This window comes from Myxocyprinus asiaticus, chromosome 12 (genome assembly GCF_019703515.2).
Source record: "Myxocyprinus asiaticus isolate MX2 ecotype Aquarium Trade chromosome 12, UBuf_Myxa_2, whole genome shotgun sequence".
Taxonomy (NCBI): Eukaryota; Metazoa; Chordata; class Actinopteri; order Cypriniformes; family Catostomidae; genus Myxocyprinus; species Myxocyprinus asiaticus.
Window position 1 is genome coordinate 11,859,450 of NC_059355.1, and position 144,179 is coordinate 12,003,628.

Here is a 144,179-nt window from a genome sequence, read left to right on the forward strand (position 1 = left end):
AAATCCAGGGCATGCTGAGTGACTCCAGCCAGATCTCCTAAACAACCAAATTGGCCCGGTTGCTAGGGAGGGTAGAGTCACATGGGGTAAGCTCCTCGTTGTTGCGATTAGGGGTTCTCGCTCTCAATGGGGCGTGTGGTAAGTTGTGCGTGGATCGTGGAGAGTAGCATGATCCTCCCGTGCTGTGAGTCTCCATGGAGTCATGCACAGCAAGCCACATGATAAGATGTGCGGATTGACTGTCTCAGATGCGGAGGCAACTGAGACTTGTCCTCTGCCACCCAGATTGAGGTGAGTAACTGCGCCACCACGAGGACCTACTAAGTAGAGGGAATTGGGCATTCCAAATTGGGAGAAAAGGGGATAAAAAAAGAAGAAAAAAAAGGAAAATACCATAGTGATTGCACTTTGTCATTTAGTCTGAAAAGTGACTCTGACCAGACACTGCATAAACCTAAAGAAAAGTCAATATAACTGATCTGGTCCTCAAACTGACTCATGGTTAATTGTTCATATATTCAGTGATCCCTAACCTTGCCGAGACTGATTCATTTTGGTTCAGGTCAGTGTCTAGCTCCAGAATTAGACTTTTTTTTGCTTTAAGTTTATGTCTATTGAGGCCTCTATATTCAAAATAATATTTTAGCCTATTTTTAAGATTTATGCATTTCAATTTCCATCAAACTTAATTGTGTAATGTTTAACATTAATTACATTAATGTTAACATTAATCATAATTTGATTTAATAAAACTTGTGAGTGTCCCACCCCCTAACAACACAGCAACAGCAAATCCTGGTTTGTGCCAGTTATACGTGCATTAAAGGCTATTAGCTTTAAAAAACAAAATGACAGGCCCTTCAATATTTCCTGCCCTAGCAGAGTTTTAGTGGTTGCCACACACTATTGACCAACTAAGTACTTATAGGAATATAAAGTGATATTATTTGGAAAAACAGTTAGCTTTAGCTGAATATATAAGGATGTTTCGTCAACTTCGGGCACTTTAACAGTGCACTATGGACTTCTAGACTGTAAAGTCTCATTAAAACTCTATAATTTTTTTAAATGTATCTTCTAACAATGTCCAACAGTATATACATGCATCACATACTGTATAGTTACCTGAGTTTCTAAGTGCTCCTAAAAACTAGACGCCCTTGTAAATGATGACCGCTGGAATGTGTTTTATGGAATGGCATACTTTCATGCTGTGCTTGTCCTGAAGTTGTTCAGTTGTTAAAAAAATTTTTTAAACTTTTGAATGGAAGAAAAAGAAAAAAAAACGCATGAGAGCATGGCATGTGGAAATAATTTGTACTGACCTCAGATGGGTTTCATTCATTAGTAATAATATTGGGACCACCGTATCGGTCAAAAGCTGGACTGTGGAGCTGCCCGGGGGCAGCAAATCAATTGATCATTGGGGGAAAATGAAGTAGACAAACCCATCCATCACTGTTCTGTTCACTCGCACCCTACTGCCACAGTGAGCTACAGGGATTAACTGTGTTTAGGCAAGCACCTGAGCTCTGTGTGTGTGTGTGTTCTCCGGTGGTCCCCTGGCTAACAGGTCACTCTCACTCGTTACATGGTTAGTTGAACCCAACGAGGGCCCTAGCTGGAGGTTCATTCTGTGTTTGCATCTGTGAAGGTGTTAGACACACTTGATCAATGGTTTGACAGCCTTGACTCCACTGACACCGCTACAGAATCCCTGTAGTCAGTTATACACATTCACACATAATATATTGCGGCTAGTAATCAGTGGTACCAGTGAATCTCAGACTCATTGTGTTTGAATATTTCTTGTTCTGTGAGTGAAATAATTCATTATGCTACAACAGAATGATGTCTTCCGCTGTGACCTTCGTTCCAGCGGTATCTCAGTAGACAGGATGTGACTCAAACATTGGATTCGGACATGCCTTGATCCCTTCCTACCTCCATATATAGCCTCCGGAGGCAGCATTTTCCTAGATTCAGACGCAGCCATGAAATGCAACTACATAATTACGAAAATAATTATTTAATTACAATTATGTAGGCTAATTCACCTGGACATTTCACCCGGAAACTGGAGCTCAAATGTGCCCATACATTCGACAACACTTCCAGCTTTGGCCACTGGGGCATTTCAGCTGAAGAACTTACAACCTAAAGTTGCCGAAGTCACAGTGTTATCAGTCTGGAACTTCATATTTTGATTTATTTAAAAAGTTTCTGAGACAAACACATCACTTATGTTATCTAACTCTTGTATATTAAAATGTTCCCCCTGGGATTATATCACAAAGAATGGCTGGTTAGGCTAGACTGCTTTCCTCTCCGCTGTGCTTAACCTCTGTAATCAACATCTAATCAGAGCATAAAGACCAGCCTCTCAAGCCAATTATCCCATAATTTCTGCACAGACTAATTCTGAATCCTCAGCCACACAGATTTAAAGTTATATTCTCAGATGTTCAATTTATGGAGGTGCAAGCCATTGAGGTGTAAAATATTGAAACAATTATTAAAAAATTCTATCAAGTCCTTCAGATGATTATTTGGATTAGCTCTTGAGTAAGTAGTGTGCTGATGATTTTGTCCTAATTAGACTCATCCTGTCTTAAGATACTTATAGTATACTGAAAACAAGGAGTTCAGTTGAAGCTGTTTGCTTGAGGCATTGGACTGTAAGTTTGGCTGTGTTTAGACTCCAGAGAGTTATTGCATGGCCTCAGTCAGTCTCCATCAGCTCATTCTTTATCTCAATATCCTTCTGAAGGAAAGAATAAGGAACACAACGGCTCTCTCGTGGAATATTTAGTGTGTGGGAGAAAATGGGATCCATCATCGCTAGATTCTTAAAGTGGTCACTCTAGGTGAGATTTAGGACGAAATCGTATTTAAGATTTATATCGGTCGAAGAAATCCATCACAGGAATGGAACAGGTGAAAAATTCATGGCCTAAACTAGACATACTATTAGTCCTCAAATGAAGCAGAAATGCAGTCACTGACCCACCAGGTTGTTTAGTATAGCCGTTCTCAACTGGTTTTGCTTCAGGACCTTTTATGTTGAACTTGTCCCTCTTTTTCTTTAAAAAATGCAAACATCTGGAAATTCACTTGCAATGGAAGTGAATGGGGCCAGTCCGTAAATGTTAAAATATCACTGTTTCAAAAGTATAGCCACAAGACGTAAACAATATGTGTGTTCACATGATATTAGAGTGATAAATAAGGGATAATGTACAGTCAGCCGGTTGTTTTCGCAAAATAAACCCAGACAGGGTGATCAGGACCCTGACGCAAAGTTCTGTTGTTGTTTATATTATAATTAATGACTGTCTGACTGCTCATTATGCATCTTATAACAAGACTACTTGCCAAATAGGCTAAATAAATAAATGCACATGAAACATTGATTTGATTTGAAATTGTTTTATTAATTTAGCCTACTTGTAGAGATCGAACAGTGATCCAAGAAGCAGGAACGATGGCTCGCAATACCCGTATATTGATGGCGTCATTGACCAATCAGAATCGAGTATTCCACAGCACTGTGTAATAAAATCGCTTACTAAACTTTGCTATGTAAAGTTATATCTTAGTTGCCATGGCAATGCAACGCTGTTAACCCTAAAACGACTGAAAAACAATGATTTAAACAACTTTATGCTAAAACAATACACAGGTTTTGACAGAAGAATTCATGTATGCACTTTTATAAAGTTATAAGCTTCACATTTCTGCCTTTAAACCCTCCAAAAATTGGCCCTATTCACTTCAATTGTAAGTGCCTAAATGTAAACCAGATTTTGTTTTAAACAAAAGGAGGGACGAGTCGAATAACATTTTTGTGGTAATCAGCATTATGCCACAAATGCTGTTGATTCAGCTTAATTTGTATTGAACCTGGAATAGACTATTAATTTAAGATGATTCTAGGGACAAAAATTAACAAATTTCTTGAAATCATTCTTAAACTTAAATCCTGTAAACTTTTCATTTCTTTGTCATTTAACTAGTCAAATATCTGATATCTAAAACTCTCTCTGTGACCTTCTCAGTACTTTGTGTCACTTGTAGCCCTGAAAGCCTGTCAGAAATGCTTAGTTTCTCCAGGAAAATGGTTTGTATGGATCTTTGCTCCAGGTCTTGCCCTGTTTCTGCACAATTTCTCTCCACCCTCTTGTTTTTTCTCCATCCTTTTGTTTAGGTAAAGCTCGGATTAGGGAAGATTTTCCCCCTAAAGTAGTGGTTTGATGGTGCTTTTATGCCCCAGATTTGCGAAGACGGTGGAGCCCCAGGATTAACCAACACAAAAGGTGTTGTTGTGTCCGGCCACAGGCTGGAGGGAACAAACTCAACTGCCAGTTTCAATATATCAATGTTCTCAGGATGGGAATTTGGCCAAACCAATTGAGGAGAGCTCTGGTTTCCAAATACTCACAGGCTTTAATTAAAGGTTATGGGGGACAAGATCAGATTTTAGGTACCCAACTTTTCAAAATCATGATTTTGGTGTGATACAATTGCCTACTAACCTTTCCTATGTGAAGTTATATAGAATTTTACAACTTCATTTAAATGACGACGTGACGCCACAAACCAAAAACGACCATAAATAATTAGGACTTCAACAACTTTACAGCTCAAGTAATACATAAGTTTTAACAGAAGAATTAATAGTGTTTTTATAAAATTATAAGCTGTACATTTTTGCCTTTAAATCCTACAAAAATTGTCCCCATATACTTCCATTATAAGTGACTCACTGTAACCTCGATTTTCGCATTTTCTCAAGAAAATGAGGGACAAATTTAAATAATTTTTTGTGGTAATCAACATTATGCCACAAATGCTGTCGACTGAGCTTAACTTGTATTGAACCCAGAAATGTAATTGAACCCAGAGTCAGTCACTTCAGTGTATACGTTTTTATTTGAGCTTAGGTCTGTTCCCATTCATGCATCAAAGCAGTGGTTCTCAAATAAAGAGTTGCGCACCAAAAACAATGCTAAATGCAAATAATAAAATGCAACATAATTATACATTGGTTAGATTGCAAAATAAATAGGTTAATCAACTTTTAAAAAGGGAGGTGAAAATCCTTCCCATATTTTTGCTGTTGGCTGCATGTCAAATCAAACTCTACAGTATTTTGGTGCAAGTTTGTCTGCTACCTGTGAATATGGCTAATACAAATACAAAATCTGGCTCAGTGTTTGTTTCAGAGCTGATAAATCATACTTCTACTGTTATGCATTTACAGAATTTTCCTATTCAGTGTATTCTATTTTAATGATTAACATTTAAATGTTACATCTGTGAGGTGTCATTTATATAAAGTACATATTTAAATCTGGTATAAAAATATCCCACTAACATTTTTCTCAGCCTCAAAGATTAGGAGTTGTGTGCTTTAAACACTATGTACTTTAAAACATCCCCCTAAAGAACGTTTACTTTGAAGAACTACTTTAAAGCCCTTTTGGCTTTCCATGGTTCAATGCACATTGTACAGTTTTCCCTTGTGTTTTCAATTGTAACTGCTATATATACCAAGAAAGTTGTTCTTTGTGTGTTAAGTTGTAGGCCCTACTTGTTTAACAAAACTAGAGCACCGGTAGATCATTTTCACAGTTGTTGTTACTAGTACATCACATATTTGGGTTACAGGACAATGCCAAGTTCCTGTACAAAGTATGTTTGGGAATGTATTCATTCTACTCACCTACATGCCTAAAGAACGTAATTTATTAACAACGCAGCTTTAGATCATTGATTTGCTGGGTAAGTTAGTTTAGAAGTTAGCAGGCTGTAAATAATCTACAATTGGTGCTTATGAGATAAAAAAGTTGATTTGCCAAAGTTTGTGAGTTTCATGACATCGTGTATAAATAAGAGTTTCGCAAAGAATGCAAATGTCGCTCCTGTCTTAAAGTTTCCGACACAGTTTCCAATATCTCACCAAGACAAGCATTTTAACTGTTAACACACACAGTAGCCAGTGTAAAATACGCATTCTAAAAGCAGCCGCCAGACCATGTGGGTACCAAACTGAGTCTGTATTTGGTATTACTGATACTAGAAAGTAATACCAATAATAGAAAGACCAGATTATTACTTATACACACCTTAATATTAAAATATATCTATATTTTAGCATTGGCTTGATACTGAAGTACAGGTACTCTTGACATCCCTATGACAAGATAAAAACATTCTAGTTTAAGCCATGATAGTCAAGACATAAAACAGAAAACATGCTCAAAAATTCATTTTGGCCCCTTTAAATCAGATTCAGCAGAAAATTATCTTACTAAAATCTGATGGAACTGCTTCTGGCAAAGTTGTTTTATTATTCTTGTGACCAGCGTCCCCAGGCAGTAGTCAACTTAAAACCTTTAATCAAAATTATTAATATTCCCTATATCAAGCACATATTACAATACTCCTGACCAGAAAGAGAGAGGCGTAACCCTTTGTAAACAGCATAGGTTGTTTACATTCAGAACAAAATAAGTAATAATTCTCCAAGAGTTCCCTAGTACGTCTCTCTGAGGAAGACTTGATCATTTTCAGACCATAAAATCTAAAACATCCATATCATAAACACAAAATTGAGTAGGCTAACTAAAACTCTGCTTATTTCACTTGGCTCATTGGCTTAAAGTTGGTTTTACACCTCACTAAGCTTGCGCATTCTGGCTGGTCGGTTGAGCTTCAAGGCAGAGAGGATAAAGTTTTGTTCTGTAGATCTGGCATGCAAGAGCGTCTTCTTCAAGAGGAAAGACGTTAAATCATCTAAAGAGGCTTTCTGTGATGGAGCGCCTTCTGAGTAAAATACTGAGATTGATGGCATAGAACAACATCCACAGAGACTAAATATGTGCACACAGAGAGTGTGTTGAAATGACGGCTAGATAATGAAACCTAAATGGTGGTCGCGTGAAACATCAATGGTACTCAACCTAAGCCAATTCAGGAGTCAAGTTGACAAATTCCTTTTGTTAACAAGAGCCACATTTTAAAACCACTTCCTCCATCAAATCTACAAGTAATAATGTGTTAAAGAATGGAAAGTGTCATCCTCAGTGCATTAACACTAACATGATCACATGGGAATTCTGCATGTTGTTTCCGAGAGTCCCGGTACCCTAGGATCGGCCACTGACAAGCCTCATCTCCTATCAGACATTTTTTCATTGGCTCCAGTGAGTTTATCTATCCCTGTGGTGTGACCGGAAGCACGACGTGTCAGCAGTGTGGGAGACCTGGTTCAATCCTGCATTGAAACCAGGAACTAATCTAATTTGTATAATCAGTGACAAGTGTGATTCTGAGATTGGATTTTTCACTCTAACATTACACTTACTCCACTGATGGTTAGGTTTCAGTTTGGTGTTTGGTTTGGTTTGGGGGGTACAGTTTATAAAATATGCATTCCTCCTCACTGTATTACTGAAAACAACTCACTTAACAACTCGCTTTTGTCGCCCCTTGTGGACATTTCACCTGGAAAATGGAGCTCACATGTGCCCCTACGCCCAACAACACTTACTGCTTTGGTCACTGGGGGCAGTGTTTCGCATTTCAGTAAGCACATACCAATTTTAGCTAAAGAAAGGTCAACCTACTGTTTCTGATTTCACTGTGAGATCAGACTGGGTATAAACACATCCCACACTGTGTGTGCTCTGGACATGAATGGTACCTTCAATTGTGTGGCAACTAGCTAGCAATGGCCTTGCAACCATTCAGAACAACCCCAACGTGCCAGTAAGCAACCACCCAGATCACTCCATCAACTAGCTAGCAATGGTATTGCAACAATTTAGAACCTAACAACACCAACGTGCTAAAAAAAACAACAACAACAACAAAAAAAAAACACATAAAACATTACAGCAACAATATAGCACCACCATGGCAACCACCCACAACACATTCTCTAGCATCATGTTGGCAAGTTTTGTTTGAACAAGCACCACTTTTCAAGCAACATTTTCTTCAGAAAATGTAAAAAAAAAAAAAAAAAAATCTTGTTTATCATTAGCTACTATTCAACCCTCAAAGAGAAGGTTCATATCAACTAGTAGCCTAATTTTTTTTATTACTGATCATAACTAATAGACTACAAGCAATTGGCAAAACATACACAATTTACCACATCTTTTCACGCAGAAATTACATTTAGGTTCCAATATGTCTCAAAATCTACAGTATTAATAGACAAATCCCTGCTTCATTTTCCCACTTGTGTGTTCACTTCACATCATACCTAACCTAGACTGTTAACAATATTTTGTTTATTTTTGTTGCTAGCTACCCAGCAACCCTAGTACTGTGAGGCACCCCAGAGCACGAAACCTGCATTCAGTTTGGTTGGTCAGGAGGCCAGATGTCACTTACGACAATACTGAAGGCTGTACAATTGACGACCAGTCTTCTTCTTCTTCTCCTTCTTCTTTTAAAGTTTTATGGCGGTTGGCATATAACGACAGGTCTGAAGACAATCTCTGACGAAAACTTCTTAACTATTTTGGCGGGAAAAGTGAGACTTCTTAGCCACAGCCGGAGTCTCCGATTCGAGCGCTACGTGAGCCCATTAGAACCAGTAGAGACACTTTAAACTTTTAAACACGTTTTTAAAATTGTTTTAAACGGTCCTTACTAAGACACACAGACCAAAAATACCCCCTATTTGCTATTTAACTTTTTATTTCCCTCGGTTCAAAAGTTAATCTGATTTTTTTTTTTTTTTTTTTTTTTAGACCATAATCGCATAAAGATGTGTATACAATTATTATTATTATTATTATTATTATTATTATTATTATGTAGCTCATCTTTTTCGCGATTCGTTTCCAGGTAAGAGGACGAATTCAAAATCTCAAAAAGTGATAGCCTATACTTTGTACTTCTTTCAGGTCTGCGCTTCAGCCATCAACAAGCGGCTTATTTGTAAGTTTTATAATCACACAGCTAAAACTAGCTAAAAATATGACCATTTCCATTTCCCCAAGACAAATTTTCCCAGCATTTCAACAAAATATGCAAGCTTTACATTAAAGGGCCACTTCTTAATTCTAGCCTAAACGTTTTTTCTTTGGAAGAAGAAATCTTAAAAAAAAAAAAAAAAAAAAAACCTTGAAGGAGAGGGCATTATTGTTTTAATCCTCTTACCATCCGTCATTTTAAGACTTTTTTTTTTTTAAAGGCTGAGATGGCGTCTTGTCTCTCTAAATCCTCCAGGCCTGGAAGGATTCTGCCATCTATTAGAGATCTCTTTTTCACTCCACCTTCTTTCCTTCGGTCCCTCTTGAAAACAGCTTGTGAGAGGTGTAATGCAAATAACACACGCTGAATTAGTTTATAACTCTTTTTTTTCCCCGCCACAGCTTCGTCTTAAGGCCTTATATTTTATACTTAACATTACAGCCTGAAATGTATCCATTTTCCAGTTTTGCTTTTTCAAAGTAGTAAAACTGGCCCTGTTTCTAAATAGTACATTTGGTTTTACATCGTTTCTTATTGTTTAAAAAACAGGCTATAATATCCACATGAGAAAATTCTAACTGATCATAAAATTGAATTAACAGGTTAACTAGTTTAACTGTTAAAAGAGTTAGCTATTAAAATATCATATTTTTTTTATGATATCAGGTTATATAATTCCTAATTTCTTCCTTATTGATTAATTGGATCACTCATATTTAATAAGACATAAGATGCCTTATGAAGACTGTAAAATAAGCTCATGGAGACTGTAAAAACTCTGACTGACAGCGAAATTGGCCACTACGATTCTACTGTGATCTCATAGTCTTCCTCATTGGCTGGATGGGCGGGAGCTCTTGGTGCTCTGACCGGAGGAGGCTGTGATATTTTTGGGGACTAACATCAAAAATTCTTCAGAACAGAGCAGCTGTAAACAGTCGCGGATATTTCTGAGTGCCAACAGGATTCTGAACTATCTGGAAACTGTAAACAATCACTTCTGTTCAATTTCGCAAAATTGTTAGGTACATTGCAACTGACATTGTTTGGAGGGGGAAAAACTTCTCACAGAGGTGAGTAACTGCATTTTTAACATTCATAGGAGTCTGTAAAAAAAAAAATAAAAAAAAATAAAATAAAAAAAAATTTAAAGCTATTTTCAAAAGTTAAAATAGACTGTTTTGTCTGTTTTAACTGTAACAGGACAAATTCAAGAGTTTGTGTTTTAGAATTAGATTTGAGGCCTGTTGAAATATTGCGTATTAAAAAGCCTAATAAAAAGTGTGAATGTTTAAAAGGCTTTAAACACCGCTATTAGGAAAATATAATAATAACAAATGTGCAACCTTGCAGGCTCGGAAAATAACCAGGGCTCACCAAACGTGACCAAAATGCCCCCAAAATTCAAAATGTTGGGAAAAAATGCCCCCGTAATAAATGGATCTGTTATTTCTTGCTATTCAATTTTAGGCCTAGTCATGACACTGCAACCTTGTATAACTTCATTAATTATATAAATATTACTGGATTATACACTCTTTAAAAAGTAAAAAACAACAGTGCAGATTTTTCCTTATAGAGCTATATTTATTCCTAATCTTAACCTTAAAATGTGTTTTGTTGGGTATATAATGTAGTCTGGTTGAATCAGTGAAATGAAATAGCCTAATATTTCTGGCTTGAATCAGACCAGTTTATTTGGATGTTACCACATGAGCACATCATGATTTTCATAGTCTATATTTACTTTTGAACGCACATTTAAGTAGTGCCAAGAAATACATTTAGTTAATGACTTCTGATTGAAAGTTAGGCTATTTAAAAAATAAATAAATAAATAAATAAAATATAAAAAAAATGTGTTACCCGAATATTTAGTTTTTAACTCAGACCTTTACAAAAAAATTTGCTGTATATTTTAGGCGTAATCTTTCTCTGCGTAATAATGTATAACTTACTAAAAAACATTTTGCTGTCTCTGTATGCAATGCCAGATTGAGAGAAATTGTGGCGGATTGTTAAGTCTTGATAATAATAATAATAATAATAATAATATTCATTCACCATTCAATATTCAAACAACCTCTCGTCCCATGTCAGACTGGACATGACAGCTATATGAACCAACATTAGACGCGGCCCAATGGGACCAGCATGCATAGTCCACATCTCCGCCAACAGCAGCCCCGAGGCGACTAAAGAAAACGCCATCGAGAACGTGCACCAATTGAGTTTAACGCTGGGAGGGCAAAGTGAATGTTTAGCAAAGCACTTTTTGTTCAGCCGAATTAAAATATTCCCATGTGGCTGGAATATGATGACATTGGGGAATTGTCTTGGGGACTAGATGGTGTCAGTGACACAAATGCCAACGGGCTCTTTAGTGAACACTAAATCCTAAACCCTCAGGCTGCTTAGAATTATTCTTGCTTCAAATAATAATAATGACCAATAAAGAGATTATTACCACTGTAGCCAATGAGCGATTAAATGGAGATCACTGCTTAACAAGGGTCAATTCCTTATACATCTTTCTTGTGCAGGCTCGGTGAAATTAGCAAATAACCCTAAAATTCAAGGTTTCAGATTAAAATGTGCCATTTATCATTAAAGTGGGTTATATAAGTTATTTCCAACAACAAACATGCATGCAACCATTATTAGTCATAAACAAGCTATAGTGCATGTGCATTAGTATTACTATAGCCTATTATTATTAATGTTATATCATCTAAATTGTTGTTTATCATGGTATCCTATAATAAGGGAGTCATTTCTCATTATTTGAAAGACTGACATCTAACCATATATGCCCTAGGGCACTTCGTCCTTGTTAAAGAGAATGCGCAGAAATGAATAAAACTGGCAAATATTTGTTACATTCCTAAAATGAATGATCCACATCTATTACACATTTAATCTGACCAAACCCAATCCAGGGATTGTCATGGCTGCTTGCAAACTGAACAAAAACATGCGTCAATAAAAATTTAATTTTAAATAAAATTACAGAATTTAAAAAATAGTGCCAGATCATTTTTTTTCTGTTTGATAAAGATGAATTAATAGTGAATGTCAAAAGGCAAATATATTATTATCTATATGATATTTGCTTAAAAAGAGGACAGATAAAAACAGTTAATTTGGTATTTATTGGCATCATTTTTTTTAAGTGACCTTTTACAGGATTTTTCTTTAAATAATTAAAAAAATCAGATCTATTAATAAGCAGGATTTTTTTATTGTACTGTGTTCTCAAGAAAAATATGAGTTAGCCTTTATGAACACATTCTATTAAGATTTACGCATTTCAATTTCCTGACAAAATTCCATCAAATTGATAATGTTTAACTAAATATATTAATGAAACGTTCATTTTAGTTTATTAAAGATTAATACATTTTATGGAATTTTGTTAAGAAATTGTAAATGCGTAGACTAAATGCTATGTATCAACAATGTCTAATATGAAGATGAGATATTTAGATCTTTTTTACATTTTCTTTATGATTTTGTTACATATATATTGATTTATTAAGAAATAAATTATTCATATTAATAGTCAAACTTTAGAAGTTGAGCACTTATTAAGGCTAAACCTTTTCTCGGATGTAAAAAGTGTAGCTAGCACAGGCTAACGCTTTTTGGGGCAGTTATGGTTATTCGTTATTCGACCTATGCGTTAGTAATATGACCATCAAAATCCTATGTGGAGCGCCGCTAACATGAAAACCACAATGCAACCTCAAAAACACCGTGAACTCCTAAAGTTTGACGTTAAATTATTATTTTAGACACGTCAGTAATTTTCTGACTCATCTGTAGTTATCAGAGGGACGCGATGCAGCACTACGGGGTAAATGGCTACTCTCTGCACGCCATGAACTCTCTGAGCGCCATGTACAACCTGCATCAACAGGCCTCACAGCACGCGCAGCACACACCCGACTACCGGCCCTCCGTGCACGCGCTCACGCTCGCGGAGAGACTGGCAGGTGAGGATGGCATCCTTTTTTAGACTAAATAATTTTCTCGCTGTTGGAAAAATGATTTGACGATGTTAAAGGGGGTAATAACAAATATGGGGCAACTTTAACATCTTGACAAAAAGAGGGTGAATATGGAATTAATGGGACAGTTAAACTGGTTTATTTTTTAAATAACTATTTTGTAAATTTAACAACAGGCTATTTACAGGTCTAGCTTATTTAAAAGGGAAAATTAAGTGTCCCACTTTGCCAATATTGCCTTAAAAATTCAGGGGATTGGTAAAACAAAAGTCTTTAAAGGTTATTCCTAGTATTTAGTATTTCTTATTTTTTGCTTTTGACTAAGGTAAGATACATCCCAAGCTTTCAAGGTAAAACGTCAGGTCATATGGCATTTGGATCAAAATTAAAAGTTCCAGGAAAAGTAAAATTTCCAAAACTGTCCCACTTTACACATATTCACCCGTGTTAAAATGAAAAATAAGCATTATGAACGACTGTACACAACCAGTCACACTCCACTTCCATTTGTGTTAGATGGATGGATGGATGGATGGATGGGTGGATGGATAGATACAGGGTTCCCACGGTCATGGAAATATCAGGGAATTTTAAAATTGTGATTTCCAGGCCTGGAATTTTTTTTATAGTTAATATATTTTTATTTATGGCTCTGTCCTAAAATATTGAACCAGGGTGTTACATTGCACTGGACTAAAAACATGCGGTGAAGAGTTTAAAATAAATCATGTTATTTAGAATACCTGACCAATTAGGTTGCTCTCACTCTAGCAATTTTGGTGCCCACCTGGGTTCAAATGACATCAAAGTTCAGTTCGTTTGGATAATGTGAACACTGTTTTCCGAACTCGGGTGCACACCTGGGAACTGCACCCGAGTCCACTTGAAAAAGTGGTCTGGGGTACAGTTCATGTGAACTCCAGTACACTTCCCTGCTGAAATGAACACAGTCGTCCCAAATTACGGAAGTGAACTAGGGCTGGGCGATATGTAAAACATATTTTAGCGATAAGCGCCTTAAAAAATATAGCGATATATGATAATATCGTCAACCCCCCTGCAGAGGGTCGGTGAAAATTCATTTTAAATTCATTTATTGAAACACGAAAAACATAAACAAAAGACATTTCTAAATTCAAATTTTACTTTAAACGAAAAAACAAACAATTAAAATAACAATATAAAATAACTATAAAAATCTTATAGCCACCTCCCCAAATCCAAACATTCACCATCTTCAACGGCCATATTTGCCATCACGCAAGTATACCTCAATGACAACAGGTGGAAAATTACTAATAGCCTAAAGATTAAGAACTAAAGACAATTATAAATGTAACAATAATAATAGTAATAAAAATAAAGCCTAATAAATTCCCTTGTGTTCCCAAAATAATGCTGCTAAATCTGTGTTCTTAACGAATTTGTGTTTGTATTGCGTTTTGGTAATACAGTTAATGCTGCCTAAAGAAATTAAAATAGAACTCAATTTTAGGTTCAAGGTGAAGTGTCTTGTATTATTTTATGATTTAATCACTTTCGTCTTTGTTTCTTTAATACAAAGAAATATATTACTGAACCTGTAGAGTTACGTTCACAATGCATGTTAAGCGCAAACTGGTCCGTGGAAATAAAGCAAACTAAACTCACAGCACCTCCTGAGATGACCGGAGATCATTTGCAGCATTTTTATAGACGACATTATTCTTGCAAACAGTTTTCATATGAATGAAACAGAAAAAAAAGATTGAAAACTCTTTACATGTGCTTGTTCCAGGAGACAGGCTTGTGCTGCACGCCTCTGATCAAACATAAAATCAGACACACGACAACGATGTACTAAAAACGGAAAAGCTTTTCCTTTGCGTTTTTGAAAAGTTTTGCGTACAGACGACAACGCTGTCAAAACGCTCCCCGTTCACACGGATCCGCGAAAACGACTAAAAACGCTGTATTATGCATGCCAGGCCAGTAGCTGGCGATGTCACTTTGTAAAGAAACACTACGCGCCTGCGCACATAAGCATTCTTCCACAGAGCGGTGAATACAAACAATGAAGATGGCGAAAGCATCGAGCAATTTTGTCTGGACGGACGATGAGTTTGCTTTATTACTACAATTACTTTGCTGGAGAAGCGTCAATAAACTCAAAATCTTGAGAAGCACAAACACAGTCCTGTAGTCCGCCATTGTAGTTTTGAATGTCTCGCTCGTTGTTTTGAAGTACTCACGCGCATGCCTATAGGCTGAACACGTAATACGCGTGCGCATGACGTCATCGTTTTTGTATGTTTACACGGAGACGATAACGGCATCATTTTCAAAAACTTGCACTTTGAAACCTGTTTTCAAAAGTTTGCGTTTTCAGGCTCCAAAACGCCATTGTCGTGTAAACGAACAGCCAAAACGCATAAAAAGTGTTTAGTTGAAAATGTTGTGGTGTAAACGGCCCCTTAGACTGTTCTTAAAAATATAAGTGTGTTTCTTCAAGCGCGCGTCTTTGTTTCTAACAGCATTTCTTGTCATGTGTCACTCCGAGACATCTTACAGGTCTGCCCAACTGTTGCGGGTAGATGAGCAAAATTACTTGCCATGAACTGGATTCAGCCTCGTCGCATTTGGTGGGTAGCGGGTGCTAGTTTCACACCCTGGGCTACTGTTTAATATATTTGCTGACTTCCCAGATCCTTGATTTTTCATTTCCCGATATTGTCGATCATCTTCGGTCAATTGAGTGTGGCAATCAGCATCGGGTTCTTTGTAAGATATCGTCGATATATGATTACATTGTCCTATCGCCCAGCCCAGCAGGAGACAAACACAAGTGTCGCTTTGTGCATGTAAAGTTTTGGTGATAAATCCAAAGAGATGAATACTTTAATAACACAGCGAAGCTGATGTCTTCTTGAGTTGTTGCCTAGTTACAGTGGTAAACAGCTGCCGTTTGTAGCTACTCACGTTGATGACTCCATCGGAATGCGGTTCGGACCGAAATAATTTAATGTGAACAGAGACCAGTGGGGGCAGGGGGAGAGGCGAGGAAACGAACCAGGTGTGGTCCAAGCAATCCAACCAAGTGTGAAAGCACCCTTAGAGACAATGATGTGCTGCTAATTCCCACCCATTTTAGGATTCATTTTTTTTTTTTTTTTTTTTTTTTACAAATTTGCAATTATGTGATTTCGGTGCCATTTTCAGAATGGAAGGATAAAATGTTTGGGCCTGGAAATGATCTTTTAATTCATGGAAAATTCATGGAAATTCATTGGTTGAAAAGAGTGGGAACCCTGTAGATAGATAGATAGATAGATAGAGATTCATCATCCTCAATTGCTACATATTTTCAGATATCATCTTGGAGGCACGGTACGGCTCTCAGCACAGGAAACAGCGTCGCAGCCGCACGGCCTTTACCGCCCAGCAGTTGGAGGCACTGGAAAAAACCTTCCAGAAAACTCACTACCCTGATGTGGTCATGCGTGAACGCCTGGCCATGTGCACCAACTTACCTGAAGCTCGAGTCCAGGTGAGTTCACAGAAACATAAACGCAGACATACACCTGATACTAGCCAATCACAAGTATTAGATATTACAATAATTTCTCCAGCCCTGTCTTGATAAGCAGAGAAAACTATAAGTAAGCAATTCGCAGGTTGATTTCCCTTATTGTTTTAATTATAGCTGAGCTGACCAAACTTTAAGTTTCACAAATGAAAATGTCTTCTAATTTCTAACAGGTTTGGTTTAAAAACCGCCGTGCAAAGTTCCGCAAGAAGCAACGCAGCTTGCAGAAAGAGCAGCTTCAGCAGTTGAAGGAAGCTGGGACGGAGGGCACTCTGGAAGAAGGGAAAGAAGACGCTCCACCCATTGAATCACAAGCTCCGCCCTCCCCTTCAGAGGGGAGTGGCCTCACATGTCCCCCTCCCTGTGAGCTGAATGAGGAGGTTAATGTCACCTCACCTGAACAGTCAGGGGTGGAGTCAGGAGCTGAGGACATTACTGACAAAGAGGATGAATCGTTGTACGTCAAAGAGGAACCAAAAGAGGCAGGTCCACCCCTGGTGACAGATGACAGTTCGCCATCCTGCAAACCACTCAGCCCCAAATCAGGTATATACATTTATATTAATTTTCTTTCACAATACTAAAAAGGGAACAGTTCACCCAAAAATGTAAATTCTGTCATCATTGACTCAGCCTCCTGTTGTTTCAAACCTGTTTAACTTTCTTCATCCATGGAACACAAAAAGGAGGAATGTGGCCACTCATTTCAACAAGTTTTCACTCCCAAGGAGACTGATGCTTGTGCAAAAGCCCAGTACGTCAATCTACATACGTCAAAAGCGCAAGTGCGTTCTTTTCAACATGCAAACTTTGACGTCAGCTGACTGACGTCAGAATTAGCATTTGAATTTTAGCATCGTTTAATTATACATTGGGGTACAATTTTGTAATCGTGACATATGTTGGGGGTATGATTTTCATTTAATTTGAAATCAGCAACATTTATTCAGAGTGGTTAATATTTAATCTGTTGTTCATATGTCTATTTAATCTGTCTGTACACATCCTGCTCTGCTGAAGTGACCTGTTTCATTCTGGGTGTATTCCAAGTCTTACAATCATTTTATGTGAAGAACAAACCTAAATGTATGTGTTTAGTTATCGATCATGGTCAACTGGCGTCCACCGTTACACACCCTGCACAAGTTACATTGTAACACATTCAAAATTTGGCGCCTCAAGCGTAATGACACAAGTTTGACATCAGAGACTCGTGTGTCTTGTGACCGATTGTGACGACCCCATGTTCGGTTGCATTCATTTTTTGAACCAGACATTAGTGATGGGAAGTCCGATTCTTTTCCGCGAACCGGTTCTTTCCGACGGTTAGTTTCAATGAACTGGTTCAAAAAACCGATTCACCAGTTAATTTACGTCATCACATATTGACGTCACTATATATCATGCTAATACGCCAGCGTCATAGAATACACGCACAAACACATTCAATAAAGCCATATGTAAGGGCATATTGCTGATTATTACATTTTATTTAATTAAGTTATAATAATAAGGGTGTAAATTGTCATCAGTGTTTCATGCAGTGATCTTACAATACATCCTACATTAAAGTTTTGCACATAAAGCACCCAATACTGACACTGATATACAAATGTGGATGTTCTACACATGTTTAAAGCATAAAAAGTGATTAAACTAGTCTTAATCAACTCACCCTTTTTTACAGAAACCATGATCCAGCTCATCACAACTGCAGATATAATCTGCATGCACAATACTCAAAAGTAAAATTTGTTTACATCTCTCGACTAAAAGGTTTCGCCCCCTCATTCAAGTCCTCGGTTCACGCATGCTCATCAGCTTCTCACTGGTCAGCAGTTCTCAGTATTATGTCCGAAAGAGGCGATTCTCAGTTCAGTGTACTGGTGACTTGCAAACTTCTGTGATAGACTCAATGTATTGCTGACGCGAGAGCTGCTGTCCTCAGATCAGTGTACTGTTGACTCAAGAACAGATGCGAACGACTGTTGACTCGAGACTGGATAATCTTCATACATTCAAACGGTAATACAATCAAGTCATAAACATATTTCCAGTATGTTTTATTTGTTACTCTCTCTGTTGTTCAGCAAAATACACCTGAAACATACATTTCGCCCCTTAATCACACACATGCTCAATGTCAGCAGCTCATCGGTTCTCAGTATGTCAGACACATCCGAAAGAGGCGATTCTCAGCTCAGTGTACTGTTGACTCATGAACTGTTACGAGTGACTCATTGTACTGTTGAATCGAGCACTGTTGCGACCTGAGCGTTCAGTCCGATTTGTGAACTAGTTGGAGTGGGTTAATTGCAAAGAAGAGTTGGCAAAAGCAGATATCACCAGTTCTAGGATCATACTACTCCCGGTTATCGGCTCATTTCGATCCGGAGTGTCAGGCACAAGTGAGAGACAGGTTAAGATAGAGTAACTTGTGGATCAGTGTTGACTCGAGACGCGGACTGTTTCAAACGATGCAGTCCGATTTGGTGAACTAGTTCAACTCGTTCACTTAAAAAGAACCGTTTCAAAAGAACGATTCATTCACGAACTGGATATCACGACCAGACGTGCTGGTAGAATCAGGATGACAGTTCCTTCACGGAGGGGGGATATTTTCACAGATTAAAACCTTCAGTCTCACTCTGCTACTCACACAATGTCATCATATGGTTTGGAATATTATTATTGTGTATTTTTAGAAATAAATGATTGTGACTACTTTATCTGCTTGTTACGTCTTTTCTTTTGTTGAGAACTGGTTAAATTTAGGCATACATGCGCTGTTGGGCGCTTAATATTTTCTATAAATAGTGTAATGTATATCAAATTATGTATATCAAAGTGTCTCTTTCATATTTTATATTGTTGATTATCGGTTAGGTTTAGAAATGGGGTTGGGAGATCTAAAATATTATATATGATCACTTGGAGCATGTTGAAGGCTGATGTCAATTTATGGAATTATTTAGTGATTTTGGCACCTGAGAAAACATTGTTTTCTGGATTGATTTCAGAGGCTTATGTATAAATCTTGTATTTTTTTATTTTATTTTTTCATTAGAATGAGTTGTTAGGATTAATCAAGATTTACACAAACAAAAATGTTAACATAATAATGAGCACAGGCTATAACTGTGTGATTAACAGTTTAAGGTAGCTACAAGTATTATGCTGTTAAATCTCAGTATAACTTTTCTAAACTGCTTAATTGACCTAACTTTACTTCCATCATTCATTAGAGTTGTGTGGAGTTTATGAAGTGCAATCTGCTGTCACGTCACAATTGAGTTGCATTGTGGGATATGGAGCTGCCTGAAGCGTACATCAGAGTAGGCTCGCTCCCTCGGTCAAAATCGAAGGGTTGAGGGTCTGTCAACAGAAATGTCCCTCGCTCACTGAACGAAGTGGAACGTACTTCCAAAATTGTGGTGGGGATTCACCCGAGGGGAAGTGCTTAGGGGAGTTATAAAGTGGATGTTAAAAGTGAAGTGGAATGCAGCCCGGGTTGATTTCAAATACTCCTCGCTGCAGTCTGTAGCACGATGATGTAGTGGATCTAATCCCAAGCGTATTGGATTTTAGTGACGTAGTGGATGTTTTAATGCGCATGCGTATTCACATATTATTGTTTTGTTTTATTACTGTAGCGTACTTTACGGTCATTAATACAGTATATATTCATATCACACACACACACACACACACATATGTTGGTGTGGCTAACCTTATGAGGACTCTCCATAGACAATGATTTTTATACTGTACGAACTATAAATTTTATCCCCTAACCCTACCCCTAAACCTAACCCTCACAAAAAACTTTCTGCATTTTTACATTTTCAAAAAAACATCGTTTAGTATGTTTTTTTTTAAGCAATTTGAATTATGGGGACACTAGAAATTTTCTCATAAACCACATTTATAGCATAATACCCTTGATGATTTTACTTTGGGATGTGTGGCAGAGCTCATTTCATGACCACTGGTGGGAAAAGCAATTTGAGATAAATCTTGTTTGTTATAAAAAAAAAAAAAAAAGAAAAAGTTAACTTAATGTTATGATGTGAAAGTGTGTAAGAAAATATAAAAATTAATTCCAAATACTTTTCTAGAGAATAATTTCCCCTCTGTCCCACTTTACCAATACTGCTTAAAAAAAATCTGGGATTTGGTCAAAAGAGGGTCTTCAAAGGTTTTACTTCCCAGTTTTGAATATGTTTTGCTTTTAACTAAGGTAGAATACGTACTAAGCTTTCTTCAAAGGTATTATGTTAGGTTATGTAGCATTTGGATCATAATTCAAAGTGTCAAGAAAAGTAAAATTTCCAAAAGTGTCCCACTTTGCCCATATTCACCCTAGTACATCATATATACTCAAATTAATTCGAGATCATTTTTATATTTTATTTTAGTTAGTTTTGGAGTTATGAAAAAGTATTTTTATTTTAGTTAACGAAAATTATTTTAGTTTTTGTTTTAGTTTTTGTTAACTATAATAACACTGTTGCAAAACATATTGCGAAGGAACATAACACTATTGCAAAAGTATGCAAACTATTGTGAGGGAATGCAAAATTATTGCGAGGCAATGCAAAAATGACTGCAAAGGAATGCAAAACCTTTTGTGAGGGTACACAAAACTTTTTCCAAGGGAACGCAAAATTATTATGAGGGAACGCAAAACTTATTGTGGAGGAGCGCAAAATGTATTCAAAGGGTACGCAAAACCTCCAAAACTATTTCAGAAAATAAATTCCCCTAAGGGTTTCCATTGAAATGTGTGAGAGGGTCCTTGCTAAAGACTGTAGCGCAATGACGTAGTGTATCTAATCCTCAACGTAGTGGATTTTGGTGACAGTGGATGTTTTGGTTTTTATGCATTACATTGAGTACATTATTATTTAGTATTAAAGTATTACACTGAGACATTTGTTTAATATAACTTAGCTTTAAAAATGGTCATAACCATGGATTTCGTAAATTACTTTTCCATGTTTTTTTCTCTTCACCCACAGAAAACAAATATATAAATTAAGCAATATACTCCAATAATGTACTCCACATTTTAATATCTCCTCCGCTGTACATAAATACCATGGGGTGAATTATTTGTATTTGTATATTAACATGTAATGGTCAAACATACTTGGAAATATGCAAAAGTGAAATTAAAGTGAATCTGGAGTGCTTTAAAAATTACATGCTCAGTATGCGAATGCAGCACATCCATTACCGAGCATGAGATGGAGTTGTGGAGCACAGAACCGCTCTGAATACACTGTAATAATGCCTATACACAATACAGACAGAGCAGCGTGCATAGGCTTTGAAGCGAACAGCTTGATTTATCTATTAATTTAATTTAATCGTTGTAGCCCTTTGCGGTTAAATAATCGCACAGTGTGGGGTCTGGGTAGCTTAGCAAGTATTGACACTGACTACCACCCCTGGAGTCACAAGTTCGAATCCAGGGTGTGCTGAGTGACACCAGCCAGGTACATTTAGTTTTACATTCCCTCACAAATTGTGTTCCCTCAAAATAGTTTTGCATTCCCTCGCAATAGTTTGCGTTCCCTCGCAATAGTTTTACATTCCCTCGCAAAAAGTTTCGTATTGCCTCACAATTAGTTTGCATTCCCTCACAAAAGTTTATGTTCCCTGCAACAGTGGTATTATAGTTAACAAAAACTAAATCAAAAACTAACTAAAATAATTTTCGTTAACTAAAATAAAAATACTTTTTCATAACTCCAAAACTAACTAAAATAAAATAAAAATGATTTCGAATTCATTTTAGTATATATGATATACTAGGGTGAATATGGGCAAAATGGAACACTTTTGGAAATTTTACTTTTCTTGACACTTCGAATTATGATCTAAATGCCACATAACCTAACATTATACCTTTGAAGAAAGCTTAGTACGTATTCTACCTTAGTTAAAAGCAAAACATATTCAAAACTGGGAAGTAAAACCTTTGAAGACCCTCTTTTGACCAAATCCCAGATTTTTTTTAAGCAGTATTGGTAAAGTGGGACAGAGGGGAAATTATTCTCTAGAAAATATCTACAAAGTATTGGAATTAATTTTTTAATTTTCTTATACACTTTCACATCATAACATTAAGTTAACTTTTACTTTTTTTTTAATAACCTTAACAAGATTTATCTCAAATTTCTGTCATTTTCTTTATCATTGCTTTTCCCACCAGTGGTCATGAAATGAGCTCTGCCACACATCCCAAAGTAAAATCATCAACTTGAAATCTCGATAAAGGGATAGTTGACCCAAAAATGAAAAGTCTCTTATCATTTACTCACCCTCATGTCATCCCAGATGTGTGAAAAATGAAGATTGTTAGAACAATATTTCAGCTCTGTAAGTCCATACAATGCAAGTCAACTGGGTCTAAAACCTTGAAGCTCCAAAAATCACTTAAAGGCATAATAAAAGTAATCCATAAGTGGTTTAATCCATGTCTTCTGAAGTGATCTAATCTGTTTTGGGTGAGAACAGACCAAAAAAAATCACATTGCTTCTAAAGACATGAATTAAACCACTGGAGTCGTATGCATTACTTTTTTGCCGCTTTTATGTGCAATTCCAAATTTTAGTCCCCTATTGACTTGCATTGTATGGACCTTCAGAGCTGAAATATTATTCTAAAAATCTTCATTTGTGTTCAGCAGAAGAAAGAAAGTCATACACATCTAGGATGGCATGAGGGAGAGAATTTTTATTTTTGGGTGAAATATCCCTTTATTTTTTTACTCCCCAAAGATTAGTTTAATAATGATTTACAGTCATTTAAGGAAATACATATGGATACAATGTGGATCAAGCTTAAATGTCCTTTGTCACTTTACCAATATTTACTCTATATTATAAAATTTGCACACCTTTACAATCCACATTAAACATGAAAATACCACTAGAGTTATACAAGTTTTGTGATAGAGGTAACACAAAACTGCCCTGAGAAATGTAATGATGTTAGACTTTTTAAATTTCACCAGTAAACGCTCAGCTTTGTCAGCCATTAAAAATACTAAAACTAAAATAAAAACTAACTAAACTGAAACTACAAAGCACTGAAAAAATGAAAATTAAACTAAAACAGACAAACTGTGAAAACTAATGAAAACTAAACTAAACTGTAATGACAAATTGAATGTAAAACAAAATAAAAAATCCCAAACTATAAAAACACTGCCTCGCAATAGTTTGTTCCCTCACAATTAGTTTTGCATTTGCTCACAAAAAGTTTTGCTTTCCTTTGCAATTAATTTGCGTTCCCTTACAATAGTTTGCGTTCCCTCACAAAAAGTTTTGTGTTCCCTCGCAGTTATTATGGATTCCCTTGCACTACCTTTATTTATCCCAGATGAAAATTAACCATGGTTTTACTACATTAACCATAGCTGAACTATGGTATTTTTGGTAAAACCGTAGTTACCACAAGATTTATCATACATTTTAATTTATTTTAATAAATTCTCTCCCTGTCCTCTTGTTGGCTCCATACATGTAATTAATTTCAATTTAAGTGAATGGTTCCACAAGAACAAAAAAATGCTATAAAAGTTTTATGTCTCACAGACTGAAATGTAAGTAATTTACTGTTGTCCACTCTTATGACATTTTTATTATGCTTTTTTTGTCATTTTGGAGTAAGGCTCTAGTAGTTTAATCCATGTTATTTGAAGCGATCAAATCAGTTTTTGGTGAGAACAGACCAAAATATAACTCCTTTTTCACTTTAAATCTTGACATCAGCAGCCTCCTTGGCGATCATGATTTTAAGCTTGATTACACTTCCTAGCACCATCTAGTGCTCAGCACATGCGTCAACCACTAGGAAGTGTAATAGAGCTTGAAATCATGATTGTGCCTAGAGACTGAAATGTCAAAATGTAATGTGAAAAAAGTTACATTTTGGTCTGCTATCACCCAATCGATTGGATTACTTCAGAAGACATGGATTAAACCACTGGATTTTTTTGGATTATCTTTATGCTGCCTTTGTCTTTTTTTGGAGCTTAAAAATTTGGTCACCTTCACTTGCATTGTGAAGAGAGCAAGTCAAATGAGTTTGAGAAAACATGAGAGTGTGTAAATGAAGTATTCTTTTAATGATGACAGGATTTTCATTTTTGGTGAACTATTCCTTTAAGAACGTAAGATTGAAATGTACACAATATTACAGCTTGTCGTCTTCCTTTCTGCCCCAGATGTGCTGCTCGATTCTCTGTCTTTACCCTCCTCCAGTGGCATCAGCGGCGGGGTGGCTCAGACGAATTCCTACGCATCATCCCCTCTCAGTCTTTTCCGTCTGCAGGAACAGTTTCGCCAGCACATGGCTGCCACCAACAACCTCGTTCACTATCCTGCCTTCGACATGACTACACCCTCTTCCTTACCCTACCTGGGCGTAAACGTGAACATGGGGTCTTCGCTGGGATCACTGACTTGTCAGTCTTACTACCAGTCCCTGTCTCAAGCCCAGCAAATGTGGAGCAGTCCACTGCTACAGGCCTCCGGGGCTCTTCCTGCCCTAAATAGCAAAACTACAAGCATTGAAAACCTGCGACTGAGGGCGAAGCAGCATGCTGCCTCACTAGGCTTGGACATGCTACCAAACTGACCACAGATGAGTAGAAATGCACAGATTCATGCAGTCACTGGGGAAGAAACATGCTCTGACTGAACTACGTGTGAATGTTTTGTGTCCAGGATCTACATCATATTACCATGCTGAAATCACTCTGAACTGGAGCTATTTCATTATAATACAGCATGGTGGATTTGAAACTGTTTGGAAAATGGACAACTTTTAAGTGTTAAGAAAAAATTTAGAAATTCCTCCTGGTCTGGCTGCATGGCAGAGGTCAGAACACCCCTGACTTTGCACTTTGAAACATAAAAAAAGAGCACATCTGTGTCACATTCATTTAAGCTGCTTCGGGTCCACAAACTCATTAGAAGGTTTGTGAAGCCTCTGTTGTGTATATTTGAAGAGATGTTTAAATGTTTTCAGCATCTGTGGCTGCTACAAAGGGATGAAAAGCAAAAGGATGAGAGACTTCTGTAGCACCTGGACTGATGCTCCTGAAACCATGTCATGTGATTTGTCATTTTAGATTCTATTGGTTATCTCTGATTTGTTTAAATACATAAATGTGAATAACTTATCAGTGAGATGAAAGGGAATAAACCACATATATTAACCAAATGTGTATCAGTAATAAGTGGATGTTCTCAGAGCTTTCTTGTTTTAGTCCAGAAGTCTCTACTTCTGACTTTAAAGGAATATTCCAGGATCAATACAAGTAAATCAACAGCATTTGTGGCATAATGTTGGTTGGTTCCCACAAAAATGTATTTTGACTTGACCCTGCTTTTTTTATTAAAAGAGCAAAAATCTGGTTTATAGTGAAACACTTACAATGGAAGTGAATGGGGCCAACCAGTAAACATTAAAACACTCACTTTCAAAAGTATAGCCACAATATATGTGTTAATATGATTTTAGTGTGATAAAATTCCTTACTAAACTTTTCTGTGTAAAGATATGTACAATTTTAAACTTTATTGCCACGATGATGTAAACCCGCAAAAAAAAATTATGATTTAAACAACTTTACAGCTTAAATAATATACAAGTTTTAACAGAAGAATGAATGTACGTAAGTGCATTTTTCTTTTGTAATTACAATTTTTATTGATTCATAAGTTAACACAAAGAAGAAGAAAAAAACATATATATATAATGTATCAATCACTTTTAACATTAAACCCCCACTATAACCCCTACCCTTACCAATCTCCCACCCCACCCTGACCCCCCACGAACACCCCTGTGGTCAATAGAATACAGACACACACACACACAAAAACACAAAACTAAAACAACATAAAAAGAAAATACAATAATCAAGTATAATTAAAAACTAAATTAAATTGCTCTCTCCACCACCCCTCCTCGAGAGTCCCCCAAAAACTCGAAATAGTTGCCCCATTTCCTACTGAAAAAATTCCCAACTCCCATCCTTCCGTTCGACCCCTCCTCCAAAGCAGCCACCCTCCCCGTCTTCACACACCACTCTGGGAATGAGGGTGCTCCATCTGACTTTCATCCACTTAAAATAACCTGCCTACCAATCATCACACTGGTCAAAACCCAATTTTTTATGTACTTATCCTCCAAATGTATGACCTACCCATCTCCCAAAATGCAGAGTCTGGGACAGAACGAAATTTGAGTGCTCACCACATCACAAACAAAACTTTGCACCTTCAACCAAAATTCTTGGATCTTATGACACCCCCAAAAAACATGGGTTGTGTCTCCATCTTCTGAATGGCATCACCAGCAGGTGGGTGTTTCTTTAAGACCAAGCCTATACAATTTAGAAGGGGTCCAATCAAATCTATGTAAAATCTTAAATTGCATAAGGCACAACGTTGCATCTCTAGATGTAGACTTGATGTTTTTTAGAATCCTAGCCCACACTCCCTCCTCCAATAACAAGTTTAAATCTTCCTCCCATAATCTCTTGAGAGAATTTAAAGCTTCGTCCCCCAGACTCTGAATTAGCAGGGAGTAATACACTGATGCCTCATGACCTTTTCCAAAAGCAGTAATCACCTCTCCCAGAGTATCTGCCGCATTAGGGGGCTGTGTGCTACTCCCAAAAACAGTGCAGAGCAGGTGGCCACCTAACAAAAAAAAAAAAAAAAAATTTTTTTACTTAAGATTATATTTTTTATAGCGTTTAAACAGAGACCATATGGTGATATATGGTTTATGACAAAATAAAACCAGTGAGGAGTGGTCTGAAATTAATCCATTCATTTGTACCGCCGCTACCGGATGTCTATAAAGTAACTTAATCCATCCAATAAAAGTATTCCCGAACCCATATATTTCCAAAATCTTAAAAAGATAATCCCATTCTACCATATCAAACGCCTTTTCGGCATCAAGTGAGATGGCAGCGACCGGAGTCTGATCATTCGCCACTGACCACATGATATTGATGAGACGCCTAATGTTATCAGAAGAGCTGTGGCCCCGAATAAACCCCACCTGGTCTGTATGTATAAGAGATGTCATAACTTTGCTTCGGTTAGCCAAACATTTTTGACAATATTTTAACGTCTAGCTGGATCAGGGTAATTGGACGGTAACTCTTACACTCGCTTGGATCTTTGTCTTTTTAAGAATCAGACTGATCCGGGCTTGTGTCATGGTTTGCGGAAGCTTTCCATTCTTTAATGATTCTGGATAAACTACTAACAAAAGTGGAGCCAGTACTGTAGCATAAGATATAAAAAACTCGGCGGCAAAGCCATCTGGCCCCAGAGTCTTGCCTGTAGGCAAGGCCTTAATTACCTCGTCAAGCTCCTCCAAGGTTATCTCAGAATCAAGAGAATTTTTTTGCTCCATCGTCAATTTAGAGAGTTCTAATGGTTGCACAAAGTTTTTTAATATCTTCATCAGTAGACGAAGATGTGGAACTAACAGTGAAGCGACACTGTTGCTCTAGGGGGCTTACACACTTTTGCTTCACTATGATCAAGGACTGAGTCCATCAACAGATTAAAGTCTCCTCCCAATATTATATCATGAGGCTTGCAGCATCCCTTCAAGATCTATGAATAAACCCTGATCATCAGCGTTAGGTGTGTAAATATTAGCCAAAATCAACCTTCGCCCCTGAATTTCAGCTACAACAATAATGACTCTACCTAATTTATCTTTAATCTGTTTGAGACATTTGAATTGTAGATGTTTACTTATCAATGTAATGACTTCCCTGCTCTTACTTGAGCCAGCACTGAAGAAAACATGTCCACTCCATATCTTCCCAAATTTTCCAGCTTCTTGCGGGGAAAGATGCGTTTCTTGAAGAAACACTATATCATATTTCTTACATTTAAGAAAATAAATAACCTTCTTTCTTTTGATGGGGTGCCCCAACCCATTCACGTTCCACATGGAGGGAGACAATCCACTCATATTAACATTTGACATTTTGAAATATTAGAAAAAATTGATTTTGTGTCAAAAATAAAATTAGAAAGACCACATTCCAACATTAGTGCAACAATCAAACCCCGAACTTCACCCAGAACAAAAAAAAAAGAAAAACGTGTGCATTAACCCCGCGCATGACAGCGCCAACTGGTGTCCATCCCTCTAAACTCATAGAGTCCATGTACGCCTACGAGAGTCCCCGCGACAACTTTGCCGTCAGATTGCTGAAGTCCGGTGTTTCTGTATAAATTGTGGGACAGAAATACATAACAGAATCTATAAAACAAACTCCAGCCAATAGGCAAAATAGGCACAAAGAACGTGTAGATTCATTCGAAGGTGTGTTCATCCACAAAACAAATTCCATCCGCTAGCGGAACCAGTAAAAAAAAAAAAAAAAAAAATTAATAATAAAGCCGTTCAGTTTCCTCGTACAGTCAAATGAATGATCAGTGAACCGGCTGTTCCAAGAGTTCAGCAGATGACGTATCATTCCAATGTCCTGCAAAAATATTCCACAAAACAAACTCCAGCCAATAGGAGGCAGAAGCACAGAGAATGAGCAGATTCATCCACAACTGACCCGAAGGAGTGTTATTTCACAAAACAAACTCCAGCCGCTCGGCGGAACAGACACAAAAAGAAACAATAAAGGCTCAAGCTTCCTCGGACGGCCAAAGGCATGTTCAGTGAGTCAGTCCACTTGAGGCATGTGAGAAACACACCATGACCTCCTCCGTCCATTGATTTTATGAAAGACATCGCTAGTTGTGGGCATAGCAATATTTTGTGGCCATCCTTAGTATCTATTCTCAATTTAGCCGGGAACTTCAGTGTAAAAGCGACCCTTCGTCGATGCAAAAGTTTCTTGAAGGAGTGTTATTCCTTAAAACATACTCCAGCCGCTAGGCGGAACCAACACATAAAGAAACAAAATGACACCCAGCCTCATCAGTCGACAGACGAGTCAATCCACTCGGGGGCCATATGAGAAACACCAAATGGCTTACTCACCCCATTGACTTTATGAAGGACATCACTTGTTGTGGGCATGTAAATACTTTGCGGCCATCCTTAGTATCTATTCTCAATTTGGCCAGGAACATCAGATCAAAAGTGATCTTCAATTGATGTAAGAGTTTCTTGCATTCCTTGAATCGATCACGTTTCTCTCGTCAAATTCGCAAAGTCTGGGAACAAGAAAATGTTGTGATTCTTCCAAGAAAGCTTTCCTTTGCTTCTCGCCTCGCGCAACAATATCTTTATCGGATGATCTCTGAAATTTGGCCAGAATTGATCGGGGCCTGTCTCCCTCAGTGGATCTGCGAGCCGGGACTCTGTGAGCTCGCTCGATTTCCAGCTTGTGGTCTGTTATGTCGAGCAGACTCGGGAAGAGTTTGTTTAGGAATTTTACCATATCTCTGCCTCCTTCATGCTCAGGAATTCCAACAATTCGGATGTTATTCCGGCGGCTCCTATTCTCAAGATCTTCCAGTTTTTCAAAAACGCGCTCCAAATCAACTTTGGTCACCAATGGATTATCAGATAATTCCCTCTCCGATGACTCCAGATAATCGAACCATCTCTCGATGTCCGACAATCTTGTAACTAACTCCGAGAATTCCGTTTCCGTCGCCGTAATCGATTGACATATTGCAACAAGATCCTCTAAGTCAGCAACAACCTTCGTCAGCATCACAGACATGTTGGACAGTTGACGCTGAATTTCTCCTGCCGCACCGTCCAAACTGAGTCCCTGGTCAGCAGGCCCGTCAGAGGTTTCAGCTTGAGCACGTGTCTTTTAATATCTCCAGAGCCTGAGGATTTTGACCTCTTTGCCATCTTGACTTCAAAGAACAGATATGTAGTAGGATGTGTTGACTCTCACCGGTTTATGACACAAAAATAATACAAAAAACCAGCAAAGTGCACAGAGCTCATCGTTTACACGTCCGACCCTCGCATGGCGCCACGTGACTCCTCATGTAAGTGCTTTTTAAAATGATAAGCTTCACATTTCTGCCTTTAAATCCTCTAAAATTACTCACATTCACTTCTGTTGTACTGTAAGTGCCTCGCTGTAACCTCGATTTTTACATATTTCAAGAAAAAGCCTAAATTATTTTTGTGGCACTAAACATGATGCCAAAAATATTGTCGATTAAGTATTGAACTTGTATTGAGCCTGGAATATTCCTTTAAAGACATGATGCTTAGCAAACACAAATAAGAAGTATTGGGTAAGTTCCTAAAAAAAAAGTTATCCACTTTAAATTACTAATTACATCTCTAAAAATTGTAATCACATTACTTTACTGATTACTAAACTGAAAAAATAACAATAACAAATAACAAGAAAAAATTATAATTTCTAATTACTTTAAATTTTAAGTTACTTTCTAACACACTTTTCAAAAACTTTTTTTGTTTTTCCGCTCAACGAATTCAAAATAATGTCTACTTTTCTGCCTTGTTCATTGTCACACATCCTTCAGCTGTTACAGAAACACAAACACACATACATATGAAAATATGAATTCATATTCTGAATGTAATATACATAAATAATATTTTAGAATAAATGTAACCCAAGTAAAGTAATTGATTGAAAGTCAGTATCTGATAATAAGAATTTAAAATGTAATGTGTTACACTTCTTTTGATTAAAAGGGTAATTAGATTACACCCAACACTGCAAGTAAGGAATAATGTAATAAAATGTTACATGTGGCGCATGCTCAATCTAAATCTGAGGGTAAATGTGAGCGAGACTGTCAACACCCACCTGTCAGAGGTTTGGCAGGTGACTCCGAGACTCTCTGCTTTAAGGAGATTAGCATGGGTCAGGATACCAGAGGATTAAATTTAGCAAAAACACAGGAATAAAGTGAGAAAAGCGGCCATGTTCAAACACCTGTTAACAGCCCATACTTTGCTTTATATGCTGTTGTTCAAAAAGATGAATTTCATCCACATTCCAGAAAGAAAAGGGAGGAAAAGAAAAGATCTTTAAATTTTATGTTAAAATATTTTTCTCCTGTGCCATTTCTCAGCCTAGAATCACATTACTATACCTATAATTTTGCCAGTTGATTTTTTTCATGGCTCGTTGTACACATTGCTGTAGGTTCCTGGTGAAATTACCACTAGAGGCACTACAACAACAATGACATTTTTCACTTTCATACAAAAATCGCAAGTATAACAGCACACAATGCTATCTTATGACATCGAAACACATTTAGCCTACTATAGCGTGTGACCAGAGGTGGAAAGTAACAAATTGCAACTACTCTCGTTACAGTAGGCTACTCGAGTGCATTTTTCTACTTTTTTAAGTATAAATAATAATAGTACTTTTATTGAGTTGATTAAAAATGAAGTATTCAACTTCACTACATTTATTTTTCACCACAATTACAAAGTACAAAAACAATACATAATATTTCTGAATTTTTGGGAAGAAGAAAGTTATAAGCGCTAAATCCATTAATAAACTAAAATGTGCTGTGCAGCATGACGGAAGCCTGCAGGGCACAGCATCATGAGTACAGCAGCTTGCATAAACTGCTGCCGGAGTCCTCTCTTCTCTAGCTTCTTCAAGACTTTCTGCCCTGTCACTATACAAGAACTGTAATACTGTGATTTTCTGCTTATTTCATTTTATTCTGGAAAGGAGCCGTTCATTCAGCTACGAGGGAACCATATGAACATGTTTAATCACTGATCAAACTTCACTTGTTTTTAAGGTAGGCAATGTTTTAAATGTGTCAAACATTAACACAATGTACTTTGACATATACTGTATGTGGGGATATCTTGTTTACTTTCTACTACATGTCTAAAACAAACTTTTCAATACCTAGATAGATACAATGGCATAGTGACGGAAATAAACGGGGACTCGGGCAAAAATGCCACCAAAATTAACAAAAATATCAAGGCAAAAAATACCATGCCACGAGTTTCCGTATTTTATTAATAATATCCGATATAGTTACAATTACATACATTGCGATCTTCTTTTGACTTTTCACTGAACATTATTTTTTCCCCGCCTTCTGGTTCCTTGCACCATCGCGCGCACAGACAGTCGCTTCTATCAATCTGCATCAGGGTAGGGTTGCACCAGCTGTGTGTAAGTTCTCACGGAAGTTAGGACGTAAAGTTCACACTAAGGGCTTAGTAACTACTAGTTAGTTTGTAACTAAGTCAGTGCTTAATTTGGTTGCACCACCTGTTCTTAAGGCAATACTTAACTAGTAGTTCGTAAGCTCTTCATAAAGTAATGCGTAGTCGCATAATATGACGTTTACCTGTATTTATGCAATAAGCAGCCTTCAAATTTATACACAGAAGTGTTAAAAAGCCATGAATTTCAATTTTATCTTGTTACGGTTGATGTTCAAACCTTGTTTGCTCACGTAACTGTCAGCTGTAATAAATTATACCCCCATTAAAATACAGTTGTGCACAAAAGTTTGCATACCCTGGCAGAAATTGTGAAAGTCTTTTATTTAAGGATAGTGATCATATGAAGCCATTTATTATCACATAGTTGTTTGGCTCCTTTTTAAATCATAATGATAACAGAAATCACCCAGATGGCCCTGATCAAAAGTTTACATACCCTTGAATGTTTGGCCTTGTTACAGACACACAAAGGTTAATTTCACACACCTGTGGCTTTTTAAATTGCAATTAGTGTCTGTGAATAAATAGTCAATGAGTTTGTTAGCTCTCATGTGGATGCACTGAGCAGGCTAGATACTGAGCCATAGGGAGCAGAAAAGAACTGTCCTGCGTAACAAGGTAATTGAACTTTATAAAGATGGAGAAGGATATTAAAAGATATCGAAAGCCTTGAAAATGCCAGTCAGTACTGTTCAATCACTTACTAATAAGTGGAAAATTCGGGGATCACTTGATACCAAGCCAAGGTCAGGTAGACCAAGAAAGATTTCAGCCACAACTGCCAGAAGAATTGTTCGGGATACAAAGAAAAACCCACAAGTAACCTCAGGAGAAATACAGGCTGCTCTGGAAAAAGACGGTGTGGTTGTTTCAAGGAGCTCAATATGACGATACTTGAACATAAATGAGCTGCATGGTCGAGTTGCCAAAAAGACCAGTTAGCAAACAGACGCCACTTCAAGGCATACAGGCGCCTCATAGAGGGAGCCCTAGCCTGAGTGATCGTGTCTACTACCACGGGCAGTAGGCCACTTAAGTCCTCTGCATCCCGTCCAAGGGCCAGACATGGAGATTCCAGAGGTCTGGTCGCGGGTGCCAGATGGTGCCCCGTCCCTGAGAAAGAAGGTCCTTCCTCAGGGGAATTCGCTGGGGGGGGGGCTGTCGCAAGGAGCGTGAGATCTGAGAACCATGTCTGGGTGGGCCAGTAGGGTGCTACTAGGATGACTTGCTCCCCGTTCTCCCTGACCTTGCACAGGGTCTGTGCAAGTAGGCTCACTGGGGGAAACGCATACTTGTGTAGTCCAGGGGGCCAGCTGTGTGCCAATGCATCTATATCGAGAGGTGCCTCGGTCAGGGCGTACCAAAGCGGGCAGTGGGAGGATTCCCGGGAAGCAAACAGGTTTACCTGTGCTTGACCGAATTGACTCCAAATCAGCTGGACCACCTGAGGGTGGAGTCTCCACTCTCCCCTGAGGGTAACCTGATGTGACAGCGCGTCTGCTGCAGTGTCGAGGTCGCCCGGGATGTGAGTGGCTTGTAGCGACTTGAGGCGCTGCTGACTCCAGGGGAGGAGACAGCGGGCGAGTTGTGACATGAGCGTAGACCACCTTGGCGATTGATGTATGCTACCGTCGCTGTGTTGTCCGTCCGGACCAACACAAGCTTGCCCTGGATCAATGGCCAAAACCTCCGCAGGGCAAGCAGTACTGCCAACAATTCTAAGCAGTTGATGTGCCAACGCAGTCACGGGCCAGTCCAGGAGCCGGCGGCTGTGTGCCCATTGCATACGGCGCCCCAGCCCGTCTTGGAGGTGTCTGTTGTAACCACGACGCGCCTGGAGACCTGCTCTAGGGGAACCCCTGCCTGTAGAAATGCCAGGTCCAAGGGCTGAAGAGGCAGTGACAGACCAGCATGATGGTCATGCGATGTGTCCCGCGGTGCCATGCCCATCTCGGGACTCAAGTCCGAAGCCAGTGCTGAAGTGGTCTCATATGCATCAACCCGAGCGGTGTGGCAGCTGCTGAGGATGCCATATGCCCCAGGAGCCTCTGAAAGTGTTTCAGTGGAACCGCTGTTTTCCATCTGAACACCTTCAGACAGTTCAGCACCGACTGTGCGTGCACATTCGTGAGGCGTGCTGTCATCGAGACTGAGTCCAACTCCAAACCGAGAAAAGAGATGCTCTGAACCGGGCAGAGCTTGCTCTTTTCCTAGTTGACCAGAATCCCCAGTCGGCTGAGGTGCCGAAGCACGCAGTCCCTGTGTGCGCACAGTAACTCTCGAGAGTGAGCTAGGATCAGCCAGTCGTCGAGATATTTGACGATGCGGATGCCCACTTCCCTTAGCGTGGCAAGGGCTGCCTCTGCAACCTTTGTGAATACGTGAGGGGACAGGGACAGGCCGAAGGGGAGGACGCCTGGCCTTCGAAGGCAAACCGCAGGAAGGGTCGTGTCGAGGTAAGACCGAGACGTGGAAGTACGTGTCCTTCAGGTCTACCGCCGCAAACCAATCTTGATGCCGGACGCTTGCTAGAATGTGCTTTTGCATCAGCATCTTGAACGGGACTCTGTGCAAAACCCGGTTCAGTACTCACAGGTCCAGGATTGGTCGCAACCCACCGCCTTTCTTTGGTCCGATGAAGTAAGGGCTGTAGAACCCTTTCTTCATCTTGGCTGGAGGGACAGGCTCTATCGCACCCTTGCGCAGAAGGTTAGCGATCTCCGCACGCAAGGTAGCAGCGTTCTCGCCCTTCACCAAGGTGAAGCGGACGCTGCTGAACCTGGGTGGGTGCCTGGTGAACTGAATCACGTAGCCGAGTTGGACGGTCCAGACCAGCCATCGTGATGGGTTGGAAAGCGTGTGCCACGCGCCCAAACTCCGGATGAGGGGGACCAAGGGAATGATAACGTTGGACGTACCAGCGGATGGGGCCTCGCAGTGGGGCGGAGCTCAAGGTGCCACATCGAGGGGATCCGAGCCCCGTGGCTGTGCTGAGTCCAGGGACATCGAAGCACTTACCTGGCTCCTGCCACCCACCATAAGATTGGCCGAAGGGGGGGAGGAGGAGTCTCGTCACCGTAGTCCACTGGACCCAGCCTCGTGTGGGCATGTTTGTGCCACAGCTTGGTGCACAGGGGTTAGGGGACCGCCGCTGGAGCGCCATACCTGCAAAGATGAGACGGTGGACGGTGGTCATGACGATGGCCGTCCACACCGGACATGTGACCCAGGGAACAAGGAAACTGCTCTTTTGCTGAATTTTTGGGTACCGCAGCCTCTTGGGCATGCGCCGCAATTAAATGAAAACGAAACAAAAGATTCTCCTCCCGGCCCTCCACCGGGGGATAGAGTGGTCTGCTTACCAGCTCCAGTGTAGCAGGTCTCCTTGCCCCTGGGTCACCCGTCAACTCTAGCCCGACACTCGCGGCAGCCCTTAAAGCATGTCCATCATTTTTGTGTCAGCCTGGAACTGGGCGACCATTCCCGAAGGAGGAAGCCCAGTCGAAGCCTCTGCGTCTGACTGGACGAGCCCGCTCTCCGATGCTGCGCTCGATAACTCATCCTCTTCCCGGGCTCTGAACGAGGGGTTGAACTTGCCCTGAGACGAGCCGGCGATCTCATCCGAGTGCGCAACCGGGGCAAGCGAGCGTGCTGGGGAATGGGAGGTCCGTGGGGCCCGGCAGAGGTGGTCCCATTGAGGTCCGTGGGACCCGGCAGAGGTGGTCCCATTGAGGTCCCCAAATCGCCCCCAGTGCTAACCAGCACGGCCTCATACCCGTAGGTAGAAGGACCGAGGCGGTGAGCCGCTGGGGTGGCTTGCTTTCTTACGAATGCAAGCCGCGACCACAACGTTGCCATGGTCATGTTTTCGCAATAAGGACATGATCCATCCACGAACGATGTCTCCGCATGGGCAGCGCCCAGACAAGTAAGACAGCGATCGTGGCCGTCAGAAGCAGAGGGATAACGACCGCAACCAGGAATAACACACAAATGGAAAGGCATCTTTAAAAAGATGCGTCTTTAAAGAGACGTTCTGTGTGTGCCACTCTTTCAGAAAGAAAATATACTCTTTTAGAATATACTCTTTTAAATGTTCTGCCGAAGTGCCCAGGGGCGTTCTCTGCAAACCACAGATGCAGAGGGGGAGAAGTCGCTGAAATGCACTGTGAGATCCAGCAGAGAGAGGTGTATGAACTCGGCGGATGAATTCAGCTCAATGAATAGAACCGCTCAGCTCCGAAAAGAAAATCTGAATGAGTGGTTGCATACCAGCTCCTTTTATACCTGTATGTCCGGGGGAGTGGCATGCAAATTCCACTCGCCAATTCTCATTGGCCTTTTAAAAAAAGATCAGAGGTGTTTGGGGCTCTCAAGAGTGACCCCTAGTATCACTACATCGACACAACATCGAGTGAGTGACAGACAGGGAACAATATTATAGGAACTGTATCTAAAATAAATGAGGGGTGATAAATAAATACTAATACAGTTGTGCTCAAAAGTTTGCGTACCCTTGGAAAATTGGTAATATATGTACCATTTTTAAAGAAAAAGAATGAGTAGGCAAAATGTATTTCTTTTATTTCTTATGGGATTCATATTCAACTGTAGGTTATAACAGAATGGCACAATCATAAAACAAAACATGGCAATAAAGAAAAAAATTAAATGACCCCTGTTCAAAAGTCTGCATACCCTTAGTTCTTAATACTGTGTATTACCCCCTTTAGCATCAATGACAGCGTGCAGTCTTTTGTAATAGTTGTCTATGAGGCCCCAAATTCTTGCAGGTGGTATAGCTGCCCATTCGTCTTGGCAAAATGCCTCCAGGTAATGCAAAGTCTTTGGTCGTCTTGCATGAACCGCACGTTTGAGATCTCCCCAGAGTGGCTCGATGATATTAAGGTCAGGAGACTGTAATGGCCACTCCAGAACCTTCACCTTTTTCTGCTGTAACCACTGGAGGGTCAACTTGGCCTTGTGCTTAGGATCATTGTCGTGTTGGAAAGTCCAAGAGCGTCCCATGCGCAGCTTTCGTGCAGAAGAATGCAAATTTTCTGCCAGTATTTTCTGATATTATGCTGCATTCATCTTGCCATCAATTTTCACAAGACTCCCCGTGCCTTTAGAGCTCACACACCCCCAAAACATCAGTGAGCCACCACCATGCTTCACAGTGGGGATGGTATTCTTTTCACTATAGGCCTTGTTTACCCCTCTCCAAACATAGCGCTTATGGTTGTGACCATAAAGCTTATTTTGGTCTCATCACTCCAAATTACAGTGTGCCAGAAGCTGTAAGGTGTGTCAAGGTGTTGTCAGGCATATTGTAACCGGGCTTTTTTGTAGCATTGGCGCAGTAAAGGCTTCTTTCTGGCAACTCAACCATGCAGCTCATTTTTGTTCAAGTATCATCATATTGTGCTCCTTGAAACAACCACATCGTCTTTTTCCAGAGCAGCCTGTATTTCTCCTGAGGTTACCTGTGGGTTTTTCTTTGTATCCCGAACAATTCTTCTGGCAGTTGTGGCTGAAATCTTTCTTGGTCTACCTGACCTTGGCTTGGTATCAAGAGATCCCTGAATTTTCCACTTATTAATAAGTGATTGAACAGCACTGACTGGTATTTTCAAGGCTTTGGATATCTTTTATATCCTTTTCCATCTTTATAAAGTTCCATTACCTTGTTACGCAGGTCTTTTGACAGTTCTTTTCTGCTCCCCATGGCTCAGTATCTAGCCTGCTCAGTGCATCCACATGAGAGCTAACAAACTCATTGACTATTTATACACAGGCACTAAGTGCAATTTAAAAAGCCACAGGTGTGGGAAATTAACCTTTAATTGCCATTTAAACCTGTGTGTGTCACCTTGTGTGTCTGTAACAAGGCCAAACATTCAAGGGTATGTAAACATTTGATCAGGGCCATTTGGGGGATTTCTGTTATCATTATGATTTAAAAAGGAGCCAAACACGGAGGTCACGTGACACCATGCGAGAAGCAGACGTGTGAGTGACTGGCTCTACGCACTTTGCTAAATTTGAATTATTTTCATGTTATTCCGGTGAGATTCGATACACCCAGTTACATATTTGCTCTTTGAGGTAAACATGGCAAAGAAGTCAAAATCCTCAGACTCTGGAGACAATAAAAGACACTTACGTGCTCAAGATGAAGACTCTGGCAGACCTGCGGACCAGGGACTCGATTTGGAAGGCTCATCGGGAGATGAAATCCAGCGTCAACTGTCCAACATCTCAGTGATGCTGACGAAGATTGTTGCTGACTTGGAGGATCTCGCTGTAATACGTAGATCGATTATGGCGATGGAAACAAAATTCTCTGAGTTGGTCACAAGAGTTGCAGACATTGAGAAATGAATCGATTATTTAGAGTAGTCGGAAAGGGAATTATCCGTTAATCCGCCCGCATCCAAAACAGATTTGGAATATGTTTTGGAAAAATTGGAAGATCTCGAAAATAGAAATCGAAGGAACAATATTCAAATTGTTGGAATTCCTGAGTATGAAGAGGGCAGAGATATAGTGAAATTCCTGGATGAGCTCTTCCCGAGTCTACTCGACATAACAGGCCATAAACTGGAAATCGAGCGAGCTCACAGAGTCCCGGCATGGAGATCTGCTGAGGGAGACAGGCCCCGATCAATTCTGGCCAAATTTCTGAGATCATCTGATTAAGTTCTCATGTTGTGCCAGGCGAGGAGCAAAGGAAAGCTTTCTTGAAGAATCACAATATTTTCTTGTTCCCAAACTTTGCAAATGCGACAAGAGAGAAACACAATCGGTTCAAAGAATGCAAGAAACTCTTACATCAACGGAAGATCGCTTTTACAATGATGTTTCCAGCCAAACTCAGAATAGAAACGAAGGATGGTCGCAGGGTATTTACCTGTCCAAAGCAAGCAATGTCTTTTATAAAAACAGTGGGTGAGTAAGCCATTTGGGGTTTTTCATGTAGCTCCAGAGTGGATTAACTCACTATATTTACTCTGGTTGTTCGAGGAAGCTTGGCGCCATTTTTGTTTCTGTTTGTGTTGGTTCCACCTAGCGGCTGGAGTTTGTTTTGTGGAATATCACTCCAAGAAACTTTTGCATGGATGGAAGATCGCTTTACACTGAAATTCCCGGCCAGATTGAGAATAGATATTAAGAAGGACTGCAAACTATCTACATGCCTACACAAAGGATGTCTTTTATAAAGTTGATGGACTGAGTAAGTCATGGTGTATTTTGTTTATGCGACCTCCGAGTGATTAATACACACTTGACCATTCGAGAAACCGGGACGCCTGTTTTGTCTTTTTGTGCTGGTTCCGCCTAGTGGCTGGAGCTTGTTTTGTGGAATAACACTCCTTCGGTACATTTATGGATGAATCTGTTCGTTCTTTGTGCTTATGCCTCCTGTTGGCTGGAGTTTATTTTTGTGGAGTATTTTTAAAGGACATTAGAATGATTGCGTCATCTGCTGCACTCATAACAGCCAGCTCTCTGAACAATTGTTTATCTGTCCGAGGAAACTGAATGGCTTTATATCAGCTGGAGTTTATTTTGTGGAGGAACACACCTTCAAGACAGTTCTGTGAATGAATCTACACTTTCTTTGTGTTTATTCTGCTTGTTGGCTGGGGTTTGTTTTACAAAGTATTTCTGTTATATAATTTTGCCTCACAAAATTTGTGCAGAAGCACCAGCCTTGAGCAATCCGATGGCAAAGTTGTAGCGGGGGTTCTCATATGCGTACATGGACCTTTTGAGTTTAGAGGGATTGACGCCGGTTGGCGCTGTTGTGCGCGAGGTTAATGCGCACGTTTTTCTTTTCTCTGCTTGTTTTGTTTGGGGGGAAGTTTGGGGTTTGATTGTTGCACTTATGGGGAACGTGGTCTGTGTAATTTTGTTTTTGACACACAATTTTTTATTTTATTATATCAATATGTCAGATGTTAATTTGAGTGGATTGTCTCTCTCCACGTGGAATGTGAATGGGTTGGGGCACCCCATAAAAAGTAGAAAAGTTATTTATTTTCTTAAGCGTAAGAAATATGATATAGTGTTTCTTCAAGAAACGCATCTTTCCCCGCAGGAAGCTGAAAAATTTGGGAAGATATGGGGTGGACATGTTTTCTTTAGTGCTGACCCAAGTATGGGGTGGACATGTTTTCTTTAGTGCTGACCCAAGTAAGAGCAGGGGGGTCATTACATTGATGAGTAAACATCTACAATTCAAATGTCTCAAACAGATTCAAAATAAATTAGGGAGAATCATTACTGTTTTAGGAGAAATTCAGGGGCAAAGGTTGATTTTGGCTAATATTTACGCACCTAATGCTGATGATCAGGGCTTTTTTATAGATCTCAAAGGGATGTTGCAAGCCACTGCCACCCCTCATGATATAATATTGGGAGGAGACTTTAATCTTTTGATGTACTCAGTCCTTGATCATAGTGAAGCAAAAGTGTGTAAGCCCACTAGAGCAACATTGACACTTCATAGGATGTGTAAAAATCTTGGTCTTGCTGATATCTGGTGACTTTTGAACCCATCTGGTAGGGACTATAAATTTTTTTCATCAGTTCATAAGATTTATTCTAGAATAGATTTTTTTTATTTTTTTAAGTCTCTCATTTCATCTGTTGTTGATTGTTCAATTGGAAACATTTTTGTCTCAGATCACACTTTAGAGATATTGCCACATACGGAGAAAAACAAATCATACAGCTGGTGCTTTAATGTATCCATTTTGCAAAATCCTGATTTCCAACAGATGTTAAAGACTGAAATCAGTGTTTATATGGAGACCAACTGGTCCTCAGTTTCCTCCGTGGGCGTAGCCTGGGAGCTACTTAAGGCAGTTCTTAGGGGTTGGATCATACAGTATGCCTCATTCACCAAAAAATCCAAAGCACGAGAACTTGGAAGAGTTGGAAGAGAATATTAAAAGTGCAGAGCTGAAGCGCCGAATGTCGTCTAATGGCCTCAGAGAATTGACTCGATTGAAATACAGATATAATGATATTTGGTCGCGGAAAGTGGAGTTTTGGTTATTCAGGGCTTTTGGCTAGATATATAAAACAGAGAAAGTCTTTTTCTACCATTCCCTCAGTGGCATCTGCTGGTGGTAAAATATTTACCTCAGCCATCGATATTAATAATGCTTTTAAAGAATTGTATCTTGATCTCTATAGTTCCATGTCTTTGTCTACTGATGAGGATATTAGAGACTTTGTGGAACCATTAAAACTCCCTAAACTGATGACGGAGCAAAAAAATTCTCTTGATTCTGAAACTCGGAGGAGCTTGATGAGGTAATTAAGGCCTTGCCTACAGGCAAAGCTCCGGGGCCAGACGGTTTTGCCACTGAATTTTTTAGATCTTATGCTACAGAACTGGCTCCACTTTTGTTAGAAGTTTATACAGAATCATTAAAGAACGATTCTTAAAAAGGACAAAGATCCAAGCGAGTGTAAAAGTTACCGTCCAATTTCCCTGATCCAGCTAGATGTAAAAATTTTGTCAAAAATTTTGGCTAACCGATTAAGTAAAGTTATAACATCTCTTATACATATAGATCAGGTAAGGTTTATTCGGGGCCGCAGCTCTTCTGACAACATTAGGCGTTTCATCAATATCATGTGGTCAGTAGCGAATGATCAGACTCCGGTCGCTGACATCTCACTTGACGCCGAAAAGGCATTTGATATGGTAGAATGGGATTATCTTTTTAAGATTTTGGAAATGTATGGGTTCTGGAATACTTTTATTGGATGGACTAAGTTACTTTATAGACACCCGGTAGCAGCGGTACAAACATATTGACTAATTTTAGATTATTTTACTCTGAATAGGGGCACTCGGCAGGGTTGCCCTCTTTCCCCATTATTGTTCTGTCTTGACCTGGTACCATTAGCAGCCGCGATAAGAAGGGAAAATGATTTTCCAGGGGTGGTGGCGGAAGGTATGGCGCATAAACTTTTGCTTTACGCAGATTATATTTTATTATTCATCTCTGACCCCTCTAGGTCTATGCCTTGCCTCCACAGAATTATTCATTCCTTTTCTAAGTTTTCAAAATCAGATTTTTTCTGCCTGTGTGAACAAAGCCTTAGATGTCAACATGAACGCAAGGTAAAAGAAAATTCGGCCCAGACTAGGGCCTACATAAATAAGGTTTTACATGCAACAAGGAAGCAAGGCGTCACCATAGTTACTTTTTTCCTACACAATGAAAACCTCATGGACAGAACGGTTTCCTCTCAGGGGCCGTTTACATGACAACGTTTTCAACTAAAAACGGAAAACTTTTTATGCGTTTGGCTGTTCATTTACACGACAACGGCGTTTTGGGGCCTGAAAACGCAAACTTTTGAAAACGGGTTTCAAAGTGCAAGTTTTTGAAAACGATGCAGTTATCGTCTCCGTGTAAACATACAAAAATGCGAATTTGTGAAAGCGATGACGTCATGTGCACCCGTATTACGTGTTCAGTCTATAGGCATGCGTGCCAGTACTTCAAAACAATGCACGAGACTACGACAATGGCGGACTACAGGACTGTGTTTGTGCTGCACAAGATTTTGTCCAGACAAAATTGCTCGATGCTTTCGCCATTTTCTTTGTTTGTATTCACCACTCTGTGGAAGAATGCTTATGTGCACAGGTGCGTAGTGTTTCTTTACAAAGTGACATCGCCAACTACTGGCCAGGCATGCATAATACAGCGCTTTTAGTTATTTTCACGGATCCGTGTGAACGGGGATCTTTTTGACAACATTGTCATCTGTACGCGAAACTTTTCAAAAACGCAAAGGAAAAACTTTTCCGTTTTTAGTACATCGTTGTCGTGTAAACCTACCCTCGTTCAGGACAATCCCATCACAGACTTGACATTCTTTGGATATTATAGTGTTTAAATGCAGTATGTTTTATCATACTCAGAAATACATTATTTTAGTTACTTTGCATCGCAAGTGCAACGCTCTCTCAGTTGAACTACTGTGTAATTTGTCTGCACATGAACAAGCTTGTGAATGTAGTTGGTTATCTAATGCAAATGTTAAAATGTATCGTGTCACGTCATGTGCTATAGTAAAAGTGTTTAGATGTCATAAGGTAGCATTGTGTGAGGAACAGGATGAAAAGTGTTTATGAATTTATAATCTGCCATTTTACTCGTAATTTGTGTGAAAGTTAATAACAGTCATTGTTGTTTTAGCGCCTCTAGTGTTCAGTACAGCAAACTGCCACGATACATACAACAAGCCACGTAAAAATCATTTCGCAAAAATTTAGGAATAGTAACGTGTTTGTATGAGACCTACTGTTCTAGTGATAATTAACCCATTTTTTGTCCTTCGGGTCATTTTTGACCCGTATTGAAAACCATTCAATATGTATAAATTCTTGATTAGTGTACAACAGCACTAAAGACCCCTCTTAATAAAATATGTTATACTGTGGTCCCAAAGTGTATAATGATAGGGTGGAAAATGAGATATAATGAATATTAATGGAGTAACATAATTGTAAATATAAAGAAAAAAAACCTGGCAAACATTGGCCAAGGATGTCTCAATTTACATTTATTTCAATCACTTTAAGCATTTTGTAATATCTTAACTATATTACATTAATTTCTCATTTAATCTGCAAGTATAAAATAGTAACAGTGTATGTTTTAGTTACAATTTTAGTACATGCCTATTTCACAAATTAATCTCTATTGTCTTTTCCAGCAGTCAAAATGAGCCCACTTCGCACATCCATTGTAACAAATCCATTCCTTCCCACTAATGTAAAACACAATTTGTTGCAATGTTACAAGGGTTTAGGAAGGTGCTGTAATAGTTATTTCTGGCATCTAATGTTTTAGGAGAAAATAACATCCAATAGTTTTTGTTTTTTTAACCCCTTGGGGGGTATTAGCCCCATTGTACCCAGTCATGTTAGTAAACTTATTTACTAATAAATTACCTGTTCAACACTGTAAAAAAAATAAAAAAAATAAAAATAAAATACTCTGTCTGTGTGGGTTTGGGTGTGTGGACGTGCATGTGAGCACAAACCCTGTTTGAGAGGAAAGTATGCAATTTGTGGGAAAGATGCGTTACTCAGGGGAGCAGGTGGGGGAGCTAGAGAACAGTGTGGGGCTAGGGGATACATTTGAGAAAATGTCAAATAATTTTAGGTCATTAGGATTCATAGATGAACAAAAAACTATTTAAAGCTGTATCACACCCAGAAAGTCAGAAGCTGAAAGGTCACAACTGGTTCTTCACATGAGTCAAAATTGACCCGTTAAGACAATGGAAGGAATAATTTGTTTTAAATTGTTATTTCTCTTAAACTATTATCTACAAAAAAATTATTTTATTTTTTATTTTGTTTGTTTTGATGGTCTTGACAAAGTCACAACATTTGGTTCCAGTATCAAAAACCATGTTGTATTTATAATGTATTCTTTACCTGTCCCGGGTCAAAAATGACCCAAAAACAGGAGGATTAAATGTGAGATGTTGAATTTCTGCTGTCACAGTTTTATACAACATGTTGTGAGCAGTTTTTTTGGTTGGGTGCATTGCCTATGTGTGTGTGTGTTGTTAAGCTGTTAAGGTCCTCTTGAGCTCTTTGATGTCTATCAGGGTTGCTCACCGTCATAGGGATTTGGTGAGTTGACAGCTGCTTGAATATGTGGCGTTATTGCGATGGCAGTGTGTTAAAGAATGCTGGGAACAGGATTAGGATCATATTCTGGCACTGGCTGTCAGTTCATCAATGGGCTCAGGTTCCACAGTGACAGCTCTCCTTTGCGGCACAGCTAAGACCTTTAGAGGAACCATAAAGGAGTGTGAAAAAAGGGCTGTTTGAATGGCATGGTATGAGTTTGTTTTAACCTTGCGGGATGAGCGTAAAATGGGGAAGTATTAAAGGGGACAGTCTGACTTTTAACATAAAGGAGGCATTGAGATTTTGCAAGACGAAGCATAAAAACATGTATTTATAAAATTTATAGACAACTTCAAAATCAAAATTGGAGTTTAGAGGCTTTTAGTGTCTATTAGTTTTGAGGTCTTCTCAGCCCAATCGCATGAACATTACGTGACAGTGGCAACATTTTTGCAAACCGAAATAACATGCCTTTTACACGTTTTGCTGCAGTTTAGCAGTGAAATGTCCAGCTGGGGGCGCCAAAAGTGAGTGAAATAAGTCTCGTAATCAGACGAGGGGCGCTATTTTAAAGGTGCACTCAGTATTTTTTTCCCCATTAAAAGTTTTACTCCTAAAGAAATTAATTGTAATTTTGAAAAATATATATAAAATCATGACCACTCACAAGAGATGAGGGCTCTAGTCATATCAGTAACATTATAAAAGCCATTTTATTCTACATGGGGCAGGGGTGCCCTCATTGGGGCTGACATTTTAGAATCACAAGACCAGCTGAATACAACTCGCCTAATCTCAGTAACCGGACACTTTTTTGAATTGGACACTTTCACTCTTGGATTAAATTAATCATAGCTGATTGTGAATAGTGAATTTCTACAATGGCATCTGTAACTGAGACTATTGATTTTGAATGATGCTACATCCACGCCACTAAGTGTCACTGTAAGTCCAAGATGGCACAAACAAAAGGTTACTGAGTGCACCTTTAAAAGCGCTAGCGTTAAGCGCAGTGCTATGCCATAAGTCATATGCGCAAGGCCAGTGGGCATGGCTATGAAGTTTTGGTATTTTTGTTAGGCACAAGTGGGTTTGGTGAAATAGCGCACACAAGGCACTGATGGGCTGGGTCAAGTGCAATTTAATTCAGAGGTTCTTCTCCGGTTAGTGCACCATCTGCGTCCTATTATATAGTCCATTCCTTCAAGCACCAGAGATATAGACAAAAAGCACATTCATAAGAAGTTGGTAGTGTAAATGGACTGTATGCAATGAATTACAATAATAGAATATAATACACTGACATACTCCTTTTAAAAGGATTAGAAAATGTTATTCTCGTCAGGATTTGGATGCACACTCCATTATATTACAGAGAATGTAAGTATTATTAATTATTTTAATCTATGGACACACAAATCGTGGCTAGTATTAACAGTGATTGTTTCGGCTCGCACTTCACTTCTACCGGTTGATTTTGAACAATTAAATGAATTTATTGAAACATGAAAAAATTAAACCAAAATAGATTTCTAAATTTAAATTACACTTCAAACGAAACAGAAGTATATTCAAAATAATGAAATGGTCAAAAAAATATATCATCATATACCAAATCCGAACATTTTATCCTCTCCAACTTAAACATAATAGTAATAATTAAAAAATAAACCATGACCTTTAGATAGTTTAACACAAATCTCACCAATTTTAGTTTCATAAGACGGCTACAACTCTGATCATCAGGGACATAATTTAATGTTCCACTATATTTACCGAATATCGACTATCCTTGCACATCAATATCAGCGATATTGGCCTTTGCAGTACATGACAGCGGATCAAAAAGAAAACAAGGTGTTGCCCATCTGTGTTTTTGCTGCTGTGTCTTTATGATGTAAATGCTCCTTGTGTGCCTTGCTGCACTTTTACTTGCGAGCTGCGGGTTTGCTGTCAGGTCCAGTGAAGTTTGTGCTGCCGCATCCTTCAAAAACAGCCACGAGTGACATGAAACTTTAAACACATCAAAGGAATACTCTCAGCGCTAAGACAAGAGGAGAAACCACTCAGCAGAAATTCATTCCTCACATCCGAGATTTAAACCTGATTTCCCATAATTCCACTCTAGAGAATCCTCACATGAAAACTCTGCAAAGCTGCACACCTTCCATCTGACCCCGTCCGACAGCTCACTCTGCAAAACAATAGTTTCACAATACCGCTGGACTTTTATTGTTGCTGTGGAGTTATATAATTCCAGGAATTACTGACAAGCAAGGATATGCTAAATCCTCCTCTGCTCTTCCTGAAAGTGGATGAGACAGACTCAGCGTGCAGCAGCTCTCTTTTCCGCCTCTGACTTGGTCTGTAATCCTGATACGCGCTGACTGCATTTTTACTGTATGTGTTTAAGCACATTTGCACAGTATTTATCTTCCCAATGTAAACCAATTTGGCTATAAGGACCTCGGGGCAAGCTTGTCAAGGAAGGAGAGAAAGGAAAACTCAAACGTAGCAGAAGCGAGGTGGGGGTTTGTGACGTTTTGGGGGGTCTTGAGCAAAAAGAGACACAGAAAGAAAAGAATCAAAGCAGCAGAATGGTGCAGGAGAAAAGAGAATCTTGTCCAGCGGCTATACTTCCTGTTTGTGGAATGAGAGCATGAAAGCCGCCAAAACTTGACTGTTGAATCGCAGAAATCTTGAAAAATCATCGTTATCCACTTATCCAGCTGTACATGCATCATCAGACATACTTGTTGAGTTCCAGTGAGGGTTGTGTTTGAGAGACAACAGTATGTCAGTTTATCAACCTGTACCTGTTATTGCAAAATTTGGTTATTACATGTCAACATAACCAAAAAAAACAAAAAAATGTACTAATCCATTATGTGGATTATTTTTTTATTTTTTTTTAGAGTGGACAAAAATGGCAATTTTCACCTATGGGTTTGGAGCAAAACGACAGGTAATTAATAAAAAATAACTTAGAAAGGTGGCAGCATCATTTTATTTTCACACAGACAAAAGTAGGTCTATTACTAAAATCAGTTGAATTCAGCATCCCTTTTTGGATTATATGCCAATAAATCCAAAAATCCAAGGGGCAAATATTGCACCTTAATGCAGGAGTTAATTTCTGACACTGGTTAATATTTTTCACTTGCTCCCAAACACGGTTATAATGAACCCCGTAACGGGGCAATTATAACGTTTTGACTTCTTACATTACATTCTAAATTATGATCAATGTAAAGATGTCATAATAATATTACTGTAGGCACACACACATGTTTCTTATATCAAAAGATGGCAGTTATATATCTAGTCTTCTAACAATCCCAAAGGAGCAACTCATCAGTTTATAACTGGTTTGGGATTAAACCAGCAAGCGTAGTATTTGCAGCCCAAATGCTTAATCAATACACAAACGAATGGCATATTAGATCTCGTATGTGTTCCGTCATTAATGTGGCCTGGAGAGTTTGTTCTTGGCTGTGAGTTGTTCAACTTCTCTCATAAAGCGCAGACACATTTCATCCTGCCACGGCAAAGACACACACTGCACGGCCACAGGCAGATCTACGCCACCCTGCACTGCCTGAAAACACACACACGCAGTCTGAACAGTCTTATATACTGCACTCCAATTCTTTAGGTTAAAAGACTAGTCGGGAAAACCGGGGCTAGTTGTCACACTATCTCAAGGTGAGTAAAAAGTCAAATTACATAAATGCTTGTTTGCTCTAGCTGTGCTTTTGTATGTTAGTTTCAAACACCTAGTTAAAAATCTTAAATTAGAATATTGTTTTTATTGTGAATTCTATCCTCCAATCAAAAATTATAATATCATAATATTTTCATAATAGCTATTGGTTAAACAAGTGAACACAAGAAAAAAACACACTGAGACACATTAAAGCAAGTGTAAACTATATAAAGAGGACAATGTTATTTTTCATATATGTCAGGTCGGGGCAGGTTGTCACATGCATTTTAAGTGTTATTAATTTATTCATTTCAATATTTGTAGGTCAAAACAATGGTCAGATATTTTTGTGCATTTCAGTACCTTTTACTATTTTCATGAATTGTTTTGAGTTTCATAATTGTTTTACCACTACTGGATGTTTGTTCAACTTTGGGCACTTTTAGCGCTATAGACTTCTAGAAAGTAAAGTCTCATTAAAACATTTTTAACGCTCTCTCTCTAGTTTATTTACTTTCTGACAATGTCCAACAGTGTATGTACATGCATCACCAGAGATTTATGTCATTTTCTCTCAAATTCTGTATTGTGTTTAATAGTATTCTGTGCTGGAAATGACGCTGATGGAAATGATATTTTTAAAGTTTTTGAAATAAAATGGCTCACTCTTTTGTCTTACCAAGACTAATTTCATAGCTAAAATTAAATGTTTCTTAAGTACACACAGTTAAATAATACTTTCACACTTTTTGCTTAATTAGGCAAAATTCAAGTTTGATTTGAAATAATGCCCAATAAAAAATTTTCTGCTCACAAGTGATATTTCCCTTGATTTTTCTTTGCTTTCTTTGAACATCCCTTATTTCACCTGAAGCATGCTCTTCACTGACACTTTTGTCCACTTGGTTAACAAATACACTAACTTAGAAAAAACTTTATTAGGGGCAAAATTGTTGTGGCAGAAATGACGCCACGGCTATGGGACAGTCATAATCTTTGAACAACTGGGTTGCACTTTATTTTACAGTATGTGTACTTTTAGTATACTTTGTGTACTTACCCAAGAAAGTACTGAGTAATATCTGGTAACCACATGTACTAATTATGGGTTAAGGTTAGGGTTAGGTTTAGTTAGTACCTAGTAGTTACTATACAGTAGTTGTTGTAATATATAGTATGTAAATGTAGAACAGTACTGTAAAATATAGTGCTACCAACAATTGATAAAAATTATTTTCACACAACATATTTAAATGGTACATGTTTATTTGCCTATTTTTTAGATTATCAGTTTTAAACATAATACTTTTTATAATGGATTTTCATAGTTTAATATTGAAAGCCTGGGTCTGCGACAAGGCTAAAACAATAAAATCTATACATAAAAGGCATTAGAAAAAAAGTACCAAAAATAAATGATGAAAGCCTGGTATAAAGTCTCTACGTCAGTTTTGATGAGACAAAAAAAGTTTAAATCTGTTATTTTTAATAAAAAATCATCCCAAGGGACATATTACCCGAATTTGAAGAAACACTCTTAAATTGTACTTAAAAGTTTAAGGACAGGTTCCATTATGACAACTTACCCCATAGTGTGACAGCTTTCCCCCCTATTTGGTCACAAATGGTCAATGCACTGTTATTTTGGGGGCAATAACGGTGAAAATGTTCATTAGATTTACTGTAGTCAAGACTTTTAAGGTATGTTCCTATACAGAAATTGAATTTTAAAAATAAACCTACACCCTGAGAAATATTTACTGGTGTGAAAAGCGTGACAACTCCCCTACCCTTTATCAAACATATTATGAAACATAAATGTCAGTCCTCCAACTGCTACATGAATCCCTCTTCGTAACTGTGAATATGCTGCCTCCTTGTGGCACCCTTATGCATGCAACTCATATTTTATTGTAAAGGATGTCAAAACAGACAAGAGATAAAATACTACATGCCTTTAATGTAACATCAGCGATATGCCCTGCATGGTTTAAACCTACCTTAACAAAAAGTTTGTCCCACACATCAACAAAGTTGCCCTTGTACTGACAGAGTTGTGCTTCATCCTCTTCCGTTACCGTGGAGACGGGCACGACCCCTGCAGGGAAGTTCAGCAGGTTGTATAGGGCCGTATAACTGAGAGCACCTTTAGCAGCGGAGGAGAGAAAGAGAGATGAGAGGTTCATTAAATACCAAATTAATGATTTAAAGGGGATAGTTCAGCCTGACATGAAATTTCAGTCATCATTTACTCACCCACTTGTCGTTCCAAACCTGTATGACTTTCTATATTCCATGCTCAATCTACAAAAATGATAAAAAGCGCAATTAAAGTAGTCCATATGTTTTGTGCGTTAGATTCTGAAGAGTTCTGAAACCATACAATAGCTTTGTGTGAGGAAAAATACCATTATTCACTGATAATCTTCCTACATTTTGGTCTGTTCGTTGCACAAAGCTAACGTATGGCTTCAAAAGACTTTGAAGACAGCACACGAGTTTAATGGACTACTTTATCTGTGCCTCTACAGTGCATTTGTATCATTTTGCAGCTTAACATCCATAGGCAACTACATTTATTTGTATGGAAAAGAGGAAGAAATAGAATTTTCAACATGAGGGTGAGTAAATAATACTGTCTGCAAAACAAAAGTAAAATATCTGCACCTAACGGATTTGTCTGAATAAGTTTGCAATGCAAAAGGCATTCAGAGATAAGTGTTATTGTGAGTGACAACAGTTCTATGACTGGATTGGTCAGGCTTTGATAGTTTACTGCATCTAGGTGACAGTTGACAGCTGCCCTCACTATTATGTAAGTGTTGTTGACATGACAAAATCCCTGCTGCCACAAAGCAGACAGTTAATCAGTAATAAGCAGCTGCTGGGATGATTTCAGAACACTTCAAGTGAAAGAAGTGCAAGTGGTTGTTCATATGATAATGTGTAGTTATCAGCATATTGCTGTGCATGTAAAGTGAGCCCGTTTTTGTCTCCGTTGAAGTAAATCAGTTAAAGCAGAGGTCAGCAACCTATTAGAAATTAAGTGCCATTTTTAATCACTTTCTTTTAATTCAGATGGGCACACAAAAATGGCAATAGCTGACTGAAATTACCAGTTCCAATTGACCCTTTTCGCAGACTGTGATGACATGTTTCCGTCTTATTTAGCAGTGTAAATCTAGCAAACTTTTTATATTTACAATTTTTTAATAAATATAAATTTACTACATTATACTTTGCATTATATAACCCTGGAATTAGTAAAAAAAAAAATAAAAAAATAAAAAAAAAGAGTAATCACTGATGTGATGAGGCTTCTAATGCAACTGCTGAGAGAGTGACAGTAAACTTAACACTTTTCTCCCTTCTGATTGTCGTAAACAATCACTCTCTATTTTTTAAATTCATTTGGATAGTTGTGGAAACGTAATATTGGCGTTTTTCTTTTGATGTTGGAGCAAATTATATTTGCCGTAGTCTCCCATTCACTGTTATCACAGTTTAACCTGCAATCGTTTACTTCCGCGTTCCAAAACCCGCAAGTGTGTAAAGGGTCCATCCGATTGGCTGGATTTACACAACTTCCACAACTAAGGCTACATCTGAAAACAGTGTTTTTGTTTCTGAAACGCTCTCCGTCTACACTGCCGTTTTCAAGCATTTTCCAAAAGTTGCTTGTCCACGCTAAAATGTATGAAAATACTTAAATCCTCTTACTGTGCATGCGAAAAATCACCGTTGCATGTACAGTCTGAAACACAATTGTTCTCGTGTTCCGTCGCCTGACACCAATTCTGTATAAACTTTGCGTCGCCTTTGAAGAAATGCAATGTGAATATTGTACAAAGTGACATTTATCTTTAACAACGCTGTCAAAGTGAATATCAGGCACTACAGCACCGCTATAAAACGGGCTGCCATCCATCTTGATTGTTTTGGTTGAATGGATCACATGACTGTGTCACATGACAACAAATACTTCTTTGTTTTCTGATATCTCAGTTTTCTCAGACCACACTAAAATTACACACTACTATGTGAAGACAGCATTTTTAAATGTATCCACTTGGGAGAGCGTTTTCAAAAGGCTCAGTTTTCGCTGACAAAAACGCCATCTCAGTTTGGACGAAAGACCAAAACGTAGAGAAAAAGACGCATTTTCAAACATAAACATATTAGTGTGGATGTGGCCTGAGGGCACAAAGGTTTTAAAAAAAAACAAAATTTATCCCCAATTTGGAATGCCCAATTCCCAATGTGCTCTAAGTTCTCGTGGTGGCGTAGTGACTCGCCTCAATCCGGGTGGTGGAGGACGAATCTCAGTTGCCTCCACGTCTAAGACCGTCAATCCGCGCATCTTATCACGTGGCTTGTTGAGCGCATTACCACGGAGACATAGCGCGTGTGGAGGCTTCACGCTAATTCACGTGCGGCATCCATGCACATCTCACCACGCGCCCCACCAGCGAACCACATTATAGCGACCACGAGGAGGTTACCCCATGTAACTCTATCCTCCCGGACCGGGCCAATTTGGTTTGTTAGGAGACCTGGCTGGAGTCACTCAGCACACCCTGGATTCAACCTCGCGACTCCAGGGGTGGTAATCAGCATCTTTACTCGCCAAGCTACCCAGGCCCCCCCCACACGCAGGGTTTTTTATCAGTCCACCAGGAAACAAAGGCATGTTTTAAAAGTACCAGGTTGATACAACAAGTACTTTTGAGGATGAAATAATCACTGGATTTGATCACTGGATGAGTTTTCCAGGTTAGATGTATCAAAATCTTTATAAAGAAATTCTGTTTTTCTTTCATGCACTTAATAGCTAGGGTTAAACAAATTTGGACAAAAAAAAATCTAATTGCGATAATTTTGAAAAATATAGCGACTGTATTTTACCAAAATTAAACCATGTTTTGACCATTCTCTACTGCCGACCAAAAATACTGTTCTAGAAAAAATATTCACACATGACTTGAAGCACAGAGTAAACATCACAATCACATTGAATCTGTCAGCTCTGTACATTTATTTTATTTTTTTGTCCAATTTGTGAAAGGGTCAACATACTTTTCATTATTATTTTATGAAAATAAAAAAAAAATTGAAACCCAGTCAACTTGAATATTATATTATTGTAATATTATTATTATTATTATTATTAAATAGTAATTTATTTTTTTAATAATTTCTTAATTTTCTTGTGGCATTGCTATGCAGTCCGGTTGAACCCTCAAGCCTTTATTTTGGAGGCCAACTAAAGGAACTGATGTTTCTGTTGTTTAAAGATAAGTTGACAACAGACTTTTAATGCAATAAAATGCTCTCATCTCACTTTCGGTCCACAAAAACCCAGTGTCATGGGGTTATTTTAGATTTGTATAGTAAATTGTAGCGCCCAAACATATTTGAAATTATGTAAATGTCAATTAAAGTAAATCTTGGGCACTTTAAATATAATGCGCTCAGCGCACATAAGCACACAAACTCATAGCACATCTGTCATTCAAGGCACCAGATAAATGGAATTTGCGTTTATCAAGTACAGAACCGCTCTGAAAACTCATTTGTGAAACACTGACCCCGTTTGCATTTATTTAAGAAAGCACTACACACTACAGACAAAACAGCAGCGCACAAAAGCACAGCACAGCAGGCAGAATATTTATTTATTTAATTAAATCAGAGCCCTCGCGGTTCGATAATCACACTGGGTCACACAGCAGTTTCGATTTTATTTTGATTAATTGTTAAGGCCTACTTTCTAGCAAGTAAACTGTATATTCTGCATTGTTCTCTTAGTTTATGTCAGTGAAATAGTTGGCACTTATTTTTTTATTGTACATGGAGTCTCTACACATTAAAATGTTTTATTTTGCACCATCTAGCTGAACCGTGCAGCACTTTTCTAGTGGATTGTGCATTTAAATTGTTATTGCTGCACAGTTGCACTATCCAAAATTGTGAAACCAGGCTGAGTGAATAGAAAGGATTGAATAGGACTGACACAGCAGATCCTAGTATTATAACTCTCATTATTAGAGAAATGTAAACATTTTCATTATTTATGTTTGTTAGAACGCGTTTTACCTTTGTGTTGAACAGTCGCACTAATAACACACTAGCAGGTAATTTTAGGTAATGTTTGAGCATGATTAATACATTGCAACATTGGCACAAACTTTATTTGATTTATTTGATAACCAAATGCGATGCGATAAATTCCAACGAAAAGCAATTTGTCTGTCCAGACTGTACGTAATCGTGTTGCGAATCGCAATACATTCATCAAAAGATTTAACGATCAAGTATTATGTAAACTTAGGTTAAATTTAAGGCAAGATACAGTACTGGAGAGTTTGCCGCAGTATGAGAAATTGTAGGCTGGTCCAAACATCGGGCAAAGCACAACGTCCACATTCAATCTTCTCCATTCTGCCAGCACCTCATGAATATATTCCTACAAATTTAAAACAAGACAATCAATCATTATTTATATTTCCCTCCATTCCCAACATATATGTAATCATAGGAACCACATACTAAAATTAGCCTACCTCAATTTTTGTATGTTGCTTCCATAATTCTGGTATGGACCTTAAAAAAATAATTTAAAAAAAAATATATATATAAGCCATTAAAGGAATTGTTCACCCAAAATATGAAAATTATATATTTTTTTTCATCTTCATGTTGGAACACAAACGTGGAACACAAAATAAGATGTTAGGCACAAATTTTACACTATTCCATACAACAACTGTTCATAGTGTCGCAAAAAAAGCACCAGAATAGCACCAAAACTGTTGTCGATACTACTTGTGCGCAATATTCCAAGTCTTCTGAAGACATATGGTAGCTTAGAGTTACAAACAGACCAAAGTTTAAGCTGTTAACCTCTGCTGGAGCTCTCAAAACTAATTTGTGCTTTTTTCAATTAAAAAAAAATTACCTTTAAAAGTGTTGGGTCAGATTTTACATTATTAGCTGGGTTTCCATCCACTTATTTTTATGCAAATTATAACATTTTCTTTTTAGGGTGAACTGTTCCTTTAATTACCAATATAATTTAACAGGACATCATGCAAAATAGTGGAAAAAGTGCATCTACGTGGCTTACCCTACTCCACAAATTGCATCCATGCACACAGACATCCGTGGATACTGCAAACAGGGTACAACACAAACATGAACTTTAATACTACCAAAATATAAGGTTTCACACTTTATTGTTCATATTGGGTCGTCCTTAACCCTGGGTAAACTAAATCCTAAATCCAAATCTTGTTTCATGTTTTACACTGTTCATACTTAATCCTGGGTTAGGAATTCATCCTGGGTAATCATGTTTCTCACCGTACATTTGTAAATCCTGGGTTAACGTTCTTATTTGCATATTTGCAAGATTAATAACAATGATCGGACAAAAAGAGTTTGCAACCTGCATTAATAACTGCTTATCGATGGAACTGCATATCCATGGAAATGTCTTGTTTTTCTTCTTTTGAAACATAGCTGTGTAATACCAGTGTTAAGTGCATTGAATATCATAGTGAACACATAAGACCTACATATGCATTCAAGTGATGCAAACTCTGCAAACTAAATGTTAAAAAAGTCAGTTCACATGATCGCAGACATCTTAAAAGAAAATACTTTCATCATTTAGTCACCCTCATGCCATCCCAGATGTGTATGACTTTCTTTCTTCTGGAGAACACAAATTAAGATTTTTAGAAGAATATTTCAGCTCTGTAGGTCTATACAATGCAAGTGAATAGTGGCCAGAACTTTGAAGCTCAGAAAAGAACAGAAAGGCAGCATAACAGTACAACTCCAGTGGTTTAATCCATGTCTGCAGAAGCGATGTGAAGGGTGAGAAACAATTCAATACTTAAGCTCTTTTTTGGTAGAAATTCTTCTCCCTGCCCAATAGGTGGCAATATGCATGAAGAATGCGAATCGCCAAAAACAAAAGTAGAAGAATGTGAAAGTGGATATTTATGGTAAAAAAGGACTTAAATATTGATCTGTTTCTCACCCACACCTATCCTAATCACTTCTGAAGACATGAATTAAACCACTGGAGTCATATGGATTACTTTTATGTTGCCTTTATGTGTTTTTTGGAGCTTCAAAGTTTTGGTCACCATTCACTTGCATTGTATGGACCTACAGAGCTGAAATATTCTTCTAAAATTCTGTTTGTGTTCTGCAGAAGAAAGTCATACATATCTGGGATGGTATGAGGGGTAGTAAATGATGAGAGAATTTTCGTTTTGGGGTGAACTATTCCTTTAACTGAGGAATACCTGGAGTGTCAGATTCAAAAATCCATTGCACACAGAAATGAAGAACTAGATGCAGGGTAATTTTTGACCCACATATGCCTTCTGGAGGTAAATAAATGGAACTCACAAAAGGCTTGAGAAAAACAGAAAGAATCTTCTTTACGAAACCCGGAAGACGGTACAGGACAACCTGAGGATGGAGGCATGGGTCAATGGGTCCTCCCTCCCTTAAAGTACAAACATACAGTGGTGTCAAAAAGTCTGAGATCCAAAATCGAGTTTATATACATAAAAAATAAATAGAAAGTTTTAGGAATTTAAGAAGAAAAAAAGTTACAACAAAGAAAAAAGTTATCACATACTATGAAAAAAAATCTAACCCTCATGTTCTGTTAAGATTGACTTCTTCTAATTTTTCTTTTCAAGGTCCCAGAGAACCCAATGATGTATGAGTAAAAATAATAGTCATTTTGAAATTAACCTCTTATTTTCAGTTCAACTTTTCACTCAAATTCTTATGCTGGTAATATATTTTATCATTTAAAAAACTGAATTAGAAAAATGCATTTGCAGAGTTTGTGAGTGATGGCTGTAACTATGAATAAGATGTTAATCTTGTGAATCTGCTGATAACAGACTTACAGATGACTCAGGAGGGTAGCAGCTCCATCGGCCATGACCCCTCTAAAAGCCAGTTCAGTGATGGCAAAGAAGAGCCGCGGCGGTTTGAACGGAACCAGCTGAAATTTGAATGACACATCCAGAACATCAGACCAACTTGCCCAGTCTGCACACAAAACTACAGGTCTCAGGCAAACTAAGCATTCATACTAAAATACATACAGAAAAATATTCTGCACAATGTGTTGACATCAGTATTTCCCTCTGATTTTTTAATAACATTACTAATAATATTAACAATATAATATTAATAGGCCTGTTGATTTAACATGTTTGTTTAGTGTGATTAATTATTTAAAAAAAATTAAACACAATTAATCATGACCCCTGATCATGCATAAAGTCCCTAGGTGGTTTGAAGATGTGTTTTTCAAAGTTTCAAACAACGTTCGCAAAAAACGTAGCACTTATGGTGCAAGATGCTGAAAAGTTGGCAACCCTAGACATGATGCAACCAAAATAACAAAATTATTGAATTGCTAATATTAATATCTGTATTTGTGGGGAATTGGGGGGAGCTATGTATATAATCAGCAATATTGACATACTGAATGCAATGAATTGCTATTACTTTATTTAATCTGCCTATCATGTAATTAATTTTATTAAAAATGTTAATTGATTGACTGCCCTAATTATTGGTATTAATTATATTTATTGCAATTATTAAAAAAAACAATAGCATTTAGGCAACATTTTAATAGTTTATTTTTTATGTTTTTTATTTATTTTGACAATTGATGTTCTAATGATAGTGTAAACCTTTCAAAACAGACCTCCCATTACCAAGATTGTTAAAGGGATAGTTCACCCAAAATTGAAAATTCTCTCATCATTTACTCACCTTCATGCCATCCCAGATGTGTATGACTTACTTTCTTTTGCAGAACACAAACAAAGATTTTTAGAAGAATATCTCAGCTCTGTAGGTCCATACAATGCAAGTGAATGGTGACCAGTACTTTGAAACTCCAAAAAGCACATAAAGGCAGCATAAAAGTAATCATACGACTCCAGTAGTTAAATCTATATTTTCAGAAGCGATATTTTCCTTTTTGTACTATAAATTCTCCTCCCTGCCCAGTGGGTGGTTATATGCACAAGGAATGTGAATCACCATAAACTAAAGAAGAAGAATGTAAAAGTGGACATTTATAGTAAAAAAGGACTTAAATAGTGATCTGTTTTTCACCCACACCTATCATATCACTTCAGGAGACATGGATTTAACCACTGGAGTCTTATGGATTACTTTTATGCTCCCTTTATGTGCTTTTTTATGACCTTTAAAGTTCTGGTCACCATTCACTTGCATTACATGGAACTACGGAGCTGAGATATTCTTCTAAAAATCTTTGTTTGTGTTCTGCAGAAGAAAGAAAGTCATACACAGTTGGATGGATTGAGAGTGAGTAAATGATGAGCGAATGTTCATTTTTGGTGAACTGCCCTTTAAGTGATGATATACGCTTCTGAAGAAGTCACAAGTCAGTGTGATTTCAAAATAACTTTTAAGTAATAGTGTTTAACACTCAAATTCCCAGTGACAAACTACACCACTCACAATTCTGAAGGGAGATCATCCAATCAGACACTGTTACCATGGAGATGCAAACTGTGTCAAAAGAGCTCAGCAGCGACTGGCCACTCCCATAAAGCATTGCGAATGACATAACCCAGTCAGTTCCCCTATCCTCAAACTATTATATATTTTTCAATAAACTTTGTAAACATATAATCAATGACTATAAGTAAATACTGTATATTGCACTGTCATTTTTTGTTCGATTACATAATTTGCAATGCTTCATCATGGGACTGTAGTTCATTCACTCATTAAAAAATGCAAGCTTTTTTTCTGATTTTCATATAACTTTAGCTTTGAATCAAAGTATGCAATGTTGTGATTATGTTGTGGTTGCTTTGGTTCAAGGCATAAAACTCTTTAATAAAAATTCTTTGACATGCCTAGAGGGAAAATGAATGGGGAAAAAAAGTCCTGAAACCAAGACGGCTGAAAAAGTGGGCAGTCACTGTTGCACTCTTTAGCAGTGCAGGAAACACACCAATTAGACATGAGCAGTTTAACTGTATACCGTGTGTCCCGCTCTCTCTAGGAGGTCCTTGGTTTCCCTGAAGGCCCTGGCCATGCTCGGAGATGGCAGCAGGTTACCGTCGTTCTCATAGTAACCAATTCTCAGGGGCTCTGAGCACTCGTACACCTGTTTAATAAGAGCAAAGGTGTTGTAGACTCTAAGGACAAGTGTTCGGTAACCTTTGAATTCACATGAAACATACACAGGCCTGTTGCATCTGTGCACTGTATATACAGAAGTACCTCTTGGTTGAATGGTATGGGGGGGACGGTGGGGTCCAAGGTAAACATGTCCTGACAGAGCAGTGCCCGCATACACAGTGCCAAACTCTCAACATCTCTCGCCATCGGGCCAAGAGATGAAAACACTACAAATCAACACAAAACAACACTGAGATGTCTTATATGTTGTTCTACATATGATGCTGTTTGTGTGTAATATAAAATTCAATGGTAGGATGATGTTCATAATCTCACCTGCATTCTGGCCTTTATTGCAAGAACTGGCTCCACGTAAACTACATAAAGATGATTGAAGAATAAAACAAAGTTCAAGAAAATCAGCGTGAATAAATACAAAACATATCTACAAAAGACCCATAAAATGAATCTCACAAAACTGTTCAAGAACATGTCCAGGTCATTTCTTTGTTTTTGTTTTTTATTTTACCCCAAGATCAAAATAAAGAAATTCTATTTTTCATAAACAATAATTTTTCATAAATGTTGTATTATTTTTAATTTCCACTACTTAAAAAATTATTATCAAAATATTTTTACTGTATAACAATTTTACATTTTTTTTACAATTACAACTTTAATATCTTAACAGTAATTATTATTATTATTAACAATGATTATGATAACAATTATTACTATTACAGTAATTACAATTAATACAGACAGACAGACAGACAGAAAGATAGATAGATAGATAGATAGATAGATAGATAGATAGGGCTGTCGATTTAACATATTAATTTAATGTGATTAATAATATGAAAAATAAAATGTAAAAAAATTAACACAATGCCCCCGGTCCGTATGTAAATTCGATAAGGAATGTTCCGAATGAAATGGAAATAAAACAAAAAAAATTGGACTTTTAAGCCACTTTTTAAATTGTATAAAGGCTTTATTTTCCTGCTGACAAAAGAAATGTATATTAGGTAATGTATTAGAATTATCTGAATTATAACATTTATTATATATTATATTTTTAATTATTTCATTGTTATATGCTAAATTATTTTTATTAGGGGGCATTTCTCAGTAAATATTGATGTATGTGATTAATTGTGAAAATAAATTGGCACATCATGTCATTAATTTGAAAATATACTCATATACAACGATCAGCCACAACATTAAAACCACCTGCCTAATATTATGTAGGTCCCCATCGTGCCACCAAACAGCGCCAACCCGCATCTCAGAATAACATTCTACTCTTCTCACCACAATTGCACAGAGCGGTTATGCCATTTTTTTTTCTGGTAAATGGCTGTGTGAAGTTTGAGTCCACTTATGAAAATATTTCTATTTAGCATTTTTCTAATTTAATCATTTATTTTTCATTACAAATGATATTATCAGCATAACAGTTTGGGAAAAATGTGTGCAAAACCCGATGATCATGATACTGCATGCGGTCCTGCATTCTGCAGTTTTCACAGAGCATCTTGTGAAAATGCTTTAATGAAAGAAAACCTGTCCTTTTGAACAAAATGAGTTACAGTTAATGTCACAAATTTGCTTATTTGATTACTGATCACGAAATTGTGTGGAATACACATGCTGCACAAGTCTTTTGGGTATACTGCAGTCTCGTCACATTTTAACTTTTGATTTAGCCTCCCATTCAGTTCATGAAAACATGCTGCATGATCATGAGGAAGGATTACATCAAGATGTAGATTGGAATACAATCTACATCACAATCTACAATAGTCTACTCCTCTACCGCCATTGCTGGCGTGCCAGTGATTACCCCTCCACGTGCCAGTGCTGGCATGCATGCCATAGGTTGCCGACCCTGCCGTAGACTATGTCAGTTCGAACCAGTCTGGCCATTCTCTGTTGACCTCTCTCATCAACAAGGCATTTCCATTCACAGAACTGCCCCTCACTGGATGTTTTTGTTTTTGGCACCATTCAGAGTAAATTCTAGAGATTGTTGTGTGTGAAAATCCCGGGAGATCAGCAGTTACAGAAATACACAAACCAGCCCGTCTGACACCAACAATCATCCATGCGATTATCTAATCAGCCAATCGTGTGGCAGCAGTGCAGTGCATAAAATCATGCAGACACAGGTCAGGAACCTCAGTTAATGTTCACATCATCAGAATGGGGAAAAATGTGATCTCAGTGATTTGTACCGTGGCATGCAAGATGGGCTGGTTTGAGTATTTCTGTAACTGCTGATCTTCTGGGATTTTCATGCACAACAGTCTCTAGAATTTCCTCCGAATGGTACCAAAAACAAAAAACATCCAATGAGTGGCAGTTCTTTGGATGGAAATGCATTGTTGATGAGAGAGGTCAACAGAGAATGGCCAGACTGGTTCGAACTGACAAAGTCTACGGTAACTCAGATAACCGCTCTGTACAATTGTGGTGAGAAGGATACTAATAGCATCTCAGAATGCTATTCTGAGATTCGGGTTGGCACTGTTTTGGCGGCACTAGGGGGACCTAGACAATATTAGGCAGGTGGTTTTATTGTTGTGGCTGATTGGTGAACATATACTGTATAATATATATATTAAACCATTTATATATTAAATAAACATATGTTAAATCGATAGCCCTTTACTGTATTCATTCGATTAATTATATGAAAAATAATGTGTTAACAAAATGCAATTAATCCTCTCAACCTGTACATAAATTCTTTAAGGAATGCTCCAACTATTATAGAAATTTAAACATGTACCGCCTTGATGCAGTAGGGGGCAGTCAGCACTCCATCTGTACAGGCAACATGCCTCGTCAAACCAACGAGCAGGTAGCTCATCCTTCCACAGACGCGCTTTTGCGCTCAAAGTCAGCTGGACTGAGCTGGGATCTCGAGATGGGTTTTTTTAAAGTTTCAAACTATGTATAACTTGGCACATCATCTTAAAAACACAGCGCTTAAGACTAGAGGCACTGAAATCTAGTGAGACTTGACACAACCAAAGTGAAACGCTTCAAAAGCGTCCATCTGACGCACAAGCGCATAGCCAACCAACAATAGAGCAGAGGGAAGTAGGCCAATAAAAGGGTTGTATTCAATAATATGGAAATGTGAACTCTTTCCTGTAACTTCCTCTTCATATTCTGTATTCCCACACAAATGAGATAAAAGATGCTTAAGAACCTTATCCTGTTTGATGTGGGCTTAAATCCACAGATCCCACAGAAGGCTGAAGGGATGCGAATGCTCCCGCCAATATCAGTGCCCAGACCCAGGATGGACCCGCCTCCACCAATCAGAGCACCCTCCCCTCCGGACGAACCACCACAGGTCTTCTGAAGGTTAAAGGGGTTCCGGCTTTGCCCATAAATGGGGTTACTGCAGTCGTAACTACAGAAGATACAAGAGGTTTCGGTTGGCTCCAGTCAAGCTAAGTGAGAAGGTCTCAATGAACAGAGTTAATTAAACTGTAAGGAGAGTAACTTGAGGTAGTGAATAATTGATCTCAATGCATGTGAGCTATAACAGGTTTGAAAAAACATTATGGAGAATAGACAATGTGGGTTGGACCACATACCTAAAGAAAACAAATAATCAACAATTACACAATAAAAACGTGAATAAAAGATAAGGAGATCAACCAAGGCTTTCAAGCACTTGCACATTCTGAAATAGACAGTCATACACTGCCTGAAAAAAAAAAAAAAAAAAAACTGCAGTTTGGATTTAAGGCAGTGTTATGATCTGGGATTGCTTCAATTGGTCAGGTCTAAGCTCAGCAACGTTATGCGGCAATAAAATTAAGTCAGCTGACTACCTGAATGTACTGACCAGGTTATCCCATCAATGGATTTTTTCTTCCCTGATGGCACGGGCATATTCCAGGATGACAATGCGAAGATTCCTCGGGCTCAAATTGTGAAAGAGTGGTTCAGGGAGCATTAGGAATCCTTTTTACACATGAATTGGCCACCACAGAGTCCTGACCTTAACCCTATTGAAAATCTTTGGGATGTGCTGGAGAAGACTTTACGGAGTGGTTCGACTCTCCTGTCATGAATGCAACTCTGGATGGAAATAAATGTTGTGACGTTGCATAAGGTTGTCGAAACAATGCCACGACAAAGGCGCGCCATAATTAAAGCTAAAGGCAGTCTAACGAAATAGTAGAGTATGACTTTTCTTTGGCCAGGCAGTGTATGTTATACAGTAGGGTTTGAATTCATATTGGCTTTTAAAAATACAATTTGATTCTGGAATTTTAACTTCATTTAATTTGAGGTAGGAAATTGGATGCCGAATAATAATAAACTTTTTGAATTCAAGGAAGTAAAATGGAATGAAATACAAAAAAGTATGGTGTAGCATAGTTTACTGTAGGTTAATTTCCCTAAAAGTCTTTACAATGGAGCCAAACAACCTAAAGCTGTGTTATTTTGTTGAATTTCTTTGAATTGCAATTTAATAAATTCCTCTTTCCTCCATTTCAACATCCTGTGAGGCGTGGCCAATTCAATTTAAGTTCCAATAAAGCGCAACATTGCCCGCCCACTTCTATAAGCCATTTTTAATTGGCTCTGGAACTATTTTTCCCATTCATTTTTTCCACTGGTGTTGCACAAAATACTTTTTAAAAGACTTCTAAGCCATGAATGAAACCAACTAGCTTTAAAGTGAATCACAACATTTTAATAAGCACTTTATACTTTAATTCAAAGCAAATCTTTGAAAATCTGACAAGAAGTACAAGATGTACTTAATGTTCATTATAAGTTTAGAAACCATTTATTTTAAGTTTATTGAAAAATAATTAGATATATACAAATATCATTATCAATTACATATTGTGTATACAAAAAGTAATTTGAGAGTGTAGGGAGACAAAATCAATTGGATCATTCACAAATTCTGGTATTAAGACTGATGGCTTCAACAGAAGCATATCCATTAACAACCTCGGAGCTCACAGTAGGTCTGTCTGTCTTTTAAAAGTTTATCTTTAAAAAAATTATTGTTAAAAATAAATTCCCCTATGGTGAAAATGAATGTGGTTTTTACTTCCGGAACCAGACTTGCGCCTATTCAACATCCAGTGGGGCCAATTCAAATTCTTACTCAATGACTGAAAGACAGCCAATTCTTAAAGGAATATTCCGATTTCAATACAAGTTAAGCTCAATAGGCAGCATTTCTGGCATAATATTGATTACCACAAATGTATTTTGAATCCCTCCTTTCCTTAAAAAAAAAAAAAAAAAAGCAAAAATCTGGGTTACAGTGAGGCACTTACAATGGAAGTGAATAGGGGCCAATTTTTGAACATTAAAATACTTACTTTTTCAAAAGTATAGCCACAAGACGTGTGTAAACATGATTTTAGTGTAATAAAATCACTTAACCTTTTCTGTGTAAAGTTATAGCCAACTTCGGTACCATGACGATGTAATGTCAACAAACCCTAAAACCCTAAATGACTGTAAAAATGAAAATTTAAACAACTATACAGCTCAAATAATACACGAGTTAACAGAAGAATGAATGCAAGTACTTTAATACATTTCTAAGCTTCACATTTCTGTTTAAACCCTCCAAAAATTGGCCACATTCACTTCCTTTGTAAGTGCCTCACTGTAACCTTGATTTTTGCTTTTTTAAAGAAAACGGGTGACGAGTCTGTGGCAGCGGGGGCATGGTCAAGTATCTCTCCGGAGAGAGAGAAAGTGGTAAGGGCGCTTACACCCGAGCTAAATTTTGTCTAACACCTGTCTCTAATTTCAGTGAGCACGGGGAGAGCGGCATAAAAGAGCCACACCACCAGTAGACGAGAGAGAGAGCCTGGGTCCCCAGAGTTATTACTGTGAAGCTGTTTTATTATTGTGATACTAAAGAGATCATATTGTGAAGCTGAGAGTTAATTATTGTGAAGTTGAAGAGATTATTATTGTGAAGCCGAGAATTTATTATTGTGAAGCTGAGATCAGTGTGGTCATTAAAAAGCCTTACCTGTGAGTAGAGCAACCTGCCTCCCGTGTCCTCCTTAACGACTGTCCACTAACCTGGTGCCGAAACCCGGGAGCAATTTTTGGTTGAAGATGGACGGAAGTCGCCCCGTAGAGTCCTCCCAGTTGGCCGAGATCCTCCAAGCCCTCGCTGGCTTACATCGGAGCCACCAGCAAACCCTGCTTGAGCTCCGGCAAGATCAGGATCGCCGGTTTGTGGAACTCCTACGTGCTCAAGCAGAGGGCTGGCAGGCGATCCGGAGCCTCCTCAGCCAGGAGGCGTCCCCAGCCGTGACCCCAGACACCCACATGCCCTTGCCCCCGCCTGCGTTACAGAAGATGGGGACGGCGGACGACCCCGAGGCGTTCCTGGACTTATTTGAACGTACCGCCAAGATCTGGGGCTGGCCGCTCAGCCAGTGGGCAGCCCGACTTATTCCGCTGTTGTCCGGGGAAGCCCAGCTCAACAACTGCCGGCGACGAGCCTCCTGGCTTATGGTGATTTAAAAAAAGCCATCCTACAACGGGTTGGGCGGAGTCCGGAGGAGAGTCGTCAACTCTTCCGGAACCTGAAGCTGGAAAGCTCCGACTGCCCGTTTGCCTTTGCCCAACGGCTCCATGACGCCTGCCGAAGATGGTTGCTAGCGGGGGACAGCAGCGTTGACGGGATCATTGACCAGGTGGTACTGGAGCAACTAATACATCGACTGCCAAAGGGGACGGCGGAGTGGGTCCAGTGCCACCACCCGGCGTCGCTGGAGGAAGCCGTCCGGCTTGCGGAGGACCACATGGCGGCGATCCCGATGGCGGAAGAGCCCTCCTACTCTCTCTCTCTTCCCCCTGTCTCATTCCCCTCCCCTCTCTCCTCTCGTTCTGCTCTCTCCCCTGGGCCCATTCCTGCCCCACGCAGATGAGGAGGACTTCAGCCACCGAGACCAGTTCCCCGGGCGTGGGAGGCGACACCTTCCCCTACCCCGATGCCCTGCCGCTCTCCCCCTCAGGGAGGGGCACCCGCCGATGCAAGTGCGGGTGTAGCGCCTGGGCCAGCCTGCTGGAGGTGCGGGGACCCGGACCACTTCCGGGATCAGTGCCCTCTGATGGAGCTGGGGATGGTGGTGCGGGTCTCTGACTTCCCACAGGCTGCCCCCGACCGGTCTGGAGTGTACCGGATACCGGTAAGTGTCAAGGGGGGGTACTCACCAAGCGTTGGTGGACACCGGGTATAATCAAACCACTATCCACCAACACTTGGTTCAACCAGAGGCGTTGGGCACTGCTCGATTTTATTCAACATTGGATTTGACGAAGGATTATTGGCAGATCCCCTTGACACCAGTTTCCCGTAAAAAAAACCACCTTCTCCACACCGTTTGGATTACACCAGTTTGTGACACTCCCGTTCGGTTTGTTTGGAGCCCCGGCTACATTTCAATGTCTCATGGACCGAATCCTCTGACCGCATTCAGCTTACGCCGCTGCCTATTTAGATGACATGATCATTTACAGCAATGATTGGCAGCGGCACATGCAACATCTGAGGGCGGTTCTGAGATCACTGCGCCGAGCGGGACTCACAGCAAACCCAAAGAAGTGCACAATTGGGCGGGTGGAGGTACGGTATCTGGGGTTCCACTTGGGCCACGGGCAGGTGCGGCAATTGCGACCTGCGTTCATGCAAGTTAAAGCCGCACTTTGCGGGGGGCTGCTTTTACATTCACCTGACTTCTCCCTTCCTTTTTTTTTTTACAGACAGATGCTTCAGACAGGGGGCTGGGGGCCGTACTCTCACAGGTGGTGGAGGGGGAGGAGCGCCCGGTGCTGTACATTAGCCGTAAGCTCTCGTTGAGGGAAACTAAGTACAGCACCGTGGAAAAGGAGTGTCTCGCCATCAAGTGGGCAGTCCTCACTCTCCGATACTACCTGTTGGGGCAGGCCTTCACCCTCTGTTCCGATCACGCCCCGCTCCAGTGCTCCACCGCATGAAAGATACCAACGCGCGGATCACCTGTTGGTATCTGGCTCTTCAGCCGTTTAAGTTCAAGGTGGTCCACAGACCGGGAGCGCAGATGGCTGTCGCCGACTTCCTTTCCAGGAATGGGGGGAGAGTGGTAGGCAGGCCGGATGCCTCCCCGGCCTGAGTCGGGCGGTAGGAATATGTGGCAGCGTGGGACGTGGTCAAGCATCATTCTGGAGAGAGAGAAAGTGGTAAGGGCGCTTACACCTGAGCTAAATTATGTCTAACACCTGTCTCTAATTTCAGTGAGCACAGGGAGTGCGGCTAAAAGAGCCACGCTGCCAGTAGACGAGAGAGAGAGACTGGGTCCCCAGAGTTATTACTGTGAAGCTGTTTTATTATTGTGACACTAAAGAGATCATATTGTGAAGCTGAGAGTTTATTATTGTGAAGTTGAAGAGATTATTATTGTGAAGCCGAGAATGTATTATTGTGAAGCTGAGATCAGTGTGGTCATTAAAAAGCCTTACCTGTGAGTAGAGCAACCTGCCTCCCGTGTCCTCCTTAACGACTGTCCACTACAGAATCGAAATTAATTTTTGTGTTAATCAACATTATGCCACAAATGCTGTCGATTGAGCTTAACTTCTACTGAACCTGGAATATTCCTTTAAATTCAAAACATTGCTCAACACCATTTACAAATAAAGACTATATAGTAGGAAAGTCTCTTTCTTAGAGAGGTAAACAAGGTGGTAGTCAACTTACACCTCTCATAAAAGGTTGAGGAGCTAAAGGTGTTTGATATCATCCAAGTGTTTATGAGTAGTGTCAAACCATTTTGTTTTGCAAACTATATAAAGGTTTTACATTGACATGGTCATGCTTGGTACAGTACACCTGATCTTACACAATGGCTGCATTTCATATAATCATGCAAAGCACTGAGAAAATCCACAAAATTGCTGTTCATAATATTATGATGCCATCGTGTTTAACAGATGTAACTAAACACAGAGTTGTAGAGCTCTTTAGATGAAAGGCTTCTGCACACCATTATAAAGGTCTGTAGGACAGAGTTCAAGCTATTTCATCTGACCAAACTAATTTTAGAATTAGTTCTATTTAATATTAGGCGTTTGCCCTTTACCATGACTTGTTCCTTGGATAGCGAGTGGTTTCCAAATAGTACCAAATAAATAGCAGCTTTGTGAAGCGAACAGGCAAATTCCAAGAAGAAATTTCCATTTTATTATAACAGGTTAACATCCATAACATTTCACATATTTCCATCCAAAATGTATTGACTTTTATTTGGTTGGGCTTGTCAATGTACTGTTTACCACATTAACTAAACTGGCAACTTTCACAGCCAAATCTCCAGTAAATGAGCATGATTTTTTTTTCCATGACCACTGCAGTCATTCTTGATTTCTAAATCAGGATTTTTTTATAACCGATGAAACATTTTTGAGCTGTGCATAATTATTAAAATATATATTAACCATAGAAATTTCCATTCCTTGTCCACAACACTTTAAAGAATATTCCGGGTTCAATACAAGTTAAGCTCAATCGACAGCATTTGTGGCATAATGTTGATTACCACAAAAATTTATTTTGCCTCGTCCATCCTTTTCATTAAAACAAAATGCAAAAATCTGAGTTACAGTAAGACATTTACAATGGAAGTGAATAGGGGCCAATCTGTAAATGTTAAAATACTCACTCTTTCAAAACTATAGTCACAAGACGTAAACAATATGTCTGTTAACATGATTTTAGTGTGAATCCAATTCAACATTTATATCCAATTTACAACTTTGTTGCCATGAAAACATAACGGCATAAACACTAAAACAACAACAAAAATGTCAATTTAAACATTTTAACAGAAGAATTAAAATAAAAGTGCTTTTATAAAATTAAAAGCTTCGCATTTCTGCCTTTGAACCATCCAAAAATTGGCCCCATTCACTTCCATTGTAAGTGCCTCACTAGAACCCTGATTTTTGCCTTTTTTTCTTCTTCTTTTTTTTTTTTAAAGAAAAAGGACAGATGAGTCAAAATTAGTTTTTGTACTAATCAACATTATGCCACAAACGCTGTCGATTGAGCTTAACTTCTACTGAACACGGAATATTCCTTTAGAGTTTTGGACTTGTCCCCCGTTTACTTGAAAAAAGCAAAACTTTAGGTAACAGTGAGGCACTTAATTTTATAAAAGCACTTACATGAATTCTTCTGTTAAAATTTGTGTAATATTTGAGTTGTAAATCAGTGTTTTAACAATCAGTTTAGAGTTTTAGGGTTAACACTGTTATGTCGTCATGGCAACAAAGTTGTAAATTCGCATATATCTTTAAACAGAAATGTTAGTAAGCCACATCACACTAAAATCATGTTAACACACATATTATTTACGTCTTCTGGCTATAATTTTGAAACAATGAGTATTATAATGTTTACGGATTGGCTCCCTTTCACTTCCATTGTAAGTGCCTCACTGTCAACTTGATTTTTGCTTTTTTTAAAGAAAAACTAATTTGTCTGGTAATCAACATTATGCCACAAATGCTGTTGATTGAGCTTAACTTGTGTCTCAAGTAAATCAATGTTTAGATCTTTTTCCTAGAGAACAAGTGAAAAATAATGATTATGAAAATGATTTTGTGTCCAGGACACAAAAGCATTTCCTTACTTGAGAAGACCTTGTGGCACATTCGTTTTGACAAACGGGACCGCACCCTGCCTCTTCAGCACCGCAACGACCACACTGTCCATAACCGCAGGCTGATCCAACTTAGACAACACGCCACATGAAGAGTCATGACCCTGTACAAACAAACAGGAAGTTACGTGCACTAAACATGCAGAAAAGCACCTCTCTTTACCTGTATAAATACTTCACACTTTCATATTCACTTTATATCCGAGGTTGTCCTTGATGCTTATTGGTACTCCATATAGAAGTCCTTTTTTGTACGTGTTGACGTCCCTCAGTTGATCTACAGAGTCCATCAGCATCACAGTGTTGCAGTTCAGTTTATTGTTCACCTCCAAAGCCTTTGAAATCAAACAATAGACATCATACTTATCAATGTTTGATTTTTGTTTAATTTTGTACGATACACTATTTTGGTACTATGTTGAGACGTCACTTGATGTCTAATATAAAATCTGAGTATTGAAGAAAACAGTTGAAAAGCACTACTAAACTATTTCGTAAATGGTTTGTAGACAAAGTTGCACAAGATGGGTCAATGTCTCAGTAGGGTCATTTCACATAGGTCAATGCCAATTGCAGACCTCTAAAACAGGCTGTAAATTGTCATATGCAGAGTTATCCAAAAGCAAAATGATGAGTCACAACCTTTTCCATAAATGCATGAAGCACTGCATCTGGCTGTAGGGATCCTTCCTTCAGTTTCTGAATGAGGTCAGGCAAAGACAAAGAGACTATTGAGCTCTTCTCAAAATCAGGGTTCTGAAAAGATGCAAGAGAGAAACATCAGATATTCTTATATTTGTATACAGTAATATACAGTCCACTAATGAAAATGTTTCACTCTTTTATAATTTAATAATAATACAAATAAAATAATGACAAAATACATTATCAGCATAGCAAATTTTAGTGAAAAGTTGAATTGAAAAATGAATTTGTTAGTAGTTGGTATGTCCCTCTTTTGCTAGAATGACAGCATGCCCCTGAGCTGACATGCACAAAACCTCATCATTCATGTTTTTCAGCATGATTTGAGAATGTTACAAAGTGCATTAGTTCAATTCACAGCATTTGCAGCTTAGTGATGATTTCACAAAAAATAATACAACTCGTCCCTCCTTTATTTAAAAAAATAAATATGCAAAAATCACAGTTACAGTGAGGCACTTCCAATGGAAGTCAATGGGGACAGTCCATAAACATTAAAATACACATTGTTTCAAAAGTATAGCCACAAGATGTAAACATTATAAATGCAAACATGATTTTAGTGTGATAAAATAACTTACTAACCTTTTCTATGTAAAGTTATATCCAACATTACATCTTAGTTTTCATGACAACAAAACCCTGCAATCCCGGTATTGGATACAACTTTACACAGATAAGGTAAATAAGCGATTTTATCACACTAAAATAATGTTAACATATATAGTTTTTTACATCTTGTGGCTATACCTTCGAAACAATGTGTATTTTAATGTTTGTGGACTGTCCCCATTGACTTCCATAGGAAGTGCCTCACTGTAACCACCTTTTTTGTAATAAACAAAAGCGAATTATAATGAATTGTTTGTGGTAATAATCAGCATTATGCCACAAATGTTTGTATTGAACCTGAAACATTTATTTAATATGGTCCTGGGTACAAATTAGAAATAGAAAAATATTCTTTGCTTTTTATTTTTTAAATCCTAAAACTTTGTTTATTTCCAAGATTAATTTAGATTTTGAATACTGGATTTTCTCTGTGGCACTGTACATATTGTATACAATTATTTAATTCTTAAAACATGCACTGAGACCATCAGACACTATAACCATATAATATAATCATAATTTTATAATTCCCTTTAAACTTTTCCAGGTTTTTCCATGACCGCGAGCCCTGTTTTATACAAACTTCTCATTATTTCTATTGATTTTCATAAATGACGTGCATATTAATAAACCCTTATAATTCCAAATACTGTATACCAGGGGTTTTCAAAGTCAAAGACAGTGGGCCTCCCTTGTGACACAACATACACCAGAGGTTTTCCCGCTACCTCAGCATGTTTGGTGTCAGGGTGTCTGCGGAGTTTATCAGGTCGCATGCTGTCATCAACTAAAATCTCCTAACAAGCGACACATAAAGGTCGTGGTGCATCAACTGATCCTGTCCGTGTAAATCCTAAACTTAAATACTGCTCATCTATCGTCTTCTTTTGGGTTTGATCCCTGAAACTGAAGGATTCTAATTTGTTGGTCTCAGAAACCACTCAATTGTAATTACAGTCTAATACGTCACGTCTGCTGCTTTATTGGTGGGCTTGACAAATATCAGAGAACCTTCACAAAGATTCTTGATATATATATATATATATATATTTGCCTGTTATTTTCAGAACTTTTTAAATAATGTTTTAAATATAATATAATAGTTAACCTCACAGGGCTCTGTGCAGGCCAGTCAAGTTCTCCCACACCAAACTCATCCAGCCATGCCTTTATGGACCTTGTTTTGTGCACTGGGGCACAGTCATGCTGGAACAGAAAAGGGCCTTCCCCAAACTGTTTCCACAAAGTTGGAAGCATAGAATTTTCCGAAATGTTAATGCCTCAGCTTACCAAGACCCTGGCTGGATGAGTTTGGTGTGGAAGAACTTGACTGGCCTGCACAGAGCCCTGACCTCAACCCTATCGAACACCTTTGGGATGAACTAGAACGGAGATTGCGAGCCAGGCCCTCTCGTCCAACATCAGTGTCTGACCTCACAAATGCTCTTCTGGTAGAATGGGCAAAAATTTCAACAGACACACTCAAAAATCTTGTAGAAAGCCTTCCCAGAAGAGTGGAAGCTGTTATAGCTGCAAAGGGGGTACCAACTCGATATTAATGCATATGGATTTAGAATGGGATGTCATAAAAGCTCCTGTAGGTGTAATGTGTAGGTGTCCCAATACTTTTGTCCATACTTGAAGTCAGAAGTTTACATACACTTAGGTTGAAATCATTAGAACTCATTTTTTAACCACTCCACAGATTTAATATTAGCAAACTATAGTTTTGGCAAGTCGTTTAGGACATCTACTTTGTGCATGACACAAGTAATTTTTCCAACAATTGTTAACAGACAGACTGTCTCACTTTTAATTGACTATATCACAATTCCAGTGGGTCAGAAGTTTACATACACTAAGTTAACTGTGCCTTTAAGCAGCTTGGAAATTCCAGAAAATTATGTCAAGCCTTTAGACAATTAGCTTCTGATAGGAGGTGTACTTATGGATGTATTTTAAGGCCTACCTTTAAACTCAGTGCCTCTTTGCTTGACATCATGGGAAAATCAAAATAAATCAGTCAAGACTTCAGAAAAACAATTGTGGACCTCCACAAGTCTGGTTCATCCTTAGGAGAAATTTCCAAACACCTGAAGGTACCACGTTTATCTGTACAAACAATAGTACGCAAGTATAAACACTATGGGACCACGCAGCCATTATACTATTCAGGAAGGAGACACATTCTGTCTACTAGTGATGAACGTAGTTTGGTGTGAAAAGTGCAACTCAATCCCAGAATAACAGCAAAGGACCTTGTGAAGATGCTGGAGGAAACAGGTAGACAAATATCTATATCCACAGTAAAATGAGTCCTATATCGACATAACCTGAAAGGCTGCTCAGCAGTGAAGAAGCCAGTGCTCCAAAACTGCCATAAAAAAGCCAGACTGCAGTTTGCAAGTGCACATGGGGACAAAGATCTTACATTTTGGAGAAATGTTCTCTGGTCTAATGAAACAAAAATGTAACTGTTTGGCCATAATGACCATCGTTATGGTTGGAGGAAAACAGGTGAGGCTTGCAAGCCGAAGAACACCATCCCAACTGTGAAGCATGAGGGTAGCAGCATCATGTTGTGGGGGCGCTTTGATGCAGGAGGGACTGGTGCACTTCACAAAATAGATGGCATCATGAGGAAGGAAAATGATTTGGATATATTAAAGCAACATCTCAAGACATCAGCCAGGAAGACATAAAGCTTGGTCGCAAATGAGACTTCCAAATGGACAATGACCCCAAGCATACCTCCAAAGTTGTGGCAAAATGGCTTAAAGACAACAAAGTCAAGGTATTGGAGTGGCCATCACAAAGCCCTGACTTCAATCTGATTAAAAATGTGTGGGCAGAACAGAAAAGGCGTGTGCGAGCAAGGAGGCCTACAGACCTGACTCAGTTACAGCAGTTCTGTCTGGAGGAATAGGCCAAAATTCCAGCAACTTATTGTGAGAAGCTTGTAGAAGGCTACCCAAAACATTTGACCCAAGTTAAATAATTTAAAGGTAATGCTACAAAATACTAAGAAAGTGTATGTAAACTTCTGACCCACTGGGAATGTGATGAAAGAAATAAAAGCTGAAAGAAATCATTCTCTCTACTATTATTCTGACATTTCACATAGTTAAAATAAAGTAGTGATCCTAACTGACCTAAGACAGGGAATGTTTTCTATGATTAAATGTCAGGGTAACAGTTCAAGAATGGGCAAGGAGGAGACGGGAACCGGCTGAACAGTCAATGTAAAGTTTTAATCAGAAACTTAACTTAAAACAAACATAAACAAACACAGACACACATGCAACGTGGCCGCGTGCATCTCTCGCTCTCGAAATGGCGCCTCCGGCTAGTCTTTTCTCCCCCTCCCGGCTGATTAGACTCGTCACACTCCTCCATCGCCGACTCTGGCCGGGGAAACCCCCGGCATGATGCACTCCCCTCCCCTCCCTTCCTGGAGGGGGGCATTGCCCTTCCGTCCGTGCCTGCCGGCAGGTCTTCCCCGCCTTTCTGGAGCCCTGGGAGAGACGAGGGGAGGGAAAGGGGAGAGGGAAAGAACGAGGCGGAGCGACAGAAAGAGAGAAAAACTTAATCGCCGGCTCCCGGACACGCTGTCGCCAGGTCTTCAACCGCTCCTCCGCCCCCTGGCGGATGCCAGCTCGCTCTTCCCCCAGTGGACCGCAGTGAATCTTCCGGCCCTGGCAGACGGAACCGGTCCTCCTCTTCTTTGGCAGACAGCAGTGGTTCCCCCTGGAGGATGGCAGCGGCAAGGACTCCGCAACAGTGCATCCCTCCTCCCTCCCGGGTTTCAGCACCACTGTAACAGTTCAAAGACGGGCAAGGAGGAGGCGGGAAACGGCTGAACGGTCAACATATACTTTACTGATATAAATGAACTTAAAACAAACATAAACAAACACAGACACACATGCAACGTGGCCGCGTGCGTCTCTCTCACGCAAACTGGTGCCTCCGGCTCGTCTTTATCCCCCTCCTGGCTGATTAGCCCAATTCAGGGCCGACCCTGTGTCCTCACGGCCCAGCCCCACCCTCCTCCTCGTTACACTCAGGAATTGTGAAAAACTGAGTTTAAATGTATTTAGCTAAGGTGTATGTAAACTTCTGACTTCAACTGTATAATATATATACACACAGTGCATCCGGAAAGAATTCACAGCGCTTCACTTTTTCCACATTTTGTTATGTTACAGCCTTATTCCAAAATGGATTAAATTCATTATTTTCCTCAATTCTACAAACAATACCCCATAATGACAATGTGAAAGAAGTTTGTTTGAAATCTTTGCAAATTTATTAAAAATAAAAAAAGAAAAAAAAAAGAAAAAAAAAAATCACATGTACATAAGTATTCACAGCCTTTGCTCAATAATTTGTTGAAGCACCTTTGGCACCAATTACAGCCTCAAATCTTTTTGAGTATGATGCTACAAGCTTGGCACACCTATTTTTGGGCAGTTTCTCCCATTCTTCTTTGCAGGACCTCTCAAGCTCCATCAGGTTGGATGGGGAGCGTCAGTGCACAGCCATTTTCAGATCTCTCCAGAGATGTTCAATCGGGTTCAAGTCTGGGCTCTGGCTGGGCCACTCAAGGACATTCACAGAGTTGTCCTGTAGCCACTCCTTTGTTACCTTGGCTGTGTGCTTAGGGTCGTTGTCCTGTAGGAAGATGAACCTTCGCCCCAGTCTGAGGTCCAGAGCGCTCTAGAGCAGGTTTTCATCAAGGATGTCTCTGTACATTGCTGCATTCATCTTTCCCTCGATCCTGACTAGTCTCCCAGTTCCTGCCGCTGAAAAACCTCCCCACAGCATGATGCTGCCACCACCATGCTTCACTGTAGGGATGGTACTGGCCAGGTGATGAGCGGTGCCTGGTTTCCTCCAGACATGACGCTTGCCATTCAGGCCAAAGAGTTCAATCTTTGTTTCATCAGACCAGAGAATTTTGTTTCTCATGGTCTGAGAGTCCTTCAGGTGCCTTTTGGCAAACTCCAGGTGGGCTGTCATGTGTCTTTTACTGAGGAGTGGCTTCCGTATGGCCACTCTACCATACAGGCCTGATTGGTGGAGTGCTGCAGAGATGGTTGTTCTTCTGGAAGGTTCTCCTCTCTCCACAGAGAAACGCTGGAGCTCTGTCAGAGTGACCATCGGGTTCTTGGTCACCTCCCTGACTAAGGCCCTTCTCCCCCAATCGCTCAGTTTGGCCGGGCGGCCAGCTCTAGGAAGAGTCCTGGTGGTTCCAAACTTCTTCTATTTACGGATGATGGAGGCCACTGTGCTCATTGGGACCTTCAATGCTGCAGACAGTTTTCTGTACCCTTCCCCAGATCTGTGCCTCGATACAATCCTGTCTCGGAGGTCTACAGACAATTCCTTGGACTTCATGGCTTGGTTTGTGCTCTGACATGCACTGTTAACTGTGGGACCTTATATAGACAGGTGTGTGCCTTTCCAAATCATGTCCAATCTACTGAATTTACCACAGGTGGACTCCAATCAAGTTGTAGAAACATCTCAAGGATGATCAGTGGAAACAGGATGCACCTGAGCTCAATTTTGAGTGTCATGGCAAAGGCTGTGAATACTTATGTACATGTGATTTTTTTTTTTTCGTTTTTTATTTTTAATAAATTTGCAAAGATTTCAAACAAACTTATTTCACGTTGTCATTATGGAGTATTGTTTGTAGAATTTTGAGGAAAATAATGAATTTAATCCATTTTGGAATAAGGCTGTAACATAACAAAATGTGGAAAAAGTGAAGCGCTGTGAATACTTGTCGGATGCACTGTATATACACACACACACACACACACACACACACACACACACACACTCATCAAAAAATCCTCCATGTGCAGCAATGACAGCTTTGCAGATCCTTCGCATTCTAGCTGTCTGTTTGTCCAGATACTCAGGTGACATTTCACCCCACACTTCCTGTAGCACTTGCCATAGATGTGGCTGTCTTGTCGGGCACTTCTCATGCACCTTACAGTCTAGCTGATCCCATAAAAGCTCAATGGGGTTAAGATCCATATCACCTTTCCAATTATCTGTTGTCCAATGTCTGTGTTTCTTTGCCCACTCTAACCTGTTCTTTTTGTTTTTCTGTTTCAAAAGCGGCTTTTCTTTGTAATTCTTCCCATAAGGCCTGCACCCCTGAATCTTCTCTTTACTATTGTACATGAAACTGGTGTTGAGTGGGTACAATTCAATAAAGCTGTCAGCTGAGGACATGTGAGATGTCTATTTCTCAAACTAGAGACTCTGATGTACTTATCCTCTTGTTTAGTTGTACATCTGGCCTTCCACATCTCTTTCTGTCCTTGTTAGAGTCAGTTGTCCTTTGTCTTTGAAGACTGTAGTGTACACCTTTGCATGAAATCTTCAGTTTTTTTGGCAATTCCAAGCATTGTATAGCCTTCATTCCTCAAAACAATGATTGACTGACGAGTTTCTAGAGAAAACTGTTTCTTTTTTTGCCATTTTTGACCTAATATTGACCTTAAGACATGCCAGTCTACTGCATACTGTGGCAACTCAAAAACAAACACAAAGACAATGTTAAGCTTCATTTAACGAACCAAATACTAATGCTTTCAACTGTGTTTGATATAATGACAAGTGATTTTCTAGTACCAATTTAGCAACTTTTTTCAAATTGTGATGGTGCTGTTTTTTACATCACTAATGTCCTGACTATACTTTGTGATCAGTTGAATGACACTTTGGAGAATAAAAGTACCAATTTCCTTCCGAAACAGCCAAATCTGTACATTATTCCAAACTTTTGGCCGCCAGTGTATACATATTAATTATTTAATAAAAATGTTACCATTCTCTGCGCCTCTCCTGACATGCACTAGCGCCCCCCTGGGTAGGCGCGCCCGCACTTTGAAAACCCCTGCTGTATACCATACATTGAGCATTACAAAATAAAAATACAGATGAACGTTTGTGTACCGTAATTTTAAATTGTTGCACAGCTTGTTCGGCTTGTTGAAAGGACTTATCTCGTCTTTTCCGTGCGTTCAGTATTTTCTTCTTAATCTTCTGCTTATTTATCCATTTTACGAAGAGAAAGAATGCACCTGCACCGCAAGATGCGGCTGCAAATATCGATGTCCAGTTAGTATGTATGCCTGAAAGAAGTTGTTGCAAATTAATTCTCTCCATAACTGCTACTGCAATCAAGTTCAGCGTCTCTGGTGATACTCCGCCGCGCTCAGGATGCCAATGTTCGGAAATCAGCTTCTGTTTGGCCTATAACTTTGGACAGGAGGAAACCACAGAAAGAAAACAAAACGCAAAGAGATTCTCGTGCCATTTCCCGTAGTCTGTTCGAGCTAGAGACGCCCTCTGATGGGGAAAACAATTACACGCATTATGTGTTCATCTAATTTTTCTTTTTTATTATTTGGATATCTCACAATTGCGACAAGATTGGACCTACAATAACACCACAAGACATTTTAAAAAATTATTTTCTTCTTTTAACCGCTCCTTCAGACACCATTTGTATGCTTTCCAACAACTGCCGAACAGCAAGCACAGGATGGAATATCATAGGCAGCATAGAATATGTGATTGTTATACAAAATTCAATACAAATTAAATTTTAATAATAAAAAAAAAAATAGTCGGTGGGGTCCAAAGAAAAACAATACAAATAAAAATGATATAGTTGAGAAATTATAAAACTACAAATTGCTTTTCTGTTTTCACACCATTTTAAAATCATCATGACGTACTTTTCCAGTGGTGTAAGAAATGAATATTGTAAATAAAAAATCTGCCATACATAAATATAAAAAAATATTACAAAAAAATAAAGAGTGCATTAAACGTTGTGTGCTCGTCTTTTTTATGTCTCTTCTCATCGTTCGTCCACTGACGTTCATACACCACGTCAGCAGAGGGCAGTAAAGCGTTTAAAATGTTATGCTTACCAATGCGGTCATGTCTAGAAGGGATCCCTCCTTCGTCAATCTCGCGAGATTCTACAATTCTACAGATTATACATGGCGTGTGAAGTCGCACAGCAACAATGAGCGCTAGTAAAAGATTATTTTAAATTGTCTGTTTTGATAAATAGTCATTCCTGATGATCAATTCAAGCTCTAAAATACATTTTTCACATAATACATTTGATAACTTAATCTCTATTTGTGCTACTGTCTGTCATGAGATAGTGTATGTCAGTGGCGAACTATCAATCAGTGGCAATAGTTGGAATCTTATTGGGTGGTCTAGTGTTAAATAAATTGCTGCGTAAGAGGCTCAGGGTTCTAATCCACCCATATGCATCTTTATATTTTAATTAACAAATATTGCATCTGCACATCAGTGGATGTGTATCTTGAGTGGTACACATTTGTTTACATTTTTCTATGGGATTTTACTGGAAAAGTGCCCAAACTACGGAACTCGCAGCAACTGCTTCTCGTTACTGCGAGTTCTGCAGCTCGCACTCTTTTCCAGTCGAATCCCATAGAAAAATGCAAACAAATGTGTACCACTCAAGATACACATCCACTGATGTGCAGATGCAATATTTGTTAACTAAAATATAAAGATACACATGGGCGGATAAGAACACTAAACCTCTTATGCATGGAGCAAATTATTTACCACTAGACCACTCAGTCATGTATTAACTATTGGAGTTGACTGATGTACTGCGTGAAACTGCGTTCACACTCCCAGCGACAGCGCGACACGATCCTATTCATTTTCAATGAGAGCACAGCGACTTCCGGCGACACGAGCTGCCGCGGCCGTTGGCGAAAGAGATCGCCATGGAGAGTAAAACAAGCTGAGAAAACGTAAACTTTATGCAAATGACCAGCCACATTAACGAGCGACTGTCAATGAGAGCGAAGACAGCAGAGCTTAGGTCATCTGTCTCCTGGCAGACTGGGGACGAGTGCATGGAAGTTTCAACGTCCTGAGGGATTTTTTACTGTTCTATATAATTTGACTGTAACCACATGCATGGATATAATAAAACAACAATGCGTGGAAAAGCGTGTCAGAAACGGTCTGCATTCCGATGAGTTTGATTAATTATTCATGATAGATTGACTGTCTTATTAATGATTTAATACACTGAACACTGCTGCACATTTTATAAAATACTCTACACTGCAGAATGTACAATTTTAGAAACAAGAGAACTGATTCCTTGTCAAACTGTAATGGTATCTTAATTTAACCAGTGTTAGGTCTCATCCGTGATCAAATTTTTAAACGTTATTGCCAGACGTGCAGTCCTCCAATAACATTACAGCGACAAACAATAGGAACGCCCACTAGCAGCACCAAACCACAAAGTCGCTGGCAGTGTGAACGCAGGCAGCGACAAAACGACCTCATCTCATTCATTTTCAATGAGAGCTGGCGACCGTTGGCGACCGGATGTGGGCGTGTCCAGCGACGCAACAAAGTTGAGAAATGTTTAACTTTATGCAAATGAAGAGCGACTTTCAGGAGCAGCCAGTACCAAAGAAGATGGTAGAGCTCACGTGATCCTTCTCTCTCTCAGCTCCTGCAGTGATGGAAAGACGGAGGAAAGGCTAATCCCCGCTGTTAGCAATTTACCAGTGTTATATGGTATGTCTCTACGTACAAGGACATATTTAAGAAAAATGATGCGGGGACTCCAAGTAGGTTTAAATCATCAAATAGCCTGTAAAATTAACTATTAAATAATTTGTTTTGAAAATGTGTTGCATGTATGACAGCAAACAAAACCATATAAATGATCAGATATAGTGAATAAACGTACCATATTAATAACCGTACTAATATTTTAATAATAATATTAATTTTAAAGAAACTAGTGACCTAACCACCAGCCACTGGCGACATGCAGCGAGAAAGTAGCTGGCAGTGTGAACGCAGCTTTACAATATCTCATTACCGACAGTATCACAAATAGAGATGAAGTTATCAAATTCATTATGTGAAATATTTTAGAGTTTGAATTGATAATCAAGAATGACTATTTATCAAAACATACAGTTTAAAATAATCTTTTACTAGCGCTCATCATTGCTGTGCGATTTAAAAAGCCGTGTATAATCTGTAGAATTGTAGAATCTCGCGAGATTGACGAAAGAGGGATCCCTTCTAGACACGACCCGCTAGAGTTTCTTGGTTGGGCGTTCCAATTTTTCCCATTCATTTAAATTGAAGTGGCCTCTGCTAAATCATCTCTGGCAGTAAAGTTGTAATAAAAATGTTAATGCCTTCCAATGCTCTCAGTATTATACTCATATAGACAATGAGATATATATATATATATTGATGAGGGCAGAACATGACACGCTTCTATTTACCGCTCAGGTGGACTAAACACTGTGAACCGGAAGTTTCTCGAAGTGGACAGACTCCATTGCATGAACATCTTTAACAACTTCCGGAAAGTGTCACGCTGTCCTCCAGTGGCGCTTATCTCAGTGAATAGTGGGCCATTTCAGGAAAACTACGCTGAAAGCATGGTTTTTGAGGACAAAATGATCATGAACGGAGAGCCAGACGAGGTATAATCGCATATTAAACCTTGCTAAAAAGTTTAAATGTGATTTAGGGAGTAAAGTGGCCGCTTTACATCGAAATGTTCATGTTTAATGTGGCCAAACCTGATACATAGGTTTCAGTGTTGACTCTTATACAAACTGTTAAGCATATATATATGCTGTGTTCTGTTTAGGAGGAGGAGGAGGAAGAAGAAGAGGAGGAGGAAGATATGGTGGTATGTGTCTGATATCTTTTATTGAGAAGAAAAGTATTCACACATTCTGTTAAAATTAATTCAAATTTAACGTATTCATCAAATGCACAACACAGCTTGTTGTTGTGCATGTTGTGGTGACTCTATAACTATTGTGCCCTTGATCAAGACACTCAGGTTTTGTCCTGACTGACCCTGTAATCAGTGTACTTCAATTATTATTAATAATTAATACTTTATAAATATAATAACTTTATGGGCAAATTTTTGTTAGAAATAAAAATGTTACAGTTTGTCATCAACTGTATGTACATGTAGGTATTGATGAGTGCATTAAGGATTATCAAATGTATAACATATCAATATATATATTGCATTGTGCACCCCGCTTTACTATTTTAATGTAGAATTATTTAAAAAGTAAGAATATGTACAAGTACATCATGGTTGTGTTTGGTTCTGCTGTTTTTATTATTGGGTATAAGGAAAATAATTTTATATATATAATTGTGTGTGTGTGTGGGTGTGTGTATATATATATATATATATATATATATATATATATATATATATATATATATATATATATACACATACACACCCACACACACACACACACTACCGGTCAAAAGTTTTGAAACACTTGATTGAAATGTTTCCCATGATCTTAAAAAATCTTTTGATCTGAAGGCGTATGCTTAAATGTTTTAAGTTAATTTTGTAGACAAAAATATAATTGTGCCACCATATTAATTTTTCATTATAAAACTAAAATTTAATAATTAATTTTTTTTTTTTAAATTGATGACTTGGACCAAATAATAAAGAAATAAGTGCCCAACATAGATGGGAACTCCTTCAATACTGTTTAAAAAGCATCCCAGGGTGATACCTCAAGAAGTTGGTTGAGAAAATGTCAAGAGTACATGTCTGCAAATTCTAGCAAAGGGTGACTGCTTTGAAGATGCTAAAATATAACACCGTTTTGATTTATTTTGGTTTTTGTTTAGTCACAACATAATTCCCATAGTTCCATTTATGTTATTCCGTAGTTTTGATGACTTTACTATTATTGTAAAATGTGAAAAAAAAATATAAAATAAAGAATGAGTGTTTCAAAACGTTTGACCGGTAGTGTATGTGTGTGTGTGTGTGTGTGTATATATATATATATATATATATATATATATATATATATATATATATATATATATATATATATATTAGTATTTATATACACCAATCAGCCACAACATTAAAACCCACCTGCCTAATATTGTGTAGGTCCCCCTAGTGCCGCCAAAACAGCGCCAACCCGCATCTCAGAATAGCATTCTATTCTTCTCACCACAATTGTACAGAGTGGTTATCTGAGTTACCGTAGACTTTGTCAGTTCAAACCAGTCTGGCCATTCTCTGTTGACCTCTCTCATTAACAAGGCATTTCCATCCACAGAACTGCTGCTTACTGGATGTTTTTTGTTTTTGGCAACATTCTGAGTAAATTCTAGAGACTGTTGTTCAGGAAAATCCCAGGAGATCAGCAGTTACAGAAATACTCAAACCAGCCCGTCTGGCACCAACAATCATCCATGTGATTATCTAATCAGCCAATCGTGTGGCTGCAGTGCATAAGTGCTTTCTATCATGGCTAGCATTACGTTTTTCAGCAATTTGTGCTACAGTAGCTCTTCTGTGGGATCAGACCAGACGGGCTAGCCTTCACTCCCCATACGCATCAATGAGCTTTGGGCGCCCATGACCCTGTCGCCGGTTCACCAGTTGTCCTTCCTTGGACCACTTTTGGTAGGTACTAACCACTGCATACTAGGAACACCCCACATGAACTGCCATTTTGGAGATGCTCTGACGCAGTCGTCTAGCCATCACAATTTGGCCATTGTCAGAGTCACTTAGATCTTACGCTTGCCCATTTTTCCTGCTTCCAGCACATGAAATTCAAGAACTTGCTGTTCACTTGCTGCCTAATATATCCCTCCCCTTGACAGGTGCCATTTTAACAAAAATTAATGTTATTCACTTCACCTGTCAGTGGTTTTAATGTTGTGGCTGATCAGTGTATGTGTATATACTTATATATATACAGTAATGAGAGTTTGAGTGGAAAATTGGCTTGTGTCATGAAACAAAAATTTACAATGCTAGAAACATTAATAGTCCTAAAATGGCTTCATTTTAATTCATGCAAAATATAATTTCTTTTGTCTGTCTTTTGATTTTGGGTTGAAATATAACTCACATTTTATGTGAGATTAATCCATTTAGCAGTAATTTCTGGAAATGTCAATAAAAAAAAAGAAAAAAAAAGAATTTCAGGTAAAGTTACAAAGGAAGAAGTGCAATAAATAATATACAACAAAAATAAGTGCATAAATGGTGCAAAAATTGCAATGTTCTGTGTGCAGTGCAATGAGAGAATTAATCTTGTGTAGTAATGTTGTTTCACCTGTAGGACCCTTTAGAGACCGTAAGGCAGAAGTGCGAGCAGTCGGAGCATTGCGTTCACGCCCGCGAGCGGCTCGAGGCTTGTGAGTCACGGGTGGGCTCACGTTCAGAGACAGCTGAAGATTGCACAGAGGAGCTCTTTGACTTCCTGCACGCTCGCGACCACTGTGTGAGTGATGGTGCTTGTAAGCCTAGTAGTTAAATTGAAGGCTGGTAACTAAAAGGTTATAGGTTTGAAACCCACAAGGGGGGTTTAACAAGACTGTTAACCTCAGGTCGGGTGTATTTTAACACTTCAAATAGCACTCATACAATAAAAGGGCATCTCAAGTTAAAACAATGCACTTTACTTAAAGGAATAGTTCACCCAGAAATGGACATTTTTATTTACTCGCTCTCTTGTTGTTTCTGACCTGTACACTGTTCTTTTTTTTTTTTTTTTTTTTTTTTTTTTTTTGTGGAACACAAAAAGAGAATTTAAGTTAACACGGGGAAAAAATAACTGGGGTTGGGAACCAAGAACTTGTTCCAATTTTAAAATATACCAAAACCATTTGATTTTTATGATTTTTAGTTCTGTTCATGATTTTGAATGAGCATGTTCCACCAATGCGGACAGAGCACCGTATTAAAATACTCTGACAGTGGTATCTGCTGCACTATTCAGTGGCAGCGATGCCCCCCACCGAATCTACAGCTTAAAACAGCGTAGTTCAATTCCCAAATGAAAGACTCTTGTAAGCCGGTTCATTTGAATCTATAGCATGAAACATACAGCACAACTAGTGATGTCTGATTCCTGAACAAATGACTCTCATGAGCCTGTTTTTTGAATCTACAGCATGAAACATACAATGCAACCAGTGTAGTCCAATTTCTGGACTAATGGCTCTTATGAGCCGGTTCTTTTGAATCTACAGCACTACAAGTGTAATCTGATTCCTAAATGAATGACTCTTATGAGCTGATTCTTTTGAAACAATTGCATGAAACACAGTGCAACCAGTGTAGTCCGATTCCCAAACTGATGACTCTTACGAGCCGGTTCTTTGAGTCTGGAGCACTGCAAGTGTTGTCCAATTACTAAATGAATGACTCTTATGCAACTTTCTTTTGAATCTACAATGCACAACTAACAGCGCAACCATTGTAGTCTTATTCCCGAATGAATGAATCTTATGGGCCAGTTCATTTAATCTGCAGCGTGTCTAGTGTAGTCCAATTTCCAGAAGAATAACTCTCATGAGCCTGTTCTTTTTAGTAAATCAAAAACACTTCAGTCTGAGAAGTTAATTTATTTACCTCACTGGCCTGAAAGTTCTGTAATTATTTACTTTCATTTTTGGGTGAACTATTCATTTAAAGGAATATTCCAGGTTCAATAAGTTAAGCTCAATCAACAGCATTTGTGACATAATATTGATTAATACAAAAATTAATTTAGACTCGCAAAAATCAAGGTTACAGTGAGGCACCTACAATGGAAGTGAAAGGGGCCAGTTTTTGTATCATGTATTATTTGATCTGTAAAGTTGTTTAAATTGTCATTTTAGGGTTTGTTGACAGTACATTGTCATGGCAACATAGTTGTAAAATTGGCTGTAACTTTACATAGAAAATGTTAGTAAGTTATTTTATCACACTAAAATCTTGTTTATACACATTGTTTTGTGGTTATACTTTTGAAAAAGTGAGTATTTTAACGTTCAAAAATTGGCCCCCATCCACTTCCATTATAACTGTCACCTCAATTTTTGCTTTTTTAAAAACGAATGTTGTGGTAATCAACATTATGCCACTATTGCTGTAAATTAAGCTTAACTTGTATTGAAATTGGAATAGTCCTTTAAATATTAATTCTAAAAAACAAAATTGTGTTAAGTGGTTGTTAACATCTTTATCATTTTGTTTTCTTCAGGTGGCCCACAAAGTCTTCCAATCAATTAAATAAATGGAAATCTTCAATGCTGTTCATAGATGGATGTCTGCTAATAAAAAAACAGTGCTCTTTTATTTAGATGTGATTTTTGTCACAGATTCCACAATTCACTGTAACCAATAGGTTGTTCAACTTGTCCATTTTGCCAAATTGTGAATGAGTGTTCGTAACTGTACTGTTTTCATCTCTTGTGTGAAATAACTGATAATGTATCCTTTGTTGGGGAGATCAATAAAGAGGTGTTGTCGGCACAGAATTTGCATTTATTGTTAAATATCAAGGGAAAAAAACAAAGAAAAATTCTGCTGTATTTTCAAGATTTAATAGCCATAAGTTAGTTGAACTTATTTCAGTGTGCAAGAGGAACATAGCAGCAAAGCATCAAAATAGTATACTAATCCATTATTAGTCTATTATACTAAAAGGCAACACAGTATATTTAAACATTTAATTAAAAACACTTGCAATCGGAATAATGGCCATGTCAGTTGCCAAGGTTTCGAATTTAGGTAATCTAGCAATATGTATTATGAATATTTTATTTTATTTTATTATTATTTTTTGTTTGTTTGTTTGTTTTTTTTTTTTTTTTTTTTTTTTTTTTTTTGTTATGCCTCATGTCCTGCTGTACAGTTTTATAAGCGCCCGGAAGTTAAGAGTCAATACGTCCGTTTCTTCAGTAGAAAGAGAATAGAGGCGGTTAGTGTGACAATTAACATGTAACAGGAACCCGAGTAGGCGGTGTTTAGCGACCCGGAAGTTATCTCTAATTGGTCGAACGAGATCGCAACTAACAAGTTTTGGTGAGAGGTGTTAAATACCTCTGCAATGTTTAAGAAAAATAATGATGAAAAATAAAACCTAAAAATAACAACTAGATACAATTATATATGTTCCTTATTTGGCTGTCACGAAATTTCACTTCAACATTTTGGGAATGTAAGTTATTGGTTATCAAATCAAACCCCTTTATTGTCACTCAACCATATACACAAGTGCAACAGTGGGTGAGAGTCTTGGGTGCGATTCCGAGCAACATAGCAGTAATGACAGTGATGAGACATATACCAATTTACAATAAACATCAGATTTACACAACACAAATTACACATAATTACACACAACACAATATACAAATAATAATATATAATGTACAGTATACAATACACACAATATAGAATACACATACACAATATAAAATACAGTATACAATCAAAATAGTATATAAAAATATACAGTAGGTATATTTATGGTTATGAAAAAACCCTTAAAAGAACGTTCTTAGAATGTTAGGGGAACGTTCTGTGTTTGCCTGGGTGTGTCTAAATGATATTTGAGAAAATGCTCACTTCAACGGCTTTTTAAATTATAATACTATCCTTATTTAGGTGTAAATTAATTGTCCTTACTGCTGATGAATCGCGATGGGAGAAAGGTGCCAGACGTTGTAATTTTGAAGAAACTGATGTAATTTTAAAGTGTATTTCAATTTATAATAATGAAATGATTGCATGATTGTGATGTATTATGTATGTGATTTTTTTAATCACATATTAATATCATATCTATATATATATATATATATATATATATATATATATATATATGGACTAAAAATATATTTGAAATTTTTTACATTATTATGATTAAAATTATTACATTAAATTATTATTATTTAAATTATATAAAACGATATATAAAAGGAACAAATCTGAAAGAATTACAAATTATGCAACTGTTGCATTATGTACAATGTTTTCTATAATATAATTTGTGATGCTTCACTTTCATATAATTTTTTCCCCATATAACCATGACATGTTTATATTATAGCAATATTTTTTAAATTGTTACATATACTCTTATTTTATGGAGGACGAGTACAATTTGAATTGTCCTTTTAAAAAAAGAAGTTGGCTTGGTACATGTTACATGGTGTTGTTTTTACAGCGCTGGCCACTAGATAATACACTAGATAAAAAACACTAGATAAAAAAAGTCAATTTATAGAGATTTATGGAGAAATTTCCAGTTCTATGTGAGGTGCCAATCCTTGATATTAATATAAGTAAAGGATTGTTCTGTAAAGTGCAGAAATACATATCCAATGAGACAAAAAACGTGTTGAGATTTGAATACTACTCAAAGGAATATTGGCTTTGTGAGCCGTCAAGCGCCCCCTAGAGGAAGAAATTGTTTTGTTTTTTTTTGACGCCAGTGGCTCCTCCCATCATCTGTTAAGTTCGGAAGCACATGAGGACATGATGACGGGGAAACAAACACAGACAGAGGGGTAAAAAAAAAACCCATTTTATTTCAGCCGTCTCCAGTGTAAAAATGGAAGTTTCACATGGAAGTTCAACGCTGGTGCAAATGTGCATCGCAAAGGTTGCTCAAAACATGGATATCATGGAGAGAAAGGTTTTGGGTAGGTTTTTAAAATTGTAAGAAACATTTCTTGTTTTCACAATTCACTTCTTTCTTTTTTATTTATTTTTTTTACTTATAAACATTCTGTAAGCTACTGGCATGTAATGGAATGAATGGAGTTTGGGATTAATAATAATATTCTTCTTCTCCCCAACTTTCTTTATCTAGATCTGCCTGTCTCGCTCTTAAAAGAGTTACTGCCACATCTAAACATTTATTATCTGGATAAGATTGAAACAACTGCTGTCACCAAAGGTAAGGATACATATATTAACACTTACTCAATCTACATTGTCAACTGCTGTCACCAAAGGTAAGGATACATATATTAACACTTACTCAATCTACACTGTCAACAGTATAACATGTACCAGAGAATATTTAGCCCGAGACAGAACACTTGTATTAAAGTGAATGAGAAAAATGGAAACGCCCAAAATGGCGGCTGTATAAAGTCCCGCCTTAAAGGTGCACTCATTAATTCTAATCCAATAAATCTTTTATCAAATTCTGCAAATATCTCCTCACAGTCTGCTAGCTGTTTGTTCTGCGGGTGGGCTGAAAAAAAATCTAGTATTTGTACACAGCCCTGGCTCTGCAAATGGGACAAAAACAAAGTGGATCAGACCGATCCACACAATGCTACGCCAGCCAATCAGCAACGGGGTGGTTCTTGCGCGTGCACAGGATGGGGGGCAGAGCTAGAGGGAAATTCATTAGAAGAGTGAGGGCAAATCTGGCTGATGCGAACTTTCTAAACTCCAAGGAGGACAAATGGCTGAGAACAGATCAAGAGGAAAAGGTCAGATGAATATAAACTAAAAAAAGAAGGATTATGATAAGTCGAGGGCTTGGAGCCACGTCAATATCGGCGAGTCTTTTCAGTGGTGAAGAGACCTCCGAGAGGTAAAAGGCTTGAAGACGGATGCAGAAGTTGCTCTTTTTCTTCTCGATATGGGGGTAACATCAATTTTGCTATGTTTCACAGAACCCATATATGCTGTTGTTGTGACATTAGATTTAGTAACTGGAGAGTTGTGAGTGTCTGGAGCTGTTTTGCGTAAAACCGTCTTGTCTTCTCTGCAAGTTATCTTAGCAACAGCAACTTACTCTAGCAACAGTTTGCTAACCCACTACATAGCTAACGTTATTTACATTACTTGCTGTGTTGTTGTTCGCTCTGATCGTCTACTGGTATTTGTCCGCACAACGTTTGCAAAGGGTTTTATAGCCACGAAGATTTAAAAACGAATTTTTAGTCATAATTGAAGTCATTATAATTATTTTATTTTTTGTTACATTTGTGAGCCTAAACAGAAAATTATTAAACTTCTGTTTTGTTTACCCTTACACACATTAACCATGGTTTTAATACAGTAATTATAGTTTAACCATGGCATTTAGTTAAACCATAGTTACCACACAATTAACCATGGTTACTACTACAATATTACTGTAGTAAAACTATGGTTTCGGCCAAAAAATTAAAACAAACAAACATGGTTTTTACAATATTACTTTAGTAAAACCATGGTGTTAGCCAAAAAATAAAAACAAACAAACATGGTTACAACAATATTATTTCAAGTTTCAAGATTTATTGGTCACATACATAACCATACACAGTACATGTAGTGAAATTCTTGGTACGACTTCTCTCCCCACAGTTTACGAATTTTTTATATATATATATATATATATATAGATAGATAGATAGATAGATAGATAAGGAGTAGAAATAGAAGTAAAAAAACACAATAAAAAAATCCCCACAATTTACAACACAATAAAATAGAAGAAATATACTGTATGTACAAAGTACGCAAATGAATATGAAATAGTGCGTAATCACAGATGTAGAGGTGGTAGCAGCAACAGTTTGACTGGCAATATGTACATGTGCAAGGTAAAGTGCAATTGTGCAGTAATGTTGACCTGCAACAGGCTAATGTTATAGAGGTGATGTTGTAGATGTATAATAATGATAATATAATAATATGATAATGCAGAGTGTAATATTTCTTCAAGTGTGTGGTGCTGAATAGTGAAACTAGTCCTGGTGTTCAGTCCATTATTAGGATGGCTGAGGTCTTTCATGATCTTCCTGGCTTTGGTCCAGCATCATTTGCTGTAGATGGACTGCAGGTCAGGGAGTTTGATGTGGGTGATGCACTCAGCTGATCGCACCACTCTTTGTAGAGCCAATCTATCTCGTTTTATGTAGTTTCCAAACCAGGCAGTGATGTTTCCTGTCAGGATGCTCTCAGTGGTGCAGGTGTAAAAGTTTTTTAGCACCATAGAGGGAAGTTTAAAGTCCTTTAAGCGCCTGAGGTGGTAAAGATGCTGATGGGCCTTCTTCACCATGGTGTTAATGTGGCAGATCCATGACAGATCGTGTGAGATGTGTATGCCAAGATAACGGAAACTGTCTACTCTCTCCACTGTGGCCCCATTGATCATAATGGGGTGGTAGTTCCTCACCTGCTTTGTGCTGAAGTCCACTATCAGCTCCTTTGTCTTGCTGACATTCAAAAGGAGGTTGTTCTCCTGGTCTTTGATCTCCTGCAGATAGGCCCTCTTGTCGTTATCAGAGATCAGGCCCACCTCAAAAGTGTCGTCAGCAAACTTGACAATGGTGGTGGAGTTGGAGTGGGGGGGGTGAGACATGTCTGCCCACCCTAAAACCATGGTGTCAGCCAAAAAAAAAACAAAGTTACTACAATATTACTTTAGTAAAACAATGGTTAACAATTTTTTTAATTACTTATTAACAACAGTTACACACAAACTCATTTTAAGAAATGTCACCTTTAGATATGTTATTTTAGCGTGAATTTTCTCCAGAAGCTGTTTCTCTGATTTTCTATCATTACCTCTACAAGGCACTGATCCCTCTTGTTTGAACGAGCCTTGTGACGGCCTTGTGACGGCGCAAGCACTTGTCTGCTTGTGTCTTTCAGCATGGGCTGCATTCCACTTCACTTTTAACATCCACTGGCTAACTCCCCTAAGCACTTCCCCTCAGGGGAATCCACGCTGCCATTTTTGAAGTCCGTTCCACTTCATTCAGTGAGCAAGGGAAGTTTCTGTTGACACCCTCAACCCCTCGATTTTGACAGAGGGAGTGAGTCTGCTCTGATGTACACTTCAGGGAGCTCCATGTCCCACAATGCAACTCTATTGTGACGTGACAGCAGATTACACTTCATAAACCCCACCCCCACACAACTCTAATGTATGATGGAAGTGAAGTTAGGACAATTAAGCAGTTTAGAAAAGTTATATTGAGATTTAACAGCATAATACTTGTAGCTACCTTAAACTGTTTATCACACAGTTATAGCCTATGTGTTCATTGTTATGTTAACATTTTCATTTGTGTAAATCTTGATTAATCTTTTCTAACAATAAAAAAATTGAACATATGAGATTTATACATAAGCCTCTGAAATCAATCTCCGAAAACATGGTTTTCTCAGGTGCAAAAATCACTAAATAATTCCACAAATTGACATCAGCCTTCAACATGCTCCAAGTGATCAAGGGTTAAGAGTGTTCCAGTTAAACCCATTGCACGTATTCCGCCAGTAGTGGACACTCGCGCAACGTAAGCAGTGAAGTACATCCGAGACCATGAGACAGAGTGAAGTTTGCGAGGGAAGAGGATACATATTTGAAATGGAATGCAGCCATGCATCTTAAGATGAGCGGAAGAAGAAATAGTTCCCATCCTGCACAAGTATTTGCTAATATAGCCTAATCCTTTTTATTTCACTTTGAAGCTTATGATTATTGTTCATGTTCATGGTAACCAAATAATAATATCTCTATTTTTATTTATTTATTTTTTTAAATGTTAGAATCAATATTTTTGTGTGAGGATCGATATTTTTGATACAACATCAGTATCAGAAGTATCGATACTTTAGGATCGATCCACCCATCCCTACTAGAAAGCAACATAGGCGAACGAAGCCGGCGTTTGTACTACGCGTGACGTCGTTTCAAAATTAGGTCGTTGAGGGTGATGTCACGGTGTTTAACGTACTGCTCCAGACACAAGTAAAGCCAATAGAGCACAACAGTCTGGTTCTGGAAGTAAATATCCCATTAATTTATCCCATAGACTAATTGATTTTCATCGATAACTTATAAACCTTTAAAAACAGACCTACCATAAGCTCAGAGGTTTTTCATCGAAGATATATGCTTCCGTTGAAGCCATCCATCTGCGTTATCTCAACTTTATTGTTTAAAAATCATGTTTGATAGCGGAAATCATGGTAAACAACTACATTACCCATGGTACAGCAGAGAAAGATCGACCAATCAGAGAACCGCATCCACGAATCCCGCGAAACGTGGCTCGGAGCGACCATGCGCTCCCATGACGCACTGTGAATGACGTAATCAAGTCGGTCTCCCTTCACCCTTAAACTACTATATATTTTGCAATAAACGTAAAATATATTGTTTCTATGCTTCTAATCAACAACCTAAAATCAATAGTTTTATATGTTCCCTTTTTTTATAGAATACTTTTTTGCCTCAAAACAAAGTTTGTGATGTTGTGATCCACCTCGGAGCTGGTTGGTTTGGTTCATGGCTCTTAACTCTTTTATAAAGGATTTTATTAAAAGTCTATGGAAGAAATGAATGGGGAAAATACTTCCAGAACCCAGATGGCTGAAAAAGTGGGCGGTCACTGTTGCGCTCTATAAAGCAGGTTTTTCTTTCCGTGGACCGCCTCTTTTAGCGCTGTCCACTAAAACTCTAATCTCTCTCTACTAATTTGTCGTGGCCGACTGGCCATGCTGTCTTTGTAGAGTTTGTGTTGCAAATCATGTAAAAAAAAAAAAAAAAAAAGTATACATCCAACATATAGTGCATCCGGAAAGTATTCACAGCGTTGCATTTTTTTATGTTACAGCCTTATTCCAAAATGGATTAAATTCATTATTTTCCTCAAAATTCTACAAACAATATCCCATAATGACAACATGAAAGAAGTTTGTTTGAAATCTTTGCAAATTTATTAAAAATAAACGAAAAAATCACATGTACATAAGTATTCACAGCCTTTGCTCAATACTTTGTTGAAGCACCTTTGGCACCAATTTCAGCCTCAAGTCTTTTTGAGTATGATGCTACAAGCTTGGCGCACATATTTTTGGGCAGTTTCTCCCATTCTTCTTTGCAGGACCTCTCAAGCTCCATCAGGTTGGATGGGGAGCGTCGGTGCACAGCCATTTTCAGATCTTTCCAGAGATGTTCAATCGGGTTCAAGTCTGGGCTCTGGCTGGGCCACTCAACATTCACAGAGTTGTCCCAGAGCCACTCCTTTGTTATCTTGGCTGTGTGCTTAGGGTCATTGTCCTGTTGGAAGATGAACCTTCACCCCAGTCTGAGGTCCAGAGCGCTCTGGAGCAGGTTTTCATCAAGGATGTCTCTGTACATTGCTGCATTCATCTTTCCCTTGATCCTGACTAGTCTCCCAGTTCCTGCCGCTGAAAAACCTTCCCACAGCATGATGCTGCCACCACCATGCTTCACTGTAGGGATGGTATTGGCCAGGTGATGAGTGCTGCCTGGTTTCCTCCAGACATGACGCTTGCCATTCAGGCCAAAGAGTTCAATCATTGTTTCTCATGGTCTGAGAGTCCTTCAGGTGCCTTTTGGCAAACTCCAGGCAGGCTGTCATGTGCCTTTTACTGAGGAGTGGCTTCCGTATGGCCACTCTACCATACAGGCCTGATTGGTGGAGTGCTGCAGAGATGGTTGTTCTTCTGGAAGGTTCTCCTCTCTCCACAGAGAAATGCTGGAGCTCTGTCAGAGTGACCATCGGGTTCTTGGTCACCTCCCTGACTAAGGCCCTTCTCCCCCGATCGCTCAGTTTGGCCAGGCGGCCAGCTCTAGGAAGAGTCCTGGTGGTTCCAAACTCCTTCCATTTAATGGATGATGGAGGCCACTGTGCTCATTGGGACCTTCAATGTTGCAGAAATTTTTCTGTACCCTTCCCCAGATCTGTGCCTTGATACAATACTGTCTCGGAGGTCTACAGACTTCATTCCTTGGACTTCATGGCTTGGTTTGTGCTCTGACATGCACTGTTAACTGTGGGACCTTATATAGACAGGTGTGTGCCTTTCCAAATCATGTCCAATGAACTGAATTTACCCCAGGTGGACTCCAATCAAGTTGTAGAAACATCTCAAGGATGATCAGTGGAAACAGGATGCACCTGAGCTCAATTTTGAGTGTCATGGCAAAGGCTGTGAATACTTACTGTATGTACTTGTGATTTTTTTTATTTTTTTATTTTTTTAATACATTTGCAAAGATTTCAAACAAACTTCTTTCACGTTGACATTATGGGGCATTGTTTTTAGAATTTTGAGGAAAATAATGAATTTAATCCATTTTGGAATAAGGCTGTAACATAACAAAATGTGGAAAAAGTGAAGCGCTGTGAATACTTTCCAGATGCACTGTACATACAATCTCTGAGAGACTGGCTTCAAAGTTATCCATTTTAACGACAGTTAACTCCTCAGCTGGAATGCGCGATTGTAAATAAAAAAGTCATGTCCAAACCCCACCCACAATTAGTTTTTACCAATCATCAATGCTCTTCGACCAGCCGAGTTCTCCTAGGTCAAGAATTTCAAAGATGTGCGTGAACAGGGAAATATCACCAAATGAACACATTGGCAGAACAAAAACGTCACTGCATTTCATCATCATTTGTAGGCGAACTAAGTGAAGCCTGTTTGCCCAGTGAGTGTAAATTAGCCTTTACAGGTCGTCGCCCAGAGATTCTTTTATTTACTGAGATAATGTCCATCCTCTTCATTGTACCGCCCATAGAATGTCTGTGTGGGACTGCCACGTTATGCTGTTTTATGCTAGCTTGTAGGCTCCCCCTACTAGAAGGGTTCTGCAGGTCGCCTGACAGTCAACTTAAAAACGCGCATGCGCATCAGCTTAACAAACCTGAAAAATAGTGTGTTTTTTTTTTTTAGCATGATCTGCGCTAAAGAAACACACATTAGAATATAATATAATACCATAGTTGTCAGATGTAACTTTTGATGAATATGTTCTTTGATCATAATCTTGACCAACCGTTTTGGAGATTTCAGTCTTTTCCCATTCAAGTTGATAGGAGCTGCACTTTTATGCTGCTTGTTTACATAGAAAATAGCTTCTTGGGAGTGCCAAAGATGGCTGCCGTGTGGACTGACTTGACTTGTAAGGGACTTTGACATGTACACAGAGACAAATATTGCACTCTACTGACAGTATACAGAGTCCAAGTTTGAGTTTCACACTTACTGTAACACTGAATCCTAATGCCAATTTTAGGAATCTCCACCTCTGCTATTTGGGCATCAATATGGAGAGATTTGGATCAGACATGGCGCTGCAGATCAAAGGTACAGTGTTATGTTCTTGAGATCATTACTGATTAAAATGTTTTTAGGCCTTTCTGTACGTATGAAGTACACTATATTGCCAAAAGTATTCGCTCACCCATCCAAATAATTGAATTCAGGTGTTTCAATCACTTCCATGGCCACAGGTATATAAAATGAAGCACCTAGGCATGCAGACTGCTTCTACAAACATTTGTGAAAGAATGGGCCGCTCTCAGGAGCTCAGTGAATTCCAGCATGGTACTGTGATAGGATGCCACCTGTGCAACAAGTCCAGTCGTGAAATTTCCTCGCTACTAAATATTCCACAGTCAACTGTCAGTGGTATTATAACAAAGTGGAAGCGATTGGGAATGACAGCAACTCAGCCACGAAGTGGTAGGCCACGTAAAATGACAGAGCGGGGTCAGCGGATGCTGAGGCGCATAGTGCGCAGAGGTCGCCAACTTTCTGCAGAGTCAATCGCTACAGACCTCCAAAGTTCACGTGGCCTTCAGATTAGCTCAAGAACAGTGCGTAGAGAGCTTCATGGAATGGGTTTCCATGGCCGAGCAGCTGCATCCAAGCCATACATCACCAAGTGCAATGCAAAGCGTCGGATGCAGTGGTGTAAAGCACTGGACTCTAGAGCAGTGGAGGCGTTCTCTGGAGTGACGAATCACGCTTCTCCATCTGGCAATCAGATGGATGAGTCTGGGTTTGGCGGTTGCCAGGAGAACGGTACTTGTCTGACTGCATTGTGCCAACTGTGAAGTTTGGTGGAGGGGGGATTATGGTGTGGGGTTGTTTTTCAGGAGCTGGGCTTGGCCCCTTAGTTCCAGTGAAAGGAACTCTGAATGCTTCAGCATACCAAGAGATTTTAGACAATTCCATGCTCCCAACTTTGTGGGAACAGTTTGGGGATGGCCCCTTCCTGTTCCAACATGACTGCGAACCAGTGCACAAAGCAAGGTCCATAAAGACATGGATGAGCGAGTTTGGTGTGGAAGAACTTGACTGGCCTGCACAGAGTCCTGACCTCAACCCGATAGAGCACCTTTGGGATGAATTAGAGCGAAGACTGCGAGCCAGGCCTTCTCGTCCAACATCAGTGTCTGACCTCACAAATGCGCTTCTGGAAGAATGGTCAGAAATTCCCATAAACACACTCCTAAACCTTGTGGAAAGCCTTCCCAGAAGAGTTGAAGCTGTTATAGCTGCAAAGGGTGGGCCGACGTCATATTAAACCCTATGGATTAAGAATGGGATGTCACTTAAGTTCATATGCGTCTAAAGGCAGATGAGCGAATACTTTTGGCAATATAGTGTACATACTCTCCATCAGTATAGTTTGTCACAGTGGTTCTGTGGCTGTGGACAGCAGGGAAAAACAATGCTAAAAGCAAATAATAAAATGCAGCTAACCATATAAGTATGCATAGTTAGGAAAGCATAACTTTTTAAATGGAGAAACTGTTTTCATATGTTAATATCAAAGGTTATGCATCCAATTTACTGTATTTTGGCTCAAATTTATCAGTCACTTGGTAATATGGCTAATTATGCTAATGCAGTATTTGACCCAGTGTTTGTTGTAGGGTGGTAAATCACACTTCTGTGTGTTTTCTTCAACTTTCGAATTCTTTCTTAAACAGACAATACGATTTTTAGCATGTGTTCTACAAATCAATGTGAATACTTGTTAGTATAAATTATGCATTAAACAATAAACACGTAACAACATGTAATATAATAACACATTTATTGATGTAATACATGGATTTGTACATTTTAAAAAAGCTAAAACGTGACCAATTATGAAAAACAAATAAAATGTAATTTGTAAAATTAATATTTTAGTAATGTACCCAGTTTGAAGGTCCCCTGTATAATTAACAGCATTAGCTGGGAGATCATTTTATTTAATGTGTAAGCAAAATACACATTATAACTGAAATATACCCGCATGAATCGATATGGAATCAAATCTAATCGGGAAATCTGTATAAATTTCCAGCCTTAATCATAAGTTCTTGCCATTTTTACTGTGGAGCAAACCACCCAAGTCAGTTCTTTGTAAGTGCAACTTACTTCAGTAAATGTGAATTCTGATTTGAGTTTAATGTTTTTCAGTTTGCGTTTCCTGATCAAGACTGGAAACAGAGGTGTTTGGAGAGACTCTTTCACATTGTCATGTTTACGCACATCAGACGAGGCAGATCGTACCTCTCCAACCTCAGCGATTCGTCCATTCTCTCCTTGACCGCAAAGCACGTGAGAGTCCTCTCTCTCCACGGGTCAACCAGAAACATCTGCCGACTTGCATCAGGAGAACTGCGGCCCATCCTGACCACACTTGAAAAGGGGGTGACTTCCATCAAATTGCTGGATGCTAATTCTCTACTCAAACATGGACGGAGATATGTCTTGTTTATTCTCCACCGACTGATGGACCACGGGTCCGTGAGAGAAGTTGTTTTGAGGAGAAGTCCAGATCCGTCCATTCTGAGCTGGATCACGTCCAGGTGCAGGGTCCCTCAGCGTTCCGCGACACAACAGACATCCCACGCTGAGGCCCCTTGTTCAGTAGGACAGGGCTTTGACATTAGGTGTGGTACAGTGCAGGAGGAACCCGCAGCTAAACGTTGTCGTCAAAGTCTAGCGTCGGAAATGGAGGAGCACCCAGAGTTTTTATGTAGCACGTTTTCGTCCTCAAACAGCTCTGCTGGCCGCTGTCCTGAAGGTCGCATCTACTCACTGGATTTTGAAGTGTCTAAATGTGAAGTCCTCGCCACAGTCTCACATATTCTGCCTTCGTGGTTGTGCCTTAACAAACTACATCTTCACAGTGACTGTAAGTATGCATTGATCTCCAAACAAAATATTTGAAATGGTTTTTAATAATGGTCATTAATCATTAATAATGGCTATTTGCACTTAAGCGTAAATAGCACAAGCCAGCTATTTGTTCAGTGGTAAAAGACGCTGGCTACCACCCCTGGAGTTCGCTAGTTCGAATCCCAGGGCGTGCTGAGTGACTCCAGCCAGGTCTCCTAAGCAACCAAATTGGCCCGGTTGCTAGGGAGGGTAGAGTCACATGGGGTAACCTCCTCGTGGTCGCTATAATGTGGTTCGTTCTCGGTGGGGCGTGTGGTGAGTTGAGCGCGGATGCCGCGGTGGATTGCGTGAAGCCTCCACACGCGCTATGTCTCCATGGCAACGCGCTCAACAAGCCACGTGATAAGATGTGCGGGTTGATGGTCTCGGATGCGGAGGCAATTGGGATTCATCCTCCGCCACCCGGATTGAGGCGAATCACTACGCAACCACGAGGACTTAAAAGCACACTGGGAATTGGGCATTCCAAATTGGGTAAAAAAAAAAAAAAAAAGAAACATAGTGAATTAAGTTATTTACATTTCTTTTGAAGTTGTCCAATTAATTATCATTTAAAAAAAAAATAAGCAAAACATAAATTTTGAATCGATGATCCCTAATTGCATATTATTTGTGTTTTGTACTATGTATATAACATGTAATAATAACAACATGTAATACTATCTCTAATGGGGATGTCAATTTTCAGAAATTTTCATAATCGATTGTTGTGGAAATTAACGATAAATTAATCGATTAATTGTTAATGTTAAAAACCGCAAAACGCACTCTTATTATTAGGACTCCAAATAATAAGTGCATGTATGAAACTAGATTTATGACTAAAAGATTTGAATTAAATTTTTGTAAATTTGAATTTTAGACGTGGTATTTAACAAAACTGGATTGTTTTTGTGGTATATTTTATAGATTTGTATTTTTAAACATTTTTATTAGTGAAATTTGTATTTTTAGAGGTGAAATTAGCAGTAAATATTCAGGTTGTAAAATTACAGCTGAAGAAGAAATTCAGTATTCAAAATTCAATATTCTAAAATTCAAAACACAGAAATTCAGATCTTACAGAAAGTAGGCCAGAGGTCAAGCCTTCTGGGGAGGTCAAGTTCCTGGGGGCCTGGGTAGCTCAGCGAGTATTGACGCTGACTACCACCCCTGGAGTCGTGAGTTTGAATCCAGGGTGTGCTCAGTGACTCCAGCCAGGTCTCCTAAGCAACCAAATTGGCCCGGTTGCTAGGAGGGTAGAGTCACATGGGGTAACCTCCTCGTGGTCGCGATTAGTGGTTCTCGCTCTCAATGGGGTGCGTGGATCGTGGAGAGTAGCATGAGCCTCCACATGAGGAGTCTCCGCGGTGTCATGCACAATGAGCCATGTGATGAGATGTGCGGATTGACGGTCTCAGAAGCAGAGGCAACTGAGACTTGTCCTCCGCCACCCGGATTGAGGTGAGTAACCGCGCCACCACGAGGACCTAGTAAGTAGTAGTGGGAATTGGGCATTCCAAATTGGGGAGAAAAGGGGATTAAAAAACAAAAGCTTCCGGGTTCCTCAGGGAAAAGTAAAGGGTTTCAGAAAAGTCGAACGGAGCATTTGGCCAATCACAGAGCTACTACGGCAGTGGTTCCCAAACTGGGTGCTGCCAGGACTGGCTAGAGGTGCCGTGAAATTTTTGCTCAGTTTGATATTTTAATAGCCACCAGTTAAAAGTACTGGCAGTACCATACTGACTAAATTCCGTACCCGAACTCTGTTTGTCTACAGCTGGAAGCTTTTTAAATGCTCACATGCATATGTGCGCATGCTCTCGATAGAGTGCTCGTTTCTTGTGGCGAATGCAGCTGCGCGCGTGAACATTTAAATGCACTTTTTGACACGATATGAATAATACAGACATAAATGTATTCGGGAGTGTTAACAGATGGGACAAAAATCTGCTGTCTTGACGCGATATTAATGGAAGCCATTAATGTATTGCGTAATGTAGACAGGACAAAAATCTTACATCAGAATTTCCGATCTGTGCGATGTGTAAAGCCTAATTGACGTGCTGCAGCTGTTATAAGCCTACATTAATATTAATCAAACAACAATATTGACAAGAAAAATAGAAAAGCACTCATGTCATTGGTTGGATAACTTCAGAAGCTAGCTCTGCTTTTCAGTCAAACTCCGATTGTATTGAATCTTTATTAATGTAGGCTATATCTAATAATGACACTGTAAATTTAAGGTGTTCTGTTTTTCATTGAATTACATTTTTAATGTTTTTATATATCACAATTTTTAAATAATTAATTGCTGCTGTTCCTAAAAACTCTGTTCTCTATTTTAGAACTACTTTATTACTAGCTCTTGAATAATTCCTAATACAATTTAAATAATATAGTCATCAAGTGTTTCTCCAAAACATTGCTTCAAGTTTTTATTGTTTATATTTATATCAATATTAAACTTTAAATAAAGGAGTGTTTTCAATCGCATATTTATTTATTTATTTTCAGTGGTTGGGGTGCCGTGGGGAAAAAAAATCTATTAGTTACGGATGTGACCATTGCGAAAGCAGCACTTAATTAATGAGGGGAAAATCATCCAAAATACTAAAACTTGTAGACTTTGATCTCTGAGAGATATCTGTATGATATAACCATCAAGGCTGCATGATGGATTTAAAAAAGATTGAAATTGCAATATGGCCTTGCACAAATACTAAGCCGCTAAAGGCTGCGTTTTTAAATATATCCACAGTTTTCCTGAGCGAACACTGGGCGGCGCCATGATGATTCAAATTGCCTGTTTTGTATTTCTGGTGTCGAGTTGCCAAGTAAAAACTGCCAAAATGAGTGATCCATAGCAACCATTTAAGTTTGAGTTAACTGAGTAAAAATTAATTTCAGGCTCAACTTGTGCCAACTCAGAATAATTAACGATATCAACATAACTTATCTCTGACCATCGCTTCATGTCATCTATACACTCAGTTGAGGCACTGTCTATATAAAAAACGGTCATCTCGACTCTGAAGTATCGGCATGTTTTCTGACAATTTTTACAAATGTAATACCTTAAACATTACATTCCCCGCTAAGAATATACGACGATGCGAGTGAAAACACTGGAGACCGGAAATTGAAAACAGTCGAATCGTGGAACACTTTCGCGTTCAGGAAAAAGGTGGATAGTCTGCACTGACCGCTTCAGACAGCTCTGCATGAGCGAGTGGCGCCCTGGCAGGAGTAAAAACGGAACACGCAGAGTAGCGCAGCAATCATGTTTATCATATTACAGTTCAAATCGCAAAGATTGTCAAAATGGTCCCTTCCCAAATGCTGGCTATAAATTCAGTAGCTTGAAACAAGTCACAGGTCAAAGCAATAGTCAGTCATCTATCTGAATAATCATAGTAAAAGAAGGAGCATGGATGTTAGCGATTCATTGACATACACTACATATGATTTGATATGAAGCATCAATGGTCACGTCCGTAATGCATTATCATGGGTGTTAAAAGGGAAACCATTTGTACGCACCATCAACAAAAGTTAGCTTAGTACAGAAAGTATCAACCTATTTTAATGAATATTGTTTTAGTGATATAATCTTAACCTCGAAAATGTTACGGACGTGACAGCGCTGAAACACAACAATATCATAAATGTGGCTCTTACAATGTAAAAAAAGTGCTGTTATGACAAAGTGTGCATATTTTTCAGGTAATTCCTTATCTCTCTGGAAAATTATTATTGTTAACATGAAGTGAAAAATAAATAGTCCTTCAGTCTCTCTTTTGCAGTGATAAAATTTAGCTTGAAAATGTTGTTATAGAAATGGCATTTCCTTAAAAAAAATCCAATGAATAGATATCACGTCCACAATGACGGGTTTTCCTCATTTATGTGAAAACGTCTCCAGTTACACATGTAACCTCGGTTCCCTGAGATGAAGGGAAAGAGTCATTGCAACAAACGCTTGGGAATTCCTTCTCCGATTACCTAATTGAAGCCCTTGTATAATAACGGCAATTTTATGATTGGCAATGGTGTTTTGAGCCCCACCTTTTTAGGCGCCCATTTGTCCTATATAAGCGGATACAAATTTTGACTTAATGACAAGAATGAATCGCTTGTACCTAAACTTTGTAGTAGTAGTGCTGCCAGGTTTCGAAATGTCTCGTTCCCTTCATCTCAGGGAACCCAGACGTTCCCTATCTATTCAGTTCACTCGACATTGTGACAGGCGCTTAGCTTTTTTTGCATTTGATGGTGGCTTTTGAAAGCCTCGGTCCAAATTCCAGACTTGAACTCTCAACTGACAGTGCCTGTATATCATCAACCCGTTTAACTAAGGCCAGAGCCAACAGAAGTGCGTACTTTAGAGAGAGCACGCGCAACTCAACGGAATCCAGTGGTTCGAATGGGGGGGTCATGTGAGTGCCCTCAGCACCAGATTTAAATCCCACATTGGAATTGTAGCAGGGCGAGGGGGGTTCAAGCGCCTCGCTTCCCTAAGGAAATTTATGATCAGATCATGTCTGCCTATAGAGGAGCCATCCTCTGCGTTGATGGAGTAAGACCAGCATCCAGCCACTCTTGAAGGAATGTAAGGATCTCCTTTATGGAGCAATTCACTGGGTCTTTACCACTTGAAGAGCACCAATCCGCAAACGCCATTTTAGTGCATTGAGGCGTCTCGTGGACGGCGCTCTAGCCTGCAAAAAGGTGTTTATTACAGACTGACCAATTCTGGCTCATTCGCTGTGCTCCATTCAGGGGCCATACATGTAGGTTCCACAGCTCCGGCTGTAGATGCCAAATCGTGCCCTGCGCTTGAGAGAGCATATCCCTCCTCAGCGGTATTTTCCATTGAGGGCTGTCTAGTATATCCATCATTTCCGGAAACCATGACTGTTTGGGTTATTTCGACGGAACCATCAGAACCGTTTCCTTGTCCTTTTGGACTTTGCAAATGACAGAATGAAGGAGACGTACCAGGGGAAATGCATATTTGTGTTTTGCCAGCCACTTGTGGGGCAAGGTGTCCACCCCCAGTGGGGCTTGGACATGAAGTACCAAAGAGGACAGTGGGCGGTCTCCACGGAGGCGAATAGGTCGAATTCTGCTTTGCCAAACACTTCCCAAATCCTCAGAACCATCTGAGGATGAAGTCCCCATTCCACCGCCATCATTCCCTGGCGTGACGGCATGTCCGCTCCATAGTTCAGACGGCCTGGGACATGTGTCACGCTCAGGGAGAGGAGATGGTATGCACTCCACACAAGAGGGCATTGCACCAGGCTCATCATTGGTAGCGATCGATTTCCGCCCAGGCGATTTTTGTATGCTACTACTGACATATTGTCCGACCAAATCAGAATCAGATGTCGGAATGGAAAGCCTATACAGCTAAGACAGCCAGCATTTCCAGGCAGTTGATGTGCCACGCCTGTTTCACACCTGTCCAGGTGCTGAAAGCCGGGTGTCCAAAGCACAGCGTGGCCCAGCCTGTGTTGGATGCGTGTCTCGTGACAGAACCGTGGATGGCAGAATGCATGTAAGGTTCATGTAATTTCAAATTCATTTTGATTTGGATGTGACCAAAAGTGCTGTTGTCTGTATCGGTTAGTTGTTTACTGTGAAAATACTGTAGTTTCTCCACTTACATCAGTTCGTCCCATTCATAGCGATCTCCGGAGACCTGCTGCAAGAAATGAGTGCATTAGAGTCGGGGATTATTGCATTGATTGATTGACAGCGTATTGAATGATTCAGCGCTAATCAGAGCCAATGTCTCCCCTCCCTTTACTTTTCGCCAACAGTATATTCTGCACAATCACGCCATGCTTTAGGAGCTCAAATATTGCAATGAACTTGAAAGGAGGCTTGAGAGACACTGCCTCCCTCTAATACTTAATCCTCTGGGTGTCGCTGTTTGACACAGTGTCTTTAGAAATATGACTGCTATACATATTGTTTGAGCTCACATTTTGTAATATTTTATTTGTTTTATTTATGTACAGTCATTTATTTTTCTCACCTGAATTTTTGAAGAGGCAGTGCCTCCTTTGCATACTCTGAGAAATCGCTAATGTCTTGTACCTGTGCGAAATGAGAACAAAACCGCTGTGTTGTGTGTACAGGGCTCATTAGAGAGAAGGAGATGTCAGTGTTGGTGGAGTCTCTTAGACGGTTGTTTGTAAACCCCGGCTGCTCGCTCAAGGATCTCAGTATAAGTCATGTATGCGGTCACACACCCCTTATCAGTGTGCTGAGCGTGTGTCCGACCCTTCAGAACTTCTCACTGGAGATCTGCCCCCCTCTGGACAGAAGCGCATGGAGGCAGCAGTCGCATTTCACTGCAAACACAGGTGATTTACTCCTCCGCTCACTGGGAGCTTATTCATATATTTGGTTTGCATCTAAATCCATAGGAAGTGCTAGGTATTTGGGTGAGATGTTTAAATGCACCATTTTTGTGTGCAACCCATATTAGATAGTCTATTGATAGTTCTACTGATATAACTTTTTGTTTTTGGGACTAATGAATAAGAGCAATATCACACTTGCAAGCATGCTGAACATTATGGGCTAGATTCAAAATGAATCTTTCCTCTGATTCCTTGAGTAAAGATCTCTGATTTTTATTTATTTATTTATTTTTTTACACCATATTGAATTTTCTGAAAAAACAACTTTTTCTTAATCCTAATTTGGTATACATCATCTACAGACCCTCCTTACAAAAAGTTATCAAAAGAATTTTGATTAATCAAAGCACTTGGAGTTACAAGCCAATGAAATGTTTGGGCGTGGCACACATTCACTTATCAACCTATATCTTTTAAACACAAAGTCGAAACTTAACGAAACTTGGTAAACTTTGACAAAGACATTTTAAGAATGCATGCCAAATTTAATCTAATTCTTCCCAAAGGGGGCACTATAACTAACAACATGTTATGCCACAACAGTTTCATCAAGGAAGTTGGAATTTGGCATCTTAATTTTCTTTGGTTCACGTGTTAACATATCTTGCAAATATCAATTCGACAAACCAACAAAAATGGCCTCCAGCAGCCTATCAAATTTCAGCAGCTAATAACTTGTGTTGTCACCAGCTGATCATGAAATGTGGCATATATGTTCAGTGTGTTTAGATACAAAATTTGGTACCACATGCTGCAAGAATTTGTCCCAAGGTGGCACTATAAGATAGTTTACATTTTTGCTAAAAACTCCAGAACTGTAAGGGCTAGAATAAAAATTTTATTTTCTGTGTGCCCCCAAAACAATTGGTCATGCGGATTTTGATTTGCGCTAGAATTTTTCTGCCACTTTTTTGATCTCGTCCCAGGCCATTAGTCTGATTTTCACAAAGTTTTGTGTATATCTTTTGGAAATGCTCCTGACAAAAATAAATAAAAAAAGAAAACTTAATTTAATAGTTTAGAAAATACGAGCCAGTACATTATTGGGTGTGGCACAGATTGACTAATTAGCCTGTGAGCACAATACTTAAACTTAACAAAACTTGAAACAAATGGACAACAGGACATTCTGAGGCCACATGCCAAATTTCCTCAATTTCCGATGCTACGGGGTGCTATAAAAAATCCTAATTGTGCAACTGTGATCAAAGTAGTTGCAATTTCACACCAAAACTATATCTGCAGGATCTAATCTTTCAAATTTGGCTATTTTGGTCATGTGCCTAGACCCCGCTTCCAGATATATTTGACGATGATTTTATTTCTCTGTTGTTTCTAGTGCTCTGCCTGGAAAAGCTTACAGTCAAATCCACTGAAGTTCCAATGACAGTGGAGAGTTTTCTGATGGTGCTGAAATGGGCTCCAAAACTCAGTAGTCTTCATATCACTGGAATTCATCATGCGCGCCCACTGCTTCACACATTAGCAGGTGCTCTGACAACTGAGAAGTTCCTACCTTTAGCCAGTCATTTACAAAATCTTGACTTTCAATTGAAAAAAAAGATCAACAGTGAACAGTTTCTTTTCTGACATAATAAACATCCCTATGGAAGTTGAAACCTGCTAAAATAAGTCGGTAAATAAATACACAAATAAATAAATCCACATATTCCTGCATTAAAAATAAATAATTAAATGTGTGAAGATATACAAATAATAAATAAATACTAAAAATTATTTGTGCAAGGAGATATACAAATAAATACATAAATGCACCCATCAGTGCAAAAAAAACAAAATACTATATAAAACATAATGGTTGAAACTTGATGTTTAATTCTATATTTCTAGATCAGTAGGAGAAATTTATGTCACCATTTGCTGATTATTGTAAAAGTTCTACACTTGACAACTAACATTTCTGTTAGTTGATGTATATATTTTATTATTTGTACAGGATATCTCCTTGCACATTCAATTATTGATATATTTTTAATGCAGGAATATGTGGATTTATGTATTTATTAAATATTTATTTATTGTTTTTGCAGATTTCATCCTCCATACATTTCAACTAAGTTATGGAATTTTGTCATAAAGACTTCTTTAAGTGAGGAAGAGCCTGATAAAATAAATGACTATTTTTCACTTCACACAGACATTTTTTTTTTGCATCTAGTATTTGAAAATGATGGATTATTTGTGAGAGTATACTGATTACTATGCTATGTTGTATGACAAAATGTTTTACAACTTAAATAGCTTTTAAGCTACACATTTTGAAGTGATTTTCTGTCTGAAGTGATTATTATGTGTTACACTAAGGTCGTGTCTCTTTTTCTTCACAGAATCTAATCCAGTGCTCAAAGTATTAAAGCTAGAGGACGTAAACCTGGCCGAGTGTCACCATGAGATTCTTCATCTTCTGGAAAATTCTGTGTTAGAAGGTAAAACATAATACACTGAAAACAGATAACCTGTGTTTTGAAAGTAATAATTAATGTTTGCTCTGTTGTTTTATGCCAGAGTTGTCCTTTAAAGACTGTAGACTGCTGGATAAATGTACAGTGAAGAAGGAATTCCTGGTGCCATTTGTAAAGGCGCTAAAAGGGGTCTCTTCTCTCCAGAGCCTGACACTTGCGCAGAACCGACTAAGTAAGACTGTGTAACTCGCTCAGTAATAATATATTAATAACTGGCTACTTGCATAGTATAATGGTTTAAAGTATCCTATAAAGGGATAGTTCACCCAAAAATTAAAATTGTCATAATTTAATCACTCATGTTGTTTCAAACGGAATAAATATGCAATGAATGTGAATGGTGACTGAAACCACTCTTATTTTGTGTTCCACACAAGAAATGTCATTGGAATTTGGAACGACATGAGCATGAGTAAATGATGACAATGTTCATGTTTTCATTTTTGTGCTTCCTCCATCAGCAACAAGTGCCATAGAGATCGCTGATCTTTTCTCTGGAAGTTGCCCCAGCAAAATAGCTAAATTAGACCTTAGGTATGGTAATACTGTTTTGGTTGCTGCAAGCCTTTTTGTAAATTTCTATGCACACATACATACTAAACGTGGTACTAAAATGTTGAATCTGTCCTCTATACAGCTCAAATTTCATTCTGCCTGCTGAACTTCTGGAGTTCGGACAGCTGTTGGAAGCATACAGGCCAGTTCAGCGACTGATGCTGGATCTGCGGTTTAATCCACTGGATCGGGACCCAGAGGTCAAAGGTCAAGCTCTGCGAAAGCTCCTCCCTTACTGTAATATATTAACAGATGACTGGGACTCCAGAACTACTATGGCCGATCACATCAGTGTTATGTGACCATGTCAAAAATGTTGCCGACCCCTGCTTTTAAGGAATAGGTTACCCAAAAATGACAATTCTGTCATTATTTACTCACCTTAATGTTGCTCCAATCCCATATGACTGCCTTTCTTTCTTTTGTGGAACATAAAAGGTGAGTTTTTAAAAAGTCTTCACCGGGTTATACATTTGCCAAATAATGAAAGCGAATAGGATCTATAAATAAAAAAAACTCTCATTGGTTCTCATGAAAAAACATCATTAAAGGGATCGTTCACCCCAAAATGAAAATTGTCCCTCATGCCATACCAGATGTGCGTGACTTTATTCTGCTGAACACAAATGAAGATTTTTAAAAGAATATTAATATCATATCTTTTGGTCCATACAATGCAAGAAAATGATGACCAAAACTTTGAAGCCCCAAATATCACATAAAGGTAGCATAAAAGTAATCCATCCAGTGGTTTAATCAATGTCTTCAGAATCCAGTCAGTTTTGGAAGAGTACAGAACAAAATATAACTCCTTTTTCGCTGTACATTTTGCTATTGCAGTCCCTAGGTTTGTTCACAATTTCAAGCTATATTACACTTCCTAGTGCTTGATGCATGCACAGAGCACTAGATGGCACTAGGAAGTGTAATCAAGCTTGAAATCATGATCGCCAATGAGCCTGCTGATGTCAAGATTTATAGTGGAAAAGGAGTTATATTTTGGTCTGTTCTCATCTGAAATCGATTGGATCGCTTATGAAGACATTGATTAGACAGAGTCTTATGGATTACTTTTATGCTGCCTTTGTGATTTTTGGGGCTTAAAAGTTTTGGTCATCATTTACTTGCATTGTATGGACCAACAGAGCTGAGATATTCTTCTAAAAATCTTCATTTGTGTTTGCAGAAGAAAGTCATACACATCTGGGATGGCATGAGGCTGAGTAAATGATGAGAATTTTCATTTTGGGTGAACTATTCATTTATGTCACAAGAACCAATGAGGTTTTACCCATAAGCATAGCTGCCGTATTTGAATTCAACACTTAATATTTGAGAGTGAATAACGACTTAAATTTCATTCTGTTCTTTGCGCAAAGTGATTAAATAGCTTCTGCAGACTTGAAATATAGTGCACAAGTCGCAATGATTGGTTTTATGTTTTTCTTTTGGAGCTTGACAGGCCAGTCACTATTCACTTTCATGATAGTGCAGGTAAACCATAGGCAGACTTTTTAAAAATGAATCTTGTGTATTTCACAAAAGAAAAAGATAATGTAATTAAAGTTCAAAGATGTCCTTGTTCCTTTTAGGAGCTTGACTGATGTGGTCACTATAAACTGTTGTATGGAAAAGAGCTGTATGAAGATTATTCAAAATCATTCTTTTTAATTCTGCAGGAAAAAAAGTCACTATGCACGTTTTGAATGACAAATTTCATTTTTGGGTGAACTATTCCTTTACAAGATAATTAACATTTAAGCACATACAAATGTGATTTCACTTAAAATTTACAAGCATACACACCTTCGTATAGTTCTCTTTTAATGATGCTGATTATATTGTTAAATTTGTAATATAAAGTTCACTGAATAAATAAAATAAACACAACACAAAAGATACTCCCAACTCCGTCTACACAAGAACTTCTGAAGTGACCCAATGATGAACAGCAGAGAAGTTTCTTTTCATGCTCAAGTTCCCAGATCCAGAGTCTTCAGTGTTAATTGATCAGATCAGTACTTTGATGCTCAGACAACTCCTCTCTGGTCCTCGTGCGATCGCTGGTGAAAGACAAACGAGACGGCCGCGTCCCAGGATGCCTGAAGCACAGGGTCTCTCAGTCCTCTCTTATCTGCACAGTGCTGCCAGTTGGACAGATCACTGGTGCAGTCGTAGTCTTCTGGAGGAAGACGCACCTGTCGACCGTTCACACAGCGCCTGCAGCGGAACCTGGCCAAAAATTAACATTTAGAAGTTAGACCACTTAAATGTGAAACATTGGTGACTAGGAACTTTACTTTGATGTCAACAGCAATTACACTCAGTCAACATGAAATGCAGTTCACAACCCATTTTATTTGTCTATTCGGAGTGAAAAAGGATATTGAGCAAGACGAATGCACGCCTTTTGGAAACGCCTTCATGTCAGTAGCAAGCCTATTTTTTAAAAAGCATTTTAAATGCTTAAAAGATTTTTAGAAGAATGTTTCAGCTCTTTAGGTCCATAGAATGCAAGTGAATGGTGACCAGAACTTTGAAGCTCCAAAAACCACATAAAGGCAGCATGAAAGTAGGGCTGCCCCTGACCAAAGATTTTCTTAGTCGACTAGTCGCACATTTATGATATTAATTACTTAAATGTATACATTTTGGGGGGCATCAGAAAATGGTTTGAGTTCCAGGGCTGAGAAAGAATAAGTAACATGCTTATTGCAGAGAAATACTAAACAGTAATAATGAGCCTTTCAAATATACATTTTACAAGCGTACGCACGAAGCGAGCCGCAGTGACACTGGCAAAAGTGGGAATGATTCTGAATGTGTCGGAAAAACCAGCAAGGAAACTGTCTGAACATTTTGTTAATAAATAGAGAGAAATGCACATTAGGGTTGTGCTGACAGACGATGATCTCGGGGATCGACGATGGTCAGAGTGATCGCTAATAGCTGATGCCTTTGACCATGTCAAGACGATATTTGGCTCATTTTCCCATGTATTAAATTATTATTATTATTTATTAGGCTATTATTATTATCAAATATAAAAAATTATTTGCCCGTAGACACACAGAAACGCGCTTGAAGAAACACTTTATTATATTATGAATAACAGATGACGGAAAAGCTGTCTATACGCATGGATGACACGCTGATATGGAGGCGTGCAGTCTCGTGGAACGCGTGCATCTAAAAGTTTCTCACTCTTTCTTTGTTTCGGTCTTCTGAAAATGTTTTTTGCAAGAACAGTATCGTCTATGAGTGCTGCAAATGACCTTAGACATCTCAGCTCAGGAGGTGCTTTGAATTCAGTTCACTTTATTTCCACAGAGCAGTTCATTGTGACCACAACTCTGCAGTCTATACATCTGTGATTAAAACATAAAATAATACAAAAACATGTTCACCTCGAACTATGATTTATATTTCAGTGATTATAAATGTAAAAATAATAATTATAATGATGATGATAATTGTTTTTTTCTTTGTGTAAGTCATTTTCTGCCTGCATGTTTAGACGGAAACTTGCCTGACGATAAATGGAAAGGTGTACATATACACTACCGGTCAAAAGTTTTGAAACACTTGACTGAAATGTTTCACATGATCTTAAAAATCTTTTGATCTGAAGGCATATGCTTACATTTTTGAAATTCGTTTTGTAGACAAAAATATAATTGTGCCACCATATTAATTTTTCATTATAAAACTAAAATTTAATAAATAAAAAAAAACATTTTTGAAATTGATGACTTGGACCAAATAATAAAGAAAAGCAGCCAATAAGTGCCCAGCATACAGATGGGAACTCCTTCAATACTGTTAAAAAGCATCCCAGGGTGATACCTCAAGAAGTTGATTGAGAAAATGTCAAGAGTACATGTCTGCAAATTCTAAGCAAAGGGTGACTACTTTGAAGATGCTAAAATATAACACAGTTTTGATTTATTTTGGATTTTGTTTAGTCACAACATAATTCCCATAGTTCCATTTATGTTATTCCATAGTTTTGATGACTTTACTATTATTCTAAATGTGAAATAATTATAATAAAGAATGAGTAAGTGTTTCAAAACTTTTGACCGGTAGTGTGTGTGTATATATATATATATATATATATATAATTCTTTTAGCACTTCATTATTTTATTTGCTTTTTCATTTCGTTTGGAGTGCAGTTTGAATTTAGAAATGTATTTGATTTAAGTTTTTTGTTTTTTAAATAAATTAATTTTCATTGCAAAATCACTAAAGCAAGAATATTCACCAATCCCTCAGCTGAGGTTGCTGATGTAATTGGATATTGCGAGATATAAATATATTGGATATATATATATATATATATATATATATATATATATATATATATAATATATCGTGAAGGAGGAAACAAAACAAATTTATTCATACACGTTGTATTTTCCCGGACAACGAAATACCCGACGGGTAGAGAATGCACAGATGAAGTAGGTTCTTTGCCAGAGAGATGTTGACAACTGCTGTAAAACCATCTTTCAAAAAGTTGAACAACACACATTTTAATTGCACTTCTTTTTTTCCAGTTTCAATTGAATTGTAGTTAAAATAAATAAAAAAATAAAGTTCAAAGTTTGAAATCCAGGTGTCTTGCTTTATTAGCCTTAACGCTAACTCTGCTTAACAAAAATTACCCCATAGTACTACCTAGTGTCCAACCAGCGGTGATACCGTCGTCGTTTTTATGTGAAGTTTTTTCTGCGACCAACCGACCAATCAAAACTTGGTCGACCAAGACTTTTCTCATTGACTAACATTTGGTCGACTATCAGGGGGCAGCCCTACATGAAAGTAATCCATACTCCAGTGGTTTAATCCATGTCTTCAGAAGTGATATGTTAGGTGTGGGTGTGAAACTGATCAATATTTCAGTCCTTTTTTTACTATAAATCTCCACTTTCACTTTCTTTTGTTTTTGGCAATTTGCATTCTTGCATATTGCCACCTACTGGGCAAGGAGAAAAATGCATAGTAAATAAGGACTAAAATGTTGATCTGTTTCTTACCCACACCTATCATAGTGCTTCTGAAGACATGGATTTAAACCACTTGAGTTGAATGGATTACTTTTATGCTGCCTTTTTATGCTTATTGGAGCTTCAAAGTTCTGGCCACCATTCACTTGCATTATATGGACCTACAGAGTGGAGATATTCTTCTAAAAAAAATTATTTTCGGATGAATTATCACTAAGCTGATCAATGTTGTTGTTTTTTTTTTACCTGTCGTGTGTGTCGCTCATGGTGTCTTCGTTTAGTGAGAAAAGCTCTCGTAGTTCTCCAAGAGAGAAATGTCTTTCCACGTCCTGTTCTTCATCTACAACACAGCTGCTCAAGGCTTTCTTATGAGCCTGTCTCTGCAAGATCTTTTCCTCAATGGTCCCTGTCTGAAAGAGGAAATAAGCAAAAACACAAACACTTACAGCGGGCTAATGTTCATTGTTGAGGAATGTCACATTATGGTTTTTGGCACAAATAATAATAAATAAAAATAAAAAACCTTGAATGAACGTGAGAAAAAAATTATAATATGCAATATTACCCCTTTAAAATGCTCAAGAAATATCTCTCCCACCCATGATGGACGCTCTCCAGTAACTCACCGACAGCAGTCTGTAGATGTAGCAGGTTTTCTTCTGTCCATCTCTCCACACTCTGGCCATCGCCTGCTCGTCATTGGCTGGATTCCAGTCAGGATCAAACATGACCAAACGATTTGCACCAATCAGATTAAGGCCACAGCCTCCAGCCTTACTGCTGAGCATGAATATGAACTCTGGATTCTGTAAGGCAGGAATTAAAGTGTTTGTGTTCCCTAATAACACAGGCTGAACACAACTTGTATGAACAGTAAATAGACTTACAGAGGGACTGTTGAATCGCTCCACAATCTTGGCTCTCTTCTTGATGGACATTGTTCCATCGAGTCTCGCATATAGGTATCTGTTTATGAAGGACAGTAAGACTGATATTTTAAGACACAAGAATTTAACATCAAAACCTATTATACCATAAAGACACAATACAGATGTTGGATTTATAGTTCAAACTCACCTACGGGTGCGACACAGCTTCTCAAAAAGATCTAAAGTCTGTGTGTAGTTGGAGACCAGAACTACTTTGTCACTTGTTGTACTCCTGGTCATTGCTAGGATATAGTCCAGTACCAGCATTTTCCCTGAAATAAAACAGCTTGTTACACTGAAAATATTAAAAGTTTACCCAAAAAAGAAAATTCAGTCACTGTTTACTCAATTACTTTTTTCTCAACACAAAGGGAGAAATTGTGAAATTTTGTGCTCAGTGATGTCATACAATGGCAGCTTATGGTGACCACCTCTTCAAGCTTCAAAAGAATGCAAAAGTATAATTCAGGAATCTAATAAATTATTCCATGAGACTCATGATTGTTATAAAAGCATACGTTAAGGTTTGGTGAAAAACAACCCTCTTGACCGACCGTTGCCCTACTCTGCGCGTTCATGAGACTGCACGAGAGCAGTATCTGTCGCGAGACGGGGCGTTTAAGGGAAAACTCATTTTTTTAATGAAAAAACAGGTTCACCACAGCAATAGAAACAACAGAACCCAACACAGCTTCACACAAAACAGAAATTACTAAATATGTCTATGAGTTTATTGTCAGAGAAAAGATGCATTTCTATGCCCAGCCTCATTTGTTTGAAATGGAGTACTCAATAAAACCGAGAGATAGCGGCGGGAATGTCTTTTCTCCATTCTGAATGTGTGAGCATTTGTGACAGACCTCCAACTGAAGAGAGCGAAACCTCAGCGAAAACATTCAGGTGTGACATTCTTGGCCAAAATCAAGTAGTTTTTAATAGCTAGTGAGATGCTGGCTTCAATATACTGTTATGAGAAAGTTTTTGGACCGGTGCCAGTTCACAGCAGGCGGGGCTGCGAATTGCACAATGCCGAAAAAAGAAACCAAGTGATCGACAGAAACTACCGTCGCTGGACACGGCTGGTTAAGACCAAAACTCTGATTAAAATAGAAAATATGCTTTTTAATCACATGTTGTTTGCCATCAGGTTAGGACACAGTGTGACAGTTGCTGCCTTCAGCCTCCTCTGTCTATTTTTCTTAGTTTGATTGAGATCTCCGTTTAAAACATAAGGTTGGGCATAGAAATGCATCTCTTCTCTGACTACAAACTCTCTCATCAGACATATTTAGTATGTTCTGTTCTCTGGTTTGTGTGCAGCAGTGTTGTGTTCTGTTGTATCTATCGCTGTGGCGGACCCGTTTTTAGATAAACAAGTTTTCACTTGAACGTCCCATTTCGCGACAGATACTGCTCTCGTGCAGTCTCATGAACGCACAAAGGAGAACAACAGTCGGTCAACAGTTTCACTACAAAATACATTAGATTTCATTTTGTTTCTCACCAAACCTTAACGAATGCTTTCATAACCATGAGTCTCATGGAATAATCTATTAAACTTCTGAATTATACTTTTGTGTGCTTTTGAAGCTTGAAGAGGTGGTCACCATAAACTGCCAATGTATGACATTACTGAGCACAAATTTCTCCCTTTGTGTCAAGAAAAAGAAAGTCATATGGGGTTATAACAACACAGGGGTGAGTAAATAATGACTGAATTTTCATTTTGGGGTGAAGTATCCCTTTAAGGGCTTAGGGCCAAAAATGCCACTGAATATGATCAAAATGCTTGAGAAGCTTAAAATGTGGGAGTGAAAATGCCTGTTATGAATTTGCTGTTTATTTATTTGCATTATTTTAAATAATTGCTTAAATTCTATTCTAGGCCTGTTTAGTTATGCGTACTGCATGAAACATGTGTTTCTTTCCCCTGCAGACACTATTAAGACTTTGTTGCTGTCAGATTAGTTCTCATTTTATTTTTAAATCTCCAAGGCAAATGTCGTTCTGTGTGTAGATATGACAGAGTGTCTGTAAATTGCAATAAAAAAAATAAAAAGACACTGAATGTGACAAAAACAGTCCAACAACTCCAGAACCTGAAATGGCTATAAATCCAAGAGTGAACACGTCCACTATTAAAACGAGCTAGCGAAGATGGACTGATTTGGTACCAAAACCTGTGAAAACTGAGGCATTCTGGAGATGTCCTATATGGCCAGTCATTGAAGAATAATATGTGGACATGATTGTACAGACGCACTAGGCCCCATTGTGCAGCTCCACCTGGGCTTAATGGTCCTCATGATGCTGCTCCTGCTCTGGGCTCAGTGGGCCAATGGTGCAGCTCCACCTCTGGGCTCAGTGGGGCCCATGGTGCAGCACCTGCTCTGGGCTCAGTGGGACCCATGGTGCAGCACCTGCTCTGGGCTCAGTGGGACCCATGGTGCAGCACCTGCTCTGGGCTCAGTGGGACCCATGGTGCAGCACCTGCTCTGGGCTCAGTGGGACCCATGGTGCAGCACCTGCTCTGGGCTCAGTGGGACCCATGGTGCAGCACCTGCTCTGGGCTCAGTGGGACCCATGGTGCAGCACCTGCTCTGGGCTCAGTGGGACCCATGGTGCAGCACCTGCTCTGGGCTCAGTGGGACCCATGGTGCAGCACCTGCTCTGGGCTCAGTGCGACCCATGGTGCAGCTCCACCTCTGGGCTTAATGGTCCTCATGATGCTGCTCCTGCTCTGGGCTCAGTGGGACCCATGGTGCAGCCCCAGCTCTGGGCTCAGTGGGCCCCATGGTGCATCCAATTTAAAATGTACCTTTGTAGTTCTTGCACGGTGTTACTGTACAGGGCTGTGTTTCCCAAAAGCATCGCAAACTTAAGTTGATTGCAGAGACCATTGGCGCCAATGGCTTCTACGATCTACATGGGCTTACGATGCTTTTGGGAAACACAGCCCAGATCATTACATTTTGTATTTGATGTTGATCTATTTTTGTCAGTAACAGTCATAATTCTTCAGCTATAAAATTCATTTCTATGAATTGTTTAAACAGAAGTATTTGTCAAAAATGAACAACACGTGTGATTTTATTTCATTCACTTTGGAATATTATGTGCTGATTGTAAAAAAAAAAAAAAAAAAAAAAGACTAAATGAGCTCCTGGGAACAAGCCCCTTTTACTTAAAAATAAAATTCAAGTTCATTAACATAATAGTAGAAACAAGACAGCAAACACAACTTAGAGCTTACCAGAGAGTTGTGGTTCCACTGCTTTAGTTGAATAATTTTGGGGAAAAAGATCCACTGCTCCATCAAAACCCTCCTCTCCTGCCAAACATTTCTCATAAATCAAGGCAGGATCTAAATGGGAGACAACCAAACAGATTTTTATTTAATAAATGAGAGCATGACAAGTACTTTGACTCACAGACAGTGAAGCTAGAGTTCTAAGTTTGTCTGTATGTTTAAGTGTGTTTAATCAAGAGATTTAAACTGATGAAAAGGTCAGAGGTAAAGAGTTCCACACTCACGGTTGCAGAGTTTCTTTAGTGATGTGATGGAGGACAGAGAAGACACGCTGATCTTGCCGGTCTGCAGACTCTCAACAGGTTTGGCCTGTTTCAGGAATAACTTATACAACTCTTTCTGCAGAGGAGTCAGTCTGACAAACACAAATGCACAAAAAACATTCATTCAACCTTCCAATGCAGAAAAATTCACACAGACACACTAATATAAAACAAAATGACAATAATAAATTACACCAAACTTTGACAGCACACAGAGGATATGAACTACATAATGACAAAGACAAATAAAACACTTCAATTGAGATCTACGTGCTACTTCAGAAACTAGAGCATCGTTTCAGTCGCTTACCGGCAGCAGACGACCTGTTCAATCTTCACAGGCAGATACTTAGAAAGAATGTCTGACGTTCGTCGAATCAAACACCTTAACAGGACAAACACTTCATAATTCATATGATTTGTATAGTGTGGTAAAGAGAGGCATCTTTTATGAAAGGTTTTCAGCAGCACTCACCTGTTCACAATGCTGATGAGTTCTTGAAGTTTCTCCTCTCCGGCTGCTCTGTCTTTATCGCTGGCATCAGCATCACGACCTTTCAGTATTGGAATCTCAAACCGTTTCTTAAACTCTTGAGCTGTGCCTGAGATAAGTGATATATTTAATTAGTCTTACAAAAGGAATAGAGTCTAACACATTGAAATCAATTAAATATCTTACAATGTGACATCAAAACAAAGTAACACAACAACTTCAGTGTGGCATAATTATACAGTGCGGTCCAAAAGTCTGATACCACATTGAAAATTTTAGAATAAAAATGTAATTTAAACCGGCTCTTTGGAAAATTCTTGAATCATGCTGGACAACATGATCATCAGGTTTTGTTCATGCCAGCTTGAGTGAATGCTATTATTAAAGCAAAATTGCATGCAAATCAAATACTAAGACATTTTCAAATTCCTATACATTTTTCAATTCAACCTTTCATACATTGTTATGCTGATAATATAATTTAGGATAAAACAAAACGGTTGAATTAGAAAAAATGAAAAATTTAGATTTCAATTCAGTTCTCCACAGGATCATAAAGCAGCAACAAAGTGTCTCTTACCAAGTATACCAGAATTTACAAAGTGCACCAAACTGAAATACTCCAGTAAATCATTTTGTATGGGAGTTCCAGATATCAGCACTCGTCTCTGGGCATTCATAGAATTCAGCGCCTGATACGTCTGATTGTCTGAGTTTTTCAGCCTGTGACCCTAAACAAATAACACAGACACCGCAATATGGGGCCAACCAAATGGAAGTCCAAGGCAAATATTGCAGGAATCCCACAGCTTTTAACTAATTAATCTGGATATTTAAAAATAAACAATAATAGTTAGTTAATAAGTTAAATATTGTAGCACTGAGCATAACTAGAACACTTATTGACTACAGAAATTTCCATGACTTTTGAAGACTTACAGTTGAAGTCAGAAGTTTACATACATTTAGGTTGAAGTCATTAAAACTAATTTTTAACCACTACACAGATTTAATATTAGCAAACTATAGTTTTGACAAGTCGTTTAGGACATCTACTTTGTCCATGACGCAAGTCATATTTCCAACAATTGTTTACAGACAGATTGTTTCACTTTTAATTGATTATATCACAATTCCAGTGGGTCAGAAGTTTACATACACCAAGTTAACTGTGCCTTTAAGCAGCTTGGAAAATTCCAGAAAAATTATGTCAAGACAATTAGCCAATTAGCTTCTGATAGGAGGTGTACTGAATTGGAGGTGTACCTGTGGATGTATTTTAAGGCCTACCTTCAAACTCAGTGCCTCTTTGCTTGACATCATGGTAAAATCAAAAGAAATTAGCCAAGACCTCAGAAAAAACAACTGTGGACCTCCATAAGTCTGGTTCATCCTTGGGAGCAATTTCCAAATGCCTGAAGGTACCACGTTCATCTGTACAAACTATAGCACGCAAGTATAAACACCATGGGACCACGCAGCCATCATACCGCTCAGGAAGGAGACGCATTCTGTCTCCTAGAAATGAACGTAGTTTGGTGCGAAAAGTGCAAATCAATCCCAGAACAACAGCAAAGGACCTTGTGAAGATGCTGGAGGAAACAGGTAGACAAGTATCTATATCCACAGTAAAACGAGTCCTATATCGACATAACCTGAAAGGCTGCTCAGCAAGGAAGAAGCCACTGCTCCAAAACCGCCAAAAAAAAGCCAGACTACAGTTTGCAAGTGCACATGGAGGACAAAGATCTTACTTTTTGGAGAAATGCCCTCTGGTCTAGTGAAACAAAAATGGAACTGTTTGGCCATAATGACCATTGTTATGTTTGGAGGAAAAAGGGTGAGGCTTGCAAGCCGAAGAACACCATCCCGACATGAAGCATGGGGGTGGTAGCATCATGTTGTGGGGGTGCTTTGCTGCAGGAGGGACTGGTGCACTCTACAAAATAGATGGCATCATGAGGAAGGAAAATTATGTGGATATATTGAAGCAACATCAAGACATCAGCCAGGAAGTTAAAGCTTGGTCACAAATGGGTCTTTCAAATGGACAATGACCTCAAGCATACCTCCAAAGTTGTGGCAAAATGAAAAAACAAAGTCGAGGTACTGGAGTGGCCATCACAAAGCCCTGACCTCAATCCGATAGAAAATTTGTGGGCAGAACTGAAAAAGCATGTGCAAGCAAGGAGGCCGACAAACCTGACTCAGTTACACCAGTTCTGTCTGGAGGAATGGGCCAAAATTCCAGCAACTTATTGTGAGAAGCTTGTGGAAGGCTGCCCAAAATGTTTGACCCAAGTTAAACAATTTAAAGGCAATGCTACCAAATACTAACAAAGTGTATGTAAACTTCTGACCCACTGGGAATGTGATGAAAGAAATAAAACTGAAATAAATCATTCTCTCTACTATTATTCTGACATTTCACATTCTTAAAATAAAGTAGTGATCCTAACTGACCTAAGACAGGGAATGCTTCCTACGATTAAATATCAGGAATTGTGAAAAACTGAGTTTAAATGTATTTGGCTATGGTGTATGTAAACTTCTGACTTCAACTGTAATTTCCAGGATGTTTCCAGGCCTGGATATCACAATTTTAAAATGTCATGATATGTGCATCCATGACTGTGGGAACCTTCATGTGATGAATAATTTTTTTAATAGGTTACCTCATCACAAATAACCAGTCCAACTTTGCCTTTGTGCAGGACTTCAGCATGTAGACGGAATGTTTCATAGGATATGATCAGAATTGGAGTGGGTACCCTCAAACCATGCTGGGAGATGAAATGTTCTGAAAGAAAAGACGCAATTATATAAACATGCAGTGAGGAGTCATTCAACAACAGTATAACAGAAGAGGAAGGCTGATGGTTGATAAATATGGGTTTTTCAATAGCCTATGGTGATTCTGTCTGTGAGAAAATGCTGAAATTACATGATCATTTATTTATCCTCCAAAAATAAGCATTTTCCCCAATTTTCTATGGAAACATGCATTTATACATCTGTTAATCTGGCAAGCAACCAAAGGTTATTGGCCACTACTGATAATATCAAAATGGCCAAATAGTGGCATATTCTGCACCAACATTACTAAGAATAAATTAAAAAATAAATACAAAAAATACAAAATCTGTATTTTTGTCTCATTTACCAGTAAAAATATACACATTTTATTTGAGCAGCAAAAGACTTGTTTGAAATAATATAACATTAACATTTTATATATATATATTTTTTAAGCATAAATAAAAAAATACAGTATTTTTCTGGGACTGTCGATTTAACCTGTTCATTTTGTAATTATCTGAAAAATCATGCGAAAAAAAATATGCAATTAATAATGTCACGGAATAATTCCACAATAATGAATGAAGCTCGACGTTTCACCTTTATGGGGTAGGGGGCAGTCAACGCTACAGCTGTACAGGCAACACGCCTCAACAAAACAATGAGCAAGCAGCTCAGCTAGAACCCTTCTGATAGAGCACACCAGTCTGGTTCCAGAAGTAAAAATACCATTCAGTTTTTCCATAGACTAATTGATTTTCAACGATAGTTTATAAACATTTAAAGGCAGACCTACCTTGAGCGCCGAGGTTATTTATTGATGGTACATGCTTCTGTTGAAGCCATCCGTCTGTGTTATTTCAAAGTCATTGTTCAAATAGCGTGTTTGAGAGCGGAATTACTTGTAAACAACTACATTACCCAAGGTACATCAGAAAATGCTTCACCAATCAGCCAACAAACCCCGCGAAATTTGCCTCGGTTCAACCGTCTTCCATGACGCACTGACTGTCTCCCTTTACCCTTAAACTACTTATCTAATTGTACATATAGGAATATTTTGCAATAAGCATAAAATATATTGTTTCTATATTTATGATCAATAACCTAAAATCAATAGTTTTATATATTCCCTTTGTTTTTTATTCAATTATATCATTTGCAATGCTTCATAGGATTGTAGAAGTACACAGCCTTGTGCTTTTGTCTTTTTGTCCAATTTTTAAATACTTTTTTTGTCTCAAAACAAAGTTTGTGATGTTGTGATTCACCTCAGAGCTGGTTGGTTTGGTTCATGGCTTAGAACTCTTTTGGTGGATTTTATGAAAAAAATACTCACAACTTACTAAAATAGCATAACGCGGCAGTTCCATAGACATTCTATGGCGGTTCACTGGTGAGGAGACCAGAGGCCGTTCTTTTTGAATGGATGTCTTTGGAGGAGATGCTTCATTGTGCTGAATAAACTACTTTTGTGAGGAAACAGCTCATCACATAATAAACTGACTGCCTTTCTGCTAATCTTCAACATGTTTTGCACTAAACAATCATTTTTGAATGAACTATGTGTGGAGTTTACTACAACAGCTGTTTTATAAGAGAAGTCATTTTTATTTGTATAGAGCCTTTCACAACACACATAGTTTCAAAGCAGCTTTAAAGAAAATCATGCAATAACAGAAAATAAAACCGTAACATCTATAGTCTTAGAGTCATTATTGTGTAGTTTAATTAAATGCGATTATGAAGTGTGTATAAAAATAAGTAATTAAATAATAATTGTATTTACAACCCCAGTGAGCAAGCCGAAGGTGACTGTGGCAAGGAACACAAAACTCTACAAGATGTTGGTTAACGGAAAAAATAACCTTGGGAGAAACCAGGCTAACTGTGGGGGCCAGTTCCCCTCTGGTTAACCAGCATGAATATAATGCCAATATTAGTTATTTATGTGCATGGTTTAAGATTAGTGAACTAAGTGTTAAGGTCCAGTGTTTAAAAAAAAAAAAGGGTTTTTTTTATGAACTGTAAGATTAATGACTAATGTCTTTGAAGTTCATCCTGGATTAACTGCAGAAGTTCACATAGATGCATTGTGCTTTGTTAGTTGGCTGATGAAGGCTTTTGTTGGCAATTTATTGATAGTCTATGTATTCCATTTTAAAAGGTGATGCTGGCCGAGATTAGTGAGGTGCTTCACAGTTCAACCGGCCGGTCATTTCGGTGAGGTCTATCCTAAATCCAAGGTTCAGGCAATGGCATATGAAATATCCCATGTGTTATGGAGTTGGCATCAGTTCATCCACTGAGGTCCATCGTAATAGAATGAAGTGATGTCTGGCTGGCACCGGCTGCACTTAAGAGATATGTAGCAGTGGAGTCTGATACCAAGCAGGAATGGAGCTGAATCCGGCCGGTTCTGGTGACCTCGTGATAGGAGTCCCGAGATTGAGACATGGAAACAAATAGAATAATATTAGCATAGATGCCATTACATTTTTTGCAGAGTTATAGATCATGATCAATGTTTCAGGTTCCAGCAGACCTAACTAAAGCAGCCTAATTGTGCAGTGAAGAATAAATTAGGTGTATGCCTGGCTAAATAGATGAGTCTTTAGTCTAGACTTAAACTGAGTGAGTGTGTCTGTGTCCCGAACAGTGTTAGGGAGACTATTCCATAGTTTAGGAGCCAAATAGGAAAAGGATCTACCTCCTTTTGTGGATTTTGTGATATTCTAGGAACTATTAACAGGCCACAATTTTGCGATCGTATTGAATGTGTTGGAATATAGCGTGGTAGAAGGTCACTTAAGTACTGTGGAGCTAGACCATTCTAAGCTTTGTATGTAGTTAACAGAATTTTAGAATTAATACAAAATTTAACAGGTAGCCAATGTAACAATGATAAAATGGGGCTAATATGATCATATTTCTTGGTTCTAGTCAGCACTCTGGCTGCTGCATTTTGAACCAGGTTAAGTTTATTTATTGAACTTGCTGGACATCCTCCCAGTAATGCATTACAATAATCTAGTCTTGAGGTCATGAACGCATGAATTCGTTTTTCAGCATCAGCAACAGAGAGCATGTGTCGTAACTTAGCAATATTTCTTAGGTGGAAGAATGCTGTTCTACAAACATTGGAAATTTCTCTGTAGAAATGGAAATAATTAGGAGGACACAAACTTTTCTAGTATTTTCGACATAAAAGGGAGATTTGAAATCGGTCTATAATTAGCTAATTCTCCAGGATCAAGTTGTGGCTTCTTAATAACGGTTTGATAACTGCCATTTTAAAGTTTCTTGGGACGTGTCCCAAGGATAGCAAGGAGTTAATAATATTAAGAAGAGGTTCTGAGATTACAGGGAATACCTCTTTTAAGAGCTTAGTTGGTATTGGAACTAACATACATATGGCTTTTGATGTTTCGATAAGTTTTGTTAGCTCTTCATGACCTATGACAGCGAAGGATTGAAGTTTCACATGTGGAAAATTATGAGACACTGTTTTCTGAGGTACTGTGACAGATAATTGCATAATTCCAATTTTATTTCTGATTATTTCTGACAATTTTATCAGTAAAGAAATTAATGAAGTTATTACTATTGTGCTGTGATGGAATATCTGGTTCAGTTGAGGCTTTATTCCTAAGCAAGTTAGCAAAACCTAGGATTGTTGTGGTTATTTTCTATGAGTTTGTTAAAATATGCTGCCCTGGCAGTTTTTAGTGCCTGTCTGTAGCTACAGACACTATCCTTCCATGCACCAAGAAATACCTCTAATTTTGTATTCTTCCACTTGCGCTCCATTTTCCAAGCTGCTCTCTTAAGAGCACGAGTGTGATCATTGTACCATATTGCGGGGCTTTTTTCTTTAATTGAAGGGGAGTGACACTATCAAGAGTGCTAGAGAAGACTGTATTTATATTTTCTGTTATTACATCAAATTCTTCTAGACTTTGGGGCTTACTGAGTGTATGAGATAGATCTGGAAGATTATTAGTGAAGCTATCTTTAGTGGTCGAAAGAATTGTTCTACCTGAACTATAGCGTGGTGTAGGTTGAGTAACATTAGCTGATCGCAACATACAAGAGACGAGGTAATGATCCGAGATGTCATAGCTCTGCGATAGAATTTCTATAGTATCAACATCAACTCATATGACAGAATTAAATCTAGCGTATGATTATGGCGATGAGTTGGTCCTGTCACATTTTGTCTGACTCCAAGTGAGTTGAGAATATCGATAAATGCTAATCCCAATGTGTCATTTTCATTATCTATGTGAATGTTGAAGTCACCAACAATTAATTCACCAAGTAAATCAGAATAAGGCCCGGGTGATCTATATACTGTTGCAAAGGCAAAAGACAGAGATTTTGTCTTTATATCTGACGGTGTTACATTAAGCATTATTAGTTCAAAAGACAAACGTACATCCTGTCCTCTAAGTAACACCAAAAACGTCACTGTAAACTGTAGCAACACCTCCTTCTCGACCCTTCAGACGAGGCTCATTTCTATAACAATAACCTGGGGGAGTAGATTCATTTAAACTAATATATTCATCCAGTTTAATCCAGGTTTCAGTCAAACAGAGCACATCCAAACTATGATCTGTAATAATTTCATTTACAATTAGTGCTTTGGTTGAAAGAGATCTAATGTTTAGTAGCCCTATCTTTATATGATGTTTATCTTCAATTTGTTTGTTTTTTCAAGTTTGACCTTAATCACATTTTTTCTAAATGATTTAGTGAGGGGTTTGTGTTTGGTAGTTCGGGGAACAGACACAGTCTCTATATGATATTTAGGTGATACAGTCTCTATGTGTCGTAGTTTATGTGATGTGTGTGAAGTCTCAAGGCACCTAGCAGACGTTCGGATTAGCCAGTTTGTCTGCTTCCTGATCTGGGCCTCAGTTAGTCAGATACTATCATTATTAAGACTATGAGCCAAATTACTAGAGAGGACAGCGGCAACTTCCCTGGAGGGATGGAGTCTGTCTCTCTTTATCAGGTCAGGTCTAACCCAAAAACTCAGACCACTCAGACATTCAGCCGTTCAGTGACACTAATCTACTATAAACCTCGTCACCACAACATGCAGGGAGGGGGCCAGAGCATATTACAGTGTCTGACATCATTTTTGCAAGTTCACACACCTCTTTAACATTATCTCTAGTGACCTCCGACTGGCGAAGCTGGACGTCGTTAGTGCCGACATGAATAACAATTTTAGAAAATCTACGTTTAGCATTAGCCAGCACTTGTAAATTTGATCTGATGTCAGACGCTCTAGTACCCGATATGCATTTAACTATGGTGACTGGTGTTTCTATTACCACGTTCCTTACAATAGAATCACCTACGACCAAGGCTCTTTCAACATGATTCTCAGTGGGTGCATCACTGAGTGGGGAGAATCGATTGGAAACCCTAACAGGAACGGGAGAGTGGTGTTGCTTTGCTGAGCATGCTGCCGAGATGTCACCCAAACACCCTGTTGCAGGGGCTCTAGAGCCGGAACCAAAGTGTGTGTTGCTCGCTGTACTACCCACATCCGAAACAGTATCCACCAGCTTCTCTCTCACTGACCTCCACCAGCGTTCGGATGCAGGTCTTTAACTCATTAACCTTCTCCGTCAGCCTGACTAATTCCTTACATTTATCACATGTAAATCCCTCACTGCTGACGGAAGAAGCAATAGTAAACATGTGGCATGTAATGCAGGAAGCAGTAATATGAGCGGATGCCATGACTTACCGCAATTGTTTGTTGTTGTTGGTTGTTCTTGATAAGCAGTGCTTTGAGATCGATGCAATAATCCGTGTAACAAAGAAAACGGATGCGCACGGTAAAATGCACAAGCGCTGTAAAATGCACGCAGTTTAATCGTGATAAAAATAGAAAGCAGATGCACGTGGAAAAATGCATGCAGTTGAATCGCGATAAGAGAATAATGCGGTAGAAAACCTGATGCGTGCTGAAAAATGGTAGATATTAAAGATTAAAAGCTGAAAACAGATACATAAGCAATGCTAAAAAAGCTAGCAGGCTACAAACACAGACTCGAGCTAGGCGCCAGCCTAGACATGGACAATTTTGCAACAGGTACGTGTCAGTTATGGCTTTCCCCATTCATATGTTAGGTATCCACAAACGGTGACTTAACTGTCGTAACATGCTAGTTGACCGTCACGCTAGAACAGCGAAGGTTGTTATCTCAGTAATTAAAAGAATCTCTGGCTCAGCCTTAATCAGACGTTGTTTTTGCACTTTTGCGCTCAAAGACAGCTGGACCGAGCACGACAGAATACAGGGATCTCAAGACATGATTTTCAAAGATTCAAACTACATTTAACTTGGTAAATTGTCCTAAAAGCACAGCACTTAGGACAAGAGGCACTGAAAACTAGTGATACGCGACACAACCAAGTGAGATGCTCCATCTGAACCATGAGTACATAGACCAACAATTAAAAAATGGAGCAGGGGTATGGAAATAAATCAAAAAATATTTTGACTTTTAAAGACACTTTTTGTATTGTCTAAATGCTTTACTTGTCTTTTGCCACAATATCTATATACCGTATGATGTATTTGAATTGTCTGAATTATAATATTTATTTGTATAATTCTTTATTATAATTATCTTGTTTTAAGGATGTCTAGATATTTTTACTGGAGACAAAATACTGATGATGTAGATGATTTTTGCAGTGAATGTATTGGTCTATAACTACTGATGTACTATATGAATTACTTCAATACCAAGTTTACGGTCGATTTCCTCCTTGGAGCCGCCGTCGATAGCGACAGGCTGCACGCGTTCACCAAGCCACTTGCCCACTTCATTGTACCAGTTGCGCACGAGGCTGGAGGGAGACACCACGATGGCCTTGTCGATCTCAGGTTTGAAATCAGGACTCTGTCTCAATAAAGTCCACATGAGAGCAATGCACTGCAGGGTCTTGCCCAGTCCCATCTCATCTGCCATAATACAGCCATACGAATTAACGATCCGTCTGCCCGTCACACAGTCCCACAGGAACTTTACACCCTACATGAAAACACAAGACAGACATTAATATATTCATGCAAATCATTTCAAGTAGTGATTATCTTCACAAAAAGTAATGGTTTTAATTAGTTCCATGGGAAGTTAAAGCATAACATGTCTATATGAACTTTCTTTTAATCGAAATCTTAAAATTATAGGTTAAAATGTAATGAATTTGTAGGAAAAAGTGTTAATTTTTATAAATTACAATTTCTGAACTTTAATAAAATGTTTTGCCTAGTTTATTTAAATGATCGTGCAGTGTGACAAAATGAATTTCTGAAAATAGTAATATTCCTTAATGTAAAATTAATAGATCATAAAAGCTGCATGCAAAATTATAAAAAGAATACAGTAAAATATATGAAAGTAATTAACCCTCCTATTGTCTCAGGGTAATTTTTGACCAGGAACAGATAAAGAACACGTTATAAATTCTACCTAATTTTTGGTACAGGAACCAAATGTTGTGAATTTGTCAAAACCCTCAAAATAAACAAAATAAATTAAATACAATTTTGTATATAATATAAAATAAAAATAACTATTTAAAATAAATTGTTCCTTCCATTTTCTCAACTTTGACCCGTATGGGAAGACCACCGTCAGCCTTTCTGGATGTTTTACAGCTTGTAATAATTATTTTTTCGTACATCTATGAACCAAATTAGACCTTAAAGTACTTTAAATTCTCAAATTTTGCCCCTATCCTGACCCTATTCTCTAGCTCCCCCACCCGCTCCACTGGGTACTGCATGTTTCCCACAAATTGCAGATTTTCCTCTCAAATGGGGTTTGACATGCACATGTCCACACATCCAAACCCACACAGAAAGAGTATTTTTAATGGTTTTGAAAGTAATACGTTAGTAAATAAGTTTACTAACATGATTTTACTCATTGACACCCCTCCCCACCCCAATGAGTAAAAAAAAAAACACTGGATGTTACTTTCGCCTAAAACAAAGAAATATTACGGCACCTTCTTAAACCCCTAACCCTGCAATAAATTGTGTCTGACATTAGTGGGAAGGAAAGGATTTGTTGCAATGGACATGCGAAGTGGGCCTATTTTAACTGCTGGAAAATGCAAGAGATTCATTTGTGAAATAGGCATGTACTAAAATTGTAATTCTAAAACAACACTATTAATTTTCTCCAAGCCGAATAAATCAGCAGTTCTTGTAATATAGCTGAGATATTATAAAATGACAAAAGTGATTTAAATAAATGTATATTGAGACATATTTTATATATATATGTTACTCCATTAATATTCAATACATCTCTTTTTCCCTATCATTATACACTTTGGGACCACAATATAACGTATTCGTTATGGGGGGTCTTTAGTGCCTTTGTACACCAATCAAGAATTTATGAATTTTTAAAGGTTTTCAATACGGGTCAAAAATGATCTGAAGGACAAAAAGAGGACGCAGTTTCTTAATGGAAAATTCACCCAAAAATGAAAATTCCCTCATCATTTACTCACCCTCATGTCATCCTAGATGGTCCATACTATGCAAGTGAATGGTGACCAGAACTTTGAAGCTCCAAAAAGCACACAAGTCAGCATAAAAGTAATCCATACAACTCCAGTGGTTAAATCCATGTCTTCAGAAGCAATACGATAGGTGTGGGTGAGAAACAGATCAGTACTCAAGTCCTTTTTGGTTTTGGTCACCATATACTTGCATTGTGAGGACCTAGAGAGCAGGGATATTCTTCTAAAAAAAAAAAATCTTAATTTGTGTTTGGCAGGAGGAGAGAAATTTCTCAAAAGTATGAATTTCCCAAAAGTATTTAATGTAAAGTAAATACGGTACCCATCTACTAATATATTGGATTTAAATTTTTGGCTATTTTCAGATTATCCTGAGATTATTCCACTGATTTGGCCACATAACAGAAGTATTAATTTCTGTTGTGTCCATTCCAAAGTCTACCAACAGCCTTGTCCATGGATAATATTTTCTGTTCTTTATTTTTGTGATTTGAGTAATTATTATGTAAAATAAGTGTTTTTGAGTGTGCATGTGCGTGAACAGACCAAATAACAAACATTATAGAATGGAGCCCAACAACTGTCCCTCACGATCACATATATGCACTTGTACATTGGGGGAATCCCAGTTTTACATAAGAAACCCCACTACTGTAGCACAAATCCACTGTAGGTTGCAACAGAAACAAACACAGCAACACCTCTGGAATATCTGGAAATAAAGCGAAACAACGGAGAATAAAATAGCAAAGTCTTCCTCAGATGACATGGTTGTTTTTTTACACAAGCGTCGTGTGGAAATTACGTTGCTGTGGAGAAAGCTGCTTACTGATTGAGCCGCATGTATATGGGAGTAAAGAGAAAGCCACGAACACCATTCACGTAAACGCATACACTAATTTCGAGCCTTAAAGGGATAGTTCACCCAGAAATGAAAATTCTCAAAATCCTCCTACTCACTTGTAAACAGCACTGCTATTCCAGGTGTGCCGCATGCGCGTTAGTTCTCACGTGAACATGCCAACGTGATTGTCACACACGCTTACTGCTGCTGACCGGAAACGATGGATTATAGCTAAAAAGTACTTAAATATTGATCTTTTTCGCACCAAAAGCGATCGTGCCACTTTAGAAGACCTTAATTTAATGGCTGAAGTCATATGGATGATGTTTATGCTGACTATGTTCTTTTTGGAGCTTCAAAAATCTGATTACCATCCCCTTGCAATTTAAGGACCTACTGAGCTAAGATATTTTTCTTCAAATGTGTTCTGCTGAAGAAAGAAAAGTCATACACACCTGGGATATCATGAGGGCGAGTAAATGATGAGAATTTTCATTTTTGGGTGAACTAAACCTTTAAGCAGCTATCTCGCAATAAACAGCTTTCTGGTTTGCATGTAAATGTGGTCACAATTTCTATGTAATGAGATCATACTTCTCTTTGATGGGGGCGAAGCACTTTGCTGAGTACTGGATCCACAACCACATGCACTGGTAATTTATCCCTGCAAATGCGTCAGACAAAGTCATTCATGTCATTGTTGCATGGCTAGAGCAGGGTTGCTGCAGAGTTTTAAAATCAAATTTAAGACTTTAAGACCTTTTTCAAGACCTGAAAAAATACAATTAATACCGTATTCCCATACCAAAACAAACCCACACAATCTCAAAATCATGTATCACAGACTCTTACTTAAACAGGCAGGGGCACACATGGGCCATAACACTCGTGCCTTAGATTTCAATTCTGCTGAAGCCATATGATAGTGTTGTTTGAGGAACAGACCAAAATTTAAGTGTTAATTCAGTATGTCACTCATTTGAAACTGCCACGCACGCAAGAATGACCTTGTTTACATGAGCGCAACTGACATCAACACTTTGGGCTGTCAAGAGCTGCACGCATGACGCTCTGCCGGAGCCAGGCGAAAGTTTAAACAAGGCAGGAGAAAAGGCAGAGGAAAAGAAAATCACGCACATTGGTTCTTGTGTATTTTCACCATTTTTGTTGAATGTGTGAAAGTGAACGAGATTTGAGGACGAGTCAGTCTTCCGTGCCCCCCTTGCAATACGTCCCACACTTTGAGAACCACTGAAATAAGGGATATAAAATGTGCACTCCTACAATAATCTACAACATATTACAATATAAACAATTAAATGTAAACACTGTCATATTTCATCAACAATACATCATCATCAACAGATGATCATTAGTAATCGCTTGTCATAAATTTCCGATATGGCTTCATGATTGTGAACTGCTCTGCAACAGCTGAACACACTCACAAGCCCCCACGTGCGTGGATAAAATACAGTGCCATGTTTTCACTCTGAAGTACGCAACGCATGCATTTATTTAATTAAACCGTGTTACGAGTCGCGTGGTGGCATGCGAGGTTTGGACGTATGAACAGCGAGCTCTGCGCACTTTGCTAGTTTTAATACTTTTTGTGTCATAAACCGGTGAGACTCAATACACCCCGATTCTTAACTGTTCTAGGAAGACAATGTCAAAGAATACAAAATCCTCGGGCTCTGGAGACATTAAAACACTTACGTGCTCAAGCTGAAGCCCCCGAGCAGCAGACTGCAAACCCGGGAGTCGATTTGACCGGTGAGGTGAAGGAAATTCGGCGACAATCGATGAACTTACAATGCTGACGAAGGTCGTTGCTGACTTGGAGGAGCTTGCTGTAATAGGTAGATCGATCACTGCCATGGAGACGAAATTCACTGAGATGGTTACAAGAGTTGCGGATGTTGAGAAACGGATCGATTATCTGCAGTCATCGGAGAGGGAATTATCTGCTAATCCGCTAGCCACCAAGGCAGACTTTGAGAAAAGTTGGAAGATATGGAGAATCGTAACCGGCGGAATAATGTTCGAATTGTTGGAATTCCTGAGCGAGCAGAGGGTCAGAATATAGTGGAATTTCTGGACGGACTCCTTCCGAGTCTGCTCGACATAACAGGCCATAAACTGGAAATCAAGCGAGCTCAGAGTTCCGGCTCGGCGATCCCCTGAGGGATACAGGCCCAATCAATTCTGGCCAAATTTCTGAAATCATCCGATAAAGATCTTGTGTTACGTGAGGCGAGGAGTAAAGGAAGGCTTTCTTGGAAGAACCACAACATTTTCTTGTTCCCAGACTTTGCGAATTTGACAAGAGAGAAACGTGATCGATTCAAGGAATGCAAAAAACTCTTACATCAACGGAAGGTCACTTTTGCACTGATGTTCCCGGCCAAACTGAGAATAGATGCTAAGGATGGCCGCAAAGTATTTACATGTCCCCAACAAGCATTGTCCTTCATAAAGTCAATGGAGTGAGTAAGTCATTGTGTGATACGTTGCAGCCGAGTGGGCCTGACTTACTGAACATTCACTTGACCGTCTGAGGAAACAGGGCACCTTTTTTGTTTCTTTTTGTGCTGGTTCTGCTAGCGGCTGAAGCTTGTTTTATGGAGGAACACACCTTCGGGACTGATGCGTGGATGAATCTACATGTTCTTTGTGCTTGTCCCGCCTATTGGCTGTAGTTTGTTTAATAGATTTTCTTCTGTTATGTAATTCTGTCTCACAAAATTTGTATAGAAACGCCGAACTTGAGCAATCCAACGGCAAAGTTGTCGCAGGGGCTCTCGTAGGCGTACATGGACTGTTTGAGTTTAGATGGATGGACGCCGGTTGGCGCTGTCATGTGCGGTGTTAATGCGAACGTTTTTCTGGTTCTGGAGAAGTTCAGGGTTTGATTGCTGCACTAATGTTGGAATGTGGTCTTTATAATTTAGTTTTTGACACACAATTTATTTTTTCTTATATGTCAAAATGTCAAATGTTAGTATGAGTGGATTGTCTCTCTCCACGTGGAATATGAATGGGTTGGGGCACCCCATAAAAAGAAGGAAGGTTATTTCTTAAACGTAAGAAATGTGATGGTGTTTCTTCAAAAAACGCATCTTTCCCCGCAGAAAGCTGAAAAATTTGGGAAGATGTGGGCAGGTTTTCTTTAGTGGTGGCTTAAATAAGAGCAGGGGAGTCATTACATTGATAAGTAAACATCTACAATTCAAATGTCTCAAACAAAGTAAAGATAAATTAGGAAGAGTCATTATTGTTTTAGCAGAAATTCAGGGAAAAAGGTTGATTTTGGCTAATATTTACGCACCTAACGCTGATGATCCGGGCCTTTTTATAGATCTTGAAGGGATGTTGCAAGCCGCTGGCACCCCTCATGATATAATATTGGGAGGAGACTTAAATCTATTGATGGACTCAGTCCTTGATAATAGTGAAGCAAAAATGTGTAAGCCCCCTAGTGCAACACTGACGCTTCACAGGATGTGTAAAAATCTTGGTCTTACAAATATTTGGAGACTTTTGAACCCATCTGGTAGGGGCTATACATTCTTTTCATCAGTCCATAAGACTTATCTAGAATAGATTTTTTTTTATATCCAAGTCCCTCATTTTATCTGTTGTTGATTCCTCAATTGGAAACATCTTATTCTCAGATCACACCCTGGTGGGTTTAGAGATGTTGCACATATGGAGAAAATACCTTTTGATTTTGAACATGTATCCCTTTTGCAAAATCCTGAATTCCAACAAATGTTAAAGGCTAAAATCAATGTTGGAGACAAACTGGTCCTCAGTATCCTCTGTGGGCGTGGCTTGGGAGGCACTTAAGGCGGTTCTTAGGGGTCGGATCATACAGTATGCCTCATTCATCAAAAAATGCAAAGCACTGGGGGCCTGGGTAGCTCAGTGGTAAAATACGCTGGCTACCACCCCTGGAGTTTGCTAGCTTGCTAGTTCGAATTCCAGGGCGTGCTGAGTGACTCCAGCCAGGTCTCCTAAGCAACCAAATTGGCCCGGTTGCTAGGGAGGGTAGAGTCACACAGGGTAAAGTCCTCGTGGTCACTATAATGTGGTTCATTCTCGGTGGGACACATGGTGAGTTGAGTGTGGTTGCCGCAGTGGATGGTGTGTAGCCTCCACACACGCTATGTCTCCGTGGCAACGCGCTCAACAAGCCACGTGATAAGATGCGTGGGTTTACGGTCTCAGATGCGGAGGCAACTGGGATTCGTCCTCCGCCACCCGGACTGAGGCGAATCACTACGTGACCACGAAGACTGGGAATTGGGCATTCCAAATTGGGAGAAAAAGGGGAAAAAATTTTAAAAATAAATAATAATATTCCAAAGCACGAGAACTCATGGAGTTGGAAGGGAATATTAAAAGTGCAGAGGCAGAGCTGAAGCGACGAATGTCGTCTGATGGCCTCAGAGAATTGACCCGATTGAAATACAGATATTATACTATTTTGTCACAGAAGGTGGAGTTTTGGCTATTCAGGGCAAGACAGTCATACTTTGAGGGGACAAAGCAAGGAAACTTTTGGCTAAATATATAAAGCAGAGAGAGTCTTTTTCTACCATTCCCTCAGTGAAATCTGCTGGTGATGACATTTTTACCTCAGCCATTGATATTAATAATGCTTTTAAAGAATTCTATCTTGATCTTTATAGTTCCACATCTTCATCTACTGAGGAAGATATTAGAAACTTTGTGGAACCATTAGAACTCCCTAAACTGACGACCGAGCAAAACAATTATCTTGATTCTGAGATAACCTTGGAGGAGCTTGACGAGGTAATTAAGGCCTTGCCTACAAGCAAGGCTCTGGGGCCAGATGGCTTTGCCGCTGAATTTTTTTTAGATCTTATGCTACAAAACTGGCTCCACTTTTGTTAGAAGTTTATACGGAAACATTAAAGAATGGAAAGCTTCCGCCAACAATGACACAAGCCTGGATCAGTCTGATTTTTCTTAAAAAGGACAAAGATCCAAGCAAGTGTAAGAGTTACCGTCCAATTTCCATGAACCAGCTAGACGTAAAAATATTGTCAAAAATTCTGGCTATCCGATTAAGTATTGACATCCCTTATACACATAGATCTGGTGGGTTTTATTCGGCACAGATGTTCTGATAACATTAGGCGTTACATCAATATCACGTGGTCAGTGGCGAATGATCAGACTCCGGTCGCTGCCATCTCACTTGACGCCGAAAAGGCGTTTGATATGGTAGAATGGGATTATCTTTAAGATTTTGGAAACATACAGGTTCGGGAATACTTTTATTGGATGAATTAAGTTACTTTATAGACACCCTGTAGCGGCGGTACAAACAAATGGATTAATTTCAGATTATTTTACTCTGAATAGGGGCACCCAGCAGGGTTGCCCTCTTTCCCCATTATTGTTCTGTCTTGCCCTGGAACCATTAGCAGCCATGATAAGAAAGGATGATGATTTTCCAGGGGTGGTGGCGGGAGGTATGGCGCATAAAATTATATTTTATTATTTGTCTCCGACCCCATTAGATCTATGCCTTGCCTCCACAGAATTATTAATTCCTTTTCTAAGTTTTCAGGATATAGAGTCAATTGATCTAAATCCGAAGCTTTGGCTCTGACAGCCTACTGCCCAGCCACAGCTTTCCAGCCGGGCACCTTCCAGTAGCCCAAAAAGGGCATTAAGTATTTGGGCATTTTATTCCCAGCAAATTTGTCTGATTTTGTTCATTCTGACCCCTTAATAAAAAGGTTTGAGCAATGTGGGCAGGTGGACTTAATTACATTTATCTATGATTGGGAAGGTTAATGTTATTAAAATGAATTGTATTCCAAAATGTAACTACCTGCTACAGTCTCTCCCTGTAGATGTCCCCCTCTCTTATTTCAAGCAATTTGATAGCATAGTGAAGTCCTTCATCTGGAAAGGTAAGCGTCCTAGATTGCATTTTAATAAGTTACATAGGCCGATTGACAAATGTGGGCTAGGCCTACCCAAGATTTCGTTTTATTATTATGCATTCGGTCTCGAACATTTGGCTCATTGGTCGCTTCCACCTGAGAGAGCTCCTCCCTGGTTTTGTATTGAACAAAGTTCTTGCCCCTATTTTGCCATTGCAAAGCCTTTCTATCAAACTAATCGGAGAAGCTACACCCCTTTATCTCGCATTTGCACTCGGTATGGTCAAAAGTGTCCAGTGTGTTTAATTCGGACATTTATTTAAATGTTGCCTCAAGCATATGGCTGAACCCTAAATTATGTATTAATAAGTCCCCTTTCTGCTGGTCAGAGTGGATTGTGAGGGGGGTTACCACACTCGGTGACCTATATGAGAGTGGAGTGTTGAGATCTTTTAAAAATTTGGTTCAACATTTTGGGATTCCCAGATCTCAGTTTTATATGCATTTACAGCTGCGCCACCTGCTCTGTATTGTTTTTGGGAGTTGCACACTCCTCCTAAATCAGCAGATACTCTGGGAGAGGTGATTACTGCTTTTGGAAAAGGTCATGAGGCATCAGTGTATTACTCCCTGCTAATTCAGAGTCTGGGGGACAGAGCTTTAACTTCTATCAAGAGACTATGGGAGAAAGATTTAAACTTGGTGTTGGAGGAGGAAGTGTGGGCTAGGATTCTAAAAAACGTCAAGTCTGCATCTAGAGATGCAAGGGTGCACCTTATGCAATTCAAGATTTTACATCGATTCTATTGGACCCCTCTAGATTGTATAGGCTTGGTCTTAAAGACACACCCACCTGCTGGCAATGCCAGTCAGAGGATGGAGACACAACCCATGTCTTTTGGTGGTGTGTTAAGATCCAAGAATTCTGGTTGAAGGTTTAGAGTTTTGTGTGTGACATATTGGGCACTTGGGTTTCATTTTGCCCCAGACTCTGTATTTTGGGCGATGGGGCAGTCATCGATGTAGAGAATAGACACAAAGAGTTGGGTCCTAACCAGTGTCATGATCCCCAGACAGATAGTTTTAAGGGGATGGAGGTCGACTGGAGCGTACTCATTTCAGGAGTGATGCTCGGAGATGGGGAGGGTGGCGGCCTTTGAAGAAGGGTAATTTAGAAGACTGGGGAAATTGGACTTGTTTGTGGGGAAATGGGGCAGATATCTGGCATTTCTGGAGGGCTCTCGGTGAGGGGCAGTGGAGAGAGAGAGGTGTAGTTGTCAATATGTGTGATCATTATATTTGTTTTTTGTGTGTGTCTATAATCATGTATGACCACTGGGATGTTGTTGGGGGCCAGGGTGGGGTTGTGGGTTGGGGATTGGGAGGGGTAATAGTGGGGGTTAATTGTTGATTCTGTGTATATATGTTTTGTTTTTCTGTGTTTAATATGTGAATCAATAAAAAAATTGTTAATCAGTAATTAAATCGTATTCTTTTGAAGTTTGATAATCACATTAGGTCATATCATGATTCCTATCTTTCCCCCACAAATTTAAGACCTCTTTAAATAAAAATTAAGACTTTTGTTGTATCATTTAAGATATTCAAGACTTTTTATGACCTTGCATTTTGGAAAACTGAATTCAAGACATTTTAAGACTTTAAGGATCCACGGGAACCCTGTTGAGAAATACAAATGATAATCATCAGAATGTCACCAACTTGTCTGCTTTGATGAGCTCATGAGCGCTGACAGCAGGCGGTTCAAACAGAATCAAAGCTCCATCTTCAAACGGGTCATGAAGGGCTTTCCTCACACCGGCCCGCCTCAGACCCAGAGCCCGCAGACCCAACAAGCCTAAACACACACAACGCATGCATCTTTATAACCATCACACAAAGTAGAGAATGATCCATTCTTAAACCAGCAAATTATAATTTGCCAAGCCAAGATCATTAGAGCATCCATGAATATAACAAAGTTCTGTGTTTACCAGTATAATTTGGGATGGGAACCTTGAATGGCTTTGACAAGATCTTGCGAATGAAGGCTTCCTGTACAAGACACAATTAATCAGTCAGTCAATTACCATATTTCAGCTTATACATTCAAATCTAAGGGAGACGCAAATACTAATAAAGATTTTACTTGCATTAAATTTACATGTGAATTCCTATTTAAAGTCAACATTAATTCAAAATCAACCTTACTCCATTCTGATATGCAACACCCACATTTCATGTTCCAGTTAATTACCAATGGATAAAATCATGTCTTGCTCTATTTTTCCTTTGAATATTCTTTTAATCCGAAAATGCATTATGGAAGTAAATCGCAAACAGCATTTCACATAGATTTTTTAACTGAAGTGTATTCGGTTTTTTAAAACAACTCACATGCTCGTTTCCATCCACGCACACGGGTCTGTTTGCGAGTTGTGTCAGGGGTTTTCTGTAAGGAGAGATGTAGTTTTCTCGGCAGTCTCTCTTCCTATCTGATGCCTGCAAGAGTGAATACAGTCCATCACATCGTATATTTATGATTATATGTTCATGATGATACTTCAACAGCGTTTGATGCATGAATTATTAAAGTGATAGTTCACCCAAAAAATAAAATTCTCGCATCATTTACTCACCCTCATACCATCCAATATGTGTATGACTTTCTTCTGCTGAACACAAAGATTTTTAGAAGAATATCTTAGCTCTGTAGGTCCATATAATGCAAGTGAATGGGTACCAAACCTTTTAAGCTCCAAAAAGCACATAAAGGCAGCATAAAAGTAACCCATACGACTCCAGTGGTTAAATCGATGTCTTCAAAAGTGTTATGATAAATGTGGGTGAGAAACAGTTTAATAAAGTCCTTTACAGGGTTCCCATTCTTTTCACGGCACAATTTTCCAGGACATTTGATGTACCCATCAGGTGATATATTTAAGCAAAATCACACGAGAGGTCATGATGTATCTTGTGGTTATTGTGGCACAGAGGAAACATTCTCTTGACCCTGAAAACTTGTCCAAGGTCATGTGCTGCAGTTCGAGCTTTTGAGATTTCGCAATAGCATAGTCGACATCAGACTTATTTTAAATTTTCTTTGTTGCAATGCTGTTAATAGCCGTCATTTGTGGAATTTCCAATGGCTAAAACTTGTTGCACATGTGCAAATGGGTTAAGATTTCTATTTGCTCGTTATATTTTTTATTAAATCGCAAATGCGAGCAAAACCGTCGCACAGTAAAGCCCTGCATTTACCACACACACAGTGCACGTGATGCTCATGACTCTGTGTTGTCAGTGTTTGAGCTGCCGGCTTCAAACATTCATTTTGAAGCACGCAGCACATGCAGATTATTTATTTAATCAAATCTTACCCTTTTGCGCTTTAATAATCACACTAGGACATATCATGATTTTTATTTGATTAAATATGCATTCGAACATTCATTTTCATCCTAATTATGTCAAATTTCATGAGATACCACAATTTAGAGCTAATGCTAATTTTTACTGGATTAAGTGATTCTGTCCAGGTTTTCGACATTGCGGAAATGTGGTAACTGCGGTATAAACAGTGTCCGATTGTTAAATTATTAAAAATGAATTCACATGTGTAAAGGCTGCATCACCCTCCATGCTACCACCTCGGGGTGTGAATTCATTTTTTTTTTTTTTAAATCAGCATTACGACCTTCATTGTCTAAAATGTACAACAAGATGTTTTTGTCATTAACACAACAGCAATGTTGGAACAAAAAAAATCATATTTTGCACTTTATCAATATTTAAACTATTTTGTCAGAGCAAAGCAGAGAAGACAGCAGATGGGCAGAGAATGTACCTGACAGGACAATCAACCGCTGACGTTGCTTCACAATGCGCAGTCGCCAGCAGTGACAAAGCAATGCAAATTTGTGCATTTGACACCTATCCTGAATCCCAATCATTACCATGTTTTTGTACATGTCACAAAAACATTGTTAGCGACACAGTAAACCAGTTTTATTATACTAAAATATTTTCCAGGACAAATAATTATTTTCCAGGACATTTAGGAAATTATTTCATTTTCCATTACTTTTCCATGACTGGAAAACTGCATTGCAAAATTCCAGGTTTTTCAGGTTTTCCAGGGCGCGTGGGAACCCTGCTTTATTACTATAAATCTCCACCTTTAACCAGCCCTGACCAGAAGGTGATGATATGCACGAAGAATGTGAATCCCTAAATACAAAAGAACATGAATGTGGAGATTTATAGTAAAAAAATATATATATATTTTTAAAAAAGGACTTAAATATTTACCTGTTTCTCACCCACACTTACCATATCACATCTGAAGACATGGATTAAACTACTGGAGTTGTAATGGATTACTTTCTTGCTGCCTTTATGCTTTTTGGAGCTTCAAAGTTCTGGTCACCATTCACTTGCATTGTATAAACCAATAGAGCTGAGATATTCTTCTAAAAATCTTCATTTGTGTTCTGCAGAAGAAAAAAGGCCTGAGGGTGAGTAAATGATGAGAGAATTTTAATTTTTGGGTGAACTATCCCTTTAAATCACAAAGCTAACAAATAATGTTTCTTTTTCATTCAAAATAAGAACATAATCATTCCTAATCTTTTTTTTTTTTTTTTAATGATGCAGTTTGAGAGAGTTACAAATTAGTCTTCTGCAACCGAAAAGAAAGGTAAATATTCCAAAGGTACTTGAAGCTTTTCCACTTTTATCTTCCATTTTAAATTAGTCTTAAATAAAAAAAAACACATAAAAGCCATATACATGCTATGAAAAGGACTGTCATACAGAATTATGACTAAGGATAAAAAGGTAACTATAATGGTTAAAATGTATCATCACACCCTGAATGAATGAAAATAGATTTAAAAAATGCATCAGGTTAAATTTAATAGCTGTATTAAATGTAAAAACTATTAAAAACTCACAATGTCAGGGTCCCAGTCTTCATCATCTGAATCGGCTCCTTGTTTCCTTTTGGCCACCTGACTGGGTGCTAGACTTCTCCTCTGGTGTAATTCATAATAAAAACATTAAAAAAATTTAAAAAAAAAACAGGTTGTTTTCTATGCAAACTCACATGCATCTACTTTTATGCCACGTTTGAAGACTAATACTGCAACCTACCATTCTGGATGAGGAAACTCATTTAATTGAAATACCTAAACAAATTTGTGCATTTGCTAATCTCTCTCTGTCAAATCTTAATTTCTCTTCTTCATTTGCAAATCAGCGCGCTCAGCGTCATGCACTAGAATCCTTGGTTAAGCGAAATTCAAACACCAAAACAGGCGTTTTAAACGAATCGCAGTTTTTTAATTTAAACCATTTTTTATTTTATTTTTTATTACAAATGAAAACAAAGCTCTAGTTATTAAACACACGCATAGTGTATTTCATAATCCCGCGCGTTGATTTGAATACACCCCTCTAAGGCGAGCGGGAAGGGTCAAACTGCACTTTATGCGTTTAAAAAATGACGTTCTGACATAGCTGACAACGTGGAAAGGAAGAATTGACAGGAAGCCAGTATAATGTTTGTTTAATTATAACATATTTTCATTTTTATTACATGATGGTATTTGCCAAAACATTTTAGGTCACCAATGGCACCAAAAGAAGAATATAAAGCTTAAAGTTATAAAGAACAGGCCTATAGCTTGTTATATGTTTAGCTGATTTCAAGATTTAGCCCAGAATAATTACATGACAAAACATTAACAAAACCTAAATAAATAAATATTTTGTTATTGATTAATTATCATTTAAATAAGTTATTATAAGTTACTATTAATTATGAATAATAATGAATATCTATTTTGGAAAATATCCTTTGGTTTGTCCAAAGAAGCCTCCATAGCTTAGTTCTGGGGCTGTCTTTTACTGTTGGCAAAAAACAAAAATTTCAATTAAAAGTATTAAATAAATATTAGGAATTTGTATACATTATAAATAAATAAATGACTTTATTTATTTCAATTGGATTACATTGCTGTTATATATAAAAAAGTAATTTTTGATCAGATCTAGACAGGCCCCATTCCAGCACCTTATCCTTGAGTAATCATGCTAAATTGCTAATTTGGTACTAGAAAATCACTTGTCATTATATCAGACACAGTTGAAATATATTTGGTTCATTAAATGAAGCTTAACATTGTCTTTGTGTTTGTTTTTGAGTTGCCACAG

The 144,179-nt window shown here is 38.6% G+C and overlaps 5 protein-coding genes across 18 annotated transcripts; 3 read left to right on the plus strand and 2 right to left on the minus strand.

The window, feature by feature from the left end:
- Positions 1 to 12,835: 12,835 nt before the first annotated feature.
- On the plus strand, positions 12,836 to 26,361 carry LOC127448681 (diencephalon/mesencephalon homeobox protein 1-B-like). 2 transcript variants are annotated; one of them, XM_051711404.1, is made up of 4 exons: positions 12,836 to 12,990; positions 16,335 to 16,530; positions 16,743 to 17,115; positions 24,810 to 26,361. In XM_051711404.1, exons 1-4 carry the CDS (start codon positions 12,836 to 12,838, stop codon positions 25,220 to 25,222), a joined length of 1,137 nt encoding a protein of 378 aa, XP_051567364.1. In that variant the 3' UTR covers positions 25,223 to 26,361. The 2 variants fall into 2 exon arrangements, with proteins under 2 accessions (XP_051567364.1, XP_051567365.1); XM_051711405.1 differs by having other exon boundaries at positions 12,836 to 12,989; positions 16,352 to 16,530.
- A 342-nt stretch (positions 26,362 to 26,703) lies between these two features.
- On the minus strand, positions 26,704 to 79,821 carry LOC127448674 (vitamin D3 hydroxylase-associated protein-like). Of its 3 annotated transcripts, XM_051711393.1 has the most exons (16): positions 79,440 to 79,821; positions 71,784 to 71,897; positions 71,336 to 71,476; positions 71,112 to 71,245; positions 63,641 to 63,847; positions 60,754 to 60,794; positions 60,520 to 60,644; positions 60,278 to 60,403; positions 58,143 to 58,240; positions 57,628 to 57,727; positions 56,330 to 56,373; positions 55,767 to 55,806; positions 55,561 to 55,669; positions 51,204 to 51,349; positions 27,227 to 27,297; positions 26,704 to 26,728 (listed from the first exon to the last, which is right to left on the minus strand). In XM_051711393.1, exons 1-16 carry the CDS (start codon positions 79,650 to 79,652, stop codon positions 26,719 to 26,721), a joined length of 1,719 nt encoding a protein of 572 aa, XP_051567353.1. In that variant the 5' UTR covers positions 79,653 to 79,821; the 3' UTR covers positions 26,704 to 26,718. The 3 variants fall into 3 exon arrangements, with proteins under 3 accessions (XP_051567353.1, XP_051567352.1, XP_051567354.1); XM_051711392.1 differs by lacking the exons at positions 26,704 to 26,728; positions 27,227 to 27,297 and adding an exon at positions 44,388 to 49,095; XM_051711394.1 differs by lacking the exons at positions 26,704 to 26,728; positions 27,227 to 27,297 and adding an exon at positions 50,789 to 50,839.
- Positions 79,822 to 82,861: 3,040 nt separating this feature from the next.
- Positions 82,862 to 87,872, plus strand: LOC127448694 (cytochrome b-c1 complex subunit 6, mitochondrial). Of its 2 annotated transcripts, none has more exons than XM_051711420.1 (4): positions 82,862 to 83,020; positions 83,191 to 83,232; positions 85,685 to 85,846; positions 87,596 to 87,872. In XM_051711420.1, exons 1-4 carry the CDS (start codon positions 82,877 to 82,879, stop codon positions 87,626 to 87,628), a joined length of 381 nt encoding a protein of 126 aa, XP_051567380.1. In that variant the 5' UTR covers positions 82,862 to 82,876; the 3' UTR covers positions 87,629 to 87,872. The 2 variants fall into 2 exon arrangements, with proteins under 2 accessions (XP_051567380.1, XP_051567381.1); XM_051711421.1 differs by having other exon boundaries at positions 83,197 to 83,232.
- A 1,997-nt stretch (positions 87,873 to 89,869) lies between these two features.
- On the plus strand, positions 89,870 to 110,459 carry lrrc41 (leucine rich repeat containing 41). 2 transcript variants are annotated; one of them, XM_051711385.1, is made up of 10 exons: positions 89,870 to 90,044; positions 90,215 to 90,301; positions 97,412 to 97,482; positions 99,595 to 100,315; positions 106,491 to 106,718; positions 108,118 to 108,267; positions 109,127 to 109,225; positions 109,305 to 109,433; positions 109,723 to 109,795; positions 109,899 to 110,459. In XM_051711385.1, exons 1-10 carry the CDS (start codon positions 89,954 to 89,956, stop codon positions 110,116 to 110,118), a joined length of 1,869 nt encoding a protein of 622 aa, XP_051567345.1. In that variant the 5' UTR covers positions 89,870 to 89,953; the 3' UTR covers positions 110,119 to 110,459. The 2 variants fall into 2 exon arrangements, with proteins under 2 accessions (XP_051567345.1, XP_051567347.1); XM_051711387.1 differs by lacking the exons at positions 89,870 to 90,044; positions 90,215 to 90,301 and adding an exon at positions 96,489 to 97,297 and having other exon boundaries at positions 109,899 to 110,458.
- A 96-nt stretch (positions 110,460 to 110,555) lies between these two features.
- Positions 110,556 to 143,529, minus strand: LOC127448664 (DNA repair and recombination protein RAD54-like). 9 transcript variants are annotated; one of them, XM_051711368.1, is made up of 18 exons: positions 143,118 to 143,529; positions 142,919 to 142,999; positions 140,603 to 140,635; positions 140,361 to 140,465; positions 139,958 to 140,018; positions 139,686 to 139,821; positions 132,631 to 132,700; positions 129,397 to 129,685; positions 122,498 to 122,622; positions 120,403 to 120,553; positions 119,805 to 119,931; positions 119,640 to 119,714; positions 119,291 to 119,421; positions 119,010 to 119,120; positions 115,905 to 116,028; positions 115,454 to 115,793; positions 115,074 to 115,237; positions 110,556 to 112,048 (listed from the first exon to the last, which is right to left on the minus strand). In XM_051711368.1, the coding sequence occupies exons 1-18, from the start codon at positions 143,118 to 143,120 to the stop codon at positions 111,847 to 111,849; spliced, it is 2,328 nt and encodes a 775-aa protein (XP_051567328.1). In that variant the 5' UTR covers positions 143,121 to 143,529; the 3' UTR covers positions 110,556 to 111,846. The 9 variants fall into 9 exon arrangements, with proteins under 9 accessions (XP_051567328.1, XP_051567327.1, XP_051567331.1 ...); XM_051711367.1 differs by having other exon boundaries at positions 140,603 to 140,638; XM_051711371.1 differs by lacking the exon at positions 140,603 to 140,635 and having other exon boundaries at positions 115,454 to 115,633; positions 115,715 to 115,793; positions 143,118 to 143,517.
- Positions 143,530 to 144,179: the final 650 nt, after the last annotated feature.

Coding starts and splice junctions, on each gene's coding strand:
- LOC127448681 (XM_051711404.1), top strand. CDS start 12,836: ATGCAGCACTACGGGGTAAATGGCTACTCTCTGCACGCCATGAACTCT. Junction 12,991..16,334: donor CTCGCGGAGAGACTGGCAGG/TGAGGATGGCAT, acceptor CATCATCCTCAA/TTGCTACATATTTTCAGATA. Junction 17,116..24,809: donor ACCACTCAGCCCCAAATCAG/GTATATACATTT, acceptor TTTCTGCCCCAG/ATGTGCTGCTCGATTCTCTG.
- LOC127448674 (XM_051711392.1), bottom strand. CDS start 79,652: ATGGAGAGAATTAATTTGCAACAACTTCTTTCAGGCATACATACTAAC. Junction 56,374..57,627: donor CTGTTTTTCTCAAGCCTTTT/GTGAGTTCCATT, acceptor CCCTGTTTGCAG/TATCCACGGATGTCTGTGTG. Junction 49,096..51,203: donor GGGACAAACTTTTTGTTAAG/GTAGGTTTAAAC, acceptor GTGTGTTTTCAG/GCAGTGCAGGGTGGCGTAGA.
- LOC127448694 (XM_051711420.1), top strand. CDS start 82,877: ATGAACATCTTTAACAACTTCCGGAAAGTGTCACGCTGTCCTCCAGTG. Junction 83,021..83,190: donor TGAACGGAGAGCCAGACGAG/GTATAATCGCAT, acceptor TGTTCTGTTTAG/GAGGAGGAGGAGGAAGAAGA. Junction 83,233..85,684: donor AGGAGGAGGAAGATATGGTG/GTATGTGTCTGA, acceptor TTTCACCTGTAG/GACCCTTTAGAGACCGTAAG.
- lrrc41 (XM_051711385.1), top strand. CDS start 89,954: ATGGAAGTTTCACATGGAAGTTCAACGCTGGTGCAAATGTGCATCGCA. Junction 106,719..108,117: donor GCATTTCACTGCAAACACAG/GTGATTTACTCC, acceptor TGTTGTTTCTAG/TGCTCTGCCTGGAAAAGCTT. Junction 109,434..109,722: donor ACTTGCGCAGAACCGACTAA/GTAAGACTGTGT, acceptor TTCCTCCATCAG/CAACAAGTGCCATAGAGATC.
- LOC127448664 (XM_051711366.1), bottom strand. CDS start 140,758: ATGGGTTACTTTTATGCTGCCTTTATGTGCTTTTTGGAGCTTAAAAGG. Junction 140,466..140,602: donor ACATATTGGATGGTATGAGG/GTGAGTAAATGA, acceptor TCACTCTTGCAG/GCATCAGATAGGAAGAGAGA. Junction 119,715..119,804: donor CTCATCAGCATTGTGAACAG/GTGAGTGCTGCT, acceptor TGTCCTGTTAAG/GTGTTTGATTCGACGAACGT.